The sequence below is a fragment of the Bos javanicus genome, chromosome 28 (assembly GCF_032452875.1).
Source record: "Bos javanicus breed banteng chromosome 28, ARS-OSU_banteng_1.0, whole genome shotgun sequence".
In the NCBI taxonomy this organism is placed as follows: domain Eukaryota; kingdom Metazoa; phylum Chordata; class Mammalia; order Artiodactyla; family Bovidae; genus Bos; species Bos javanicus.
This window is the reverse complement of record NC_083895.1, coordinates 44,881,325-44,986,349: the sequence shown is the minus strand read 5'-3', so window position 1 is coordinate 44,986,349 and position 105,025 is coordinate 44,881,325. Positions and strand designations below refer to the sequence as shown.

At 46.5% G+C, this 105,025-nt stretch overlaps 2 protein-coding genes across 9 annotated transcripts; both read left to right on the top strand.

Annotated features, from left to right (window-relative positions):
- The first annotated feature begins 42,938 nt into the window (after positions 1–42,938).
- TMEM273 (transmembrane protein 273) lies at positions 42,939–88,818 on the top strand. 7 transcript variants are annotated; one of them, XM_061405666.1, is made up of 7 exons: positions 42,939–43,145; positions 63,247–63,300; positions 64,400–64,540; positions 65,378–65,441; positions 65,767–65,797; positions 72,154–81,221; positions 81,535–88,818. In XM_061405666.1, the coding sequence occupies exons 1-4, from the start codon at positions 43,103–43,105 to the stop codon at positions 65,416–65,418; spliced, it is 279 nt and encodes a 92-aa protein (XP_061261650.1). In that variant the 5' UTR covers positions 42,939–43,102; the 3' UTR covers positions 65,419–65,441; positions 65,767–65,797; positions 72,154–81,221; positions 81,535–88,818. The 7 variants fall into 7 exon arrangements, with proteins under 7 accessions (XP_061261650.1, XP_061261649.1, XP_061261648.1 ...); XM_061405660.1 differs by lacking the exon at positions 65,378–65,441 and adding an exon at positions 68,198–68,221 and having other exon boundaries at positions 42,940–43,145; XM_061405659.1 differs by lacking the exon at positions 65,378–65,441 and adding an exon at positions 67,981–68,221 and having other exon boundaries at positions 42,941–43,145.
- Positions 88,819–89,281: 463 nt separating this feature from the next.
- On the top strand, positions 89,282–104,787 carry FAM170B (family with sequence similarity 170 member B). Of its 2 annotated transcripts, XM_061405658.1 has the most exons (3): positions 89,282–91,086; positions 93,962–94,726; positions 102,981–104,787. In XM_061405658.1, exons 1-2 carry the CDS (start codon positions 90,975–90,977, stop codon positions 94,717–94,719), a joined length of 870 nt encoding a protein of 289 aa, XP_061261642.1. In that variant the 5' UTR covers positions 89,282–90,974; the 3' UTR covers positions 94,720–94,726; positions 102,981–104,787. The 2 variants fall into 2 exon arrangements, with proteins under 2 accessions (XP_061261642.1, XP_061261641.1); XM_061405657.1 differs by lacking the exon at positions 102,981–104,787 and having other exon boundaries at positions 89,284–91,086; positions 93,962–95,151.
- The last annotated feature ends 238 nt before the right edge of the window (positions 104,788–105,025 follow it).

Here is a 105,025-nt window from a genome sequence, read left to right as displayed (position 1 = left end):
AGCTGGGCCCAGCCTGGCCCGACGCAGAGGACCATGGAGACCCAAACTTGGCTTTGAGAGGACTCCCGGCTGAGCAGCCCCAGCAAACGTTGGATCTCAGTTCCTCTAAAGTAAGAGGAGTCCTTTCTCGCTTCCCTGGGGTGCCCTGCGAATGAATTATTTACTATTCGTAAAGCACTTTGTAGGGTTCAGTATCATTACACAGGGACCACAGGGCTCAAAAGCAACCCTGGATGCCTGACAGGGTGGTTGTTACTATTAAGCATTTATATAGCACTTTACATTGGCCAAGTGCTCCCAATCATTTATTAGTTAATTCTCCCAGCACTCTGGAGCCGTCAGTGGACTCTGGTTGCCATTTCTCCAATCTGGAGACGAGGTTCCTGAGGTCAGGCGAGGCCAGATGCCTCGTGTAGGGTTACGTGGCTCAGGTGGCCCGAGTCACTGGCTCTGCCTTTGACCCTTGACTACCTGTGAGTTTCACGTCTTACAATCTTGTTGTCAGCTCACTCTAATCTCCAGTGAGGTGCCCTGGGAGTGGATGCTCAGTTGCTCAGTCACGTCCAACTCTTCTGTGACTTCATGGTCTGTAGACTGCCAGGCTTCTCTGTCCGTGGGATTTCCCAGGCAAGACTATGGGAGTGGGTTGCCATTTCCTACTCTGGGGGATCTTCCTGACCCAGGGATCTAACCTGCATCTCCTGCATCTCCTGAATCGGTAGGTGGATTGGATGGCTGAAATGCATGACCTCAGTGACACTCCAGAGGCTGCTGTCAATTTACAGCCTCATGAAGGGATGAACACTGGCTTCAGAGTCAAAATCTGGTTGTATAATTTGTAAGATGGGTGATTATGAACACATTTCTTAATGCTCCCAAGACTTGGGGTCCTTGATTATTAAGTAAGAATAGAAAAACCAAAGAGGTTGTTATGAAGATCAAAAGTGTTAAATAAAAGAGGACACAGCATAAGACAAAGCTTCATACTTGTTAGGCAAGCCTCTAAGGACTGTCATGGCACAGTCAGACTTCAGCTTCGAAGATGACACAGGCTGGCCCATGGGAAATGTCATAAAGGAAAGCTTTGGGTCCAAGAAATCCATGGGACTCTATCAAATTCTTGCCTTCAGCTTGGGAACCTAAGAGTAGAAAGGTGAGGAAAAGGGCAAAGCTGGAGCTACCACTGCTTCCATTGCACATGAACGCATCATGCTAGTTAGAACCTATGCTAGTCAAAACCCAGTGAGTTTTCTCATTCAGATCAGATCAGATCAGTCGCTCAGTCGTGTCCGACTCTTCACACCCCCATGAATCGCAGCACACCAGGCCTCCCTGTCCATCACCAACTCCCGGAGTTCACCCAGACTCACATCCATCGAGTCAGTGATGCCATCCAGCCATCTCATCCTCGGACGTCCCCTTCTCCTCCTGCCCCCAATCCCTCCCAGCATCAGAGTCTTTTCCAATGAGTCAACTCTTCGAATGAGGTGGCCAAAGTACTGGAGTTTCAGCTTTAGCATCATTCCTTCCAAAGAAATCCCAGGGCCGATCTCCTTCAGAATGGACTGGTTGGATCTCCTTGCAGTCCAAGGGACTCTCAAGAGTCTTCTCCAACACCACACTTCAAAAGCATCAATTCTTCAGCGCTCAGCCTTCTTCACAGTCCAGCTCTCACATCCATACATGACCACAGGAAAAACCATAGCCTTGATCAGATGAACTTTTGTTGGCAAAGTAATGTCTCTGCTTTTGAATATGCTATCTAGGTTGGCCATAACTTTCCTTCCAAGGAGTAAGCATCTTTTAGTTTCATGGCTGCAGTCACCATCTGTAGTGATTTTGGAGCCCAGAAAAATAAAGTCTGACACTGTTTCCACTGTTTCCCCATCTATTTCCCATGAAGTGGTGGGACCGGATGCCATGATCTTCGTTTTCTGAATGTTGAGCTTTAAGCCAACTTTTTCACTCTCCTCTTTCACTTGCATCAAGAGGCTTTTGAGTTCCTCTTCACTTTCTGCCATAGGGTGGTGTCATCTGCATATCTGAGGTTATTGATATTTCTCCCGGCAATCTTGATTCCAGCTTGTGCTTCTTCCAGCCCAGCGTTTCTCATGATGTACTCTGCATATAAGTTAAATAAACAGGGTGACAATATACAGGCTTGACGAACTCCTTTTCCTATTTGGAACCAGTCTGTTGTTCCATGTCCAGTTCTAACTGTTGCTTCCTGACCTGCATACAGATTTCTCAAGAGGCAGGTCAGGTGGTGTGGTATTCCCATCTCTTTAAGAATTTTCCAGGGTTTATTGTGATCCACACAGTCAAAGGCTTTGGCATAGTCAATAAAGCAGAAATAGATATTTTTCTGGAACTGTCTTGCTTTTTCCATGATCCAGCGGATGTTGGCAATTTGATCTCTGGTTCCTCTGCTTTTTCTAAAACCAGCTTGAACATCAGGAAGTTCACGGTTCACATATTGCTGAAGCCTGGCTTGGAGAATTTTGAGCATTACTTTACTAGCGTGTGAGATGAGTGCAATTATGCAGTAGTTTGAGCATTCTTTGGCATTGCCTTTCTTTGGGATCGGAATGAAAACTGACCTTTTCCAGTCCTGTGGCCACTGCTGAGTTTTCCAAATTTGCTGGCATATTGAGTGCAGCACTTTCACAGCATCATCTTTCAGGATTTGGAATAGCTCCACTGGAATTCCATCACCTCCACTAGCTTTGTTCGTAGTGATGCTTTCTAAGCCCCACTTGACTTCACATTCCAGGATGTCTGGCTCTAGGTCAGTGATCACACCATCGTGATTATCTGGGTCGTGATGATCTTTTTTGTACCGTTCTTCTGTGTATTCTTGCCATCTCTTCTGAATATCTTCTTTTTCTGTTAGATCCATACCATTTCTGTCCTTTATTGAGCCCATCTTTGCATGAAATGTTCCTTTGGTATCTCTGATTTTCTTGAAGAGATCCCTAGTCTTTCCCATTCTGTTGTTTTCCTCTATTTCTTTGCATTGATCACTGAAGAAGGCTTTCTTATCTCTTCTTGCTATTCTTTGGAACTCTGCATTCAGATGCTTATATCTTTCCTTTTCTCCTTTGCTTTTCACTTCTCTTCTTTTCACAGCTATTTGTAAGGCCTCCCCAGACAGCCATTTTGCTTTTTTGCATTTTTTTCCCATGGGGATGGTCTTGATCCCTGTCTCCTGTACAATGTCACGAACCTCATTCCATAGTTCATCAGGCACTCTATCTATCAGATCTAGGCCCTTAAATCTATTTCTCACTTCCACTGTACAATCATAAGGGATTTGATTTAAGTCATACCCGAATGGTCTAGTGGTTTTCCCTACTTTCTTCAATTTAAGCCTGGATTTGGCAATAAGGAGTTCATGGTCTGAGCCACAGTCAGCTCCTGGTCTTATTTTTGCTGACTGTATAGAGCTTCTCCATCTTTGGCTGCAAAGAATATAATCAATCTGATTTCGGTGTTGACCATCTGGTGATGTCCATGTATAGAGTCTTCTCTTGTGTTGTTGGAAGAGGATGTTTGTTATGACCAGTGCATTTTCTTGGCAAAACTCTATTAGTCCTTGCCCTGCTTCATTCCGTATTCTAAGGCCAAATTTTCCTGTCACTCCAGGTGTTTCTTGACTTCCTACTTTTGCATTCCAGTCCCCTATAATGAAAAGGACATCTTTTTTGGGTGTTAGTTCTAAAAGGTCTTGTAGGTCTTCATAGAACCATTCAACTTCAGCTTCTTCAGCGTTACTGGTTGGGGCATAGACTTGGATTACTGTGATATTGAATGGTTTGCCTCGGAAACGAACAGAGATCATTCTGTTGTTTTTGAGATTGCATCCAAGTACTGCATTTTGGGCTCTTTTGTTGACCATTATGGCCACTCCATTTCTTCTGAGGGATTCCTATGCGCAGTAGTAGATATAATGGTCATCTGAGTTAAATTCACCCATTCCAGTTAACAAATATTAACTAAGCACCTACTACGAGCTAGACACAGTTTGGGGAGTGAAGGATTTGGCAGTGACCAAGCGAGACAAAGAATGCTGACTAGGGAGTGAGTAGGGGATCATGTAGGAGAGGGAGGGGATGGTACATGCAAATGCCCTGAGGAAGGGAAGCCTTCCGGATGCCCAAGCAACAGAGAGAAGGGCCCGGTGACTACAGTCAGGGAGGAAGTGGTGAGGAGATGAACTGGGTGAGGACTCAGGAGCAGCTCCCACGGAGTCCTGAATCTCAGGGTGAGGGGTGGAGTTTTCTTCCCTGTGCAATACCTCTGAGGGGCTGTAAGCAAGGAGGCGATGTGAACCTTCAGGTCGCTTTGTGCATCATTACATCTTCAGCAGACAGGAATGTGAGCACTCATCTCTGCCAGACTGTTAATCTCTCAGCTCCAAGAAGTCCAAAGTGTGTTTACTTAGTGACAGAGATGGAATGTGTGTGTCCCACCCTCTCCTTCCAAACCTTATCCTCAGTGTGATGGCATTTGAAGGTGGGGCCTTTGGGAGATGATTAGGTCATGAGGGTAGAGCCCTCATGAATAGGATTAGTGTCCTTATAAAAGAGACTCTAGGGAGAAGACTCTTGAGAGTCCCTTGGACTGCAAGGAGATCCAACCAGTCCATTCTGAAGGAGATCGGCTCTGGGATTTCTTTGGAAGGAATGATGCTAAAGCTGAAACTCCAGTACTTTGTCCACCTCATGCGAAGAGTTGACTCATTGGAAAAGACTCTGATGCTGAGAGGGATTGGGGGCAGGAGGAGAAGGGGACGACAGAGGATGAGATGGCTGGATGGCATCACTGACTCGATGGACATGAGTCTGAGTGAACTCCAGGAGTTGGTGATGGACAGGGAGGCCTGGCGTGCTGCGATTCATGGGGTCACAAAAAGTTGGACATGAGTGAGAGGCTGAACTGAACTGACTGAACTGAGGGAGCCCCCTTCTCTCTTCTACCATGTATGGGCACAGTGAGAATATGACTGTCTATGAACCAGGAGGCAGGCCTCCATCAGAGATCAAATCTGATGATGCCTTAATCTTGGATTTCCCAGCCTCCAGAAATGTGAGAAGTACACATTTGTATTTTATAAACCACACAATCTGAATGGACCAAGCCACTTAGAACCTGTCTGAAACACAGCCCAGTGAGGGAAGCCCCACTACCCTCATATCCATGACAGCTGGTGAATTCTCATAAAAATCCACCAGTCTCGGTGAGATGAAGCAACCATGCAGCTCCTTGGCTCCCACCTGCTGGTCCAGGGCTGACTGAGATGCTTTGTCCTTCTGTACTCAGCGTCTTTTTCTGTCTTCATATGTGAGATTGTTCAGACTGGCTGTAGAAGGGTGGTCCATCTTTCTTCTCTTCCTGGTGGTCTGGGAAAATCTGCTACCCACAAAAGCACTCCCTCATCTCAGAAATCAGACAGATGCTGGTGAGTCCCAGATCCCCTTCCTGGGACACTGGCATAGACTCTTACATCATGCAGGGCAATCTGTGTGGGAATCATTGAGCTTTCTAGGAAGGATGTCCTGACCAGCAAGAAGCTTGCAGTCTGGTTGGAGAAACAAGACTTCAGTGTCGTAGAAACTGGATTGAGCGAGTTGTAAAGTGTTGTGGCTGGAAAGAACCTGAGCATCCTCTGGTCGCTCAAGATAAAGGCTGCAGTTACCAGGTCATACTTCATTAATTACTGAGTACATCATCCCAATAATGTGTGGCTAGGAATCTATGCCCAGCCTAATGGTGAGTTTCCTTGAAACCTCAGTAGTAGGGGAACCCATTGTGGAGAAGCTTTTGAGAAAAATAGGGCTGAGGCCTGAGATCATAAAGGAAGCCATGAAGCACTCTACATCTATTTATTTTTTAACCTTTAATACAATAAAACAAAGGCAGCGTACTAAGTAAAGACAAAAGCATTGGCCTCTTACACATCATAAATTTGTGATAGCAGCAAGTTTATAATTAATTTCCATTTACCATTCCTTCCTTCCTGAAAATCTTTAGGTATCTCTTCCTCACAATTTCAGCAAGATGCTTATAAATTCACTTGGCATGCATTCAGAGAACATGTTTAAAGGGGATAATATTTTTGAAGTATTTTCCTATCCGGCAACTCTTCATGCCCTGGGCTCCCCACCTGTGTTGGACAGAGTTCTTACCAGGAGACAACAAAATCTGTCCAACAAAATCCCCCATCAGAAAGGGGATTTTCAAATCATATTTGTTTGCTTACAGGACCTCCTGGGAAACCAGGGAATGATCTTGGCTGCTACTCAGTCAGGAAAACTGCCCAAGCTCACACAAGACTATTCTAGTAAAATACCACGGCCGTTGCCACACCCCGCTTGACACCTATGACGCCAGGCTCTCCAAACCCCATTTCCGGGGTGGAGAAGGGTCAGGTGTTCCTGCACTCAGACTTCTGGAGGATGCCACGTGCTGTCGTGTGGCCAGAACGTCTTGCTGTTCACTTCATTTTCCAAGTCGGTGTGTCAGCCTGGCGGACGCTCAGTGGTATGTGGAACTCTCTCTGAAATATAGTGTCTAGCCCAGAATAGGAAGCTCGTGGGGGTGGCGGGGGGCAACTAACAGGGCCAGCCAGCCCCCCAGGGCAACAGTGGGGAGGGGGCCGCAGACACAGGCTGATTCTCCACCCGCCTCTGCCACAGCCTGACTGATCAGGTTTCCACCTGGGGTGGGGCAGCAACAGTTCTCAGCACTTCAGGCAGAAGGCAGATATTAACTAGAGCTCCATGTCATGACTCAGCTCTGACTTAACAAAGTAAATGCTTGTTTGAGTCTCTGACAGGACAATGATCTTAAGAGTCAGGATTTGTAGAGAGAGAAAGCTTCTTCTAAGTTCTTGAAGCTCCCATGAACATGTTAGCAGCCATGCCTAGGCAACAGGAACATCAAGGTTACAGTAACATATTGGGTAGAGAAATTCAGGATATAGTATAATCATAGACCCTGCTACATGTGAAAGCAAAGCAAAAAGCTTACCCCTTCTACTCTAGTGAGCTATAAAAAGAGAAGAGAGAAAGAGCCAGGAAACATTGGCCAAAAGTAGAATCTTCATCTTCCCCTTCTTGGGGATACAATTTGGTGGGGTTGGGGTGCTTAGAAACATTTCTATACCACGCCCCCCCCCCCCACCCCGCATATCACTTCCTGCATTTATCCTGAAAGGCTATGGCCTTAGGAGAGGAGAGGTAACACTTCATCCCCACGCTTGACCTGCAGTGGGAGCGATGGTGTGCCACTGGCAGAAGAAGAGGCTGGTAGATGAACCACAGGGAGGGCGCCTGGGCAGCCTCCCAAGCTCTTCCATCTGCTGGTTCTGTTGCCTCTTTAGCTCTCAATTCTCTACTATATCCTCTCTATCTGACCTGTCAAAACAAGGAAGTAAAAAGAGGAAGGAGAGTCCATGGAGGATGGCCCAGGAAGCTTCAGGGGTTTGGCCGGCAAGCAGTGAGTACCACTCCCACCGCATCTTTGACCAGAACCAAATCACATGACATCCCGAATCGCAGGGGAGTCTGGATGATGTAGTTTGGCCGTGTGCCCAGAAGGAAAAGGAATGCATAACAGAGTTCCTGTTCCATACCAAGGATGCAGATGTGCTGTGTGCCTTGGTGAGAGGGCACAGTGGCAGCATGGGGTGGAGGAGGTCTAAGAGATGTCTTGAGCAGGCACTCTGTATCCAAGTGCAAATGGAGGAATTCAGAGCTCTGCCCTGGGTGCCACAGGATGCCCTGGGGCCAAGTACAGTGAGAGGCTATCTGATGGACCGCACCCCAGGTAGAAACCTGATCAGTCAGGCTGTGGCAGAGGTGGGTGGAGAATTAGCCTGTGTGTGCGGCCCCCTCCCCACTGTTGCCCGGAGGCACGTATACCCAACACATGCCCAGGTTCCATCTTGGTAGGAAGGAATGGGCCACGTATACCCAACACACGCCCAGGTTCCATCTTGGTAGGAAGGAGTGGGCCACGTATACCCAACACACGCCCAGGTTCCATCTTGGTAGGAAGGAGTGGGCCACGTATACCCAACACACGCCCAGGTTCCATCTTGGTAGGAAGGAGTGGGCCACGTATACCCAACACACGCCCAGGTTCCATCTTGGTAGGAAGGAGTGGGCCACGTATACCCAACACACGCCCAGGTTCCATCTTGGTAGGAAGGAGTGGGCCACGTATACCCAACACACGCCCAGGTTCCATCTTGGTAGGAAGGAGTGGGCCACGTATACCCAACACACGCCCAGGTTCCATCTTGGTAGGAAGGAGTGGGCCACGTATACCCAACACACGCCCAGGTTCCATCTTGGTAGGAAGGAGTGGGCCACGTATACCCAACACACGCCCAGGTTCCATCTTGGTAGGAAGGAGTGGGCTGCTGTCTTTCACCTCTCCTCCCACTCTCTTTTGGATCCACTTCTTTTAGGATTGGGACAAAGAAGAAGGTTAAGGGGAAAGGTTTCTGAAGTGGTTGCCTCATTTTACATTCCCACTAGCAGTGTATGAGGATTCCATTTTCTCTACAATTTCCTTGACAATGCTTGTTGCTATCTGAGGTTTTGTTTCTAGCTGTCCTAATGGATATGAAGTAGTATCTCATTGTGGTTTGATTTGCATTTCCAGGATGACTGACCATGATATTTTCATGTTTGTTACTGATAAAACCTGGGTTAGGGGGGTTTGACTGCAGCCAAATTCTACTCAGCTCTGCTAGAAAAGTCAAGAGTACAGGTACTGGCTGGGGTTGAAGGTCAGGTTCAAGTGTCAGAGACAACTCTTCCTTTCATTGTCTTTCCTGTGACCTTAATTCATTTAGAAGCTTGACTCACTTGGCTAGGTAGAGCTGGAATCGCCCAAATTTTCAGTGGCCAGCCAACCAGCTCTCTCCTCTGGTTCTCTCTTTCATTTATTTTAGGCTTTTTTCCCCCCTACACCCCAGCCAGGCCTCCCCAGACCTCCTTCAATACCTCAGGATAGCCAGAGCCTGTTGGTTGATGTCAGAATGGCTGAGAAGAATTCAGGGATCTGATTCCACACAGTTAGGCTATGAAGGTCATTCCCAGAGGGGCTGAGTGTGCCTGTGAACAGATTACATGTGATAATGTATGTTGTAGCAAATTATATGTGATAATGTATGTTGTAGCAAATCTAAGTGTTCTTTTCTTATGTAAACCCCTTACTGCCTTCTAAGAAGCATGGGTGTGCTAATTGGGAGTGTTTTGTTTGCTGAGTGCAGTTATCACGCTCTATGCAATGGCTTCCCCAGGCCTGAACACAGTATTGATTCGGGTGTGTGAGTTTAAAGGCAGAAACCAGGAAATTGTAAATTGCCTTCCTTAATAAAAAGGAGTGGCAAATTGAGTGGTCTTGGGGAAAATCTAGGAACAGGAGGTAGTAAAGAGGAGATTTAGAGCAGAGGTTGGCACACGTTTTCTTAAAGGCCAGATAGTAAATATTTTAGGCTTTGAGGTCCATTCAGTTTGTCCTGGGTTCTCAACTCTGTAGTTGTAGCACAATAGCTAGTCCTAGATGGAGCCTAAATGGGTAGGCTGTTTCAGTAAAGCAGGTGTCTGTCGTCTTCTAACCCCTGGAAAGGTAGAAGGGACAGAATGGAAGATGGGTAGGGAAGGGACGGAGAGAGAGAGAGAGAGACTGAGAGTTCATGACTAGCAGTTGAAATGTAACACTTGGCAAAAGAGACAAAACTAACAGAAACCTTCCAGCTGTGGCTCCGCACACCCACCTTTGTAGTGGACAGGTTCTTTGTGATGAATGCAAAAAAGCGCTGAGTGTTGCCTTGTGGCTGGTAAGGGCGGGGTGAACACAGAAGCGGTATCCGGAGCACCCAACAAAAGGGTCAGTGGCAGAGAGTAGTTCTCAGCTCGGTTCTTATGCCCGGGAAACTCTTAGTATAATATTCAGATGATTCTGACCAGAACCGACACTGTGATCCAAATGGCAGGGGTCTGACTGTGTCTCTAGAAGACCCTGTTGTTGGTGGAGAACTTGTTTGATTTATGAGTCTGCTCATCTTATCTGTTTTGGAAAACCCCATCAGGGACACCTTTCCACATGAACACTCTGCTTTCCTCATCAGGGCTAACTTCAGCACACTTGGTACATGATTGCTTAGAAAGTATTGGAGAGATGAGAAATGGGGAAGAAGAGGCAAGGCTGAGGCAGATGGCCTCTGGCATGGGAGATCTACGTGCCTTTCAAAGGAGGGCCGCCCGGTGGATGTCAGTGTGACTTAACCATTTCTCACCAGTTGGTGAGCATGGACTGCTTGTGGGGACAATGTGAGTATCAGACCCTGGCAGGTTAATTTATTTGGAAATCTGTTCTTGGAGAAATAGATCTACTTTTTTTTCCCCTGTAGAAATAGAAGTTATGTCACCTTTTTTCTACGAATTAGCTTTATTTGGCTGCCATAATGTCCTACTTTTCAGTCATGAGACTGTTGACTTGGTGGTTAAAACAGTACAAAAACCACATCACCCATTTTTAAAGCTGGTTATTTTGGTCATGAAGACAGAGCCAGAATCTTTGTTCTCTTTTGTAGTCTTTGGCAAATTATCTCGAGACAATGTTTTCACATTATTTCTATTTTTTACAAATATAAATATCCTGTTTTCTAAACAGTTGATTGCCTCACCAGGATGCGGGCTTTTCTTAGAATGTGAGAGGCAGCAGGTGTATTGATTGTCTGGTTACTACCGTCTATGGGGTCGCACGGAGTCGGACACGACCGAAGCGACTTAGCAGCAGCGGCAGGACATTGTTACACGTTCTCCTTCATTTAAAGTGAGCTTTCCAGGAAAAACGTTTGATGCAAACATGGTATAAAGGGTAATATCTTTATTACTCAAAGAGCTCGTGCAAATGTTGAAGAGCATTAAGACCCCAGCAAAGGCATGGAGACAGAACAACTCACAAAAGGGAAATCAGAAAGATGCAATTAACACAACCCCAGCACCAGCTAAAATATTAATGCCAACTCCCTATGGTTAGTCTCATATGGTGTAGATTGGTACTCCTTTTTGGAGAGCAATCTGGCAAAATGCTTCAGGATTCATGTTTATGATTCCGAAATCTCATTTCTGGAAATCTTTCCCAAGGAAAGATCCAAAATAGGGAAAAAATCTTATATTTTTGAGTTCACTGCATAAGCAAGCTATCAATACAAGTTCAACATTAGTGAAATGAGTTAGTATATTATCTGACAAAGTAATAGGCAGCCATCCAAGAGTCAGTTATGAAGACTAGATAACATGAACAGTAAAATGGCAGAATTAAGTGGTCTGTACAACACAAAATACACATCATTCCAAAGTCCAGAGGAAATATACAACAGTAATGTTTCTTTCCAGTCTTTGGAATGACGTGGAATTAAGAATAACTTTGTTTTATAAAGAGCTTTTCATTATAAAAAATTTCTAACATACATGGAGAGAAGGGAAAAAATGCTGATAAACCCATCACCTAGATTTCACAATTAGTAACCTTTTGCAATATTTGCTTCATGTAAGTTAAAAAATCTTCAATAAACAATAATTTTTTAAAATGCATAATCCACATGTCACAACAAGCAACATAATTTCTTTTGTGTGTGTCTTTTCAAAAAAAATTGACATAATTTTGACTTAAAGTTGGAGGAACAATAGAATTTTTATATACTCTTATTTGGGAAGATTCCCTGGAGGAGGAAATGGCACCCCACTCCAGTATTCTTGCCTGGAAAACCCCACGGACGGAGGAGCCTGGTGGGCTGCAGTCCATGGGGCTGCACAGAGGCGGACGTGACTGAGCGACTTCACTCACACTCACGCAGCCTTGTTCTAGAATACCCAAATGTTCACCATGTGCCTCGTTTGCTCTGTTCGTCTTCGCCTCCCCACAGTCACCCCGTGTTATTAAAAAAAAAAAACGCTTGTCTTAGTCTCTTCCAGCTGCTGTAGCTGAAATAGCACACCGAGCGACTGAAACAATTATTTATCATATTCTGCGCGCTGCAAGGTCTAAGACCAAGATGCTGGCAATTTCAGTTTCTGGTGAAAGCCTACTTCCTTGTTCATAGACTGACATGTTCTTGCTGTGTCCTCACGTGGTGGAAGGGGCAAGAAAACCTTTTGGGGTCTCTGATATAATAACACTAATCTCATTCAAGAGGGCATCACTCTTATAATGTAATCACCTCTAAAGGCCCACCTCTAAATACCATTGCACTGGGAATGAGGTTTCAACATATGAATTTGATTGAGTGATATTACCATGAACTCATTTTGTTGTTTAGTCGCTCAGTTGTGTCCGACTCTTTGCCACCTCATGGACTGCAGCACGCCAGGCTTCCCTGTCCATCACCAGCTCCTGGAGCTTGCTCAAACTCATGTCTATTGATTCAGTGATGCCATCCAACTATCTCATCCTCTGTCCTCCCCTTCTCTTCCTGCCCTCAGTCTTTCCCAGCATCAGGGTCTTTTCAAATGAGTCAGCTCTTTGCATCAGGTGGCCAAAGTACTGGAGTTTCAGCTTCAACATCAGTCCCTCCAATGAACACCCAGGACTGATCTCCTTTAGAATGGATTGGTATGATCTCCTTGCAGTCCGAAGGACTCTCAAGAGTCTTCTCCAACACCACAGTTCAAAAGCATCAATTCTTCGGTGCTCAGCTTTCTTTATAGTCCAACTCTCACATCCATACATGACCACTGGAAAAACCATAGCCTTGACTAGAGGGACCTTTGTTGACAAAGTAATGTCTCTGCTTTTTAATATGCTGTCTAGGTTGGTCATAACTTTCCTTCCAAGGAGTAAGCGTCTTTTAATTTCATGGCTGCAGTTTCCATCTGCAGTGACATTGGAGCCCCGAAAAATAAAGTCTGCCACTGTTTCCACTCTTTCCCCATCTATTTGCCATGAGTGATGGCACCAGATGCCATGATCTTAGTTTTCTGAATGTTGAGCTTTAAGCCAACTTTTTCACTCTCCTCTTTCACTTGCATCAAGAGACTTTTTAGTTCCTCTTCACTTTCTGCCATAAGGGTGGTGTCATCTGCATATCTGAGGTTATTGATATTTCTCCTGGAAATTTTGATTCCAGTTTGTGCTTCTTCCAGTCCAGCGTTTCTCATGATGTACTCTGCATATAAGTTAAATAAGCAGGGTGACAATATACAGCCCGACGTACTCCTTTTCCTATTTGGAACCAGTCTGTTGTTCCATGTCCAGTTCTAACTTGCTTCCTGACCTGCATACAGGTTTCTCAAGAGGCAGGTCAGGTGGTCTGGTATTCCCATCTCTTTCAGAATTTTCCACAGTTGATTGTGATCCACACAGTCAAAGGCTTTGGCATAGTCAATAAAGCAGAAATAGATGTTTTTCTGGAACTCTCTTGCTTTTTCCATGATCCAGAGGATGTTGGCAATTTGATCTCTGGTTCCTCTGCCTTTTCTAAATCCAGTTTGAACATGTGGAACTTCATGGTTCATGTATTGCTGAAGCCTGGCTTGGAGAATTTTGAGCATTACTTTACTAGCATGTGAGATGAGTGCAATTGTGCGGTAGTTTGAGCATTCTTTGGCATTGCCTTTCTTTGGGATTGGAATGAAAACTGACCTTTTCCAGTTCTGTGGCCACTGCTGAGTTTTCCAAATTTGCTGGCATATTGAGTGTAGCACTTGCACAGCATCATCCTTTAGGATTTGAAATAGCTCAACTGGAATTCCATCACCTCCAATAGCTTTGTTTGTAGTGACACTTTCTAAGGCCCACTTGACTTCACCTTCCAGGATATCTGGCTCTAGGTGAGTGATAAAACCATTGTGATTATCTGGGTCATGAAGATCTTTTTTGTACAGTTCTTCTGTGTATTCTTGCCATCTCTTCTTAATATCTTCTGCTTCTGTTAGGTCCATACCATTTTTGTCCTTTAATGAGCCCATCTTTGCATGAAATCTTCCATTGGTATCTCCAATTTTCTTGAAGAGATCTCGAGTCTTTCCCATTCTATTGTTTTCCTCTATTTCTTTGCATTGATCACTGAAGAAGGCTTTCTTATCTCTCCTTGCTATTCTTTGTAACTCTGCATTCAGATGCTTATATCTTTCCTTTTCTCCTTTGCTTTTCGCTTCTTTTCTTTTCACATCCATGTAAAGCTTCCTCAGACAGCCATTTTGCCTTTTTGCATTTCTTTTTCCTGGGGATGGTCTTGATCCCTGTCTCCTGTACAATGTCATGAACCTCCATTCATAGTTCACCAGGAACTCTGTCTATCAGATCTAGTCCCTTAAATATATTTCTCACTTCCATTGTATAATCATAAGGAATTTGATTTAGGTCCTACCTGAATGGTCTAGTGGTTTTCCCTACTTTCTTCAATTTAAGTCTGAATTTGGTAATAAGGAGTTTATGATCTGAGCCACAGTCAGCTCCTGGTCTTGTTTTTGCTGACTGTGTAGAGCTTCTCCATCTTTGGCTGCAAAGAATATAGTCAATCTGATTTCATTGTTGGCTATCTGGTGATGTCCATGTATGGAGTCTTCTCTTGTGTTGTTGGAAGAGGGTGTTTGCTATGATCAGTGCGTTCTCTTGGCAAAACTCTATTAGCCTTTGCCCTGCTTCATTCCGTATTCCAAGGCCAAATTTTCCTGTCACTCCAGGTGTTTCTTGACTTCCTACTTTTGCATTCCAGTCCCCTATAATGAAAAGGACATCTTTTTTGGGTGTTAGTTCTAAAAGGTCTTGTAGGTCTTCATAGAACCGTTCAAGTTCAGCTTCTTCAGTGTTACTGGTCAGGGCATAGGCTTGGATTACCATGATATTGAATGGTGTGCCTTGGAAATGAACAGAGATCATTCTGTCATTTTTGAGATTGCATCCAAGTACTGCATTTCAGACTCTTTTGTTGACCATGATGGCTACTCCATTTCTTCTAAGGGATTCCTGCCCACAGTAGTAGATATAATGGTCATCTGAGTTAAATTCACCCATTCCAGTCCACCTTATTTCGCTGATTGCTAGCATGTTGATGTCCACTCTTGCTGTCTCATGTTTGACCACTTCCAATTTGCCTTGATTCATGGACCTGACATTCCAAGTTCCTTTGCAATATTGCTCTTTACAGCACTCGACCTTGCTTCTATCACCAGTCACATCCACAACTGTGTGTTGCTCTGGCTCCATCCCTTCATTCTTTCTGGAGTTATTTCTCCACTGATCTCCAGTAGCATATTGGGCACCTACCGACCTGGGGAGTTCCTCTTTCAGTATCCTATCATTTTGCCTTTCATACTGTTCATGGGGTTCTCAAGGCAAGAATAGTGAAGTGATTTCCATCCCCTTCTCCAGTGGACCACATTCTGTCAGACGTCTCCACCATTTCCCGTCCATTTGGGTTGCCCCACGGGCATGGCTTAGTTTCACTGAGTTAGACAAGGTTGTGGTCCATGTGACCAGATCGGCTAGTTGCCTGTGATTGTGGTTTCAGTGTGCCTGCCCTCTGATGCCCTCTCTTAGCGCCTACTGTCTTACTTGGGTTTCTCTTACCTTGGATGTGAGGTATCTTTTCACGGCTGCTCCAGAAAGCACAGCCGCTGCTCCTGACCTTGGACATGAGGGTAGCTCCTCTTGGCCACTAACCATCATCTTGGTTACTGACAGTAATTTAACACCATCTGTTACCCTGTCTATGTCCAATTTTCCCTGATTTTCTGTAAAGTTGCTTACAGTTAATTTGTTCAAATCAGGGTCCAAACAAACTCTTATTTGGTGGTAAGTCTCTTAAAGGGGTGCTATAATAGCACCCCTTTTTCATGCCATTTACCTTTGTAAGAACTGAACATCTATCCTATGAATTCTTCACATTTTGGGTTTGACTGATTTTTTCTTGCAAGCGTCATTGAACACGTCAGATTTCCTTTAACAGGCAATTAGACTCAGTTACTTGGTTATGTTCTGGTTCGGTTTTGTTTTGAAAGGGAATTTTTTAGATGGCGTTCTGTTCTTCCTATTATATCGTATCATAAGGAGCATGGCATCTGGTGAAACCACTCTGAGTGATTACTGATGACTCACTGATAGGTGATCTAAGTCTCTCTTATTACAAAATCCCTGTCAATCTTTTCCCAGTGGGCCTTCAGCCGTTGATGAATATCATCTGGATTCGTTTTCTTGTGGTGGCAGAACTGTAGTTTTCTAATTCCCTGGCCTTTTATCTGCTCCTACACTTTATTTAATGCTGTAATGTACTTGTAATTAAAAATATAAATACATAAGAATGGAAGTTTATGTCACTATCAGTAGTAAGCTGAGACCAAATGGCATTATCCATACAGAAGATTTTAATCTAGTTTCCCAGATAGTCTCGTTACCATGCCTCTTGGGAGTGCACTAAAGTTTCCAGAGGCTGAGGGCTTATTTTGGGAAAGCGTGTGACCGGTTAAATCCCTTCATAGAAAAGGAATTAAAATGCACACACCCTGTCACTCAACAATTCTATGTTGATACTAACGCCAGTGAAATGGCCATCTTTCTCAGGGCAATGACTTCTGTAACCTTACGACAGAAGCGTTTTGGGGGGCCGGCTCAAAGATGGAAACCAGGAGAGATGCACCAGGAATTTCACTACAGCAGTGTTTGCCACAATAACAAAGTGTAACAACCTCAGTGTGAATGGAGGAAGGGATAAGTTAAAGGTAGCAGAACAGAGCATGCAAACAGAACAAGGTACAGCAGGCGAAAGGCACTGGAGCTATCTGAATCAAGAGGGATAAAGCTCAAAAACTTACTGTTGAGTGAGAAAATGAGGTACAGAAAAATTCATTTTCATGTCAGTTACGAAAATAAAAATATACCAAATAATATTTATTTTTTATGGATAGATATGTATCTATGTATATATGACTGCAAGACATGAGTTGAAGGCAAAATGAAATATAATACAGGTAGCCACTGGGTTGACGAGAGGGCAAAGGACCTTACATTTAGCTGACGTGTTCTAACACTGTTTTTTAAAAGAGAATATGATACTTGTGGGATTGTTTTTTAAAAGAGTATAAGCACAGAAAAAGATGGAGATGAAACATCCTGAAGTAGGCACAGTGTTTCACTGTCTCACATATGGGTCATTGTTTCTTTTTTCCCCATTGCTTTTTGGTACTTTTAATTTCCAAAGATTGTAAAAGGGCAGAACCTTGCTCTGCAGTAGCAATAGCTCATCCAAAAAGGTCCCTGGACTGTGATGTGGTGGGTCCATCTGAACTGGCAGATCTCACTGGAGTGGGTGTCAGTCCTGTGACTGTGGTGTGTCTCAAGACCCAGTGGGCTCTTGCAGTCTGGGACCATCGGAAAGCCATGTCTTCTAATAAAAACCTGTCTGCCCTTTTCTCAGAGGCAAAACCCTGGATCCTCTCTCTGGCTTCTTTTCTTCTCCCTCCCTCCCCACATGCAAACAATCCCCAAGAGCTGAAGTCCCACTTTCCTCACAGCTTCCCCCTCTCCCAGCACTGCCCCCGTCTCTCTAACCCCTCTTGTGTGGACTCCAGACTGGCCTTCCTAAATCCCACAGCGCATGTCTGTCTCCCAGGGGTAAAGATTCTTGGTAGTCCCTTATTGAGGCTGGGACAGAATCTCAATAACTTAGCCTAACACTTGTGGTCCTCTCTTCAATCTGACTCCGGCCTTCATTTCTTGTTCATCCCCTTCTCCTTCCCGTCCTCCGTTGACTCCTTTCCTCCAGTCTGTGAACAAGAATCTCTCACTAGAGCCAAATAGTCCACGTGATGTTTCTCAAACCTATGGCTCACCTTCCCCTGGCTGGCCTGGAATGCCCTTCCCTCCTGCCTGGCCCTCACTGGCTCCTCTGTGATCCACTCTCAGTAATCAGTCTCCCCTCTGAGCTCTCTCATCATGTATTATCCATGCCCTCATGCATTCCTTTTATACCTACTATAAAATAATAATAAAGTAATAGCTACTGCTTATTGAGTACCTCCACGTCAGGTGCAGACAGAGTTACTAACCAAAGCCATTAGTTTGATGGAGGGCCAGAGGGATGAGAGGCCAGGAAAGGGTTGGCAGGGCCCCAGCCATCTGGTCTGTGGCTGGAGATGGACTTTCTCAGCCTAGAGAATTCCTTGGGCACAGGAGAGTCAAACACAAGAGGGTCTACCTGAAATTATTTGGGGGAGCCGAGATGGGCAATATGTGAAGAGGCCATTTTCTGTGATGTCAAGAAGGGGCCAGGTTTGGGATACACCCAGCTGTTGTAACTGGCTGTTGTAACTGCCCCCTTGAGAACTACTTCTATGCTGACCCACAGAGGGTGTAGGATTCTAGCAACAGGGAAAGGAACAGAGGCCTTCACCCCGACTCTCCTCACTTGGCCCCACTCCCCTGACTACACGGCAGGCTCTGAAAAGCAAAGAGCCCTGGAGTCCAGCTGCCTGGCTCTGGCCCCTCCTGCCCCAGCTAAGGGTCTGCCCACCCCTACAGCTTCTGGCCCTATGGGCACACTGCTGCTTCGCCCATTACTTGAAGCTGAAGTGGGTGAGCTCCTCAGCTGTCCAGGCCGCAAGTTCTCTTTCTATAGTCTACAGCCCATCTTCTGCCTCCAGCATCTAGCTGTCTCTAGTCCTTTGCTCAAAGTGGTCACTGTGCTTCTTGTCTCAGGGCCCCAGGTTCTCATCAGCTTGAAGAGACAGGATGGATGCTCAGGCCCTGGGCTGGTGGCCTGAATAAGCTTTTATTTAGGGCTTTGCCTATTTCTCCAGGTGGCCTATATGTCCTTCAAGATAGGGCTCTGAGTCCTTAACACCAAACATCCTTAGAGAAAAAAGCAACAACCTGATTTCCAGATAGAGCCAGGGGAATTTTCCCGGTATAGACCAGGGACCCAAGCCAGAGACACTTAAGGAGGCTGCAGGAGCCTGTCTTGGAGGCAGAGGACACTCGAAGAGCAGCCTTCTGGTCTCAGCGTGGGTGTGGCCCCTTTCAAATGCCCAGCCTCCTGCCAGCCACCAGGGGCATCTGCCACTTACCCGGAAGCTTTGGGAAAGGCAGTGCATTTGCGGGGCATTCGGAATGCCATCAGCTTCCGGAATGGATGACGTGGAGTTTGCACATGGCCGTTTTATTCTTACTCCATGTTTCTGGAGAAAGCCTAATGGCTTCAAGTGCTCCTCTCTGCTCGTGAAATTTAAAAGGGGGAACAAGAGCACACGTAATTATGATCCCACAGCAGGGCAATTGGCTTGCCTCTGCCTATTAGGTCCCATTAAAGATGTAATATCTCTGGTGTCTCAGGAGAAATTCCTACTTATTTATGCTTAGTATTAGGGCAAATATTAGTTAGCATCAAAACAGGATGCAGTTAAGTCTAATCTGATGTCACCAGCAGAGCTTGCCTTATAAACAAAATAAGTGGCAATTACTTTCAAGCTGAACTAATAATTTTTTCAAGTGATTCCATTTGGTGTTCTTCAGAAACGTTCACCGAAGGAAGGTGTGTTCCAGGCAAATGTGCAGGGTGTGCTTTTTAATCATACTTTATTTAAATGTACAAATGAAGGCTGCGGGGCTGGCTCCCCTCTCCTCCTCCCTAGGTTTTCCTGTGGGACAGTAATTAGGAAATATGACCCAATATAGGAAATGAGCATTGCTGCTTTTATGGGGATTTTAAACCAAATGGCTCTGCTCTGGTGACTGAAGGAGTTGCTCCCAAGAAGCCCAGTGGGCTGCTCCAGGCTACCTGTAATTCAGACCTTTTGGAAAATGGCTCCTTGTTCCTCTGGGAAGACCTTTCTTGAGAGAAAGAGGGGAATACCCGGGAGAGGACCTGCGGCCAGGACCCTGGGTGAGGAGCGGGCCCAGCACTCAGCCTCGCTGCACGTGACCAGGCAGGCTCTTCAGGCGGTAGTCTGGGGGCAACTCCCCTCTTCCGCACTGTGGTCTTCCTGGCAGCCACTGGCTGCGTGCTCTGCTTTATTTCAGTCTTTAGCAGCTGGGCATTCAGCACATTCTCCAGAAGCAGAGTGTCCCTAGCCCGGAACTTCCTCTGGTTGCAAATGTCACCCCCAGGCAAGACTCTCTGTGCCTTGTTAAATGTGCCCTTAGTCTGACAGCCACACAGCTCTCAGAGGGCTATACCTAGGCCCTCTGGGGGATAGACGGGGCCATCCATCCCTCTGTCCTTCTGGGAGAGGCAGCTGCTTCGGGGTCTCACCCATGGGCCTTATCTCCGCAGCAGAGAGCTGGCCCCACCCCTACACTGGCAGGCACGGGGGGTCATGCGCAGGACTGCACCTCCAAGTGTATGTGAGCTGAGCACTCACCTCCCACAGGACCCTGGTCCCACATCTGCTTCTCTGCAACAGCGCCAGCCGGGGTTGGCCCAGGCCATGAGGAAATCTACAAGAGCTTCAGATTCACTTCCCGTCCCAGGTTCCACCCTCTCTTCGCGTAGCTCCATCTCACTACACCAACAAGGGGCACTCTCCATGGATCAGGTCTGGTGAGGCCCAGTGGCAGATTCGCAGAAGAACGAAGCCCAGATTCTACCTACACAGAACCTGCACTTCTAGTTTAGAGAAACGGTAACAGATAATAGCCGAAGACACCCAGGCTGAGATGAATACCCTGTGGTAGGTAGAAAGTGGTCTAGAGAGGCAATCATGTCCATTTGGGAGGATGAGGGAAACCTTCAGGAAGGAGGCAGTATTTGCAATCTTAAAGGTCAGATACAATTCCCCTTCGAGGAGCTGGTTTCCAGGGATGATATTCCAAGCAGAAGAAGCTGCAGGAGGAAAGACGTGGAGCTGGGATGTGAGGGGCACTTAGACAATGCCAGGTTGGTGGCCGAATTAGTTACGTTTCTTTTACTGAAGCACCGACTGCTTGTGGAGGCTAAGTGGCACAGATCAGCGTGCCAGCCGTCATGGGAGACGGGTTGGGGTACAGCAACACAGGTGTCTGGGTGGGACAGAGGTCTGGGGTGGCAGTCAGGTCCTCCAGGGCACTGCCTTGAGTGCCTCTGAGCTGTCAAGGGTCGGCTCGACACCAGCACGTTCAGTCACTCCCCTGCCAGAACCCCCCAGGGGCTCCTCATCGTGCCCAGGGGAAGTCCAAATGCCTCTGCTTAGCACATCCTGAAAGTCTCTCCCTGAGCTGCCCTTTCCCCTTCCTTCCACCTGCTATTACCTTTTAGAAATAATTTCCTCTGACTCTGGCAGAGCCTTCTTGGGAGCTGAGGTAGGCAGGCCAACTAAGCTCCCCACAAATCGTTGCTCTCCAGGAGCACAGAGCTGACACCCCGGCGCAACCTTGCTTCCCTGGTCTGTGGGTAGGCACCTGACCGACTGTGCCTAATCACATTTGTTCTAGGAACTTGGAGAAGGGCAGAGGCTGGGTCCCACAGGGAGGGCCAGTGAGGTCTGGCTGAATGCTACTATCGTATATTCTCCTGCTTCTTGGTGTTCATATCTTTCTCAGATTCCCTGAGATATGTGTACACGTATAGATACAGATTCCCTCTGTATTACTTGAAAATAAGTATTTACACGCGAATTACTTCACCCTAAACACTCTGCAAGGCAGCTTCTAAGAATGAGGATAATCTCCGGGAGTGGAGGAGGACTGGGGTCCCTGTAAAGGCTTGGCCTCAGGAGGTGGCTCATGGTTGCCGATCACTGAGCCCCTGCTCCCTTGGCTGTGCAGTGGGCTCCATATGTGTCCCCTGACAGGCAGGTGTCACGGGACTCTGCTGTTAATCTCATTGACCCTTAGGAGCTGGCCACACTGAGGCCACTGGCTGCCAGATCCCAGCCTCACCAACTTTCCTCTGCAGCCCAGAGGTGGGAGGCAGAATGTCATTGAGAGGGCAAGGTCCAGTCCCAGCAAAGAAAGGGGGTAGCCTTCTCAGGTTAAGAAATATGCCCAGAAACAAATCTTGTAAGAAGTTCCGTCTACGGGCACACATGTTTGGAAACATTTTGCCTGCCACGTGGGTTGGTAGAAATAGAATGTAATGAAACAGCAGAAATCAGTGGATCTTCACGAACACATCACAGTCAGCAGGAAGAATGTGTCTTGGTCAGCAAGACGGCAGGAGATACGGGGCTGATAAAGAGGAAGGGTAGCTGCAAGCTGATACTCTCTCAGCCTCCAGTGGGAGGCCCGGTGGGAGACGGTGAGAAGCTTGTGGGTGGCAGAGATGGGCCTCCTTGGGGAGGGTCTGGGCTGTGCACTGAGGTGACACTGAGCCTGCCCTGAGGCGCAGGGGGTCCTGGCTGTGCTTGGCCACCACGGGTGTGTCAGTCAGCCGTGTGCACACGCTGCCTGTCCTGCCCTCAGAGTGCTGGGCGGGGCTGCCCTCTCTTTTCCTGTGGCTTCTTTGAGCTGGTGCCACGCCAATGACAAGGGCCGCCTGCTGCCTTGACTGCTTCTCTCTGACCTTCACAGCGCGGAGCCTTTCCTCAGAAAGAGAGCAGAATACAGAAGCAGCCTCCCAGGGTCCGATCACATCACCCTCTTTACCCTTTGCCTTGAAATATTTGAGGGTCGCAGCCATCCACTCGACAACTATGTTAAGAGTCACGGGGTGTTATCAGCGAGCAGCAATAACACAGCGGGCTGCCTGGAATTTTTCCCTGGTGTGTATCTGGGAGCCAAAGCATTCCAACTCTCCCTGCTGGGAGATGGTCATACCCCATAGGCAACAGCTTTCAGGTCTACTGACGAAGCTCTTTGAGTAGAAGAATAGAAGTATTATGTTTTCAAATGGATGTTTCGTTGGTCACCTAATCTTAAGACTGGAAGGGCCTCCTTTAATTAATCAAAATCACTTAACAGTAACAGGGCTCAGAGAGGGACATTGACCTGTCTGGAGCTACTCAGCAGGCAGTGGGGTTTGGGATTCTGATCAGCGGCCGCTGTGCCACGGAGGCAGGCATAAATAAGAACAGATGAATGGGTACCTCGGGGGAGGGCTGAGAACCAACGACTTCATGTTTTGCCCCAGTCCACAGGATACTGCAGAAGACTCTGCAAGCTAGAGCTATGAGAAAGTAAATCTTGACCCACAGAGATTCTGGTCCCAGCTTCCCACCTGGGCCTCCGTCCTCTGATGGGGCTGAGTGAGTGGGTGGAGCTGCAATCCATCCTCTGGCTGGCTGAAGTCATCCCTCATTATATTGGCCAGAGTCTGTCCCATGAGCCAGTCCCTCTGTCTTCCTGACACCCTTTCTTACTCCTAGGCAGCCAAATTTGTTGCTTTTCAGGTTCCAGAGCTGTGTATATGGGGGCAGGATGATGGCACGACGGTTAGCATAGGTTATAGCATCACACGCTACATGCACGCTAAGTCGCTCAGTCATGTCCAGCTCTTTGCAACCCTGTGGACTGTAGCCTGCCAGGCTCCTCTGTGCATGGGATTCTCCAGGCAAGAATCCTGGAGTCGGTTGCCATTTCCTCCTCCAGGGGATCTTCCCAACCCAGGGACTGAACCCACGCCTCTTATGTCTCCTGCACTGGCAGGCAGGTTCTTTACCACTAGCACCGCCTGGGAAGCCCACACAGTATCACATAGACCGGGTTCAAATCCCGGCCCTGCTGTGCAGTTGTTTGACTTGCTCCCCCCGTGTGCAAACGGTGGTCGTTAGAGCTCATTACACGTGTCGTGGGGGCCAAGTGGGGAGATGAACATGCAGCCCAGGGCATGGTGCCTGCTGCACAGAATGGAACCCAGTGACTGGCGGTTTTTAACACTGGCCTCAGACACTTGCGGTCTCCTGGAGAAGGGCAAAGAGGCTTTAGAGGCCAGAGGACCTGAGGGTACATCCCAGCTCTCTCCACATGTCAGCTGTGTCCTTGGGCAAGTTCCTTCGTCTCTCAGCCTCAACTTTCCAACGCATCCGGACATGTTGTAGCTGCCACACGGATACCTGCCTTGTAGGAGAAAATTTGAGGGTCAGTGTGAACACATACTTGAAAACACCTCCTTTATCTTTAATTTTATGACACTTGATGCCAGTGTTAATATTTGTTAAGGTTTGGCTGACTGAAACTCTGAAACGATAAAGTAACTGCATTTGCTACACGTATTTGGAGATAGTCATTCAAGCTCATCAATGAAACTTTCTAAGTTCAGATTCATTATGATCTGTTCAGACTTATTTGTTTGTATGTTTGTTTATTTTGGGTTCCTGAGACACACCATAAAGTGAGAGTTGAAAGTGTTCTGGAAGGAGATCAGAGGCATCAAAGAAAGAGCATGAGGTCGGGGTGTTTATTGCCTCAGATCCCTCCTGGCAGTTGCCTTGTTGTGTTTATTATGTGCAAGAGCTTGTCCCTCCTTTTAGGGTTCACTGTCATCGGGGCTGGTGGCCAGGCATGATGACAGGCAGTGACACCATACAGGGAAGCTGAGTGGCAACGCTTCAAGGCGAAGCATCCTTAGGGTCTCTGTGACCCGAGTCCAGCATGTGGTCTGTCCTGCCAGCACAGGGCTGCAGCCTGTGTGGAATGCCAGGCCACTAAGCCAGCTCGTCAAGCAGGTTGGTGACACACACTCAGGGAAGGAGAATTCTGTTTTGTCCAAAGGCGATCACGGGACCAGAGGTGTGAGCTGCTCGCTGTCTCTACGCGAACAGTCTCAACAGCCATTTGGCTTCGCTTCTACACTCACCAGACACTAGAGCTCTCATTTTCCCTCCCAGCAATTAATAGAGGAGGCAGCTAGAGCTGTTTCAGGGAACATGAGGAGCCACTCAAAGTGGCCAAATTGTTAGCAGTCAACAATTTGCTTGGAAATACAGCATAGCAATAAGGCTTCATTCCAGGGCAGCCGCGCTTCTAACGCAAAGGCAGTAGGTGTTGTGTGCATGTGTGTTTTTTCTCTTGAGAAAGTAAATTAGTTAATACCAACGAAGTCGTTAGAACAGGGTCTGGAATGAAGCTCCGCACAGTTGTTACATGTTGTGTTTATTATGCGCCAGAGTTTGCCCCTGCCTTCAGGGTCACTGGGGCCAGTGAGCACCCAGGAAACAGGTGCTGTCCTCAGGTTAGCCCTTGCACTAACTTCACCAATGATGATTTTCCTTAGTCTCATCACGTGTTGTAAAAGGCACAGGTTTTAGAGAGACAAGCCCATGTTTGGATTCTGGTTCCCCTTTATATTAACTTTGACAAAGCCCCAGCTCTCTCCAACCAACCCTGATATCTCCCATTTGGGCCTCCCACACTGTTGGAAGTGGAGTCCATCGCCCCTCAGGCTCTGGGCCAGATGCCTCGTCCGCCAACACTACGTGCCAAGAAAGCCGTGCGTGGCACTGATTCCACCTTCCCAAGGCCCTGCATCTTTGACCACTGTGCCCAGAGACCCTGATCTCCTGGGGGGGGGGGACTCTTTCCAAGTGTAACACTGATGCAGGGGTGAGACCCACCCCTGAACTGAGCTTCAGACAACCCACTCACACACACACTGTTGAGACAGGTCAGGGGAGACTCACGGGGAACACCATCCTGCAAAACACTGAGGTCACTCACCGATTTTTCTTTTTCCGGAAGTTTCTCTCCAGACGCCTTGCGCTCAGTCCACCTGTTGGCCCGTCCCTCAAGGGCCCCCACTGGCTTCTCACTCCTCTTTTGCTGCTGCACTTCTCTCCTCCTGTCTGCACTAGAAAACACACAAACTCCAAGTCCTTCTCCCCGGAGTTGTATCCAAGTCATTTGGGCGCTCAGCAAGCAAAATGGCCTTTTATTAAATGGCATTCACCTTTGCGAGAAGACAGCCAAGGATATAAATGACAAAGTTCTTTATTCTGTTGCTTGAGTGGCTTTTGTTTGTGTTTTTCTCCCAAGATGAATCTCACACAAATCCTTGGGTGCAAAGAACTCTTCTGGGAGGTGAGGCCCAGGAGCAGGAAAGGAGGAGGAAGGAAGGTGAGACTGGGAAAAACTCATAAAATGTGTACAGCACGGGGATATCTATGTGTTCGGCAGAGGCTGACCTCTGCAGGAATCTCCGTGAAGCATTGCCAGTCAGAATTGTCTGTTTAAAACTCAAGAGGCTGGAGGATGTGCGTTCCTGTCCCCCATCATTTGAGTTGCCCAGAAAGTAGTTAACCCCCACATTTCCAGACTACTTATGAGCTAAATGGGATGCCACTTCTACAAAGAAAGCTCAGAAGCAGAGGCAAAGAGACCCAAGGGACGCATGCTTGGAACTGTCCACCTGCTGTGGCTGAGCGTGGAGGTGGCCAGGTCTGTGTGGAACAAGACGCTGGTGGCATCTTCTGCATAGTGGAGCAGTGCAATAGCTCAGTGGCTCTTCCTCCCCTCTCCCCTGCCCGTCCCCTGACCCTTCATACGGTTGGCTCATCATGAGATGCTGAGCACGCCTGGACTCCAGCCAGGTCTATCTCTTATCCTGGGATTCCACTTCCCTACCTACAAAACATGGTGCAGTGCATGTGGGTGTCCCGTGCTGACACCAGGAACAATGATGGATGAGCTGGAGGCTGTCTTCAGCCCTCAGGGAGAAGAGGAAGGGCCAAGGAGGAACTCTGTGCCTGTGTGGCCTGGGGGTGGTCAGTGGCCAGGAGGAGCCAACTGCCAGCCTCTTGTGCTGCTGTGACTGTACAATCCCTGGGATGAGAGGTGAGGTAGGCAGGGAGGATGTGGAGGAGCTATCCCCTGGGGGGTCTTTGTCACCAGCAATTGGCTGAGCCAGCTCTGGGGCAGAGTGTCCATGAACCCCGTTTTCTGGCCACTGAGGGGTGGAGGTGGAGGTAAGGGCCAGGCCAGGGAGCTGCTCAGCTTGAGGAAGTAGGAGCACAGGAGTGGGCCTAATCCAGACACAGGTGGATTTGGGGCCAGACCCTTCTGGATGGCCCAAGGAGCACAGAAGCATAGATAGTTCTGCTTCTGAGGCAGCCAGGAAGTTGGTGAGGACCGTGGTTGGGGCAAGGGGGATCAGTGTGAGGCCTTCCTACTGTGTGCAGACCCTGTACTGGGTCAGTGAGGGAGCTTCAGTGTGGGCAGGTGTTCCTTGCCACCTTAGGGCATCAGCTCACACAATGCCAGGCAGGCCTTGCTGTGAGCATCATCCTGATCTGACAGATGAAGAATCTGCAGCCCAGAGAGGTCAGTGACTTGCTTAGGTGACACTGTGCATAACTGGGGACATGGGTCCTGGGACTCAGACAGTCTGGGTCCAGGGTGGGTTCCTGACCATGCACAACCCTGCTTCTTTCTTGGGCTTGCACTGCTGTATGACGACCTTGTGGGACCTCAGCTCATCCTGCTTCCATGTGAGCCCTGCTTCCAGACATAGTCAGTAATGGGCAGAGTCAGCACTTACTGCCCCAAAGCTCAGAATTCCTGTTTAGGGCTCAAGAATGGCCTGGATCCCTAGGGTCTCAGCCCCAGATGCTTAGGACATGGCTCAGTTTTCTCTGTGTTTGTTTGTTTGTTTTTTTTAATCAGAGAACTATTTCTCCAGCCCAATACTGCTCACATCTTCCTGCTTGTCTGTTTTTGATCATGGGCTCTGCATGTTTTCCTCATATCCCCCCAACTCCCAACTTTAATTAGAGAGCACAATTGACTCACAGCCTCGTTCCTGGCATCGACTCCCCTGGCACTCCCTGCACTTGTGTCTCAGCTCTTTCCAGAGAGAATGACCCGAGGATATGAGGGATGGCTTAGAGCTCAGGTAATCAGTGGGATGGACCTCTGAGGACAGGAGAGGATGATGCCACCCCCAGAACCACAAAAGCTGCACAAGAGACGACGTCTGACCCTGGAGAAAGCTCTTCCCAACTGCTCCGAAGCAGGCAAGGCTCAGAACAGGATGTGATGAGAACACTAAATTCCAGTGGAAATGACAGAAGGATGTCGATAAACGGTAGATATTTGTCCCAGTTGAGGCCTAACGCAGAAGCTTGACACAAATGGTGCCTTAGCGACTTGCACAAAATAAAATGGAATGAAATCTTGAAAGCAAAGGAAAAATACGTAAAACATACTCAGTTCCGTGACTTAGGTTGCCGTGCATTTTCAACAAGGTTGGATGTAGGTTTTGTGAGCAGAAGTCACCAGGGGGTTGGGTTGAACACAGAAAGTGATTCTCCCTTGAAAATCTTACTAGAAAAATCTCCTGGGGAAATCTCACCACAAAGCCCACTTGCCAGTCCGGCCATGATTGGCAGGCATTTGCTGGTGACTGAGGTGGATAAGGAATCTGCCTGCCAGTGTAGGAGATGTGGGTTCAGTCCCTGGGTTGGTAAGATCCCCCGGAGAAGTAAATGGCAATCCACTCCAGTATTCTTGCCTGGGAAATCCTACGGACAGAGGAGCCTGGAGGGCTACAGTCCCTGGGGTCGCAAAAGAGTCAGACACGACTTAGCCACAAACAACAACATCAAAAAGGAGGATGGGACTGAGGGCTCTTTCAGGAGTGAGACCACTACTGTGACATCAATAGAAGTCAGGAAAACAGAAAAGTTGAGTGGAGGAGTCACTGACTTTCCCACAGGTTAGTAACCCAAACGAAGCAATTTTTTGTCATGTTGCTGCTTCGTCACCATCATTGTTCCCATGAATTTTTGTGACCATCCTGTGTAAACAGATTTTGTATATAGCTTTCTCCTCAAATGGCCTTCTCCGTGTTAGCCTTTTGTCAAACTTACTGTTATTAATTGTACTCTAGCCTATCAAATGTTTGTGTCTCCTGATTTGGTGTGTTCCTCTTTGAACATTTGGGTTATTTCTATTTTTCACTATTAAAGGTATATTTTGTGCATTGGGCTGTTTTCCATCTTTGAGATTATTTCTTTGCAAAAGATCCCCAGTACAGTTCACACGGCAAAGAACACAGTCATTTTGAAAGCTTTTGTTGAAAATGACCAACTGACCTTCTCAAGGAGGCTCTTTTTAGTTAGTTACCATCCCTGGGCTCCAAAATCACTACAGATGGTGACTGCAGCCATGAAATTAAGACGCTTACTCCTTGGAAGGAAAGTTATGACCAACCTAGATAGCATATTCAAAAACAGAGACATTACTTTGCCAACAAAGGTTCGTCTAGTCAAGGCTATGGTTTTTCCTGTGGTCATGTATGGATGTGAGAGTTGGACTGTGAAGAAGGCTGACCAACCTAGATAGCATATTCAAAAGCAGAGACATTACTTTGCCAACAAAGGTTCGTCTAGTCAAGGTTATGGTTTTTCCTGTGGTCATGTATGGATGTGAGAGTTGGACTGTGAAGAAGGCTGAGCACCGAAGAATTGATGCTTTTGAAGTGTGGTGTTGGAGAAGACTCTTGAGAGTCCCTTGGACTGCAAGGAGATCCAACCAGTCCATTCTGAAGGAGATCAGCCCTGGGATTTCTTTGGAAGGACTGATGCTAAAGCTGAAACTCCAGTACTTTGGCCACCTCATGCGAAGAGTTGACTCATTGGAAAAGACCCTGATGCTGGGAGGGATTGGGGGCAGGAGGAGAAGGGGACGACAGAGGATGAGATGGCTGGATGGCATCACTGACTCGATGGACGTGAGTCTGAGTGAACTCCAGGAGTTGGTGATGGACAGGGAGGCCTGGCATACTGTGATTCATGGGGTCGCAAAGAGTCGGACACGACTGAGCGACTGATCTCATCTGATCTGATCCCTGGGCAACCATGAAGTTGCCATCGGGCGCTTCCTTACAGCAGAGGCTTTGTCTTCTCTTTGTTACTTTCTGACCCCATTCATTTATTCAATATTCATTGAGCCCCTGCTATAGAACAGGATTTTCTGTGTGTGTAGTGCAAACAAAAATGATTCTGACATCCCTGTTCCTCAGAGAACACACAGTCTAGATGAGAGGGCAGATGGAGCAGCAGCAGTCAGGCGCCACGTTTCCCGTGTCTGTGGCTGCCCAGAGCCCAGCACAGAGCTAGGCCACCCGTGTGGACACGTCCATGGTCTTGCTCCCACTACACCCAGTGAGTGAGCCCAGTGAGCTCCTCCCAGGCTCCTACTTTCCCCTCATTCTCTCTCCTCCCACCTCCTTCCCAGTGCCTCTTGGAGGACCCTTGTATTCATATCACGTAACTCTCAACTCTCGAGTTCATAATGTGCTTTCAGCTTCTTACCCAAACCATTCTACCTTCTTCAGATGGACCAGGTAGTCAAATTGCCTAATTTGTTTTATTTCCTGGGGATTCTGATTTTGTCCTCTGCATCCCAGGGACCCTTTCATGAGCTCCCAGAGCCTCTGAGCTGTTTTCTCCACATGTCTTAGGCCATCTTGAGTTTCTTAATCCCCACCCTGGAGTGCAGAGAGGAAATTTGCATCGAGGCTGCAGCAGCGTAGCAGGGATGTGCTGAAGCCCCTTGGAGCAATTCCGCCATCGCCATGCTTCTCAGATGGGCTTTGGGAAAAGATGTGGGCAATGGCCTTTCAGAGAATTAAACAAATTAGGGTATTTTGGGGAAAAGAAGATTGTTTCCTTGCAGCTTCGTTAGGTGCAAGCTGTTGGCCTGGAGTTTTAATGTTCTCTTCAATTTTTCTGTGTCATAACCTGCTTTGAGGTAAGAACTGTTCATTTAGTTTGATTCCCCTCTTTTTTTCCCCAACTCTTGCACAGAGGTAAAGTTGATAAGAAGGAAGTAGTTTCTTCTCAGTCCCGGAGGACTGTAACAGCAACACTTTAGCTTGCCTCTAATTACAGCCACCATGACAGTTCATATGTTGTAGCAATAAAAATAACCATAAACCTTACATAATCATTAAAGTTAAGCAAACAGCCCCTCACTGCATCATAATGCACAGGTACTTGCTAATAATCCAGGAACAGCATCGGGGCATTCAAGGAACATCTTTCCTATCTCCACAGTTTCTTAAACAACTTTAGAGACATATTTTTATTAAGTATATGCAAGGCAGATGATCTTAAACCTCAAGAAGAGTGTGCATAATAATTGTGTACTCTTCTAATGCTCTCCAAAGACCTATTCAGAGTCCATTCTGAAAGACAATAATATATCAAGAAGTTCTGCAAACTTCCTCCTAATGAAGACATGCCAATTTGAGACCAAGAATGTGGCCTCTAAGGACAAAATAACCACCGCTCTCAGTCTCTCGGTGTTTTGCTACTTTATTTCAGAGTGATTCAAAATCTAATTAAATTTCTAAACTCTAATGAAATTACAGAAGAAAAATCATTTAGGATTATATTATGTACAATTACTCACAGCTGAAAATTACACTTACCCTCTTTCACCAGGATGGAGTCTCCTGGGAAAACCCTTGTTATTTATCCACCATGTAAATCTGACACTTCTCTCACTATTTACAGGTGGGAGGTAAAGCTGAATTAATTAAATGTATATATCCTGAACTGCAACAGATATGTGGGGAGGGAGTCCAGAAGAGAAATGGACTGAGATTTTCTTAACGTAAGAAAGGCTGGGATTGGGTGAGTAACTGAGCTACCAGGGAAGCCCATGACTGACACTAGATTCTGTCTAAAAGAGAAGATGCTCAGAGTCTGGGATCTCTTGGGAGAAGAAACATCACAAAGCTTTAGAAGATGAGCCTAGGGTGTAGGATGTTCTTTCAAGTTATGTTTAGCTTTGAGAATCTTTAGCTTATTTTTCTGCAGGTAAGTGAAGACCTTGCTACCAGAAGTTTGCTTAGGGATGGTGGCCTGAATTTCTGTTTTAAAAGGGCTTAGTAATGTGATCCATTCAGGCTAATATCATTAACCAGATGCTTTTGAGTCTTTAGCAGCTGATTAGCAATTTCCAGGAATGCATCTGCTCAGTTTTTTTTTTTTTTTAATTTCTGTGAATAGGGAGTTTTGAAGATGCCTCCATAGATACAAGTATTATCTTGTATTGCGACAAGTTGGGCTGTGGTGGACTTGGATTTCTGGGAATATAGACTAAGTAATTCAGATCTTTCCTCTTATTAAGAATGACTGGAAATGCTAGACAAAAAATAAATTTTAAAACATCTGTTTAAAGTTGTCAGAGAGCTAACAGGCAATGAAGTATGAGAACAAGATCTGGGAGAAGAAATTCCAAATGTGCGTGGAACTTGACAATTTTTTCTCCTGGAGGCATCTTTCAAATCCAGAAGAGGTGACTGGGAGGCTGAGAAGGGAGGGGAGTGTCAATGACTTTGGGGGGATAAAACCAGAACCTACTAAGAAAGAGGACCCTTGGAAACCCTCCTAGCTTTGGGTCTGTATGGTAAAGGGCTGATTCCTAGTAGAAATAGTGGACCAGAAATAAACTGCTCCTCAAAAGGAGTAAAGTCCAACTTTTATTCATTTTAGTCTCTGGTATGGTATTCAGTGTTGCAATTTTTGCTAGTGAAGCATAGGATACTGTCAAAAGATATACAGATCTACTTGAAGGAATATAATATCATCCTAAACTTAAAATTATTTTGTTTCTCTAGTGTTCATATGTAATATCAGGGATTCAATAATACAACCAGGTGTATGAAAAGATAAAACACAGTGGAAAGAAAATAAAAACAAGAAAAATAAATAAATGAATTAACTTGATAGATTTTTCTGGTTTTAAGTCATTCTTGAATTCTTTGAATACACTCTATTTCATTACAGTTTATTAGTTTATTTTAAAAGTAAGTAGTTGATTTGTTAATACTTTATAAAAATCTTTTATCTATATTCATATGTGAATATTTGTTTTAATACTGTCCTTATCTGATTTTAGCATCATTAATATGAACTTTTATTAAAATGAGTAGGACAGGTTTTAGCCATTTTTTTTCTGTAAAAGTTTGTATAAGAATTATTTGTTCCTGTAGAATTTGGTAGAACTCATAATCACATGTAAACATGGGTTTTATAAAGGTGGGATGTCTTCGATCAATGTCTCAGTTTTCTGGATGGCTATGGTACCTTTAATTTGTCTATGTTTTTCTTATGCTAGTTTTGGCAGTTTATATTTTTACCAATTTTTGTCCATTCTTTGAGGTTTTTAACTTGCTTTTGTAGATCTTTATAAAATTTTTAAAACCTCTCAGTTATGTAATCAGTTCAGTTCAGTTGCTCAGTCATGTGTGACTCCGTGTTATAGTATCTTTTTATTTTTATGTTATTTCTCTTTCCCCTTTGATAAGTCTTGCTAGAGGTCTATTATATCAGCATTTGTAAAGAATCAGTGTTTCGTTGCTTCTTTGTATCGTGTAGGTTCTTTCCCCCCTTCCTACCTTAGTAATAAATCCCTAAATTTTATACAGGGCACATAGATCAAAGACTTTATTTCCAATCTCTTTGCATTTAAGTCTGATCATGATTAATTTCTTGCCAATATGATGTAAGACGAAATATGCTACACAATTTGCACTCTTTCTTTCTGAGTGTGAATGTGTAAGCATGAATCACTTTATTCAGACTGCTTACTTCTTGCTTATTTTTGTCTATTTGATGTCTCAATTTCTAAAATAGATATATGACATTCTCCAAGTATACTTGCTTATTTCTCTCTGCAATTCTTTCAATTGTTCCTTTATATATTTTGAGATTGTATTTTTAGGTGCCTGCGTATGCATGATTATTCGGAGAAGGCAATGGCACCCCACTCCAGTACTCTTGCCTGGAAAATCCCATGGATGGAGGAGCCTGGTAGGCTGCCGTCTATGGGGTCGCACAGAGTCGGACACGACTGAAGCAACTTAGCAGCAGCAGCAGCATGCATGATTATTATACTTTCTTTCATCATTTTTACCATATGTGTAATATCCATCTTTTCACTTCTGTGATTTTGCACCTTAAATTCTGCTTTATTTAATGTTAAAATCACTCCTCTTGTTTTTTGTATTTGTCTGCTAATTTTTTGTTTCTAATTTTCAACTTTTCATGAATTTCTTTCTAAAATAGATCTTTATTTAACAACAAATAGACAACATATTGCAGAATTTAAAAAAATTTAATGTTAGTGTTTATCTTATAGTTATCCCTACTTGCATATTTAAATAATATGTATACAGAAAATGTGCTTATAAAAACATGTAGAGCTAAAAGAATTTTTAAAAAGCATGGCTCATCCCCAGCACTGTTTCTCCCCCCAACATGTTTGCCTTTTTCCCCATCTCAAGTCATACTGTTCAGTGAGCAGTATTCTAGCAGGAACATTAGCCACGGAGTTAGACCTTTGAGTTTGTGTAAGGAAGGAGAGATTCCATTTTCAAAATATTTATTTATATGGTATCTTTTAACACCAACAAAATTGGTGTTTATGCTAATTTCTTGTGATTCCAGGGCAGAATCTTAGCTGCAAATTGAGCATTTCTGGATAACTCGAGGCTTACTTCCTAGGCAGAGAAGCCAGGAATGATTTTAATTCCTTCTGAGAAAATAAGGTGGAAGGGGAGACTGTTTGCTGGTGTTCTCTAAGCTTCTTGCATCACCGAAGATGTCCAGATAGCCGATGTTCTTTTACTCAAGATTGAAGTTAAGAAACAGGCATCTGGGTTGTCTGTGTTTTTACCAGTCGTCAAATTTGATAAATGCCAACTTTTGCAACCTTCTAAAAACTACGGGCTGAGAGTGAAGTTCTTCTTTTTGACAGGGAGGGAAACGCTGCATGCCCCATGGTTTCCTGATTGTCGCACAGCATGCAGATGGCTGAGCACGGGTAAAATCGAAAGCCCACCCCGAGAGAGATGCTCTGTCCCTGGAACTCCCTTTGAACTGCGCTCTTAGCAAGCTGTGCCTATGTTTCTTTGACCAGGAGCCCCTGAGGCAAGGGGGTGTTATGGTGTCCACGGCTTCTTCAGAGTCTCACTGGTAGATATCCAGCTCCTTAGCTTCCCTGAAGCACTGGGAAAAATTTGAGAATGAAAATTCCTTTTTGGCTTTGGTGGTTTCATTTTTTCAAGATTGATTACTCTAATAATGAATTTTGCAGTAGTATCTTAATGGACTTTATCCTTTTTATGATGACCTGGCCATATTTGAGAAAATTTAGAATTGCAATATTATTCTTGGATCAGTAACGGAACTGTATACAGCCATGCAGAGATAGGGGAAGAAATTAAGCCATGTGTAAGTTAAGGCATAAATATACATATGTGTCTGTATATATATATATATTTTTTGGCTGTGCCACATGGTTTCTGGGATCTTAGTTCCCTGAGCAGGAATTGAACCCAGGTCCTTGTACAGAGTCTTAAACACCGGACCACCAGGGATCCCAAATTTTTATAATCAGAAAATAATATTGAAACCACATCACATGTATGGTAAGATTTATGGATCACATTTATATATAAGATTCTCTGTGGATCATCCCCAAAGGTACACATACCCTTACTTACTGCAGTGTTCTTACTTACTTCACTCTGTATACTAGGCACTAGGTTCTTCCACCTACTAGAACTAACTCAGATCTGCTCCTTTCCACGGCCGAGTGATGTGCCATTGTGTGCATGTACCGCTGCTGCTTTGTCCATCCCTCTGTCGATGGACATCCAGGCTGCTTCCATGTCCCTGCTCTTGTAAATAGTGCTGTGACAAACATTAGCGTACACATTTCTTTTAGAGCTGTGGTATTCTCAGGGTACATGCCCAGTACTGGGATTGCTGGGTCATGTGGTAGTTTTATTCCTAGTTTTTAAAGAAATATCCACATTTATTGTTCTCCGCAGTGGCTGTATCAATTTACAGTCCCACCAACAGTGCAAGAGAGCTCCCTTTTCTCCACATCTTCTCCAGCATTCATTGTTTGTAGATTCTTTTGATGACGGTCATTCTGACTGGTGTGAGGTGATACCTCATTGTAGTTTTGATTTGCATTTCTCTAAGCAGAGGAACCAGAGATCAAATCGCCAACATCCACTGGATCTTGGAAAGAGCAAGAGAGTTCCAGAAAAACATCTATGTCTGCTTTATTGATTATGCCAAAGCCTTTGACTGTGTGGATTACAATAAATTGTGGAAAATTCTGAAAGAGATGGGAATACCAGACCACCTGACCTGCCTCTTGAGAAATCTGTATGCAGGTCAGGAAGCAACAGTTAGAACCGGACATGGAACAACAGACTGGTTCCAAATAGGAAAAGGAGTACGTCAAGGCTGTGTATTGTCACCCTGCTTATTTAACTTATATGCAGAGTACATCATGAGAAACGCTGGACTGGAAGAAGCACAAGCTGGAATCAAGATTGCTCGGAGAAATATCAATAACCTCAGATATGCAGATGACACCACCCTTATGGCAGAAAGTGAAGAAAAACTAAAAAGCCTCTTGATGAAAGTGAAAGAGGAGAGTGAAAAAGTTGGCTTAAAGCTCAACATTCAGAAAACGAAGATCATGGCATCCGGTCCCATCACTTCATGGGAAATAGATAGGGAAACAGTGGAAACAGTGTCAGACTTTATTTTTGGGAGCTCCAAAATCACTGCAGATGGTGACTGCAGCCATGAAATTAAAAGATGCTTATTCCTTGGAAGGAAAGTTATGACCAACCTAGACAGCATATCCAAAAGCAGAGAAATTACTTTGCCAACAAAGGTCCATCTAGTCAAGGCTATGGTTTTTCCAGTAGTCATGTATGGATGTGAGAGTTGGACTGTGAAGAAAGCTGAGTGCTGAATAATTGATGCTTTTGAACTGTGGTGTTGGAGAAGACTCTTGAGAGTCCCTTGGACTGCAAGGAGACCCAGCCAGTCCAGTCTGAAGGAGATCAACCCTGGGTGTTCTTTGGAAGGACTGATGCTAAAGCTGAAACTCCAATACTTTGGCCACCTCATGAGAAGAGTTAACTCGTTGGAAAAGACTCTGATGCTGGGAGGGATTGGGGGCAGAAGGAGAAGGGGACAACACAGGATGAGATAGCTGCATGGCATTACCGACTAAGTAAGGACATGAGTTTGGGTGAACTCCAGGAGTTGGTGATGGACAGGGAGGCCTGGCGTGCTGCAGTTCATGGGGTCACAAAGAGTCGGCCATGACTGAGTGACTGAAGTGAAGTGAACTGAATAATAAGCAGTGTTGAGCATTTTTTGCGTGTGTTTATTAGCCATCTGTATGTCTTCTTTGGAGAAACGTCTGTGTTGCCCGTTTTTTGATTGGGTTGTTTGGTTTTTTTGTTATTGAGCTGAACCACTGTTTAATTGTAAAAGGTTTTGAACCAGAGGGCTGCAGTACTGACCGTGCTTGCCTACAACCTTTACCTTTCTTTCCCTGGCAGCAGGTATCTACACCAATTTACTCATGAAACTCAAGCAAGATGATGACGGTGAAGGCACACAGTTACTGGAATAGACCCTCCTGTCCTCTTACTATTTCATCAAAGATATGAGCCAGTTTAGGTTGGCTTCTATTTTCTACTTGTCATGTTCTTATTTTTAATCTTCATTCATTGTATGGTGAGCATTTTTATATATACATCCTCGTGGGTGGTGGTGGTGGTTTAGTCACTAAGTCTTGCCTGACTCTTGTGACCCTATGGACTGTAGCCTGCTAGGCTCCACTGTCCACAGGATTTCCCAGCAAGAATAGAGGAATGGGTTGCCATTTCCTTCTCCAGGGGATCTTGCCAACCTAGGGATCGAACCCGTGTCTCTTTCATTGCAGGCAGACTCTTTACTGCTGAGCCACTGGGGAAGCTGCATATGCATCCTTGTACATGTGTTCAATCCTTGCTGTAAACTTTGTTTCTTACAGTGGGATCAACGGGTCGAAACTTGTGTAAACTTTTAAAGCTGTAGATGCTTATGACTAGAATGGTTGGAACAATTTAAAACTTATCAGACAACTGTGCCAGTATCTACATTTATTTCAATTATGCAATCTAATAAATAAAAAAAAATTTCTTTAACATCTGTGAATTATGAATAAGTAGACTATATAATTATGATTCAAATCTTTTGGTCCTTGTCAAACTTTGGGGAGTGGAAGGGATGCTATTATAGCTACACAAAGATAATGGACATAAACCAGGACTTACCTGGCAAAACTCAGCATATGGCCTTCCTACTAGTGAAGCATGATAACCCATGCAGCTGATTAGGAATTAAAGAGCTAGAATGTTGCCTCTGCCACTCACCTTCATACTCCTCCCCTCATACCTCATCTCCCGAACTTTTTGTTTATAATTTTAATGATTTTTAGAAATATTATTCAGTGGAAAATGCGTGTGTTCTCTGGCTTCTTCATTGCTTAGTTTCGCTTGCTTCTGTACTTCCTGAAAGTGGAATCGCTCCGCTGTCCTCTTCTGCACTCTGCTTTCTCACACATCATGTTCTGGAGTTTTATCCGAGGCGTCTCTGTCATCGTACTTCGTTTTTCACTTGTTGTTCAGTGGCTCCGTCATGTCCAACTCTTCGCGACCCCGTGAACTGCAGCGCGCCGGGCTTCTCTGCCCACCACTCTCTGCCCGAGTTTGCTCAAACTCAAGTCCCTTGAGTCAGTGATGCCTCCAACCACCTCATCTTCTGACACCCCTTCTCCTCTTGCCCTCAAATTTTCCAGCATCAGGGGCTTTTCCAACTTATTAATAGTTATATAATATTCAATTGTAAAATTCATCATGAATTATTTACCCACTCTCCTGTTGATGGATTTTGTAGTTCTTTCAAGATATTTTTTGCTATCGCAAATTAAACTCTGTGAATATTCTTTTCTATGTCTCTGAATGTACAGGTGTAAGAGTATATCTGGTTATATCTTCAGGAGTAGAATTGTTGAATCACATGGTAAATCTTCAACTTCATCAGAGAATAAAAATTGTCTTCAAAAATGTTATATCACATTTTTTCACATTCTCAGCTTAACTTAAGCATTACCCAATATTTTCACCCATCCTCATTAAAGTATTAATCAACAAATAAAAAATGTGATACATTTAAAGTGTACAACTTGGTGTTCCAATGTATGTATACATTGTGAAATAACAGCCAAGCAATGAACATATCTGTCCCCTCAGTGTGTGTGGGCATGTGTATCGAGAACAATTAAGATTTACCCTCTAAACAAATTTTAAGTACAGAACTATGCATTGGATAACCAGACTTATTCATGTAACTTGTGCCCTTTTAAGTCCTTTTCTAAGTATTTACATCTACTCATTTCCTTTTAATTCTTATTTTACTTGCGGTCCACAAATTTGATACAAGATGTTTTCATTATTATTCAGTTCTAGCTGTTTTTTAATTTTCATTGTAACTTATTCTTTGACTTATCAGTTACTTAGAAATGCATTTTTAAATTTCTAAACACGGAAACGTAAGTGTATTTTTGGCCACTGTTACCTATTTCAGTTGCGCCATGGTAAGAAAGATAGGCTGTTTGGCACCTATTCCTTTGAAATTTTTGAGAATGGCTCCCTGGTTCAGATTTTTTTTGTAAATATTGTATGTATGGTTGAAAAGACAATTTTCTGTTTTTTTGGACCAGCCTTCTATTTAAGCGTGGTACATCAATACGTGATTAAAAATCTCCCCTATACTTAGTTTTTTACAAAGCCTCCCACAGTCTTGGCGGATTTGACGGTTTCTCCCGACTAGTGGTGAAGAATCTGCCTGCCAATGCAGGAGATGCAAGAGACGCAGGTTCCATCTCTGGGTTGGGAAGACACTCTGGAGTAGGAAATGGTAACCCGCTCCAGTATTATTGCCTGGAGAATCCCATGGACAGAGGAGCCTGGCGGCTACAGTCTGTGGGGCGGCAGAGAATCAGAAATAACCAAGCAGCAGCAGCAGCTTGACTAATACTGTAGACGCGCGTGTCAGTCGCATGCACTGTGGCTGGCGCTAAGCTGCTGGGAGAGGACAGACGCTTCCTGGGCATGAGGGGACCACACTGGAGCAGGGACAGAGGCTGAGAATATCAGAGCTGCAGAGCTCTTTCTCTGTTTGCTGGCAGAGCAGGTTACCTCCCTACCGCAGGTGAGGTCCACAGCTGTGCTCTAGGCTGGAGGCTGGGCTGGCTCAATCTGTGTGAGCAAAGTAAAGTGACTCCTTTACTCAATAAAAGCTCTTGAGACCCTCTGCTGTGTCAGGTGTGGGGCTCAGCGCTCCGGCCCCTGACCTCACAGGCTCCCGGTCTAGTGGGAGGCGTCCCAACACCTGTGAAAGAGCAGCCCAGGTTAAGAGCTGGGCATTTATTGTAGGGGCATGGGGTGGGGTTAAGAGCTGGGCATTTATTGTAGGGGCATGGGGTGGGGTTAAGAGCTGGGCATTTATTGTAGGGGCATGGGGTGGGGTTAAGAGCTGGGCATTTATTGTAGGGGCATGGGGTGGGGTTAAGAGCTGGGCATTTATTGTAGGCTCATGGGGTGGGGCAGCCCATTCTGGCCCGGATAGCACCAGACCACACTGAGACTCCAATCACTCCCAGGTCCACTGGCTAGATGATGTCAGGCTGTCTTTTCAGATTCCAGCTTTTGGGACCATTTTGAGATTCTGTATTTTCCACTCTTCTACTCAGGTGGGTAGCAGATGCTGCATTTTCTGCTCTTAGGAGGTTGTGGCTGGGGGAAAAAGAAGAAGCTGCTGCAGAAACTTCCCTTTGTGGGTTTAAATATGAATGCTTGAGCCCTGGAAGAGATCACGAGAGGTATTCTAGAGCAGAAGTTACACACTGCTGTGCGGTTTGACTTGCCACACGTGAGGGCTTCCCCAGTGGCTCAGCAGTAAAGAATTCACCTACAGTGTAGGAGATGCAGGAGACACGGGTTCCATCCCTGGGTCAGGAAAATCCCCTGGAGAAGAGAATGACTACCCACGCCAGTATCCTTCACAGGAAAATCCCATAGACAGAGGTGCCTGGAGGGCCACAGTCCATGGGTAACAAAGAGTCACAGACGACTGAAGCGGCTGAGCACGCACACATTTTAAAATTCAGTTCAGTTCAGTTGCTCAATTGTGTCTGACTCTTTGCGACCCCATGAATCGCAGCATGCCAGGTTGCCAAAAATTGCAAAGTCTGATGTCACATCAGCTTGGGACCTCTTTGTGTATCTGAAACCTTGGGCCCACCTGAAGCTCCCCTGGTGTGTTTTCTGCAGCCCACAGCCATTGCCCATAGATTATTGTGTCTGCACGGGTATTTTCTTTCAGTTCGCTTAGGGGAAACTGAAATATCTCTTCTACAAATGTCTCCATTAAGTGGGATAAAGATTTTAAAAGTCCACTTGTTTCAGGCGAAGCAAGAGAGACTATGTTTCCTGGTGCAAGTGAAGACTGAGCCAAAGTGTTTAAAGTGAAATAAAGTGTATCTGGGTAAAAGGATGAAACTTAAAGGCACCAAAATGCAGAAAACTACATTCCCCAGAAACATTCTACTCCATTCATGTGGAGGCTCAGAGGAGCGAGCACGGCTGTTCTGAAGGGGTCCTGTCAGTGGGTGTCAGCGGCTGCCAGTGCAACCTGATGGCCTCTGGCTGGACAGATGGACCTTGGCAGTGGGTGGTGCCCACCCATGGATGGCACAGTGTGGTGTGAGAGGCACAGACTGCCAGCCAAAGGCTTGGGCTCAACACCCAGCTGAGTGGACCCGGGGTACCACACACCTCAGTGATGACGTTCCCTCCTCCATCAAAGGAAGGCCAGTGCTAACACCTGACTCAGAGGGCTGGGATGGGGGTCAAATAAGCTCGCATTCTAAAAGTGCAAGTGCTCACTGAGTTAGCTGCATTAGGGATTTGGCTGAGGGATCCCAAGGAAAAAAGTGTTCAGTTTCTGCCCGCTCATTTAAATGGAGCTCTACAACTGTCATGAAGCTGATTTATGTTTTTGCGAGTGACATGTGTTGCACACTGGAGTTGGTGCCTTGGTAGTTAAGAATGTGTCAGGGAGGAGTATGGAAACGCGTGACCCCAAATTTGCGGGCTGCGTCTGTGTCAACAACCAAGGGTCTTCCGAGGTTGGACACTTGACCTGAATCTGTGAACTTGCATGGGAAAAAATCCCATCTCTGTCCTCTAAGCTCTGATGGAAACTTAGCATTTCCTGCTAATGCACGTGCAGCCAGTAAGCCACAGTGCCGTTGCCACATAGGTGCTTTTATTACTAGTAGGAGCAGTGAATATGTCCACCCATATTTCAGTTGTTAGAGACATCTCTTAATATCACGGCATCAAGATCGTGGTAGTCATTTCACTTGATGCTACGCCTTGTTATTTACTGTATGGGTAAGAAGCACATGCATTTCTGCATCACAAGTCTGTTTTCTAGGTATTTGGATACTTGTGTTTCAAAGTAACTGGTTTCTTTTAGAATCCTTGTGTGTGTGTGTGTGTGTGTGTGTGTGTGTGTGTGTGCGTGCGCGCGCGCGCATGTGCTAAATCACTCAGTCCTATCTGACTCTTTGTGATCCCATGGACTATAGCCCGCCGGGTTCCTCTGTCCATGGGATTCTCCAGGCAAGAATCCTGGAGTGGGTTGCCATTTTCTTCTCCAGGGGATCTCTCTGACCCAAGGATTGAACCCCTGTCTCTTTTGTCTCCTGCATTGGCAGGCAGGTTCTTTACCACTAGCGCCACCTGGGAAAGGATCCCTAAGTGCCTTATTTGGGGTACTTAAAAATGTTATTCTGGGAAGAAATCCACAGGCCTCTGGAACCTAAAGGAGTCTGTGGTCCTAAAACAGTGACTGGCCACGCTGTGGGCTTGGGGGTACTTTCTGTCCTTGCCTCAGGCTGGGGGGCTGGGGTTACTGCAGGAGTTGTACCTCCAGGCAGGCCAGCTTTGCCCACATCCCTCTCTGAGACTTACCAGCTGGGGTCTCTGGGGAAGAATCTGCATGCAGTCACACTTGTGTGGGGAATATCATAGGAGATAATACTGGGTAATGATCAGTACTGGTCCCCGGGTCCCTGCCCCCCTTACCCTAGATGCCCTCATTGCGGACCAGCTCCCTTTGGCTGCCTGCACTTGCTGGGATGGCAGGGCTGAGAGGCACTGAGCAGTGCTGGGCTGTGGCGGCAGCTTCCTTCCCCGTCTGTCACGTGGGACTGGGCTCCCGTTCCCCAGAGCTTTAGGTCACATAGCCCCCCTTTCTGCCCTTTAAGAAGCCCTGAGCAGAACGCCAACATGAGCTCTGCGGTCAGAATGCTGACAGTCCTCCTCCTCCTTGGTAAGTGGTGTGTGGAAAGGGGGCTCACGTTCCCCTTTCTTGGCTGGGGCAGGGGCGCTTCAGTGAGTCAGAAACTGGGGCTTGCTAGCCCACTGGGGCTCAGTCCCTCAAGAACGCATGTGTCCCTTTGGACAGATGGCTTTTCTCACTTTGATGGGACAGTGAGAAAAGCTTTTGGTCTGTTTCACTCCAGCTGCAGCTGACAAATGCTTCTGGGAGTGCAGAGGACAAGAAGTTTCCTGTGGCAGAAAAAGCTTTGGGGCTGCTGCTGCTGCTAAGTCGCTTCAGTAGTGTCCGACTCTGTGCAATCCCATAGACGGCAGCCCACCAGGCTTCCCCATCCCTGGGATTCTCCAGGCAAGAACACTGCAGTGGGTTGCCATTTCCTTCTCCAATGCATGAAAGTGAAAAGTGAAAGTGAAGTCGCTCAGTCGTGTCCGACTCTTAGCGACCCCATGGACTGCAGCCCACCAGGCTCCTCCGTCCCTGGGATTTTCCAGGCAAGAGCACTGGAGTGGGGTTGGGACCTAGACAAATCTAGCTTTAAACTGTGGCTCCACTGCTGACAAAACAGAGCTCCTTAGAGTCTCAGTTTCTGAACCAATAAAAGGGAGAATAATAATGTTTACCTTCTAGGATTGTGTGAAAATTAAGTTAAATTTAATTAAGTCAAATGAAAATAATTATGTAAAATGGGAAAATATAGATATGTAGATGCTTTTCTATTGTTAATGGTGAATCAGTCTTATTATGCAATAAAGCATGCTCTTATTTACTCAGAGGTATTTGTTTTCTAAAGTCGGTTTTAATCCTGTGATCAAAAGAGGAAAGAAGGGAGAGAGGCAGAGACTAATAGAAAAAGAGGGAGATGATATAGAGGGAGAAAAATCAGGCCAGAGAAACAGACAGGAAAAACCCAAAAGAGATAGTGATCAAGACAGGGTGATGGTTAGAAAAATGCATAGATAACAGAAAAGGTAAGAGTCTTGAGACTTTTTGCAAAATCCTCTTTAACGTCAACTGTTATTTCTTAAAAAGGCAATGGATGTCTGTCATCTACCCAAAGAAGCTCTTTGCCAAAACTTGCACTGAGTCAAGACTCAGGCAAGCAGTCTGTCTCAATTTAACGTTCTGTCTCTCGAGTAACAGCCTATATCCTGGACACGGGGAAAATTATTCTCATGGGCAGGACTTTGTCTAAAGCCTGCACTGAGCCCAGGAGAGAATAAAGTCCTTGGCCTCCAGGAGTGAGCACGTCAGACAGATGGCAGCCCGGCCTCTGCCGGTTTACACGTGGGAATGGCACGAGAAACAACTGGTGGTGGTAGTGAAAGGACGGTGAAAGCCAGGCAGCCGGGACTAAGGGTGTGCAGGGCAGACCGTGCGAGGTGTGCCTGGCTAAAGCGACAGAAGGCAGTGCAAGTTTTCACCCTTGTTTCTGCTTTTGACTTACGTAGATACGCAAGCCTGGGAGGAAAAAGTTAAATTTAAGGAGCCTCTTGAAAAAAAGGTGCAAATTATACGAACAGGCAATTCACCGAAGAATGACAAATAGAAATAAACTTTTAAAATGCTCACACTCACAAGTAACAGAAGAAATAATAACGTCAAACATTTTGGAGTGCATCTGATAAGCTGCATAGTCATATATATCCTGCTCAATACTTTACATTAGCTCATTCTGTCCCCGTGACAACTCTGAAATTCGACCCCCTATTATCTGAGTTTTATGGATGAGGTTTGCATTGTGATACTTGGCCAAAGCATCACAACAATTTAGGGCTTTCAAACACCACTTGTAGAGAGAGCAGTGGTTAGCCTTTTGCGTCCAGCTCTAAACGCTCTGCATGTGAATCCTTGCTCTGCTCTTTACGAGCCCAGAGAGCATGCGTAGGATATTCCTCCTCACTCTGCTCAGGTTTCTCATCTGTAACTTGGGGATGAAGATAGTACCGACCCCACAGGTTGAGAGAATTCAATCTGTTATCATATTTAAAGCATGTAGCCAGTATCTAAGGTGAGGGGACCATTCGTTATTGAGTACCAGATTCTGTAATCACAATTTGGTAATTTGTAGCAAATGAACGGAAGAGCCTGCAGTCCATGGGGTCACTAAGAGTGGGACACGACTGAGCGACTTCACTTTCACTTTTCACTTTCATGCATTGGAGAAGGAAATGGCAACACACTCCAGTGCTCTTGCCTGGAGAATCCCAGGGACGGGGGAGCCTGGTGGGCTGCCGTCTATGGGGTCGCACAGAGTCGGACACGACTGAAGTGACTTAGCAGCAGCAGCAAAATGTAAGCTGTTCACAGCCTTCTACCCCAAAATTCCACTTCCAGGAGCTCATCCTAATAACCTAATAGGGTAAAAGCTCCCTAAAATATTTAGCAGGATGCTATTCAGCACGGCTGATCACAGCGAAAATCAGAAACTAATGATTACCAGTCGGAATCCGGCTAAATCAATTACGCTCTAAAATTTCCGATGAATCCCCTAAGTTTCAATGAAAGACTTACCTTTCTCAGAACTGATCTGGGTAGAAGAGAAGAGACAAAGTCATAGTTACAGAGCTCTAGTTATGTCGTCATATTTTGCACATGTTTTCTTACCTTTCCAAAAATTGACAGGAAGGAAATACAGCAAGTGGTTAAAAGTATCCTTCAACTCTTTTTAGGAAATAGGATTATAGGTCATCTTTCAGTTTCTGTGTTGGAAAATTTCATAATGTTTATATATATTCTTCATTCCAATAAGTACATTTCTATGAAGAGAAAAATAACTACCCACCTATTGAAAATTGTAAGACAAACGGCACTTTCCCTTTATGGACTGGTGAAAGTGGCCTAAGGATTATCTAGTGTAACCCATGAACAGATGGCTTGTGAAGGCAGGTGACCGGGCTGGTCATCCAGGGTATATGTGAGAACTGTGGACGAGAAGGCTGTTAGGGACACAGCGAGGCAGAGTGGCATCTCCACCTTGCCACCTCGGTGCCATCCGGGCTTGCCTGGGGCCAGGGAAGAGAGACCAGATCCACTGTTTCCCACACATGGAGTAGTTGGAGAGCTTTTGAAAAACCAGTCCTCAAATATTTTGAAACTATTCTTAAAACTTAGATCAAGGTGACAAACATTCATGGACACAACACCCTAAATTAACACATTGCAAAAAAAAGAAATTTTTTTAAGATATCCGTGTTTGAAAGGAGATGGGTAAATACACACATCCATCGGAGAAGCAGGGCGTCAGGGATGCCGTTGAGCCCTTTGTCGCCCTTGCTGACTCGTCTGCCTCCCTCTTGCCAGAGGAAGCAGCGCGCCTGCTTTGACTGTGCTTCCTTCCTGTGTTGTATTTGAGGTGTTAAAATGTTGACCTGAGTGCTCTCACCGCATGGGTAACATCTGTGTCATCTACCCATGCTGAGCCTGTGAATCAGGTGTCTTCACCTCAACTATCTCTATGAGTCTGTTGAAACACCACACAGTAATTTCGTTGTCCGCTCCAGTGCTGACCCAATTCAGGTTGTTGCTAACGTTTCTCATGACAGCTGTTGCTGCGGTGAGCTTTCTGGTCCTGTCTCCTAGGGCCTGTGAGCAGTGTGCCCCTGAGGAGGCACGCCTGGAAAGGACTTCCTGTCATTTCTATGCGTGATTCTCCTCTTACCGGAGTTGCTCTCCACCAGCGAGGTCTGGATTATCTATCCTGCTACTGATTCAATAAAACTTGATATTGTCACATTTCTAAATTCTTTTTGCCAGAGTTGTGAAATATTACCTACAAGGGTTTAGGTTATACGTTTCTGATTGCTAGTGTGAAGAACCGTTTTCTGTGTACTTATCAGACAGGTTTCTTTTTCTCTTCTTGCTAGTTTAACTTGGTTACTGGTTTTTTATGTAATTTTTTTCTGGATATTAAGTTTTTGTTTATGCCATGCATTGCAAATATTCTCTCTTATTATTGCTTTTCTTGTCTTACTGCTTTTCTTTTATACTTGTGGTATTCTTTGCGGAAGTCTCTAAATGTGATACAGTCAAATTTATGTCTTTTCCTTTTTGTATGTTTTGTTTTTCTGTCTCGCCTAAGAAACCTTTTTTTTAAACTTTAAAAGTGGTTGAATGTTTCATGATTAGGTCTTTAATTTATCTGGAATTTCTTTTTGTGTAAGGGCTAATTTTAGTTTTTTTCTTCATGGAATATTAATTGCCCTATCATCTATTTAATCATCTTTCCTTTTTCTCCTACTTTTCAATACTTCTGTCCTCATCTAATACGTGTCTGAGCTCTTCATGAGCAGCATCATTACACCCACTTTGCAGATGAGGAAACTGAGAAATAGAGCATGATTGCTAGTTTACCAGAGGGCAAGGGAAGCGAGGACGCTGGGGTTCACACGGGAGTGTTTCGATGCCCAAAGACTATGTTTTGGGCCCATCAGTCAAGAATAGAAAATGGATCATCAGGCAAAAACCAACAAGACTTTTCAAACTATCCTTTCAATTTTTTATTTAAAAAATAATATCAAACCTAAGAAGAGTTGCAGGAATAAGACTAGTACAAAAAGAGTTGTACGATTTGCTGATTTCTTTAACAAATTACCTCGCTTGCTTTACCAGACGCCCTCTCTCTTTCTCTCTGTAGGTAGGGAGAACGCATGATGAAGCAAACGTGGTTATGTGTAGATCTGCATTTATAATCTCTAGTGATCTTTATGTAGATAATAGCTATGTTTTTATGAAACAGAAAATATCTATTACATATAGTAGATATATTTATACATATACATATGTACAGAGAGAGATGCATTTTTTTCCTGAGCCACTTGAGATTAACTTGTATACATCACTTTAAAAAAACCCTAAATACATTAATGTGTATTTTTTAAAACTGAAAATATGGTTCAGTGGTAAAGAATCCTCCTGCCAATGCAGGAGATGAAGGAGATGAGGGTTCAATCTCTGGGTCAGGAAGATCCCCTGGAGTATGAAATGGCAACTCACTCTTATATACTTGCCTGAAAAATTCCATAGACAGAGGAGCCTCGTGGGCTACAATAGTCCATGGGGTCGCAGAGAGTCAGACACACACACTGAGCAACTGAGCATGCACAATCTCTCACAGAACAACAGTCACAGGACGGTTATCAATTCAGGAAAGTTAGCACTGACAAAATTTTTCATGTAATCTATCATAGACCAATATTTCGGGGGACCTCACAGTGATCTTTGCAGCTTTTACTGTGTCTCAGGCAAGAAGTCAGTGGCGAGGATCTGGTGGTGTGTTTGGTCGCCACGTCTCTTTAACCTTCTTTAATCTGTAACATGTCCACAAATTTTGTTCACCGTTTATGATACTGATGTTTGAGGGTTTCTGTCCCCTTTTTTTCATAGAACATGCCTCAATTGGGAATTTGTCTGATATCCCAATGATCAGATTCCAGGGATCCATTCCCCATCAGAAAACTCTGTAACTGATCTTGTGTCCTTAGAGTTTCACATTGGGAAGTGTAGGACAGCTTCCTGAGAGAGGCTGATGTACTTTTGACATAATGATAAAAGACTTACAACCAGGTTTTGGATAATAGTTGTCACAATTCTAAATAAAATTTGCCACTTAACTACCAAACAATCAATATTTTAAAATTTTGTTAAAATATTGCCCTAAGAAGAGCTATTGAAAATATCCAGTGAAATTTCTAGGCATTTTATTAGAGGTTTGCACCTTCCTTTCTAGAAAGCTGCTGTATAAAATATTCCTGTAGACTCTAACTCCCATCCAAATGTCAGCCATCTGTCTTCGTTTTAATTCTGTTGGAAAGTACCTGCTGAAATCTATGTATTATTATAATCATGATAATAAAAGAAATACAATATCACTTTAATTATGTTCCAGTGCCTAAAACATTCTTCACTGGAGGAGGCAGAGTTATTGAAGAGAGCAGAAGCTATTCTCCCCCCTTAATTTATAATGAAAAGATGGCAAAGGCCGGGGTAGAGAATTAAATTCGTTTTTATCTTACAAGTCAAAGTCATCACTTTATGCCTTGGCTCTTACTCCCTGAGATCTTTGTAAAAATCTTTCCTGACAGCTTTTCCCCTGTTCCAGATTCTTGCCAAGACAATGCTTCAGAATCACGTGGTGTGTGCGTTCCAGTGAGAAAGACTTCCTGCTGTATTAGTTCTCTTTGACTATGTAACAAATGATCATAAATATAACAAAAGAAAACATGAGCTAGAGTCTTTCTCAAGTCAGCAGAGGGTAAAGGAAGGGGCTGAGACCCCAGGAAGGCAAGGAGAAATTTCCTGGTACAGTAAGAATTCTCTGTGATTTTTATCCATTTTCTAATTTGACTGCTTTTTTTTTTTTTTTTTTAACTGTAGAATCTTAAGAGTTCTTAGTATATTTGGGGTTGGAGTTCTTTGTCAAATATGTGATCTGCAAGTACTTTCTCTCAGCTTGTCTCTTCATCCTCGTCACAGGGTCTTTTATAAAACAAAGCTAGTTAATTGTAACTGCCTAATTTACTGGTTTTTTTCCTTAATGTATCATGATTTTGATAGCTGAGTTTTCACCAAGCTCTAAATCTCAAAAATTTTATCTTACATTTTCTTTTAAAAGTTATATAGTTTTATATTTTATGTTTAAATCTATGATCCATTTTGAATTCGTTTGAGAATTTAAGTCAAGGTAATTTTTTCTTTTTCTTCCTTTCTGTCTTTCTTCTCTGCTCTTCTTTCTTTCCCCTCCCTCCCTGCCTCCCTCTCTCCCTCTTTTGGATACCCAGTTGCTCCAGCACCATTGGTTGACATAAAGGTTGTCCCTCTATTGAATTGATTTTGCTTGCTCCTCAAGAATCTGTTGGTCGTCCTTGTGTGAAATATTTCTGTGCTATCTTCTCTTTTCCGCTGATGTATGTGTCTGTTGCTCCGCCAGTGCCACGCAGTAAGTGTACACCTTCCAGAATGGGAGTCTGATCATTCCTACTTTACTCTTCCTTTTCAAAAAAAATTTTAGCAAGTATAGTTCCTTTACCTTTCTATGTAAATATCAGAATAATCTTATCTATATCAACCAAAATCTTTCTGGAATTTTGATAGAAATTACATTTAATCTATAGATCAATTTGAGGAGTCTGGCATCTTTATTATGTTGAGTTTTTCATGAAGTCAGTATGTATTACTAATTATTTAGGATGCTTTTAACTTTCTCTCAGCATTATGGAATGTTTAACATATTAAACATTGTATATATATTACCAGACTTGCACCTGAGTGTTTTTGTGAGTGATTATAAATTGTACGGTATTTAAATTTCCTCTTTCTATGTGTAGCTGTTAGTATATAGAAGTATAATTGATTTGCGCATGTCCATCTTTTCTCCTGCCCCCTTGCTGAATTGACTTATTAGTTCTAGGATTTAATTTTTAGATCTTCCTACATAGACCATTGCCATTTCCTTCTCCAGAATATCATCTGCAGGGACAGTTAATTTTTTTCTGAAAAGTATGCCTTATATTTCCTTTTCTTGCTTTATTAGATTGGCAGGGACTTCTAGTAGTATGTTAACAGGCATATTCTCTATCTTAATGGAGAAATATCTCGTGTTTCACCATTAAGTATTCAATATAATATTAGCTGTAGGGATTGGGGTAGATATTCTTTATCAAGTTGAGGGAATTTTCCTCTCTTCTTAGTTTCTGAGAGTTTTTATCATGAATGGATGTAGAATTTTGTCAAATGCTTTTCCTGCATCACTTTATATAGTCAGGCAATTTTTTGTTCACTAGCTTGTAATTATGGTGGATTACACTGATGGATTTTTGAATATCGAACCAGGCTTGCATCTCTAAATAGACTCCATATGTTCATGATGTATAATTCTTTTATCTTGTTGAATTCTATTTGATAATATTTTGAATCTATATTCATGAGGGATACTGATTTGAAGTTTTCTTTTTTTTATATTTAATTTTGTCTGGTTTTAATGTCATAGTAATGCTGGCTTCATAAAATCAATTAGGAAGTGTTTCCTTTCCATTTTCTGGACGGAACTGTGCAGAATTGATGTGAATATTTTCTTCAAACATTTGCTGGAATTCTCTCATGAAATTGGTCTTGCATATTTCTGGGAATTTGTAGATTATGAATTTACTTTCCTTAATAGGTACAAGGCTATTCATCCTATTTCATTTGGTTGAGTTGTGATATTTGTACTTTTTGAGGATTTGGTTCATTTTATCCAAGTCATCAGGATTTTACGTGTAGAGTTTTTCATGGTATTCTCTTATTAACCTTCTGAGGTCTGAAAGATCTATATGACTCTGTTTCATTTCTGCTCTTGGTAATTGGTATATTCTCTCTTTTTTCCTTTGTCAGTCTTGCTAGAGGTTTGTCAGTTTGATTGATCTTTTCAAAGAACCAGGGTTTTGTTTTGATGATTTTCTCTACTCTTTTGTTTCCAGTCTCTCAGACACACGTCCCTGACCCTAGAGATTCCTGAAGGGAAGGGCCCTGTGAGGTGAAGGCAGGAGGAGCGACCTCAGCAGAGTGTCTGTCCAGAGGAGTATTCCCCTGTTCCTTGCACCCTGGGTGGGAGCCACAGCTGAGAGGCTCAGAGCTGTTGCTGACCTGGCTAACACACTGATCAGCAGACTTCTTCACTTGCTCTCAAATTAAAGCATGCACGCTTCCTCTGTAAAGTCATGTAAGCATCTCTGTCACACCCAGACACTCATTTATCCACCAGAATTGCTTGAACTGCTCCTTTTATTAAATTTGATTCCATTAAATAAGCGGCTAATGGTTCTCAGTAAGATGAACTGGGCTTGCGCTCTCCCTGTTGTCTGAATGAAGCAGATGAGCAGCTGGGGGAGTTTTTGCCTGGAACCTGACTGCACCCACCTCAGAGACCTGTGCAAATCTTTGGACCATGTCATCAAGGAGTTGATGTCCAGGTTTTGAGGTGAAGGACCTAGAACTGGACCCATGGGCTATACCAAGGGACTGGAACACATGGACATCAGGGCTATCTGTTATGTTAACCAAATAGTGATTTTCACCTGACTCTGCCAGCACACAAAAAGTACATGATTTCAGGCCCCAACCTGAAGGAGCTGACAGTCCATGGAGAGGGCAGTTGCAGTGTGTTAAGTTAAGTGCTGAGATGAAGGAGCAGGAAGGGAACAGAGAGGAGACCTTGAACCAAGCTAGAGTATCCAGGAAGGCTTCCTGGAAGAGGAGTTTTCCTGAGAGCAATTTGATTATACCTCTGCCTGACTAAAATCCTTCAGCAGCTTCCTGCTGTTGCCAGGACTGACAAGCATTTATGTGGTCACTGGGCCTCCCTAGCCCATCATGTGGCCCATCCCAGGGCTCCTGCTCCCCAACTCCAAGAATATCCACCAAGTTCCTGTCCAGTCTCCTGTCCAGTCTCGTACTGCCTCTGTTGTGTGAGATATGTGCCAACCCCCGCCCCCTCCAACCCCAGGACCCCAGAGATGCTCTCTCCCAGTGCTGTTTCCATGCCTGTTTGGTATCTTGCTCCCTGCTACACTGTCACCTCGGTCAGGTCAGGGATCCAATCTTGCCAGCCACCGCTCAGCTCATGCCCAGCAGCTGCACTTGTTTGAGTTGGTCAGTGCATGAAGTAGAAGCTTGGCTTCCAGGAGCCACTCTGCAGGAACCGTGAGCAGGGACAGAGCTGGTTGGCCTGAGGGGACTGCGGGAAGGCAGTGTGGGCTGGAGAGGAGTGTGAGCTGCAGCCAGGGATGATGGAGGGGTTAGCTGGGGGAGGAAACAGGTCTTACCCTGAGGGCATTTTAGCAGCCCTGGAAGAAGAGCCACCCCACTGCCTCCCCGAGCAGTGTAGCAGGTAAGTTAGTAGTAAGGAGACCACCTAGGAGAGAGTACAGGCTGGATGTGTCTAGGGCCTCACCAGCAGGGTCTGTGCTGGCGTCTGAGGCCTCGTTACACACTCACACCAGCTTTCCCACTGCGCGTGGCCTGAGGTCAGGGTTTGGCCCAGGTGCCTTGTCTGTCACAGCTTGTACTGCAGAAGACGATGTAGGACCAACTGGCTTGAGGCTGTGTGGAGATAGCCCTGGGCAGCTAAGCTGATCCAGAGAAGGTTCTGGAGATGCTCAGAGAGGGCCCCTGAGGCGACCCTGGGGTACGAAGAACAGAGCCCCACCTTACAGAGCTGTAGGTGAGCCCTTGTCCCTGAGCCACACATGACACATTAAGAACCTGTGCTCAGCCTGGAGCCACAGCCTGCAGTGTGCGCTGGCCTGAGACTCTGAGGAGCCTGGCTGGCTCGGGTTCAAATCCCAGGGCACTCTTCTCCAGCCATGTGACACAACACGGCATTCACCTCCTGGGACTTCCCTGTAAAAGGAGGACTGTGGTCCCCAAGAGAGACTCCTGCCCCTACTTGGCTTTAGAGCTCCCCCCCCACCCGCCCCCAAAATCACACACACATACAAATGCAATTTTTCTTTTTTTGGTTGTGTTCGAAAATCCTTGAAAGTTCCAGAACTGGGTCAGCACAGAGACGTAAGGGAGGGACCTGTCTGAGTGTGCTGGACAGTGGAGTGTGAGGGAACTGGGACCACAGCTTGGTGGGGAGCTGTGAACTACAGACTGAGGGCAGGCTGCTGCTTTTATTTCAATGGTTGAGGGCGTTCCTATGTAGATCCAACTCCCGGGTAGCTCCACTTCCTCCCTTTACTTGGTGGCCAGTGTGGGACCATGTCTTAATGCTGCCCAAGAGTCCAATGGGAAGAGCAGGGTGTTGGTTGGTGTGAGGCCCTTGGGGGCGTCAGACTGAGCCAGGCTCCATCCTGAATCCTGGGGATCTGGTCTTTCCAGGAGGTCCAAGTCAAGCCTGATATCCCCCTGCTCTGTTCAGAAGACCTTGGCAGCCCTTGGGGCCATAGACAGGGCTGAGCTTTCCTTTCCAGAAGGTGACCCCTGGACAGCGGACCGCGGGGCCATGCTGGAGGAAGTGGGCTGAGCCCTGTGTGTGGCTTGATCTCTAATCTTTAAACATTTAGATTTGTGGTGTGCCCTGGTTTCTGCAAATGTTAGAAGCAGCCTTTAAAAAGATAACTATGGTGGAAATGCCTGACACAGACCTTGGCACACAGTACGGCCCAATGATGGCCACAGATGGCTCGGAGTTGCCAAGCTCCCTGGACTTTCATTGACTGGGTGTGGCTGTTTCCTCTGCAGCTTCATGGCCCCTTCCCTGAGGGCTAAGCCAGCTGTCATCCCACAGCCCCGCCCCCTGGGCACATGCCCCCTTCCGCCAAGTCCCCGAGGACTCCAGAGCGAAGCTTCCCAGAGACTGAAGCGCACACTATGAATATTGCATGAATAATAATAACCCCACCACTTAGCGGTTATGCAACGCTTTCCTCTTCCACAATACTTTACCATCATTAATTAGTTATTCTGCACTGCTTCCAGCCTCCCCTGCTCTCTCTGCAAAGGCGGCCCTGAGATGGCTCCTGAAGACAGGCTTTCTCTGGTCTGAAGCCCCTGTGTTGAGTGGGTGGGCCGTCCCCCACCTGGGACCCCGCAGTCTCTCAGAGGCAACAGCAGGGACCTGAGACCTTGAGGGGGAGGGCCTTCTCCTTTCTGATCCGAGTGCCTCTCCAGAGCCCCTCCTGATATGTTCTGTCCCCGCCTGTCCTGCAGCCCTCTGGAAAGCTGAGGCCGTGTCAAGCAGTGGCCAAGTGCCCGTGGAGGATGGTTCCTGCCCACACTTCAGTCTACACCACCCACCTGTGAGGGGATCCTTGCAGTCACAGTCCTTGTGTGGCCAGGCAGGCTTCCTGTGGTCAGCCCCACTGCACAGGGCCCACTGAGCTGGGAGCCATGAGGGGCCCATGGCCATTGGCTGAGCAGAGGCAGAAAGGGGACACAGATGTTCTGGTTCCAAGCATCACACCTTCCCATCCACCATGGAGGCATAGGTAGGTTTCATGTCCCCCCTCAGAGACATTCAAAGATGGAGCAATCCCAACCACTGGTGAGTGTAGAATTGACTGGGTGTTCCAACCAGGGGTCTTCTGACCCAGGCTTTCCTGGACATCACTGCCCACCCCACCAGGACAGCCTCAAGCTCCTCCCAGCTTCCAAGCACCTCTGACCCCCTTGAGGATTCAGCAGGTCTTTTGCTGGGTATGATAGCATTTATGCATCGCCAGTCCTCACTGAGCGTGGCTGGAACTCCCTGTGGCCTCCTACCCCTTCGGGAGCACTCTGAGGGCCTGGAGCACCCTTGCTTCCACCTGGGGCCAGAGCCGGCTCCCTGCCTCCAGCCCCTCCATTAGCCTGGAAAGGTATTGATCAGTTGGCTTCTGCAGCTGAGTGTTTTAATCCCAGTGTGTGAATCTTTAAGAATTAATTAGCAAAGATTGCTCAGGAAAAACAAAGTGGGCACAAGGTTTGATACCGTCTGGTCACCCACATTAATGTTTTCCTCTTAATTATGAGGCTATTTCTGGAAGCTGGAGGCGTTTCCCCTCGTGTTCTATTGCCTCAGATGGGCTCCTCCATCCTTCTGGTGGCCTTCCGTGGCCTCCTGCTTCCGGGTCCTGCCCAGCTGCCTGTCCCATCCGCGTCCTCTGGGAAGCACTCAGAGCCTCAGTTTGCCCAGGCCCCTTGCGGCTCTGACCCACGGAGCCACTTTCTGATTCCCAAGGCCTCATCCTGCTTTTCCTTTTGGTTTTGAACGTGCTCACTTCTGGGGCCTTCACGGATGCCCCAGGCTGGCTCAGGTCCCCTTACTCCTCCTGGATGCTAACAGCTGTATGCTTCTCTGCGTTGGGAAGAACCCTCTGCATGGAATTCCTTACTCACTGCCCATCTCCCAGGAGTCAGGGCCCACTGCAGTCCAGGGCTGGGAGGTCCTGACCTGGGTTTGGGAGTGAAAGGTCTGTCTGGTTCAGTGTGCTCTTGCCCTGAATGGGGATCCCTGGAAACGAAGGAGGCATGCCCAGTCTCCATGGCCCATCGTGGAACCATCTTTGCTTTGTTCTAGATCCTCTGCATGCCTTCTGTTTTCCATCTCTCAGACCTGTGCAGCTTTGCAGGTTTGAGTTTCACCCAAAGTCTAGGTGCTTTCACGGGAAGAAAGGAATGCCCACAGGTATGGGATAGGAATGACAATGCCCTGTTTACTTGAAGTTTGGCAGCTGCGGCCTCTTTACTGAGACGGGAAAAGGGTATTGAAGAAGAGCAATTTCAAGGTGGTTTCTAGGTTTGTGAGCCAGGAGCCCGAGGTTAAGTCACAGAATGTCAGAGGAAGGCCGTAGATCCCAGCGCAATGCCAGCAGCCACTGGGAACAGGGGCCGCTGCATAACCCAGACCAACTCACAGTTCTCTGGCATCCTGCTCAGGAGAGGACTAGAGCCTCCATCCTGTTAGGGTTTCACATGTCTAATTTCTAGCATTTAACAGCCCCGGGGAGGGGCAAAAGGGCCAGGGCCATTGACCTGGATTTTTCTGAGAAGAAGACCCATCTGTGAGCTCTGAGGAGGGATGGGATTGCCAGCGCCCACAGTCCCCAAACCAGCCCAATTAGAGAAATGTGCCCTGAATCCTACTGGGACCTCAGGGTCAGCTTCCATTGCAGGAAGGTTTGGGACAGATGGATGAAAGAAAGCTGTCTGAGTGAGTCCATTCTATGTGTCAGGGCCCATGTTCAGGTGAGAAGAGCGAGGTCCAGGCTCTTTTCATGACGTGAAGCATACTGAGAGCATCCCCACTCGCTCCGCACGTCCACTCCCTTTCTAATCCTCCCTCCTCGTGGGATCTGGCTGTGTGGTGCTTGGACCAGGGCCTCAGGTGTGTCCACAGCAACAGCAGCCACGTGTCCCATCTGTGTTCACACACGGCCCACAGGTGTTCCTGGCCTCAGAGTCACAGGAGCAATGCTGTTACATGATCTACTGCTCTGTGGCTGAACTTTACTTCCTCCTGAGCCCTTATTATATCACTTAGTGCTGTAAACTTGATCTTATCACACAAGCCACTTCTGGTTTAACAGTAATTTCGGGGAATCTTTCCTGTCAGTTCAAGATTCTCCCCTTTCACCTTCTTCTTGCACCTCCCTGGAGGAGAAACTAAGCTCCGAGGAGTCTCACATATCATCCTGGGCCTGGGGAGGAACTGGGGCTAGGAAGTGTGTCCTTCGTGCCCTAGAACATTCTGCAGGACAGTACAGACAGGGCAGGGGCAGATATTGATAAGGTTGCAGGGGGATCCTGAGCCAGCAGAGAGCAGGGGACTTCCAGAGGAGGTGGCTTTGTGCTATGTCTTGGAGGATAAGTAAGAGCTTCCCATGGAGACGAGGAAGGTATTGCATCAGACGGCGGATGTGCAAAGGCCCAGAGGCACACAGCTTTGCTTAGTTGGTGGGTCATAGTTGGGTTTATCTGAGGCTGTGCCGTGAGCTCCTGGTTCACAGCCAGCACTCTCTGCTGTGTGAAGGACCTGCCACCTAAGTCATCAGGACGCTTGCAGGTGACACTTACTTAGCTCAGGTTAGACTATAAGATAAAAGAGGTGTTTCCTTACTGAGCTGGCTGAGAAGTCAAGAAGAGGTGCTTCAGGCACAGCTGGATTCAGGGGCTCAAAACCTGTCTTAGGTTTGGTCTTAGCCTGACCTTCCTGGTGGCTCAGTCAGTAAGAGTCTGCCTGCAATGCAGGAGACCAGAGTTCAGTCCCTGGGTTGGGAAGATCCCCTGGAGAAGGAAATGGAAGCCCCCTGTGCCTGGGAAATCCCATGGACAGAAGACCCTGGGGGGCTGTACAGTCCATGGCGTCGCAAGAGTCGAACACGACTTAACGACTAAACCTAAACTTGCTGCTGCTGCTGCTGCTGAGTCGCTTCAGTCGCGTCCGACTCTGTGCGACCCCATGGACTGCAGCCCACCAGGCTCCCCGTCCCTGGGATTCTCCAGGCAAGAACACTGGAGTGGGCTGCCATTGCCTTCTCTGAACCCAAACCTAGCATGACCCTAGTCAGTGGGGATTTCAGCCTCAACAGGTTCCCTCTAGCCTGTGGGTCTCCCGCAACCCCACAGTTACCAATTTCTGAAGACATTCTTCTTTCTCAATATTTTCCACAAAGTCCCAGAGTTGAGTCTTACTGGCCTGAGTGGGATCACCCCTTGACCAGTCATTGCTGACTGGAAGATGTCATACCTGGCTAATCAGGATGGTTCACACATCCATCCTGGGACCAGCCTCAAGGGGATCAAGGGGAGGTGTTTCCTGAAAAGAAAACCAAGGTGCTGCCTGCAGCCAAAGGCCCAGGAAAGGGGGGCCACGGCAAGTGTTCACCCCACACACCCCTGTTCAGTCTTCCTCCAGCTCCTGGGGACGCGGGTTTGCAGGAAGGTGCTGAACATCTCCCGCAGCACTCTGATCTTCTCTTGTGTCAGTCTTGTCTGTCCATCACTGTGTGAGCTCCTTCGTGGGGCACCAGGGTCTTTTGTCCAAGAGCACTTGGATGCCCCTGGTCACCAGGGCCATGCAGAGCACACCAAAGATACTTCATTCCCGTGTGTACTTCGTTAGGAGAGGATAGATGTCTTTTCTAGTTATCTGAGACCCCCTCCTTGAGCTGAGAACACTGGAATTTATGTGATCTAAAGTTAGGAGCCATTCTGTAATATTTAAGTTTCAGATGAAAATGGCCAGGCATCAGTTGACAAACACTTAGGGCAGCCTCTCCCTATTTTTAGTCCAGATACTTATAGAACGACATCTGCGTGCATGCACGCCCACTGCCCCACAACTGGAAACACACAGCCCGATTCTGCCCAAATAAGGGTGGTGAAGAGGGCCCGCTCCCAGGAAGGGTGGACCCGACAGGTGTGGGCAGCTCGGGAGGTCTGGCTGATGGGGCTGGGCTCTCAGGGTCAGATTCCAGCTGAGATGGGGCAGGCCACCCCGTGCCTTCCACTCACTCCCTGGAGCAGCCTTGCCTCCGTCTTCCTCTGAGGCTAACCTCCCAGTCCTGGAGGAGGGGGACCCAGGGAGCTCCAGGCTTCAGGACTGTTTACTCTTGCAGGAGATTCCTTCCTGTTGGGAAACCACTTGCAGACAGCAGATTGTGCTCTGTAGAGGCGAAGGGCTGCAGAGAGGGGGCGGGGCACTGGCTGTTTTGCAGGGAGGGCTGGGGTGTCAGGTCTCTGTCAGTTGCCTGTCCAAAGGGGGCCTGCGAGGAAGAGTCACTCTAGACTCAGAGCTGTAATGGTGTCTTAGTACATCTTAGAAAAAAGCACCATCTTCTGGGCAGGCGTAGCCTGAGGTGAGTGGTTTGGAGAGGGCCGGGGTGCAGGGCTGGACCTCAGCGTGCATGGGGACCGTGTGGGTAGAGGCCCTGGAACCCTAGCAGGCCCATCTAGAGGCAGCACCCTACTCTCTGCTCTGCTGCTGTTTAGTCCCTAAGTCGTGTCCGACTCTGCACACCAGCAAAAGCTGTGCCCCAGGACCGGGCGCCTGCACTCTGCACCTGGCTCAGTATAGACAGTCCTAGTGTAGTGGTGACGGTCAAGCCAGATTTGGGCAGCACTGTGCCTGCCAATGCAAGAGACACAAGACGGGGGTTCAACCCCTGGTCGGGAAGATCCCCTGGAGGACGGCGTGGCAACCCACTCCAGTATTCTTGCCTGGAGAATCCCAAGGACAGAGGAGCCTGGCAGGCTACAGTCCATAGGGTTGCAAGGAGTTGGACACGACTGAAGCGACTTAGCATGTATACACGCATGTGCCTACTACAGCCATGTGAATCTATCAGTCAGAGGGTCCCTGCGTGCCCCCTGGACACCAGCCTTGGTTCAGTCAGCCCCTGCTCAACCCCCTTGAACTATCCCCAGGTTTTGAGAGACTGTTTTCTGGGTACTAAGCTGCCAATTCATGTTTGCATGTGAGAACCCAGAGAATTTCAGTAAATAAAATGTGGTGTGGCTTCCTCTTGTGTCTCTGACAGACCTGAGCAGGAGCAGTCAGGCGGCCTCTGGCTGTGCTCGCAGACCAGCAATCCATCCTCCAGCTACAGGGAAATCGTCCCTGGGGGCTTGCAGGGGTCTACAGCGCGGGAGGTGATGATCTCGGCAGGAGGCGGGAGTGCGGGTGGCCGATGTAAGTGTGGTTCAGACAGGTCCTCATCAAGGGCTCTTAGCTTGCAAGGCCGAGATGCTGAGCACAGGAGGGCGGCTTGGAGGATTTCCCTCCCCCAGGAGGGAAAAGGCTGCCGCCAAGTGGCTGTCTGGATGGCTAGCAGGAATTACCGAGATGGGAGATGGCTGATGGAGTGCACAGCGTGGCCCACTCTTGGTGTTTGGCACCTGCAGCTGTCTGATCTGCAGCCCCAGGGAGGGCACTCACTCAGTCTCTGACCTTGGACTTCACTCAGTCCCTGAGGCCCAGGGAACCTGTTTGGGGTCAGGGACTAGGAGCAGCCTCCTGTCTTGGGGTGGACCCAGGAGAGAGCATGGAGGGAGGGGTCTGAGGAGCCTGAGCCTGTGGGGGTGAGAGTGGGAGCTGAGCTGAGCCAGGGACCCCTGCCCGGGAGGGGCAGGAAGAATGGAGCATTCCGGAGGACGCATTTGCTGGGCAGCCTGATGAAGACTGGGGGCCTGGTGCTGCTGGGAAGGCCAGGGCCAGGCTTTTCGGACAGCAGACACACTCTCTCTCTCTTCCCTTCTCACCTGCTCGGCAGCCTGAGCTTCTCTGGCAGAGCATCTGTATGTCCCTCCATCTCTGTGTGTCCTTGCCTCTCTCTGATTCTTTCCACCTTTCTGCGCTTTCTGACCTATGTCCTTTCTTCTTTCCCTGTTCAAGTTTCATTTCAGGCTCATATAAGGATTTTATGCTGTGTGATGGTCATGCAGAGCTGTGGCCACGGGGAGAAGACCCCTGAGGAGGACCCAGGAGAAGTGTCTGTGTCTGAGCGGGCAGGCGGAGAGGCTGGCCCTCAGTGGCCCTGGCCCCACTCTCTGACGCCTGCCTTCCCTGTCCCTTGTCTTCTGTCCAGTAAAGGCCGCGTGGGGCAGACTGCTGTTGGAAAGGCCCCCTTGTGAGCGTGCAGCACACACGTCAGGGTTTCCAGCATCAGCCCAGAAGCCGGTTCTGTTCAGTGACTCTAGCAGCCTAGCCCTACCATGTGTGAAACACAAGGCTTTGTCCAATCCCCGGAAAGGTTTTCAACCTGGCTAGAGTGGCGGGATTAATGTGAAGAATAAATGCAGAGAAACAAGGAAGCTCAGTGGGGACGTCAAAGAACTGATAGAACCAGGGTCATATTGTGTTCTGTGGTGTCTGTGGTATGTGAGTGAGTGGATGGGCCCCATGTGGGCCCATCAGTAACAGAAGTCACTGGATTTCCAAGAAGACTAGTGACTAGAACAAGGCTGTGTCCTTTTGCCTCAGAGTCCTCCAGCTTTTTCATCACCAGGTGAGGCCATCAGAAGTCTATTACAATGGCCCCTTCCCCACCAGGGCACTCAGCGAATAAATCCTCCGTGGAGCGTCTGCCCAACCCCTGGCAGCACTGAGCGTGGTCACATGCACGTCTTGTCACTTTGGTGACCGAGTAGCCACCGTTTGCCCTCCATGAGGTCAGGACTCAGGAGGTGGACTTCTCTTGGAGCTAAGCTGGGGAAGATGTGGTCCCTCTCAATGAAGTCAGCGGCTCCCTTTTAGGACCAACAGGGACTTCTGCCTTGCCTGGAAATTTGAGCCTAAGAATCAAGTTTGGGTCTCACCACTCACCTGCCCGTGTCTCAGCCCTCCAGTCCTCGGTCCTGATGGTCTTGGCATCATTCTGTCAGTTAGCTGCCTGGGATTTGAGTTCTCAAGGCATCACGGGGCTTTGGGTTAAGGTGGCACGGCTGCTGCTTTCCACTTGTCGTTGGCACTTGGGCACACCCTCAAGTCCTCAGCGCTGGATTCCTCATTCCTCAAAAGGCGGGGACAACAGCGCCTGTCTCACAGAGCTCTTGCTCTGATTATTGAATGTATTAATTAATGCAGGTGCTGCCCCCAATGTCTGCCTCAGAGTAAGTGGCCAGTTAACGTACACTTTCCTTCACAAGGCCCGTGGGTCCATCTTAGCTCTTCTAGAGCCCATCTTCAGGGACCAAGGTCAGCTTGGGAGTCACATCTCCTATCTTAAGGTTTCAAGTCTAGGCTAGAAGAGTGAGCGCCCCTGCAGCATGCTCTGTTACCATCATTCACTCATTCATCAGATGTCTGTTAATGCCTCCCGTGGCCCAGACACTGTGTCAAATGCTGGGGATACAGCACTCCACAGGGCACCACTCAGCCTAGCGGGAAGACCAGCCAGAAGACCCGTCAGTGGGTGAATAGCTGAGAAGCTCTGGGGGCAGTACCAGGCACACAGCAATGCTATGTAATGTTCTTAAATAAATGGTGTGGTCAGTTACAAGGGGTAGGTACAGCCGCTGTGGAGCACCCAGAGGGGCAGCTAAGCCAGGTGTGGGGTGTCAGGAGAAAGTAACACAGAACCAAGATGAGGTAAAGAGGAATAGGGGAGAAGACAGAGCTGGGCAAAGGATGTGGGTCAAGGGCAGCTGGTCCCGGCCTGGGTAGGAGCTGGAATCAGGCAGTCTGGCCAGAGTGAGAGGGTTCTTGGGAGTGAAGAAGAGACTAGAGAGGCAGGCGGGGATCCCAGTGTGGGCCTTAGAAACCATGTTAAAGAGCTGGTTTAACTTACAGCTAAAATATCCTGTTAACCTAAAAAAAAAGATCTTTTATAAAACGAATGAAATAAAAAGGTCTTCTAACGGGATTAGAAGGATCTGGGTTAACTGAGCTCAGCGCACTCTTACTCCTGCTTTGGCAGAGGTTCTGACCTCCCAGCACAGCTCCCGGACACTGTAGCGACCAGGAACCACCTCTGTCGCTCCAGAGTGTGGTGGCCAAGCAGGAGGTTTCCTGTGGCAGACTTCCCCAGACCTATTGGAGTGGACGGCTGGGGACAGGGCTTTGGCCTGAGACCCCAGGCCTGATCTTGGCCAGCAGTTCTGTTCTAACCAGAATTTGGGGCTTTTGTCTTTGCAGATGTTGGGGCCGCTCAAGTGTTAGCAACAGGCAAGCCTGCTAGAGCTGAAGCTGGTAGGTGGCTGCCCAATGGATTCTGGATGCAGGGCTGAGGGGCAGGAGGAGGAACTCAAGATGCACGGGCAGGTGGGGCATCCTGGTGCCCGTTTCCTCCCAGTCATCATGGCACCAGGGCAGTGCTGACCCCCAGACCTGTCTGAGTGGCTAGCATGGCTTTATCCTGGGGGAATGGTACTGAATGAGAGCCTGTCCTCAAAGGGGACATGAGTCATCAGGGCCACCTCTGTCCACTCTCTCTGAGATGAGCAGCCCTGCACTGCAGCCGTGAGCCCCCAGATAGCAGGCTTTTCCCTGGCCAGTGCCTCCCTCCGCTTGCCCCATCCCAACCTCTCTCCACCCCAGAGTTCAGCTCTCCATGTATGGTACACCTTCCATGTCATCTCCTCTGGGAAGACTGTCAGTTTCCACATCAGCCCACCCTGTCACTCGGCACTCGAGTGAGCTCTTGTCTTCCGCTGCTGATTGCAGGCCCCCCAGGATGGAGTCAAGGACTCATTCATTTGCCGTCAGCACACTCACCAGAGCAGGCAATCGACATACACATGGATGAACCGATGCAGGGATAAGTGAGGATGGCTGCAAGAAGACAGAGAAAGGAGCCACCAGCCACTTGGGAAAGATTCCCACAGCTGAAGGGACCAGGGTTGGAGTTCCAGGAAGAGGAGATACACCATGGGTGGAGGGGTAGGGAAGGAGCATGTTCTCAGGAGGCTGGAAAACTAGGCTGGCCTCAGTGGGTCGGGACTTCCCAGGTGGCTCAGTGGTAAAGAAGCTGCCTGCCAATGTAGGAGACACGGGTTCAATCCCTGGGTCATGAAGATATCATGGAGGAGGAAATGGCAACCCACTCCAGTGTTCTTGCCTGGGAAATCCCATGGACAGAGGAGCCTGGTGGGCTACATTCCATGAAGTTGTAAAAGAGCTGGACACAACTGAGCAACCGAACATACAAGCACGCAGCAAGTTGGACTACGTAATGTGAAGGTCCAAGTGTACGCTTTGGACTTCATTCTGATGTAAAGGGAGCTGTGGAAGACTTTTGCTGGGTGATGGCTGATTAAAGCCCCTTGTTCAATTCCTCCCTGCCCTCCAGATATCAAATATGCCGTCATCGGGACTGCTGTGGGCATCGCCATATCAGCCGGCTTCCTGGCCCTGAAGTTCTGCATGATCAGGAAGCACATGTTTGATAACGATTCCTCTGACCTGAGAAGCACAAATGTGGGCTTCAACGGTAAGGAAGCAGTGATGCTCAGCCCTGGCTCTGCCCTTTCCTGAGATAAGACACATTCTGGCCGGTTATCTGGTGTGAGGCTCTGAGGGTAAAACTGACTATAGAGAGAATAAAAATCATGGATCGAAAAGAAATGCAGTGACCTCTCTGTGTCTCTGTCTCTCTCTGCTTCTGTCTCTGTACTTTTCCACTTAATCATTCTTGATATTCTTAAGAATCAGCTTTCTTGGAGAAATGGGGAAGGGAGCTGAGTTGGCTTCTGACAGAAATTTCTTTTCTTTTACCCAAATGATGTGATGAGATGAAATCAATCCCCGGAAGTGGCGAGGCTGCTCCTGGCACGGGTGGGTGGCGGGAGCTATGGCCAGCACTGATGGCCTGGCCAGGTTGCATTTTTCCCGCATAAATCGGGCAAGCCCTGCACTGAGTCATGCTGAGTGTCTGCTCATGACCCGAGCAGAGCTGGGCTTATGAGCGCCCAGCATGGTTCTCCACGCCCTGTCGCAGCTGTGGAGATCTGCGTCCTTGGGTAGAAGCCGAACACTCAGTGAGTTTCAGTAGCAAAATACAGCATTGATTTGCACCCCCTTGTCTCTCAAGAGGGGACCTGCAAAATCCATCGCCCATATGGCTGCTTAATGGGATGGTAATGCAGTCCCCAGAGGACAGGGAGGAAGGACTCTCACCATGTCTCTTGAAAATGTGATTATTATCTGTAAAGATACCCAAAAGGGGAGACAGGGCAAGGAGGAGACTGCACTGGGGGCTTCCAGTGTGTCCAACTGCATAGGGAACTTAACTGGTCATAGTTCACTTGCATTGATTTTGTATCCCTAGGAATAAGGGGAAAGAGAAAAACAGTCTCTTCAGCACACTGAGAGACATCCTAGATCTCCTACGGGTGAGAGGGCGCAGCATCCTCAGGGAGGGAGAAGGGGAAGAACAACCGGCAGAGGGCTGGGGGGTCTATTTATAGGGAAACCTCGGTCTCCCCCGGGTGCTGAGCTGGGGGTTCGGTGAGGGACTGGGTAGAGAAGCTTCAACGGTGCCAACGGGGAGGGGGCAGAGTGCTCAGCCCAACAACCCTCTCAGTGGCCTCAACCCCAGGAACCTCTCAGCATCACCCGAGTCTGCTGGGCTCTGACCCCCTCCTGCTGGCCTGGCACCGAGAGAGTGGCACTACCATCACCATGCCCCCATCCTAACAGCCTGCTTTCTCTGTTTAGAGACCATTGCGCTAAAGAAGAGAACTTCAAGGTAAGGTCACTACCAACTTGTGTCCCCCTCATATTCCCTCCTGTTTCATCCATCCCTCGCCCTTGCCTGACATCCCTGCCCCTCTTCCCACTTTGAAATACTTCCTAGGGGACCAGGATGCATCCCTGGCCTCCCTCTTCTCACTGTCCCCTCCTTCGGGCAGCCCTCAAGTGTCATGAGAGTGGGGAGCCCACAGGGTATTAAGTAGTCAAAGTAAGCTTGGGCTCTTTTCTGCACTTGGGTTAGCCTTTGCCTCATCTCCTGCGCAGAGTCCCCCCAGTGGATCGCCCACCCCCATGATCGTGTCCCCAGCTACGGCCATGTCCCAGCTGGGAAACTACATGTGTTCTGTTCCCAGCTTCCCTGCCGCCACCCAGCCACATTGCTCTTCTGTATAGAGCCCTTGTCCTCCAAAGACAATCCTAACTCAGGACCTTTGCACTCGCTGCTTTGTATCATATGGAACGCTCTTTACTCAGCAACAAGCTACTGCGAAGCCCTCTGGAATGAGGACCTGAGTGATACCAAGGAGGCAGCCAGTCTCTTGGGGCTGGGGGAAGGTGCAGGCCAGAATCAAGAATCAGTAGCATTTGTTGGAGTGGGGAGGCCCTAGCTGGAGGTGCCCTTTGGGAAGCAGGCAGTAGAGCAGAGGTGGACAGTGGGCTGGGTGGGGTGGGATATGTTGGTCACTACCTTTTTTGAATATGGTAAGTCTGAGGCTTCTGGAGACTTCCTCGTGGAGGAGATGTTCAGTGAGTGACTGGTATTCAGGGCAGAATCTGAGTTGAGATGGACTGGTGGGCTTTTAGAGGGATGCAAAGCACAGTCCCCCCTCTAGTTCTTCCCTGGGACCTGGGGCTTGGTAAGAACAAAGCAGCATCTCTTGAAGAAATGTGTGGATCTACGGATGAAGGAGAGATGATGTGTGGTACGCTGCGGTCAGGGGGACGCCCTGGGGATGAGCTGGAAGTGGATTTTCTCAATACTTTCACTTTCTTGAGGCTCTGCTCTCCTTCAGATGTTATGGTGTCTGTCAATAATTTCTGAGGACCTAAAGCTCTTGATGATGGGAGTGAGGGGACCTGGGAACGTATAGATGAACCCCAGACCCAGAATCTGCATTGCCTTTGGGGCCCAGCTCATCTCTGTGGTGGGAAGTGTAGGATGGGGTGAGTTTTGGATGGCTGAGCTGTGCCTGTGGTGGGGGCCTCTGCCTACAGCATGGTCTCAGGGGCCCTCTACTGGGTGGCTGAGGCACCCTGGCATGTGGCCGCAGGCTGCAGCGGCCAGCTCTGGCCCTCTGTCAGGATGATCGAGTGGGCTGGTGGAGGTTCTAACAGAGTGATCTTCGTAACCACCCACGAGCCATGCTATCTTGATCATCCAAACAGCTCACACTCTTCAGGGGACACTTTGGGTGAAGGCGTCATGCTTTGGAAGCTCCAGTGCCCCCTGGAAGTTCCCAGAACTGGTGTAAACTCTGATTCAGGGACCTCTTAGTCATGGGATTCACAAAACGGAAAGATTTCACAATGCCCAATTCTTAATCCTGGTGGATTTGTACATGCATATGTGCGTGCTGGGGTAGGGAATGTGGCAGGCTGTGATGACTCATAATGAAGGTCTGACACACAGATGCTGCTGTGTGAGGATACTGCTGTGAGCAGTACATCACAAACCAATCCAAGAGCACTGAATGAGCAGTTCCTATGGTTTCACGCTCCTACCTATGATCAGGTCAGAGGAGCATCTGCTTGGTATATTTGTTGTTCAGTTGCTCATGGACCCCGTGGGCCATAGCCCGCCAGGCTCCTTTGTCCATGGGATTTTCCAGTGGATTGTCATTTCCTTCTCCAGAAGTTTTTCCCAGTCCAGGGATTGAACCCGCGTCTCCTGCTTTAGCAGGTGGATTCGTGACCACTGAGCCACGAGGAAGCCCTTTTGTACATTTGGATGTTCTGAATTATTTCGATACACTTGAGCTGTAGGAGGAAACTTCCATAACCCAGGCGAGGTGGCTGCCATAGCCGTCCAACAACAAACATTGGGAGAGTGAAGTACAGGAGGAGGAGTGTGAAGGGGCAGAGGAGGGCAGGGAAGAGATGAAAGATGGGGAGAGGTGGGCGGTTGGGAGGTAATGGCTGGATGGGGTCCGCCTGCATCTGTTCCCCCACCGCGAGCAGGGAACTGTCCTCAGCATCATCACAGCAGAGCTCTTCTACTGAGAAGGAAGACACAGCTCAGGTTTCCAAAGCCGACACTAGATGGAGTCAGGCTCAGTCGGGAAGCCGATAGACCCGAGAGCGGAGACGCAAAGGACACGCGGGCCGTTCTCCGTAGCAGAATTCTGCCCCTGCTTTTGGTCGTCTAGGAATGACATCCCGTCTTCCTGTTTTGCAGGTTAAACCTCAGTTTCTCTGAAAGGTGAGTTGTAAGAGTGGCTGATGGCTCGTACCCAAAGGAGGGAAGGCCGTCCCCTTCCTGTCCTGTGCGGGCTGGAGGCTCTCCTGCACGACCCCTGCAGGATGGGAGGGGGATTGCTAGGCATGGGCCGGAAGTCGTGGTGTCAGGCTGGCTGTGACGTCAGGAATCAGCATCTCTTTGGGACAGCTGTGGCAAGTCCTAATCTGGCAGTACTTTGGCAAGATTTTAAATGAAGTTGTGGGGCATGTGCCTCATTAGAGCTGAGAAAACTGGGTTTTAACAGCAAGATGGTTAAAGTTTTATCTTAATTGATTTGGTTTTCCAAGACCTTCTTTTTGACAGAAGCCAGTCAACTGTAGCCACCTTAAACCATTTGATGAAAAAAAAAAATAAATCCAAAATTTTCTTTGTGTCATCAAGCCATCAGTTTGGCTGACGTGTCAGACTTTCGACGCTGCTGTGAAGTGTCAGAATAGACAGTGCCTGAGCATATAGGGCAGCCTTTCAGGAAGGGGGGACAGGATCCGAGGTCATGGCTAAAGGAGCTCTGTTCCCAGGAAGGAAGCCATCTCCTTCAGGTTTATCTGAACGGTCGGTTCATAACTCACTTCCCCTAGTCCTGCTCTCCCACACCTCGTGTACCACCCACACGCTCTCACTGTCCTTTTAGAAAAATCTTCAAAGCCACAGAAATGTTGAAAGAACAGTGCAATAAAAACATTTACAACCTTCACCTAGATCCATAAATGAACATTTTGCTCTGTTTGCTTTAACTCTGCATGCATAATTTCTTCTGATTCACTTAAAAACTGGTGTAGATATCATAATATTTACGCATCATGTATCTCCTGCACAATCACAGTGACAGGAATGGTAAGAAATGAACAGAAATGGGTAGTAATTCAATAGTATCATCTCGTTCACAGCCTGTATTCAAATTTCTCTGATTGTTTCCCAGGTGTCTCTTAAAGCTCTATTTTTCCAAGCCAGGAGCCATTGTACTTGATTTTGTCCCTTTTAAGTTTCTCTCGATGTTGCTTTCTCTCCCCACGGCATTGTCAGTCTTGAAGTACTTAACCTTCTTGCATCGTGTTCTATTTCCTTCATTTTGTCCCTTTTTAGTTTCTCTCGATGTTGCTTTCTCTCCCCACGGCATTGTCAGTCTTGAAGTACTTAACCTTCCTGCACCGTGTTCTATTTCCTGTATTTGTCTCTTTCCTCCTGAGCAGGTTCAGATTGAGAATTTTGTCATGATCACTGCAGCGGTGACATTGGGCACATATCCTTCAGTGCGCGGCTCAGGAGTCACATGACTCCAGGCTCTCTCACTGTTACTGACATTGCTTTTAACTGCTTGGCTAAGGAAGTGACAACTAGATCTCTCCTGGTGGAGAGAAAATCCCTCGTTTGCAATGAGTAAATAATCTAAGGGGTGGGACTTTGAGACCGTGGGAACACCCTGACCCAAGTAATTCTTCACCCAATGGTTTACATCTGTTTGTGGCCCGTCTTTGAAAAGTTATTGCATTGAGGGCTACAAAGTACTGAGTTTCTAATTCCAGCATTCCTTCTACATTTAATAGCTGACATTCTTCTCTTATTTCTCGAACATTATTCCTAAGGACTTCAATGCATTATAATTCATCACCATCATGAATCTTTTTGATGTTTAAATTGTCCCAAGTTATCAGTACAAATAAATTCTTGGTGGCTTTAGACTGGATTCCAGTAGCCACTAAGAATTTCATAGACTTCTGAAATTACACAGTGTTCCAGGCTCACCTTACACTGTTCCTGCTCAGACTTTGAATCACGCATTTCCCCTAGATCCATATTTTCCTACCCCTTCCTCCACCCTCCTTCTTTTCTTTAACATGGAGTAGTTTATAGAAACCAAGATCTGTACACAATGGGTTCTTATGGCTACTGAAACATCATCACTTGCAGACTTTCTCAATGGATAGTCAGCACGTGCATATTTACCAGTATGCATCAAAAACTCAGCATCATAGCATTCTTCTTAAGATTTCCTCATTCCATATTTCTATTTTGCTTCTTCCAAAGTGAAAGCCCTGTTTCCCTACCATATAAATACTTTTACCCATTTGCTTTATCCTATAATACACATAAAATACATACTTCAAGAATTACAATACCGTACAACTACAACCTCACTTAAAAATTTCTTTGCTGTTCTTTGTTCTTAGAACTTAGCCCTTCATGTGTACAGAGCTTTGTGTTCAAGTTGAATTAATTATTTTCTCAGTGTGATTATGCTATCAGTTTGATATATAGTTAGAGATAAGTGTTTCAGTGTATATGCTGGTTTTTGTTTAGTTTCTTAATCTTTGTACTTTAATTTTATTTTTTGAGTATGTGAAACACATGTATAGTTTTAAGCTAAAAACGTGTGAACAGGTAAACTTGGAGACGTTCTGCTCTCCTATCCACTCCGCTCTGCTCCTACCCACTGCTTTGAGGTAATTAATCTCAACAGTTCCGGTTTTATCTTCCCTGTGTTCCTTTTACAAAAATATGTGTAATTAAAAGATTTGCATGTATACAATTTTTATAACATTAGATAAATATTTACATACGCGTGTATATATTAGTCTGGTTCTCGTATGGGTCTACTTTTACTTGGATCTCTGACTGTTTGGTACGGTGCATGGTGTGAGGTATAGATCCAATTTTATCTTTTTCCCAAATGGCAATCCAGTCATCTTAATATCAGTTTTCAAAATCACTGTATTTTCCCCAGTATTTTATTTGTCACTTTTATCATGTTCAAAACTTTCACCTATAGTTGGACTCTTTCTAGACTTCATATTATTCTCCAGCGGTATTTGTGATCACTCATGTGCCATCATCACACTCTTTCTTGGGGTGACTTCACGTATTACCTGGTGTGGCTGGTTCCCACCCTCCTGGCTCTCGCAGTCTAGCTATTCCTGTGTATTTGTTTTCCATATAAACTTGACAACCAACTTCAGAATCTGGCTACAGAAACAGACATCTTGCTGTTTTTATTGGAGCTGCATTATGTTTACACGTTAAATTGAAGACAACTGACTTTTTGAGGATGTTATCCTTCATTGACACAAACCTATGCTTTTCACAAGTGCGTTTTTGTGTGTCTCAGGAGAGTTTTCAGATTTTGGCCTTACGGATTTTTCACATTTCTTATTAAGTTCACTTCTAAATATTTCATGTTTTTGTTGCTTTAGTAAATGGGATTTCCCATCATGTCTCCTACTTGGTCATTGATTTGGGGCATTAACATGATAGCAGCTGACATATTGAATGCTTTTATTGTTTTTTTTTTTATTTTGTTCTTGATCTCCTTGAGTTTTCATCATATTATGTCTTCTGCCAAATTGTAGATCTTCTCTTCCAATAAGCCTCTAATTGTTTTCTTGTCTCTGATTGCATTGCCTAAAATCACCAGTGTTAAATAATAGTGGAAACAGTGAGCATATTTGTCTTTTGCCTGACTGTTGTGGGAAATTCTCTAGTGGTTTTCATTAAGTAAGATGTTAGATTTAGGGCTAAAGTACACGTCTTATCACCTTAAGGAAACCCACCAGTTCCTATTTTACTGAGTCTTCCCCCCCAACCCCCACCCCTGGCCCAGGAATTTGTGTGGGATTTGGTTAAAAGACTTCTCAGCATTAGCAGGCATTAACTCATCCTCAGGAGACGTTCTCTGGGATGGTCCCAGGAAAACGAGGACATACAGCCACCCTTGTTACTACTTCAGTTTTTTTGCTTCTCTCCTTGTTGATCCGCATGATTTTGGAGGATGTGGTGGAAAATTGGATCTAGGCAGCCACTAATTATCCTAGAGTCTCCAAGTCTCTTTCTCTTTCTTTTGGTACCTAGCTCAGGTCTGGGTATTAATGAATCTTCCAGATGGCTCTTTTTCTTTCCAGAAATGCGCATGTGATCGAGCTCTGAGCGAGCAGCCTCTTCAGGAGGGCACTCTGGGCAGCCACTCACTGGAGACAGCTTGAATCTGAGCATCTAAAGCTGGTGATGGGCCTTCCCATGGAACTCAAAATGCAGGGCAAATAAACTTATAGAATCTACAGTGCCTCCGTCCTGAAAGAAACAGTGCTTCTCTTCTGCAAGGAGCTGACCGCATAAAGGGATGTACGAGCACTCTTGCAAGCAGTAAGAAGGTTTGGAAGTCGATGCATGCTCACGCCTGCCCTTGTTTCCAGTGTCAGAGCTGTTCACGCTTCATGATGACACTGCGTCCGTGGACCCTACCAGCAGCAAGCGGCTCGTGGAATGAGAACCAGACTCAAGACACAGCTTCTTTAGCACCGCAGTCTACCAGGAGGTGAACAGCCTTGTCTACAGCTGTTGGCCTCAACTTCTTAGCTGTCAGAAGAATCCACCTGTCAACACTCAAGGGAACTGAAAGGTGAAAACCTTTGGGCAGTCTCCATTTCTATAAATGACTGAGAGACCTTCCAAAAGGAGAAAGGCAGGCTGGGCTGGAGTGGGATAAAGGAGTCTGACAGCTGTGGAATGGCCCCACAGCTCCGCAGCTTTCAAATGGTGGTACCAAAAAAGGATGAAAAGAGAAAGCAGCTGCCATGGCCTGTAGTGAGCTACACCAAAGCAAGTGATTGTTGTTATGCTTATAGGATTATTTTGTAGTGACTATGGCAATGTCCGTACCTTATCATGGAGGACGCACTGGAAGAGACACAAACCCAAGGCTGCGTGACGCAGGCCCCATTCACATTTCTCTCCCCTTAATAGTACCCTGGGTTTCTGGGCTGCATTAAAGAATACTCTTTGCCTTTTCATTCAATAGAAATCCAGGTGGCCACATGGAATGGTTCTCCTTAGATTAGGTTACTCAGCTTGTGTGTGGTAAAGATGAGTTATATTTCAAAACAAAGCGCTGTGTTGTAATAATTTGCCTGAACTCCCAGGGCATCTTTTATCTGACTTGATAACAATGTAGTTCATTAGCAGCCTTGGTTAACGGATAACCTAAAGCAGTAATGCGATACTCATAAGCAATTTTCTGTGTGTTAGAATAAACCATCTTGTAAGGTATCTGATAATTGATTTGCTTCTTTCAGCAGCATTTTAATTAAGAAAGCTGGTTGGGAACTGAGGGTGAATGCTTCTAGAAAATATCTATAAACTCAATAGAATGTGGGGTCCTTCCCCTCACCCCACATCATGACCTATTTTCCCAGCACCGCTCCCAGCTTCCAGTTTTGTTTGAGTCCCACCCAGAGTCTCCTGTGTGAAGAACACAGAAGTGTGCTGAGGACTGCTGCTTTCTCCTCGTCTTCCAATGGCAGACATGCTGTGGGAAGCAGAATGGGTTGGGGGTTCCAGGCAATTGGCTTCCGTGGCTTATACCCCAATTCCAAGCTCAGTGACTTCCTTCTGTAGCAGTCCTACCGGAAGCCGTTTTTTCAGCCCCTCTTCATGGGAGCAGCTCCTGGGGACAGAGGTGCCGATGGGCAGAAACTCTTGGATACGTTGTTGAAGCAACCACAGAAGTCATCGTGTCTGTAGGTCCAATGTCCTGAGTGAGAGCCAGTTCTTCTGTCCTGTGCTGTGGTTTGGGACCAGAGGCCAAGGACTAGGATAAACCCCGCCCTCCCAGCTCAGTAGGCTCTGAGTCCCCCAGAACACTTGCAGATCCCAGACAGCCCATCTCAACAGGCAGAACATCCTGCCCAAAGGAGAAGAGACAGTTGAGACTCAGATACCTGTGGGTGGAGTGAGCTGCAGATCTCAGCACCCAGACAGGATCTAAGGGCATAGCTGTGGTTTGCTGCCTCTGTGACTCAGTAACTGGAGGAGAAGGTAAGATGGGAGAGAGTTACCTGGCAAAATCAACAAATTACAAATATGCATCCATCTCTATGGGCTTCTCAGATGCCTCAGTGGTTAAAAAATTCTCCTGCCAATGCAGGAGCTACAGGAGACATGGGTTCTACACCTGGGTCAGGAAGATCCCCTAGAGGAAGAAATGGCAACCCACTCCAGTATTCTTGCCAGAATAAGCCCATAGGCACAGGAGCCTGGCGGGCTATGGTCCATGAGGTCACAAAGAGTCAGACATGACTCAGCAACTAAACACGTACGCATCAATCTCTATATTTTCAAGTTAAAAATATATTTTACATGGAATCTATAAATTAAAATAAACATAAAATAAAATAAATATGTGCATATATTCTTCTATGTGTTTTAGAAGTATGCATATGATGGAATTATATTCTGTCATAGAATGTATGGGCGTTTGAATAAGTAAGTGAAAAATAGCCCTTTTCACCATCCAAATTTGGAAATAGCTGAGAGGTAGATAAACAAGTTAAACAGATGGAGATGAAAGTATTGGAGTTATTCTGATCTTCAAATGAGTCATGACACGTTAATATCACTCTACAGGCTCTAGAGTCCTGCTTGGTCCTTGCCCCAGTCTAAGCAAGAGGTTAGTGTGGCTGGGGTTGCAGTGTGGGCAGCAAAGGTGCAGCGGATGGATGGATTTTGGATGGGGTTTAGCGGTAGGGGTCCCAGGGCTTGCAGACGTAGATTTGGGTGTGGAGCAAAGAGTGACTCAGCCTCAGTCCCAGAGTTTGGTGCCAGGGAGAAGGATGTGGAAGGAAGCCCCAGGGAGTGCTAACCTTAGGAAGGGTCTGCAGCAGTTCTCGGGTTTCTTGGGTCAGCTCTTGGCGAGCCAAAAGATTGGCTGCACTTGGAGAGTGAATCCCATGTTCCTATGGGAGTTGAAGCTTGTAAACTGGGGTTAAAAGCACACCTCAGAGATTGTTCTAGAATGTGCTCTGAGATCCATGAGAAAAGCAGGGAAGAATTGGCCTGGAGGAGCTGTAAGGCTCTTTAACAGTGAGGTGGAGTGTGCAGAGGGGTTGTTTAGACAGAGGGAAGCTGAGCTGAGCTGAAGATACAAGCCGAGGGGCTGGTACCTGTGATATGAACCCTAGAAGGGCCAGGGCCAGCCTGTGCTCAGGGCCCATCCCCCTGATCGGCTCTCTTCTGAGTTATTTGTCATAATCCCAGGGCTTGTCAGATAAATTAAGCATCCTTCAAAAATATGACATTTCACATGGATGTTATCAATAGATGACAAATAGGCTTCTCCAAGGCTGTGTGTGCAGAGTGCAGTGAAGTCACTCGGGCTTGGACATGAGGAGTTATGAGTCGGGGAGGAGGGCAGACCATTTTGGAACCTGCTATGCCAATACCTGCTCCCCTTGTGGCTCAGCTGGTAAAGAATCCACCTGCAATGTGGGAGACCTGCTTCCATCCCTGGGTTGGGAAGATACCCTGGAGAAGGGAGAGGCTACCCACTCCAGTATTCTGGCCTGGAGAATTCCATAGACTGTGTAGTCCATGGAGTCACGAAGAGTCGGACATGGCTGAGTGACTTTCACTGGCTCTGGTGAGGCCAATACCCAGGAGGATAAAAGACCAAGACAAAGTGAAGAAAGGGCAAAGCAATCACTGTGCGTGGGCGTAGGCTGCAAGGAGGAGGGTCAGGAAAAATCAGTTCCTGATGTGCAGTGTCCTGATGCACTGACACAGCGTATCCTGCCGTTTGGTTGTCTGGATATGTGAAGTCTCATTTCTCTTTCATGAAGCCAGTTTCAGAAAGACATAAGTGCGTATGTGAAAAAGAAGTTCAGTGGAAAGATCCCAGAAGTCCCAGTGCTCATTTGCTAGGTGTTCTGGGAGGAACGAGCAAATAGAACAAAAACAAAGACATATCAGAAGAGAGAGAATAAAAGTGAGCAGAGTTACAGAAAGGGACTAGACAACAGCTTAAAAGGAAGGATGTAGTGAGACGCGCAAAACCATCTATACACAGCAGAATCAAAATAAATTTGAGAGCATCAGGAACAAAGAGAAGCAAACGACCCATAAAAATATGAGATTTTGAGAGAAATTAGACTTTTTGTTGGTGGAACTGAATGAAAGAAGATAAAGAACCAATATCTTCAAAATCCTCAGGGGACATGATTATGCACCATAGTATTCTATACCTAAACAGACGATCAATCAAGTGAAAAGGAAAAAAAAATAAAAAAATCAGAAAATTTACTACTCCCAAAATTCTTTCTGGAAAAAAAAAAAGATGACCAGAAGATGGACTTCAGCAAAATGAAAAATGAATTTAAAAGGAATGTGTGAGATACAAGAAGTGTCAGTGAGCAAAGAAACCAGCAAAATTCATATGTAAGTTTACATGAGCAACTATTATTTTTAAAAATTGTGGTGCCATTATAATACATTAAAATCTCACATGATCTCAATATGGGAGGTTGTGTGGGAGAAATGATAGGTATAAAAGCATTAAGTTGTTCAGGGACATAATATAGAATATTGATTAGCTCTCAGTAATGATAGTAGAAAAATACAGTATTGAATTTGCATAATGTAAATTCAGGGTTGCATAATGTAAATTCTAAGAACCCCTAGAATAAAAAAACAGTGGAGGGTTAGAAAACACTAAACAATTACAAGCCTTCAGTTCAGTCGCTCAGTTGTGTCCGACTCTTTGCGACCCCATGAATCGCAGAACGCCAGGCCTCCCTGTCCATCACCAACTCCCGGAGTTCACTCAAACTCATGCCCATCGAGTGATGCCATCCAGCCATGTCATCCTCTGTCGTCCCCTTCTCCTCCTGCCCCCAGTCTTTCCCAGCATCAGGGGCTTTTCCAGTGAGTCAGCTCTAAAGGAGAAAAAGAAGTAGCAGCAGGAGGAAGAGGAGGAGGGGAAGAGTAAGAATGAAAACTCTTGTGTATATGCTTCTGGGAGAGACATAACGATTTCTCTGGGGCAGATACAACTTTTATTCCTAAAACTGCAAAGCATAGGTGGCATGACCAGTGTGAAAATGGCCCGAGGAACAGTGTTATGGATAATGATATTATCTGCCAGCATTTTGAGACGCCTGGTTTCCAAGGTTGCTGGACCTAGATATTATAAGGAAAGTACATCCCTCTCTGGCCTCCCCATCCTAGTTTGCACCTCAGACTTGGCTCCAGTGCCAGAGGGCCATGGGCAAGAGTAAGGGGAATAAGTGCTGCTTCTGCCAGCCTGAGTGGGTGGCCTCCAGTGGTCTTGGGAAGTCCTCAGGGAGGGAAGCTTATGGAATAAACTGTAAGACCACTTTATCCAAAAGGGAGAAACATGGTAAAAACAATTAGTAGAGGACAGGACAGCCCATTGCCTGGTGAGGCAGAGGGTGGGGATGCTGTGAGGATGGCTGCAGGCGCAGGCTGAGTCAGGCCGGGGGCACCTATGGGTGTCAGTTCAGTTCAGTTCAGTCGCTCAGTTGTGTCCGACTCTTTGAGACCCCATGAACCACAGTACGCCAGGCCTCCCTGTCCATCACCAACTCCCACAGTCCACCCAAACCCAAGTCCGTCGAGTTGGTGATGCCATCCAACCATCTCATCCTCTGTCGTCCCCTTCGCCTCCTGCCCTCAATCTTTCCTAGCATCAGGGTCTTTTCAAATGAGTCAGCTCTTAGCATCAGGTGGCCGAAGTATTGGAGTTTCAGCTTCAACATCAGTCCTTCCAATGAACACCCAGGACTGACTGATCTCCTTTAGGATGGACTGGTTGGATCTCCTTGCAGTCCAAGGGACTCTCAAGAGTCTTCTCCAACACCACAGTTCAAAAGCATCAATTCTTTGGCGCTCACCTTTCTTTTTGGTCCAGCTCTCACATCCATACATGACCACTGGAAAAACCATAGCCTTGACTAGACGGACTTTCTTGGCAAAGTAATGTCTCTGCTTTTTAATATGCTGTCTAGGTTGGTCATAACTTTCCTTCTAAGAGTAAGCGCCTTTTAATATCATGGCTGCAATCACCATCTGCAATGATTTTGGAGCCCCCAAAAATAAAGTCAGGAGCAGTGGAATAAGCAAGAGGAGGGTCAAGGCTACACTGATGTCTCTCCTCTAGTTTGGGAGGAGTAACTCGCCTAGACATAATGGCTGTTATTTCCATCAGTTGGATGAACTGATATGGACTGGCCTTCAGTCAGTATGGGAATCTCCAGCGTGACAACAGCCACATGACCCAGACACTCTCAGCTGTCATGGTGACCATGCACTTCCTAATGGCTCAGCCCTGAGAAAACCATCAGTGGTGTAGACGACCATGTAGAAGGTTTTGTGCACCTCAGTTGCAGGTGCCTCCCCTCCCAAGAAAGTCTGGGCAAAAGGGACTAACTCCATTTCCCCAGAAGGGGAAGTGAGCAGAATGACAGGAAGGGAGTTTGCCCTTTAAAAAAAAGTTTTTCCTGTGTGAATGAAACTCATTAGAGGGGAAATAATATCTAAAGAAGCTTTATCAGAAGCTGAGTCATGTAAAACCCTTGAAGTCCCCATAGGAAGGAAAATGGGTGCCAGTCAAGGGGGGTTTGACCTCAAGCAGGCTGAGATTGTCTCCTTTTATCAGCTTCACCTCATTTGGAGGACGGCAATGACACACCCAGATGAGGAAAGAGGGGTGAGAAGGGAGAGGAGGTGGTGCCAGCGGGTGACTGACACCTGGGCCCTGCAGCCGGGGGCTGGTTATGCTCTCGGACATTGTTTGGTCTTGAGGGAACCCCTCCACCGCCTCCCCCTCCTTGGGGGGAGGTTCCTGTGTCTTTGCTCTGAAAGCAATGAGGAGAAGGAATAAAAGGTCAGATTTAGGCGAAGGACAAGGGAGAAAACTTCAGTGTAACTTCTAAGCTTCAGCTATCATTCATGAAATCAGTGAGCCGTTTTGTCTTTCAAAGGGAAATATCTCTTCAAATTAATGATAATTTACACTATTTCTGAGCATTTGCCCAGCATGATTGAAAAGAAGCCTTGTAAAGCTGCCTTAGCCTTTACAAGATATGTAATCATTTCTTTACAAGATAGGTATCATTACATGTTCATTACAAGATATGTATCATTTCAGGAAATGATACCAAGGCCAGGGCTGAGCTCTCTAAGGGGCTCAGATGCTCAGAGTTGGTGGATGGTGGTGGATGGGAGAGCGGTGGACTGGGGCAGGTGTCCAGAGGGGGCAGGAAGGGACATGGCGAGAGCTCTGGAAGCACTCTGGTGGTCACTGAGGACCACTTGGCTTGCGGTGATGGGGAAAGCCTGCACTCTGTAGATGGACATGGGTCCTGGTTTGGATACCTGGTCCACAACTCAGGAGCTACTTGACCTTGGGCGAGTTGGATAGGCAAATGGCAGGAGTGGAGGGGGATGAGAGCTCTCCAGGACCGTTACAGGGATCAAATAACATGATGAAATGCTTTGCTTTGCACCTGGCCTGTGGCTGGTGGTAGATAGATGTGGATTCTTTTCTGTATATGAACTTGGAGCTGAGAAGACGGAATCTGGGTGGTGCTTCCTCCCATCCAGGCAACTGGAACAGCTAATTCTGGTCCCAAAGTGCCTGAAGCTCCATTTCCCCATGCTGGCTCCTTGGGGCAGTTCAGGGCTAGAGAGGCTGCCCTGCGCCGCCCCGCCCCAGGCCCGCCCCTGATTCTCTGTCTTTCCTGAAGGCGGGAGCTTGCTTGCCCAGCTGGCTTCGATCAGCCTCTCACTGGGCCACTTTTCTGTCTTCATTTGTCCTTGTTTATGTTTCCTTGCAAACAAATGTCATGCCTTTCCCACGGGCTTTTCTCTAACCAGTTTATATTTTAACCCTGTGTAGACAGGGCCAGATGAGACAGAGGATGAGATGGTTGGATGGTATCACTGACTCGATGGACATGAGTTTGAGTAAGCTCCAGGAGTTGGTGATGGACAGGGAAGCCTGGCATGCTGCAGTCTGTGGGGTCACAAAGAGTCGAACACGACTGAGCGACTGAACTGAACTAAACTGAGACAGGGCCAGATTTCTGCTCTTCATCCCAGTCCTATTTCCTGCAGCCAGTGAGCCAAATGCTGCCTTCTGACATCTGTCTCCAGGTCCTGGGCCGAGGCGTGTCTGTAGGACCTGATATGAAGCATCCCGGGGATGGATGGGCAGGAGGCACGGAGTTTTACAAAATCTTGGGTTTATATGTGTATATATATGCATGTATTTTAAAAACTCAGTAGTATTTAAATAAAACTAGAGAGAATTTATTGCTTGGGCTTCCATGGTGGCTCAGTGGTAAAGAATCTGCCTTCTAATGCAGGAGACATGGGTTCAATCCCTGGATCTGGAAGATGCCCCTAAAGAAGGAAATGGCAATACTTACTCCAGTGGGAAATCCCATGGACAGAGGAGCCCATGGGCTACAGTCCATGGGGTCACAAAGAGACACAAGTTAGCAACTAAACAACAACAATTTTTTGCTTATTTTCTTACATGTTTATTGCACAAAAATTAAAAAAACAAGGATAAATAAAAGGACGGGGGAACTCCTTTTCCAAAGATAAATGTTGCTCACTTTTTGGTGTTTATCATTCTCAACTTTACATATCTGAGCATGTATATATATGCACACACACACATATGTACTAGGTTTCCATAACTGGGTTTGTATGGTACCGTGGACCCTTGAACAACACGGGTTTGAACTTTGCAAGTCCACATATATGTGGATTTTTTTCAATAGTAAGTACAACAGTAGGTTGAATCCGTGGATGAGGAACCTTGGATACTAGAAGTTATATTCCTATTTCAACTGTGTTGAGGATGGGTACCCCAAGCACCAGAGTTGTTCAAGGGTCAGTTATATATGGCTGTACTTACTATATTGTGAACATATTTTCCCAAGTTCTTCATGAACACCATGGCATCTCTTTGTTTAGTTATCCCATATTTTATTCAACCCAGGGGTTCTCAAATTCAAATCAGTCACACGGAGGATTTATTTAAACCCAGAGGGCTGGATGTACTGGGGTTGAACTCAAGAATCTTCATTTCTAACAAATTCCCAGGTATCAAGGATGCAACCCAATCAACCAAAATTCCTTTCCTGGGACACTGGTTGCTTCTGAATTCGTGAGTACAAATATCACTGTATTGAAAATAGGTCAGAAAAATCTCGGCATACTGTTAATTTCCTTAAAGATAAATTTCTAGAAGTGAGATTGTTGAGAGTGAGGGTATCACAGGTTTAAAGTTGCGGCTGCATATTACCAGAACGTTGTTTCAATCTGTATTTCCACCAGAACGTCGTTTCAATCTGTATTTCCACCAGAACGTCGTTTCAATCTGTATTTCCACCAGAACGTTGTTTCAATCTGCATTTCCACCAGAGTATGCTGGTTCTGGACCTTGTGTTTGTTTAATTCTTTTTTTTTTTTTTTTTAAGATAAAATGTATCCATCTGATCTAGCTAATCTGCATAGAAAGCTAGATTCGCCTCCCACAGGCTGTGTGAACCCAGGAAACTGCACCAAGTGCACAGAGGCTGTTTTGTCATGTTAGTGGAGAAAGAATCCTCGTTTGATCACATTTCTAGATTGCTGTGAGAATCGTAATGATGGTGGGATTGAGCGCCCTTTCTACCCGTGACGCACTTGCAGACGGGAGGGTCTGAGCACTTCCTGAAGAATTCAGAAGCAGCCCCTATTGTGGAAACTTCCCGAAAGTTAGAATTACCAGGAGAAATTTGCCCAAAAGGCTTGTCTTCCCAGCCAGAACTGTGGGCTCCATTAACTGCATGCAGGAGGCCTTGGTGGTGGGCCAGTAAACGTTGAACAACCTGTCCCCTGCCTGGGGTGGTAGTGGGGCAAGCAGGAAAGGCCTTGATTTTACTCTGCCAATTACCATGATGGAAATCCCCCCTCCAAGTCCTCTTACAAGCTGCCAACGTGTCACGGAATGTAGTAAAAATAATTGGGAATTGAGAAGTTTTGAATATTTGTTACTTTTGTGCATTATATAATCTAATTATAAGTTGATATGATTCTGATTTTGATAAAAGCTGTTTCACAACTGGCTTTCAAAATTCTTGAAAGATTTAACAATTGGTTTTCGTAAGCCAGTCCTAGCTGGCCCCAGATCACCACTGGCTTCCCCTCTTGGCTATAAACTCATTAAAAATGCAAGTCACTTTTCTATCTTTCGGGAAGAATAATGCCTGGTTATGCCAACTTCATTTTTTTACACTTGGCTGTGGGCAAAACACTGGCAATCTGAATAATTTGGGTTCCAAACCTTTGACATTTATACATAAAATAGTCTGATATTAGCCTTTGCAAGGACTGGGATCTGGGGTCGTCCTAAGACGTCTGGCTCTCGTGCATGGCTGCCAAGCTCCTCCTGCACACACTGATGCATAGAGACAAACCCAGCAATGTGGAGGAAGAAGACTTTGCTTCCAGAACCTCAACAGTGAGGTCTTGAGAGATGTGTTTTTCAACTGCTGCCATTCTTGCCTTTTAATTTTCTTTGTTTATCTTTATCGTGATCAATTTAATTTGCTGTGGGTTGGGTGGTGACTCCTACAGTGTGACTGCTCCTTATCACATGCTTATGGACTGTCATTTTCCAAAAAGCTGACTTGATTTGTATGTATGTTGTGGTCCAAAGGCCAGCTAGTCATACTCCTTTCACAAAGGCAGGTAAATAATATAAAAAATTATTTTGCGATCTCTACACTGCTGTCTCACTGTCAGGCACCACTGCCTGTGAATTTGTGCTGTATCAATAGCTTATTGTGTTTTGTAGCTAATAAAGTAATATATTTACTGAGTTAACTTCAAGTTTTAGGAAATCATTTTAAAGCTATAAACCAAAATTTAAATAATATGCAGATGCTTTTAGTCTTCTCTTGTAAATAATAAATAATTCTCTTATGTTCCCTTCTGATCTTTAGCATATTTATTGAATTTCTGACAGGCAGAGTGGACTTGGGACAGCGTTTGAGGAGAGCTGTCTGTTCCTTGTGATGTGAATCAACGCTGATCTCCTTCTCACCAACGCCGGCAGGGCTTATCTTTCCTCTCCAGGACTGGTGCCACACTGCCCAGGATGCTGGCTGGTTCAGGTGGTCAGGGGCGAGGTGCTTGCTCACTGCTTTCTGCCCATTCTCTGTGCACTTGTGGGTGTGCTACAGCCTCGGGCTGCCTCCTTGACACGGGGGTCCTCCACTTCAGCCGTCTGGACACGCTGATCACATGGAGCAGCCTGCCCGCCGCAGCAAAACCAGGTGAGATTTCTCCTAGGAAGGCAAGGGCTGTTCAACAACTGAAAAGTCAAGCCATGTTAATAGAATGAAGGGATAAAATCATGTCAATAGATACGTAAAAAGCATTGTAAAAAAAAAAATCAACATCCTTTCATGATTAAAGCACTCGGTAAATCAGGATTTGGTGGCTCAGTGGTAAAGAATCCTCCTGCCAATGCAGGAGACATGAATTTGATCCCTAAGTAGGAAAGACCACCTGGAGATGGAAATGGCAGCCCTCTTCAGTATCCTTGCTGGGAAATCTAACTGGATAGTGGAGTCTGGTGGGCTACAGTCCACGGGATCACAAAGAGTCGGACGCAATTTAGCCACTAAACAACAACGACAAATTAGGATTAGAAGGGAACTTCCTCAACATGAAAAAGTCCATGTACAAAAACCAGCGACGTTGTCAATAGTAAAAGATTTAATGCTTTCCCTGAAGATAAGTAATAAGACAAGGACACCAGCTTTCAATTCAACAGGATACTGAAGTTCTTGCCAGAACAACAAGGCAAGGGAAAGAAAGAAAAGACATCCAAATGGAAAGGGAAGAAGTAAAAGTATCTCTGTTTGCAGATGACATAATCTTACGTATTAAAACCCTAAAGAATCCACACCTCCACAAAAAAATCTGTTTGAATAAGCAAATTCAACAAAACTGAATTTTAAAGTTGTATTTCTATACAATAGTAACGAACAATCCAAAAAAGACATTAAGAAAACGGATCCACTTACACAGCATCCAAAAGAATAAAATACCTAGGAATCAATTTTAATCAAGGAAGGCAGGGTTTGTACATTGAAAATACATACAAACCCCACTGGGGAGGCGTTGCTGGAACCGGTCTCAGTGCACTGCGAGAGTGCAGCCAGCAGCGGACTGGAGTGGCTCATGGACTGCCTTTCCTGCTGGCCCCTCAGTCTTGGCCGTGGGTTCCTTTCTTGGGAACTTTCCTGTTCTCAAGGAAAACACAGCCTGATCCAGCCTTCCTGGAAGTCCTCCCACCTGACTCCCTTACGTTCCTGGAAGGCGTGGGACCACCTGCAAGGCGGGGGGTGGCAGGCTGGGGAGGGACGGTGGCTGTTTCCCCTGGGACACCTCTACCATCCGATAAGTAAGCCCATCAACTTACAAAGGAGACACCGTTTCTGAAGGACTGGGATAGGAAAAAGGCAGTCTTAAGAGGGGAGTCTGCAATAGCCATTCTGATCGTGGGGATAAAAATAAATTATCCCAGTTCTGATTGCCTGGTTGCAGATACCTTGGATGTGAGCTGAAGGCTGCACAGGAAGTCAGCCCAGCGCATTTAGAAGTTGTGCTGCCTCACTGATGGTCTTTAGGGTCCTGGGATCTCCCCTTCCACGCAGAAGCCATGCTTCCAGAAAGTTCTCTCAGAACAAGTTAGCAGCTGATATCCTCAGCTCTGTATCCGAGGTGGCCTATGGCCATCACATTTTAGACAGAGAGGGGAGGAAGACCCAGCCCTTTCCCCAGAGCTCTCTGTGTGGCTCTCTAAGAACCATCGAGGGGAGGGACCAGCAGCTGGGGTCCCAGAGCTCCTGGGTACACATGTGGCCTTCAGCTGGAGTGCCCTTCCTCCCAGCTGATGTCACCTTTTCAAGGAAACACAATTTGGAAAGACACTTCTGAATCCCCAAAACTTGTTGAATCTTTGCAGTCTCATGGAGCCAGAGCTGGGGTGGGGGGTGCTCTGGGCCAGGTTGGGGCTCTGGGGCATAGCCAGGGATGTGCCCGAGAGGCCCACAGGGGTGCCCTCCTCCCTACTGCCTAATGACAGAGGAGTCCTGGGCTATTTGTGTGGGCGCCCTGAGGTTAAGGTCAGGGAGACAGCTCCAAACAAACCACGGAGAAGAAGCAGCCTGTTATTAAGTCTGAAGGAAAACAAAAGCAAAAGTCCCTTCCTCATTCACTCGGGGAGGCTGAGGGAGAACTTCGTATCACATTTCTCTGCGGCTGAGTTTTTCCTTACGTGGTCCACTGACTCACTTCTTTTTAAATAGTGACAAGAAGCAACAGAAAATGAACTCAAAAGATGATACTTCTCTACTCTGATCCTCAACTTATCTTCTGGCACTTTCTCTGCAGAGTTAGCACAGGCTAAGGTCATAAACAATTCCTGGGAAATTGGCTTTCACTGGGATGAACTCCCAGTCTGGAGCCGGCCTTATACCTGGCAAGCAGCGTCTACGGCAACTCACCACTTCCCCGCCTCCCTCGGTGTTCAGTCTGACAATACAAGTTTTTTGAGAGGGGCAGTGACAAGGTGGCCCTAATTTCCAGTTGAAGGGAGGGGTGTTGTCCACTTAAAGCACTTTACACAGCAATCGGCTCAGCCTCAGAAATGTTGTGTCCTGTACACCAACCCGGGTAACGCCAGGCCCCTTGGCCAAGTGGACAGGCTATTTCTGGAGGCTCATTGGCTCCAGGATGAATGATCTGATTCTCCCTGTAGCCTAAATTGTGGCCCAAGCCCATCTCTAGAGTTTAAAAGTGAAGGGAAGCGAGAAGTGGCGTCTCTGTTTCCTGCTGGGGCTGTGGCTGGTTCGCTTCCTGTTAGTTTCTTCTCAGTGGAGAAAGAAAAGGGAGGGGGCTGAGAAGAGGAGGTTTTGGAAGGAAAGTGGAGACTGGAAACTCCTCCAGGCCTTCTTGATGAGGTTTAAGACTCGCACGTGACGTGTGAGATGAGTTGGCCAGGAGTCAGAGCTCCGAGAAAGTGCTGTCTTGGTCCTTCTGGGCTTTTGCACACCAGCCCTGCCGGCTCCGGCAGTGGAGCATGAAGTTCTTGGCGAGGCTGGAGACCCAGCTGGAAAGCTGCGGGGGCTGAGACGTTAGGGGGCTGGGTGGGCCTGATCTGTTACCATCCTCCCCTTGCACTCCCCCACTCCCCCTGCCCAGGGAGGGCAGGAACCCTGTATGGGTGGCCTCCGATGAGTAGCTACTTGGAGCAGAAGATGGGGCTGTGACAGAGAGCCTTCCCATGGCCAGACTCTGCTCAGAGCCCGTGTAAAAATGAAGGACAGTGGCACATTTTGATGCTGCGTTGCTTTAAGCACACACCCCCTCCTCCGCCTTGCCCCCAGGAAGCAGACCTAGGGGAAGAGCATGGGGCAGCCTGACAAAGCAGTCCTGCCTCTGGGCTTGAGGGCTGAGCAGTCCATCCTCCTGTCTCCTACCTGTACTTGGAGTCCCAACCTCCATCTGTAACATGTGGTTAATAGTGTCTCACTGGTAGGACTGTTAGGAGGGTTAGAAGGAACATACGTAGATTCTAGGGCAATAAAGGAACTGACCCAAGTACCTTTGGAAAATGGTGTTTTCAACTAGAAACTGAATGGCTAAATACAAAAGGAACTGTGTGTAAGCATTGTACTCTCGATGTTAGAGTAGCTTCCCAAGGGTTAACAACTTTGAAGCTGCTCTACGTGAATGCTGGGGTTGCACAAGTGTGAAAATAGACGGTGGGTGGTGGCAACCTTCCTCCCAAGTTGTGCTGGGTGTGCCCCAGTGATCAGCTGGGTACACCGTAGTCCTGATGCTGCTCAGTGAGCCGTCTCACCGGACATACATGAACAGTGCATGGAAAGTCAGTCTATGGAATGCCTATGGCTGAGTGACAAATCACCCAAAACTTAGTGTGTGAAGCTGCTCACAGTTTCTGAGGGTCAGGAATTCAGGCAGAAGATGGCTGAATTCAGAGGTGGTGGCTTTTCTCTGCCCTGAGAAGTCTGGGACCCCAGCTGGAAGATTCAAAGGCTGGAAGTCAGACTCATCTGATGACACATTCATTCACACGTCTGGTGGCTGGCTGGGATTTTTGCCAGAACTGTTGGCTGGAACACCTCCGTGTGGCCTAGGCTTCCTTATAACATGCCGGCTGGGTCCAGAGGAAAGGAGAGAGAGAGAGACAGAGAGAACCCAGAGGAAGTGATGTTGTTTTCTACAACCTAGCGAAGTCTCCAAGCATCACCCCTCTGCGTTCAGTTGCTGGAGGTTGTTACAAAGTCCACTCTGGTTCAGGAAGAGGGACCTGTCTCTCAGTGGAGGACTGTCAGCTTCACATTGTAAGAGGAGCCTGTGGGATAGGAGCACAGGTGTGGTCACGTGGGGAAAACACCTCCAGTCAACCATAGCTCCACCGAAGCTTTTCCACTTTCCTTGAAGTCACCACTGCTCCCACTGGGATGTGACTGCTTCCTCTGTGCCTCCACATTCATACACAGCATAGGCTTGGTTTAGGGTTTTGTGGGGAGGGGTTGCATGTTTAGTTTTTACATATGTGGGATTCACTTATCTCTTGCTTTTTTCACTTAACATGAATTTACTTACTAATACATGTAGATCTCTTTATTGCAGTATGGTATACCACAATTCGGAGAAGGCAATGGCACCCCACTCCAGTACTCTTGCCTGGAAAATCCCATGGACGGAGGAGCATGGTGGGCTGCAGTCCATGGGGTCGCTGGGAGTCGGACATGACTGAGCGACTTCACTTGCACTTTTCACTTTCATGCATTGAAGAAGGCAATGGCAACCCACTCCAGTGTTCTTGCCTGGAGAATCCCAGGGTCGGGGGAGCCTGGTGGGCTGCCGTCTCTGGGGTCGCACAGAGTCGGACACGACTGAAGCGACGCAGCAGCAGCTTACCACAATTTGGTTCTGGTGTAATTTATTTAACTATTTCTTTATGTTGATGGATCTTTGACAAGTTTCTTTTTATTTTCTATTTTGAATACTACTGTAGTAAATATTTCTTGATGTGCTATTGTATGCACTTAGCACTAACTGTGAATGTTTCCCAGGCAGTGATGTTAATTGCTGAGTTGAAAGAGCCCGCTTTTCATTGTAATGGGTGCTACCAAGTTTCCCTTGAGAAAGGCAAGCCGTGCACTTACAGGTAGAGTAGAAACATATTCATTTCATTTAGTTCTCACCAGCACTTAACAACTGCCAATCTGTTTAATTCTTGTTTGCCTTGTGGGTGAAAACAATATACTTATACAGCATGTGTTTTTAATTTGTTGCTTCCTTCCTAGAATTAGGTTGACCATCTTTTCATATGTTTATCAGCCATCTGCCCTTCTTCTCCTGGGGATTGCTTATTTATTTCCTTTACTGAACTATTCATTTCAGTTTTACTAAAAAGCAGAGAAGTGGAAACTGAAACAGTGAGTTTTTTGTGTTTTAGCAATGAAATTAAAAAGATTCTCAATGCTCGTGTTGACTGATGCATTTAAGTTTAGAGAAACCACCCTATAATAATAAATGTTAATTTATATTTTCTTTCTAAATATTTTACATTGAAAGTTACCCCAGAGTCACATGAAATTAGTCTTAGTTGTTTTATATGAGGTAAGGCCACAGTTGATTTTTTAAAAAGTGAATAAAAATGTTCAGCATCATTTATTGACTTTTTTTTCCTCCTAGACCTTTATTTACTTTATGTCTTAAAAATTCAAATATTAATACATAACATGATCTTTTCCTGGACTGCCTTTGTCTTCCATTGATCTATTTGATTTTTGTGCTCTTACTGTTTACTTTTATAAGGCAAGTCTCTTGATTTATTAAGGGAGAAAGACTACACTTACAGTGTTTCCTCTTCCTGCCAGGGAGCTCTGCCTCTTTATAGGTGTGAGTGGGACTCTCCATCTCTCAGTAAAGCTCTGTGGCGTTTTCCTCTGTTCTGGTTCTGGAGAGGAGAGTATTCCTAGGTGCTGAGTGTGCTGTGGTGGTTGTGTTGCTTTGGGATTATTTTCAACCAATTATCTTCTGAGCTGTTGAGAATTTGGGATCCAGAGGAATTGAGTTGGTGAGACTGAGCAGGGGTTGGGGGGATATGGGGAGAAATGTTTTGGGGGAAGTGTGCTCAGGACATCCTGGAGCAGAGAGAGAGGGCAAGCTGGAACAGGTGCCAGAGCGACTGAGCTTGGAGTGAGGTTTGTGCAGGTGGAGAAGCAGGAGGGGACTCAGAGTTGTGGGATGAGAGCCAGCCTGCCTTGGGGCTGCAGGGATCTGAGGTACAGAGAGAAGGCAACTCTGCTAGACAGACTTGCCCTTGTCGGTCCATCCAAATACATGTCCGCCGTGTTCACCCACTATTTATTCATTAATTTGACAATAATCTCTGGAATCCTTGTGAATGTGTCAATGTATTCTACTAGATGCTGGAGATATGATGGGGGACATGAATGAATGACGTCTCTCTCCTCATGGAGCTGACATTTAAGCAGCAGCAGATGAATGCTGGGAAGTGGTTATGCCTGTACATGCACACGTCATAGAGTCTGAGGGGAATGGATTCCAGGTGGCTCGGACAGGAGTCGTTTCAGAGACTGCAGACAAGAGTGAGCCATGTGGGGCCTAGGGGTGGGCACTCCTGGCAGCAGGAAGGGTAAATGCAAAGCCCAGGGGCAGGAGCATCCCTGGTGTGCTTGAGTCCCTAGACCTGAGCGAGGGTAAGCAGAGAGCGGGGAGACGTGAGCAGGCACCTGGGTCCCCAGGCCGCGGAGCACCGAAAGCCCTAACGAGACAGCGGTGGGGCCTCTGAAGCAGTGAGGAGGCGGCAAGGCTCCGGCCCCCTGCCGCGGCCACAGTTCAAGGTAGGCCCAGTTTGAGGTTGGGTGATGATCGTATGTACGAGAGCGTGTGTGCGGTTAAGCGACCGTGTTCTGAATTTGTGTGTGTGTGTGTGTCTGAGTGTTCATGTACGTTTGAGTGTATGTGTGCCTGAGTGGTTGTGTGTGTCAGCATGAGTATGTATGTTCATGTGGGTAAGTGTCTGCATGTGTGCTTTTAGGCATTTGTGTGTGTGTGTGTGTGTGTGTGTGTGTCTGAGTGTTCATGTATGTTTGAGTGTATGTGTGCCTGAGCGGTTGTGTGTGTCAGCATGAATGTATGTGTGTTCACGTCTGTAAAAGTGTCTGCATGTGTGCTTTTAGGCATTTGTGTCTCTGTGTATGTGTGTGTGTGTGTGTGTGTGTGTGTCTGAGTGTTCATGTATGTTTGAGTGTATGTGTGCCTGAATGGTTGCGTGTGTCAGCATGAATGTATGTGTGTTCACGTGTGTAAAAGTGTCTGCATGTGTGCTTTTAGGCATTTGTGTCTCTGTGTATGTGTGTGTGTGTGTGTGTCTGAGTGTTCATGTATGTCTGAGTGTATGTGTGCCTGAGTGGTTGCGTGTGTCAGCATGAATGTACGTGTGTTCACGTCTGTAAAAGTGTCTGCATGTGTGCTTTTAGGCATTTGTGTCTCTGTGTATGTACGTGTGTGTGTGTGTGTGTGTGCGTGCGCACTGTATGTTTGCGTCTCTGACAACACACAAAGCAGGGAAGGTCCTGGAGGGGATGGGATCCTGGTGGGCAGCCTCTCCTGGCAGCCTGGCCACGGGTCACAGAACAGATCAAAGTCACTGATGAGGTCACAGAATAAAGCCAGGAGCCTAGTGACCACGGGTACCTAGCAGCCACTGGAACTGAGGCCAGGGGAGGCTTTAGCACCGGCCGAGCCCACTCGCACCCAACAGCTGGAGCTCTGTGCCCCGGGCGCTTGGGTCATCATGAAGCAGCGCTTCACAGACCGAAGGGGAGAACAGTCGCCCACGGACCAGGCCACCCTCAGCCTGGCCAGCCCGGAGTCCACGGAGGAGAGCGTACAAGCGCGCCGGACAGGTCGGTCGAAAGGAAGGGGGTCGCTGGTGTGTCCTTGACAAGACGGGCTCCTGGGGGAAGGGGAAGGGAAGGCACCGGCTCACCCCTCGGCGTTGTCACCAAAGTCCTGCATTGGCCATAAACACGGACGATGGGTTTACCGGGGCTGCTGTTGTGCGTACACAAGGGGATTTCAGGAGGTATGAGGATGACATCCTAAAATGTTAGTCATATCTTTTAACTTGCTTTGAAAGAAACAGAATTGAGGTGTCAGTTCTGTGATTTCAGCAGTGATATAAAAAGTTCCTTTATAATAAATGGATGAAAGTTAATCCGTAACATCATTTTGAAGTGACCATGGGCAGCGCCCAAGGGTCACACCATCTTCGGGCCAAGTGACTGGTACCCACTCTATCAATCATGTCAATGCTCTGCGCTTCAGTTTTCTAACTTGTCAAAAATCAGAACAATGCAATTTCTTAGGGTTTTTTGAACACTGAAAGAGTTAAACTATGACAAGCACTTAGTGTTTATATGGTGATGAGATCCAGTGAGGGTTTCAAGGAAAGTGTGAGATTCTCCTGGAGGAAGATGAGACATGTCCCCCAGATGCCAGGGGGAAGGTAGGGCTGACTGGTCTGGCCAAAGCGCTCCCCGTCTCAGGCTTTATTGAGCTGTGATTCACAAATACAAACCACATCAGTTCTGTGTACAGTTTGAAGAATTTTTGCAGGTACACATTTGTTTAACCACTATCAATACCATGATGCAGAATCTGTTTATCACCTTCCAAAGGTTCTAGTGACCGTTTGCAGTCAGTTCTCCTGCTGCCTTTAGCTCCAGGTAACCCCTGTTCTGTTCTCTCTCCCTACAGTTTTGCCTTTTCTAGAATGTCATCTAAGTGGAATCAAATACTCTATGACCTTTTCACCCTAAGTTCTTTCATTTAGCAGAATGCCTTCAGTTCAGTTCAGTCACTCAGTCATGTCCAACTCTTCACGACCCCATGAATCATAGCATGCCAGGCCTCCCTGTCCATCACCAACTCCTGGAGTTCACTCAGACTCATGTCCATTGAGTCAGTGATGCCATCCAGCCATCTCATCCTCTGTCGTCCCCTTCTCCTCCTGCCTCCAATCCCTCCCAGCATCAGAGTCTTTTCCAATGAGTCAACTCTTCGAATGAGGTGGCCAAAGTACTGGAGTTTCAGCTTCAGCATCATTCCCTCCAAAGAAATCCCAGGACTGATCTCATTCAGAATGGACTGGTTGGATCTCCTTGCAGTCCAAGGGACTCACAAGAGTCTTCTCCAACACCACAGTTCAAAAGCATCAATTCTTCGGTGCTCAGCCTTCTTCACAGTCCAACTCTCACATCCATACATGACCACTGGAAAAACCATAGCCTTGACTAGATGGACCTTTGTTGGCAAAGTAATGTCTCTGCTTTTGAATATGCTGTCTAGGTTGGTCATAACTTTCCTTCCAAGGAGTAAGCGTCTTTTAATTTCATGGCTGCAATCACCATCTGCAGTGATTTTGGAGCCCAAAAAATAGTCTGACACTGTTTCCACTGTTTCCCCATCTATTTCCCATGAAGTGATGGGACCAGATGCCATGATCTTCGTTTTCTGAATGTTGAGCTTTAAGCCAACTTTTTCACTCTCCACTTTCACTTTCATCAAGAGGCTTTTGAGTTCCTCTTCACTTTCTGCCATAAGGGTGGTGTCATCTGCATATCTGAGGTTATTGAAATTTCTCCTGGCAATCTTGATTCCAGCTTGTGTTTCTTCCAGTCCAGTGTTTCTCATAATGTATTCTGCATATAAGTTAAATAAGCAGGGTGACAATACACAGCCTTGACGTACTCCTTTTCCTATTTGGAACCAGTCTGTTGTTCCATGTCCAGTTCTAACTGTTGCTTCCTGACCTGCATACAGATTTCTCAAGAGGCAGGTCAGGTGGTGTGGTATTCCCATCTCTTTCAGAATTTTCGACAGTTTATTGTGATCCACACAGTCAAAGGCTTTGGCATAGTCAATAAAGCAGAAATAGATGCTTTTCTGGAACTCTCTTGCTTTTTCCATGATCCAGCGGATGTTGGCAATTTGATCTCTGGTTCCTCTGCCTTTTCTAAAACCAGCTTGAACATCTGGAAGTTCACTGTTCACGTATTGCTGAAGCCTGGCTTGGAGAATTTTGAGCATTACTTTACTAGCATGTGAGATGAGTGCAATTGTGCAGTAGTTTGAGCATTCTTTGGCATTGCCTTTCTTTGGGATTGGAATGAAAACTGACCTTTTCCAGTCCTGTGGCCACTGCTGAGTTTTCCAAATTTGCTGGCATATTGAGTGCAGCACTTTCACAGCATCATCTTTCAGGATTTGGAATAGCTCCACTGGAATTCCATCACCTCCACTAGCTTTGTTCGTAGTGATGCTTTCTAAGGCTCACTTGACTTCACATTCCAGGATATCTGGCTCTGGATGAGTGGTCACACCATCATGATTATCTGGGTTGTCTGTGTATTCTTGCCTTAGGGACTTATCAATGTTTGGCATGCAACAGTAGCTCATTCCTTCTTATCAGTGAAGAAGACTGTGCTGTATGGATGGGTGTCCCACAATCTGTATTCAGATGGTGGCCTTTGGGGTTTAGTCAAGGGCTTAGATACTACATTCATACACCATTTGATCTTTGTCATCGCATCCATAAGGTGCAGCTACATCTCTACGTTTGATCCTTATCATCATCCCAAAAGGAAAGTATATCATCCTTAATTTACGGGGAAACAGGCACAGAGAGGAAAAGTACCTGCCTGGGGCCCCCAGAGCTTGCATCCTTTCAGAGACCTGAAGCAGTTGTGGCACTGATGAAAATGTCCTTCCACTTCCCAGGGCCCGTGAAGAGAGAACAGCTGTCTCCACCACCAGGCCCAGCCATCCCCCACGCGGAGAACGCCTACTTCTCGGGCAAGGGTCGGGGGATGTTGAGCTGGAGCAGCTCGCCGTCATCCCAGTCATCCTCTGAGTACCAGTCCTATTCCCAGTACCAGTCTTGCCATTCCTGCACTTATGGGGACCAGGACGCTGCCCAGCAGAGCATGTGTGCCTTCTACACCCACGTGAAGACCGTGCAGGGTGTGGCCGTGGCCTGGGAGACCGACAGTGGCTTCGAGCCCGTCACGCGACAGCCCCGCATCCGCGAAGCCGAGTTCATCAGGAGGCAGAGGCGGAAAGGCTCCTCCTTTGAGATGGCTTCCAATACGGACCTGCGCTGGGAACTGGAAGCCAGCAAGAACAACACCAGCTCAGAGCCAGAGGACGCGGAGCTGCTGGCGCCCCTGGAGTGCTGCCTGCAGGAGCTGCGGGACACCCCGGACTGGCTGGTTACCACCAACTGCGGGCTGCGGTGCGTGGCCTGCTGCCGGGTCTTCCCCACCCTGGAGGCACTGCTGGAGCACGCCCAGTATGGCATCCAGGAGGGCTTCAGCTGCCAGATCTTTTTCGAGGAGATGCTGGAGAGAAGGAGGGCCCGGGACCAAGGGCAGGAACAAGAGCCAGAGGAGGAGCAAGAGAGCGCTTCGGACAGCAGCAAAGGTCCAAGGCCCCGCGTCAAGGCGCTTTCGTCACAGTCACAGTCGCAGAAGCATTGAGCCGGAGGTATGTGCCCTGCCCTGTCCTCACCTCCGGCACCTCGGTTGCTCCTTTCCCGGCCATCAGGACCAGAGCCACCAGGGCAGGGAGAAAGGAAGAGGGCCGGGGAAGGAGGCGAGCGGAGTGTAGAGCTGGGAGGGCCGTGAAGACGTCGGGGAAGTCACCCTCCCAAAGGGCACAGCCTTTCAACCAGAATCCATTTCAAACTGTGAATCAAGTGTTTCTTACAGTGGGTGCAAGGCCCGAAAGCCCGCAAGCTTGTGGCCACCGGGATTTCTATGTTTGCTGGCGGGTCAAGCAGGTCATGACTCGCAGGAGAGACAACTACAAACAAAATTTCAGCCCTATTTTTTCATTGTTAGGAACTCATCATAGGCCCTAATTCTATAGCTTATTTTATTGGAATTAAACTTGAATAACCCAAAGTTTAAGGCAATGGCTAATGGAGTGAATCATGTTATTGGGTTGGACCCACAGGATGCTGCCATTTCTGCAGGTTACCCACTGGCACAGACATCTTGAGAATGGCAGGTTCCCAGGGTAGAGGTGGGGCTGACTAAGTCCTGCTGAGCCTGAGCTCAGCTACGCCAACTGTTTTAAATACTGCTGTGAAATTTGCCTCTGCCCTTTCACGTGTTCTTTCAAGAAAATACTCGGTGCCCGCTGTGTGTTGGGCATGCTGATGGGCATGCACTCCAGCTCTCAGTGAGAGGCAGCTAGGGCAGGCAATTGCAAAGGGAAGGGGAGGGCTCCCAGGGGAAGGCTCCCAAGCTCATGCTGGTTGATGAAGAAAGAGAAAACTGTCCAAAGAGGTTGATGCTCACAAAGATTTGGAGGACAGGTAGAATTAGTGAGACCAGGAGTTTTCTTCAGATCAACAAAACTAAAAAAGACAGTTTCTAGGAGTGGGTGAGCCTTGTTAATAGTGAGAGCAAGTGGTATAGAGCTGAGACTAGAGCATTTCCTATCATTTGTACATGGAGACTGCTACTGCTGCTGCTGCTACTGCTAAGTCGCTTCAGTCGTGTCCGACTTTGTGTGACCCCATAGACAGAAGCCCACCAGGCTCTGCCATCCCTGGGATTCTCCAGGCAAGAACACTGGAGTGGGTTGCCATTTCCTTCTCCAATGCATGAAAGTGAAAAGTGAAAGTGAAGCCGCTCAGTCGTGTCCGACTCTTAGCGACCCCATGGACTGCAGCCTACCAGGCTCCCTCCGCCCATGGGACTTTCCAGGCAAGAGCACTGGAGTGGGGTGCTGATGGCTATAGGATAGCAGTGTTGGGGACTGAGGGGGGCACAAGCCAGACGGGCATGGAGCAGTAGTGAACACACACACACACACACACACACACAAAACACTGGACACAAACATCAGACAGCTCTGCTAGCAAGTTTGTCTAAGAAGGAAAGCAATGGTAGTTTAGCTGAACAAAAGGAAACTGCAAAAAGGCAAAGATGGGGAGAGAGAAAGTTGATACGCTAGCAGGAATGATGCAGAGGAGAGGGGAGGCTGAGAACGCCAGAAAAATGAGAAAAGAGGAGTTGGGTAAGTGAGAGGAGACTGGATCTGGCCAGATACAGAGACCAGCCCCTGAGGACAGTCCCTTCATGTCCTCTGGCATAGGCACATGGGCAGTCAGGTCAGGTAAGGCTTGGGAGCCAAAATGATAGAGATTAATTTTTTTTCCTCCGGAAACTGCAAGGAGCTCTTGAGGAATTTTAAGCAAATCAGGTTGGCCTCTGTGAAAGATCTCTCTGGTGAGCAGGGTCAGGAATGGATGAGACCACATCACTGGTGACAAAGGGGTGTGGTTGAAGAATTGGAGGCTCTCATGTGAGTTCACGAGACTCAGGAGATGGGAATCACAGGTTTGGGTAAGTGTTTGATGAGGGTGGTGAGAGGAAATTGTCCACAATGACTTCCAAGTTTTGTGCTTTTTCACCTGCGTGGTTGGTGAGTGTAGGTTCTATTTTGGAACACCAAGGGACAAGGTTTGCTGGGATGCCCATGAGCCCACTTTTGAATAAGCTGTCTGTGATAGAAACCTTTGGAAGGGAGCTAGTTAGAAGGACCCTGGGCTTGGAAGAATGTTAGAGATGGAGGTAGATTTGTGGTCATCTGTGCATGTGTGGCAGAGAAGGCAATGGCACCCCACTCCAGTACTCTTGCCTGGAAAACTTCATGGACGGAGGAGCCTGGTAGGCTGCAGTCCATGGGGTCGCTAAGAGTCGGACATGACTGAGCGACTTCACTTTCAATTTTCACTTTCATGCTTTGGAGAAGGAAATGGCAACCCACTCCAGTGTTCTTGCCTGGAGAATCCCAGGGATGGCGGAGCCTGGTGGGCTGCCGTCTCTGGGGTTGCACAGAGTCGGACACGACTGAAGCGACTTAGCAGCAGGAGCAGCAGCATGCATGTGTGGTTACTATGGTGCTTTATGTGGCCTAGTGTTACATGCCTTCTCTACCAGTCCCAGTGCAGCAGGAGCCATGGGATCATTTTGGAACAGATGTCCACCATGGGAATGATATCTCAGCACCATTTTCAAGATGTGGCAGGGGCACAGACTTTCTCAATCCACTTTGAAAGAGGTTGGTGGATAACCAGGAAGAAAAAAAGGGAAGGGACAATGGTTCAAACTTTGTCAAGCTTTTATCAGAAGAACTATGTGGTGTTTGAGGGAGTCTAGTAGGCAGGTGGACTTCCCTGGTGGCTCAGCTGTAAAGAACCTACCAGCAATGCAGGATACCCAGGTTCAATCCCTGGATCGGGAAAATTCCCTGGAAGAGGGCATGGCAACCCACCCCAGTACTCTTGCTTAGAAAATCCCATGGACAGAGGAGCCTGGCGGGCTGTAGTCCATGGGGTCAGGCAGAGCCGGACACGACTGAGTGACGAAGCAGCAGCAGTGAGCAGGCAGAATCCAAGGACAGCCTGGGAGGAAGAAGCTGAGCCAGAGCGAGCACTGGCAAGGAGGAGAACTTTCCTATTTAGAAGTTAATTGCAAAGGAAATAAAATGAGGCATAGCATCTAAGCTCTGGAATTTCAGCCTCTAAAAGACAAGTGTATTTTTGTGTTAAACACAGATATTCTAAGGGCCAAGCATTGTTCTAAACACATTACGAGTATAAAGTCATGTAATACTCTCCACCATCCAGTGAGGCGTAGGTCCTATGATTAGTCCTGTCCTACAGGTGAGTAAGCTGAGACCTTGCCAAGGTCATAGGGCTGGTGCACGGCGGAATCAGTTTTCACACTAGGCAGCCTGGCTCCAGAGCCTGCACTTTCACCATCACACGGAGAAGCCACATTTTAACATAAAGACAGATGCAAGGTATTTATAAAAGCAAACATGTCAACTCTACAGGTTGTATTTTCTTTGGATTAAATAGTAGCAGCTGGAGATCAGGGTGTTCAGGACAAGCAAAAGATGACAAGAACCTTGGGGAAACACATTTCTAATGTAGGGGATAATTTTAGCTGACACGGATGAAGGAAGGATGGGACAAAATTTTTCTTAAGATAATGACTTATTTTTAAAACGTATCTTAAACTCAGCTCAGGTAAGTATTCATTTGTGGTTTAAACTTATCATTTTGTAGAGGCCTGGGACCCCCACCAAATAAGACAAGGATCAGGGTGAGGAAGGGGAACCTTTCCAGAGGGTTGTGGGATCTCAAACGTCTTAAATCTTGAACCACTTTACACCCTTTATTTCCCCAGACTATAAAAAGAAATGGAATTTGTTTTACGAAATTTACAGAAATGTGATAACAAAGCCTGACAAAGATGGCGCTGAAAGAGTGAAAAATATATTGATCTCACTTAGAAACACAAAATGATCTCAAATCAAATTTATAGTGTGAAAAGAACAATTCACCAAGACATGAGTTTGGGTCATCTCATGACTGTAAAGACAAAATTAAATCTAACAATACTTCATATGGAAAGAAGGATCTTATGATAGTCTCAGTATATATTTAAAAAAATTTAAAAACCCATATATTTATTGTCAATTGTTTTTCACCTATGGTGCCTAGATAATTCAACCGGAGAAAGAATAATCTTTTCAGCCGAAACAACTGAATAACTACGCAAAGAGTGAAGTTGGTATGGTACCTCACACCATACATAAAAGTTAAAATAAAAAAGATCTAAATGTAAGAGCTAAAACTATAAAATTTGTAGAGGGAAACAGAGGTGTAAATCTTCATGATCTTGCATTAAGTAGTGATTTCTCTTAGATATGACACCAAAGGCACACGCAAACAAAAAATACATGAATTGGACTTCATGAAAGTTAAAAACTTTTGTGTTCATAAAATATTATTAAGAAAGTGAAAAACAATCCACAAATCCACAAAATGGGAGACATAGTTGAACACATATCTGATAAAGATCTAGAACTATACAAAGTACATAAAGATTCTTTTTTTTTTTTTTAATTTGGCCGCGGCTCGGCGCTCTGCTCCTGCACGCCGGGCGGTGACGGCGGGCGCGACGGCTCGGAGCCGGCCGCTGGCATAGTGCTGGTTGCGGGCGCGGCGGCGAGGGCCGTACGGAGGCGGGAACGGCCTACATAAAGATTCTTATAACTCAATCAAAAACAAGCATCCCAGTTAAAAAACGGGAAAAATTTGAAAAGCATTTCTTCAAAGGAGATATACAAATGACTAATAAACATATGAAAATATACTCAAATCATTAGTCTTTAGAGAAATGCAAGCCAAAACTACAGTGACCTGCCTATAATAAAAATAAAGATAAAGATATAAGAAGAAGCACTGGTGAGGATGTGGAGAAATTGGAACCTCATACATTGCTGGTAGGAATGTAAGATGATGCAGCCACTTCAGAAAATATTCTGGCAGTTCCTCAAAAAGCTAAAAATAAAGTTAGCATATGGCCCAGAGTTCTGATAATTGAAAACAAATGTCCGCGCAAAAACTTGCACATGAATATTCATGGCAAAAGTGAAAATAACCATCTAGTGATGAATGGCTAAACACAATTATTCAGCCATAAAAAGAATTCAGTACCAATTTATTCTAGGACAGGGATGAACCTTGAAGATACTGTAAGTGAAAGAAGCTAGACACAAAAGGCTACAAACACATTGTTCTATTTATGTGAAATCTCCAAACAGGCAAATTTATAGTGATGGAAAGCAGACTGATGATTGCTTGGGATTCAAGGGAAGAGGAGGAATGGGGAGTGATTGCTAATGGATTTGGGGTTTCTTCTTGGGGTGATGAAAGCATTCTTGGACTAGCTAGCAGTGGTGATTACACAACTTTGTGAATATCCTATAAACCACTGCATTTTATGCTTTAAAAACCTGAATTTTATAGTATGCAAAATATATAGCAATTAAAAATAACAAATACACCAATAATTCCTATATTATTTTTTGAATTGAGGATAGAAAATTTCTTCGTATGATTGCTGTGGTTTTTTAGTTGCTAAGTATACCCATTTGAATGCAGAGTTCCAAAGAACTGCAAGAAGAGATAAGAAAGCCTTCCTCAGTGGTCAATGAAAAGAAATAGAGGAAAATAATGGAATGGGAAAGACTAGTGATCTCTTCAAGAAAATTAGAGATACCAAGGGAACATTTCATGAAAGATGGGCTCAATAAAGGACAGAAATGGTATGGACCTAATAAAAGCAGAAGATAATACAAAGAGGTGGCAAGAATACAAAGAAGAACTATACAAAAAAGATCTTCATGACCCAGATAACCACAGTGGTGTGATCACTCACCTAGAGCCAGACATCCTAGGAATGTGAAGTTAAGAGGGCCTTAGGAAACATTACTATGAACAAAGCTAGTGAAGGTGATGGAATTCCAGTTGAGCTATTTCAGATCCTAAAAGATGATGCTGTGGAAGTGCTGCACTCAATATGCCAGCAAATTTGGAAAACTCAGCAGTGTCTCAGATCAGATCAGATCAGTTGCTCAGTCGTGTCCGACTCTTTGCGACTCCATGAATCGCAGCATGCCAGGCCTCCCTGTCCATCACCAACTCCCAGAGTTCACTCAGACTCGTGTCCATCGAGTCAGTGATGCCATCCAGCCATCTCATCCTCTGTCGTCCCCTTCTCCTCCTGCCTCCAATCCCTCCCAGCATCAGAGTCTTTTCCAATGAGTCAACTCTTCACATGAGGTGGCCAAAGTACTGGAGTTTCAGCTTTAGCATCATTCCCTCCAAAGAAATCCCAGGGCTGATCTCCTTCAGAATGGACTGGTTGAATCTCCTTGCAGTCCAAGGGACTCTCAAGAGTCTTCTCCAACACCACAGTTCAAAAGCATCAATTCTTCGGTGCTCAGCCTTCTTCACAGTCCAACTCTCATCCATACATGACCACAGGAAAAACCATAGCCTTGACTAGACGAACCTTTGTTGGCAAATAATGTCTCTGCTTTTGAATATGCTATCTAGGTTGGTCATAACTTTCCTTCCAAGGAGTAAGTGTCTTTTAATTTCATGGCTGCAGTCACCATCTGTAGTGATTTTGGAGCCCAGAAAAATAAAGTCTGACACTGTTTCCACTGTTTCCCCATCTATTTCCCATGAAGAGGACTGGAAAAGGTCAGATTTCATTCCAATCCCAAAGAAAGGCAATGCCAAAGAAAGTTCACACTACTGCACAATTGCATTCATCTCACACACTAATAAAGTAACACTCAAAATTCTCCAAGCCAGGCTTCAACAGTACATGAACTGTGAACTTCTAAATGTTCAAACTGGATTTAGAAAAGGCAGAGGAACCAGAGATCAAATTGCCAACATCCGTTGGATCATGAAATCAGGTAGAATATGTAATTTACACAATTTTTATTTAACATTGTTCTGAAAGTTACAACCAATTTAATAAAACATGAAACAGAAATGTTATATATAATGGACAGAAAATTCTGTTCTTTTTTTAGAAAAAGGATATATTTACCTTTGAAGCTCAAATAAATTAAAAAAAGACATAACTGAAAGATTGAGACAAAATGGATATCAAAAATTTTGTGTGTATTAGATGTGACTAATTAGGAAATAACATGGAAAATTGTCCATTTACTAGATAAATAGAAATTCATGGAAATACTGCAGGTGTAATGAAATATCAGTGATTATTTCCAGTTGATAATTGTCAATAAATTTTAGTTTCCCTGTAACATGTAACATTATTCTTTGTTTTCTATTTGAGGAAGTATGGATTTTATAATAAAAAGGCAATAAAACATTTAATCAAACATAACCTGAGGTCAGAAGTGACACAAGGGACTTTCAGCCTCCACATTTGTGGTCTACAGACCACACTTTGCAAAGCCCAGCTCTTAACATCTTAAACTTTGGCTCTTCTGAATTGAATTAGCTTTGATTTGAAGAGCACATTATAATGAATGAGAACGCAGCCAACGCAAGAGAGTTAAATTGCAAAGTTCTTTTCGTGGTGTGTCCTCATTTCTGATAAAGGTTGAGAGCTGTGAGTGAGAGGGAGATCTTGCGAGAAAACTGGTGGGAGGTCAACTGAGAGAAAGGGTGAAAGATAGCGACACTGGGAAAAGAACACGATCACGAAAGGGGGGCTCTGCTGGGAAAGAAGGGGAAGGCATTGCAGCAGCAGCAAGTCGCTTCAGTCATGTCTGATTCTGTGCGACCCTAAATATGGCAGCTCACAAGGCTCCCCCGTCCCTGGGATTCTCCAGGCAAGAACACTGGAGTGGGTTGCCACCTCCTTCTCCAAAATGTGAAAGTGAAAAGTGAAAGGGAAGTCGCTCAGTCGCGTCGGACTCTTCGCGACCCCATGGACTGCAGCCCACCAGGCTCCTCCATCCATGGGATTTTCCAGGCAAGAGGACTGGAGTGGGGTGCATAAGCATTGCTGCAGGATGAAGGAAAAATGAAGTTGGAGAAGGGAGAGAGAAGAGGGAAGAGAGAAATGGCAGATGCTAAGGAGGATGCATTGACAGGGGGATGTGACGTCACCAAGGTGGTCCAGGTATGAGGCTGGTGGGAGAGGATGAGGGTCCATCACAGACAGTGGAGTCCTGACTGACTTTTCCATGAGTCTCTGAGGTGTTCAGTTATGGATGTTGTCCTGGGTTGAATTGTGTCCTTCGCTCCCAAATTTCAAGGTCAAAGTCTAGAATCTCAGAATGCGATCTTATTTGGAGATAAGATCTTTAAAGAAGTAAGTAAAATGAGATCATTATTAGCACGGGACCTAATCCATTGTGATTGATGTCTTTATAAAAGGAGGAGATTAGGACACGGATATACACAGAAGAAAGACCACGTGAAGACACGGGGAGAAGACAGCCAACTGCAAGCCAAGGAGGCAGGCTTCAGAAGACACAACCCTGCAGATGCTTTGATCTTGAACTTGTCCTCCAAAACTGGGAGATGATACATGTCTGCTGGCCAAGCCCCCCAGTCTGAGTGTCTTGTCAAGGCAGCCCTGACAAATGACTACAGATGCTGAAGAACAAGGGCCAGAGCCAAGCATGTAGGCCCGTGTTTCTGGTGGGGAGCCTTCTGGGTCCCAGGTCCTCAGGAGAGAGCCCACAGTGAGCGCTCAATCAGTGCTTGTTGAGTTATATACCTGGAGTGGCATGAAGGCATTTGAAACCCAGAGGTTGGCTTTTGGCAAAACAGAGTGGCTTCCCGGTCCTGAGCATGCAGAGTGCTTTGGGCTGGGGTTGCAGGGCTTCTGGCATGTGAGTACGTGGTGGCCTGGAGGTCGGGTAAGAGAATCCGGTATGTTCCCTTCCTTTCTACTCTAAGCCTCTACTGCTCCCCCTTTCAGGGAGATAGACCGGAAGGCCCCCCTAGAAATGAGCTGGGACAGGGCTGATGAGCACCAGGGCATGCTGAGATGTAGGGAAGATGGAGCAAGAAGTTCATGAAAATGCCACGGTGACAAGAGCATGTGTGTGTACACATGCGTGTGTGTGTGTGGGCATGCACGAGTGTGACTGGGTGTGTATGCATGTGTGTGCTGGGCTGTGCTGTGCCTGGCTGGGGTGGAGCACAAGGACCTAGCAAGAAGGTCCATTAGTGATGCTCTAATGGGCTTGTTGGGGCTTACTGATGCTTTGTTGCTGGACTTCCTGCAGCCTCTCCCAGAGCACACCCAGGAACTGAAGTGCCAGTTACCATCATCTTAGGAAGAGAGAGAGAGAATTACTGACAGGACTATTTTTTCAAACCTGAATACTATTCTTTCAAACGCCAAGAACATTCTTACCCGGCCCACATTGACTTACTTTTTGCTGCTTACACAATGACCTAAATAACAAATATTCTAGTTTATAGTTCCTTGATAACTCTAAAATAAAAACAAATTTATACATTAAATACAAAGCAATTGCATCAGCAATAAAACTCAAATTGACAACATTAGTTTTATGTCACTGTTGAGCTTGGTGCTTGCAAAACCAAGTTGCCTCCTAAGTGAGTATGGGATTGAACGCAAGGCAGATTCTTCTGGGGCTGATGGGTCCTAACTGCAGCATAGTAAGATGACACAATCTCCCAGTGTGGACAGTATGTAAAGCTGTATCATCTAAGGGCATCCCGGTTGCCAACCTACATGCAAACAAGGGCACAGAAATCATGTGCCACAAAATGTTTATAAAGTGTGTAAGCAGAAAATCCATGTGCTTTAAATTTTTGCCCTAAAGTTTTAAGAATTCCATTAGGGAGCAGGAGGAGCCCTGGAACCCTGATTGAGAAATGAAACCAAGGAGCACTCATGTGGAACACCCCTCACTTATTCCACAGACACTCACCCACTGCTTCCTCCGCAGCCGGTGCCTGGGCTCAAGCAGGAAGGACACAGAGATGATGGATGGCCAGTGTCTGGTCTTGGGGATCCGAGAGTCCAGTAGGCACATTTACGATGCTGTGTGTAGAGGTTTGTATAGGAAAGTGTGGGAACTCTGAAGAGGGGAACTAACTCAGTCTTCGGGACTTGGAAGGCTTCCTGGAACAGGTAGTACCTCTTCAAGCAGAGTCTTAAGAGGAGAGAAACCCAGCACCTCCCTGACGAGGCAATTAGTCCAGATATCCCAAACTGAGATAAGACTGGGACTCTGAACTTCTAAAACAAAGGCTATCATTATAAAGACGGGAAAGGGTTTGTTTTGTGCTCTAGAGAGCTCGCTCCTTTGTCCCCACAATCTTCTCTTCAGGCAATTAATGGTTCAGCAATTTCATCATCGGAGAGTCATTCACTGACTCAAGACTTGTCCTTCTCTATTTTAATAATAATATCCTTGGAAAACTCACATACTAATTTA

What these genes read in the sequence shown, in the direction of transcription:
- TMEM273 (XM_061405659.1), top strand. Translation starts at nt 43,103, where the DNA reads ATGAGCTCTGCGGTCAGAATGCTGACAGTCCTCCTCCTCCTTG. An exon ending in GCCTGCTAGAGCTGAAGCTG is followed by an intron (nt 63,301 to 64,399) that starts GTAGGTGGCTGC and finishes CCTGCCCTCCAG; the next exon opens with ATATCAAATATGCCGTCATC. An exon ending in CACAAATGTGGGCTTCAACG is followed by an intron (nt 64,541 to 65,766) that starts GTAAGGAAGCAG and finishes TTCTCTGTTTAG; the next exon opens with AGACCATTGCGCTAAAGAAG.
- FAM170B (XM_061405658.1), top strand. Translation starts at nt 90,975, where the DNA reads ATGAAGCAGCGCTTCACAGACCGAAGGGGAGAACAGTCGCCCACGGAC. An exon ending in CGTACAAGCGCGCCGGACAG is followed by an intron (nt 91,087 to 93,961) that starts GTCGGTCGAAAG and finishes TCCACTTCCCAG; the next exon opens with GGCCCGTGAAGAGAGAACAG.